The 144,179-nt window shown below is 43.3% G+C and overlaps 1 protein-coding gene across 1 annotated transcript; it reads right to left on the minus strand.

Annotated features, from left to right (window-relative positions):
• Positions 1-35,857: 35,857 nt before the first annotated feature.
• LOC137344341 (insulin-like growth factor I) lies at positions 35,858-95,412 on the minus strand. Its single transcript, XM_068007212.1, has 4 exons — positions 95,325-95,412; positions 87,108-87,255; positions 39,961-40,127; positions 35,858-39,246 (listed from the first exon to the last, which is right to left on the minus strand). Exons 1-4 carry the CDS (start codon positions 95,367-95,369, stop codon positions 39,028-39,030), a joined length of 579 nt encoding a protein of 192 aa, XP_067863313.1. The 5' UTR covers positions 95,370-95,412; the 3' UTR covers positions 35,858-39,027.
• Between the last annotated feature and the right edge of the window lie 48,767 nt (positions 95,413-144,179).

The following is a 144,179-nucleotide window of genomic DNA, read 5'->3' on the forward strand; positions in this document are numbered from 1 at the left end:
AGTGGGTATATATAGAGGGAGTGGGTATATATAGATGGAGCGGGTATGTATAGATGGAGCGGGTATATATAGATGGAGCGGGTATGTATAGATGGAGTGGGTATATATAGAGGGAGTGGGTATATATAGAGGGAGTGGGTATATATAGAGGGAGTGGGTATATATAGAGGGAGTGGGTATATATAGAGGGAGTGGGTATATATAGAGGGAGTGGGTATATATAGATGGAGCGGGTATGTATAGATGGAGCGGGTATATATAGATGGAGCGGGTATGTATAGATGGAGTGGGTATATATAGAGGGAGTGGGTATATATAGAGGGAGCGGGTATATATAGAGGGAGTGGGTATATATAGAGGGAGTGGGTATATATAGAGGGAGTGGGTATATATAGAGGGAGTGGGTATATATAGAGGGAGTGGGTATATATAGAGGGAGTGGGTATATATAGAGGGAGTGGGTATATATAGAGGGAGTGGGTATATATAGATGGAGCGGGTATGTATAGATGGAGCGGGTATATATAGATGGAGCGGGTATATATAGAGGGAGTGGGTATATATAGAGGGAGTGGGTATATATAGATGGAGCGGGTATATATAGATGGAGCGGGTATATATAGAGGGAGTGGGTATATATAGAGGGAGCGGGTATATATAGAGGGAGTGCGTATATATAGAGGGAGTGGGTATATATAGAGGGAGTGGGTATATATAGAGGGAGTGGGTATATATAGATGGAGCGGGTATGTATAGATGGAGCGGGTATATATAGATGGAGCGGGTATATATAGAGGGAGTGGGTATATATAGAGGGAGTGGGTATATATAGATGGAGTGGGTATATATAGAGGGAGTGGGTATATATAGATGGAGCGGGTATGTATAGATGGAGTGGGTATATATAGAGGGAGCGGGTATATATAGATGGAGTGGGTATATATAGAGTGAGTGGGTATGTATAGATGGAGTGGGTATATATAGAGGGAGTGGGTATATATAGAGTGAGTGGGTATATATAGATGGAGCGGGTATGTATGGATGGAGTGGGTATCAATAGAGGGAGTGGGTATATATCGAGGGAGTTGGTATATATAGAGGGAGTGGGTATATATAGATGGAGCGGGTATGTATAGATGGAGTGGGTATCAATAGAGGGAGTGGGTATATATCGAGGGAGTTGGTATATATAGAGGGAGTGGGTATATATAGAGGGAGCGGGTATATATAGATGGAGTGGGTGTATATAGAGGGAGCGGGTATATATAGAGGGAGCGGGTATATATAGATGGAGCGGGTATATATAGATGGAGCGGGTATATATAGAGGGAGTGGGTATATATAGAGGGAGTGGGTATATATAGATGGAGCGGGTATGTATAGATGGAGTGGGTATATATAGAGGGAGCGGGTATATATAGATGGAGTGGGTATATATAGAGTGAGTGGGTATGTATAGATGGAGTGGGTATATATAGAGGGAGTGGGTATATATAGAGGGAGCGGGTATATATAGATGGAGCGGGTATGTATAGATGGAGTGGGTATCAATAGAGGGAGTGGGTATATATCGAGGGAGTTGGTATATATAGAGGGAGTGGGTATATATAGAGGGAGCGGGTATATATAGAGGGAGCGGGTATATATAGATGGAGTGGGTATATATAGAGGGAGCGGGTATATATAGAGGGAGCGGGTATATATAGATGGAGCGGGTATATATAGAGGGAGCGGGTATATATAGATGGAGTGGGTATATATAGATGGAGCGGGTATATATAGATGGAGTGGGTATATATAGAGGGAGCGGGTATATATAGAGGGAGCGGGTATATATAGATGGAGTGGGTATATATAGATGGAGCGGGTATATATAAATGGAGTGGGTATATATAGAGGGAGCGGGTATATATAGAGGGAGCGGGTATATATAGATGGAGTGGGTATATATAGATGGAGCGGGTATATATAGATGGAGTGGGTATATATAGAGGGAGCGGGTATGTATAGATGCAGTGGGTATGTATAGAGGGAGCGGGTATATATAGAGGGAGCGGGTATATATAGATGGAGTGGGTATATATAGAGGGAGTGGGTATATATAGATGGAGCGGGTATATATAGAGGGAGCGGGTATATATAGAGGGAGCGGGTATATATAGATGGAGCGGGTATATATAGAGGGAGCGGGTATATATAGAGGGAGCGGGTATATATAGAGGGAGCGGGTATATATAGAGGGAGCGGGTATATATAGATGGAGTGGGTATGTATAGATGGAGTGGGTATATATAGATGGAGTGGGTATATATAGATGGAGCGGGTATATATAGAGGGAGCGGGTATATATAGAGGGAGCGGGTATATATAGATGGAGTGGGTATATATAGATGGAGCGGGTATATATAGAGGGAGCGGGTATATATAGATGGAGTGGGTATATATAGATGGAGCGGGTATATATAGAGGGAGCGGGTATATATAGAGGGAGCGGGTATATATAGATGCAGTAAGGATGTTCCCTAGGATGGGTGAAACTAGAACTCGGGGGCAAAATCTTAGAATAAGGGGCTGCTCTTTCAAAACTGAGATGAGGAGAAACTTCTTCACTCAGAGGGTGGTAGGTCTGTGGAATTTGCTGCCCCAGGAAGCTGTGGAAGCTACATCATTCGATAAATTTAAAACAGAAATAGACAGTTTTCTAGAAGTAAAGGGAATTAGGGGTTATGGGGAGCGGGCAGGAAATTGGACATGAAGCTGAGTTCGGATCGGTCAATGCCCTGTGGGTGGCGGAGAGGGCCCAGGGGCTGTGTGGCCGGGTCCTGCTCCTACTTCTTGTGTTCTTTAGATTTGAGGTTAGGATCAGATCAGCCATGATCTTATTGAATGGCGGAGCAGGCTTGAGGGGCCGATTGGCCTACTCCTGCTCCAATTTCTTATGTTCTTATGTTCTTATATAGAGGGAGTGGGTATATATAGAGGGAGTGGGTATATATAGAGAGTGTGGGTATATATAGAGGGAGTGGGTATATATAGAGAGTGTGGGTATATATATAGAGTGTGGGTATATATATAGAGTGTGGGTATATATATAGAGTGTGGGTATATATAGAGGGAGTGTGTATGTATAGATGGAGTGGGTGTATATAGAGGAAGCCGCTATATATAGAGGGAGTGGGTATATATAGAGAGTGTGGGTATGTATAGAGAGTGTGGGTATATATAGAGAGTGTGGGTATATATAGAGAGTGTGGGTATATATATAGAGTGTGGGTATATATAGAGAGTGTGGGTATATATAGAGAGTGTGGGTATATATAGAGAGTGCGGGTATATATAGAGTGAGTGGGTATATATAGAGAGTGTGGGTATATATATAGAGTGTGGGTATATATAGAGAGTGTGGGTATATATAGAGAGTGCGGGTATATATAGAGAGTGTGGGTATATATAGAGAGTGCGGGTATATATAGAGAGTGTGGGTATATATAGAGAGTGCGGGTATATATAGAGTGAGTGGGTATATATAGAGAGTGTGGGTATATATATAGAGTGTGGGTATATATAGAGAGTGTGGGTATATATAGAGAGTGCGGGTGTATATAGAGAGTGTGGGTATATATAGAGAGTGCGGGTATATATGGAGAGTGTGGGTTTGTATTGAATGAGCGGGTATGTATAGAGGGAGCAGGTTTTTTAGAGGGAGTGGGTATATATAGAGGAAGCCGCTATATTTAGAGGGAGCGGGTATGTTTAGAGGGAGTGGGTATATATAGAGGGAGCGGGGCCCTCTGGGGGGCCCTCTATCCAATGGCCCACTCTCCCGGGGCCCTCTCCAACAGCCCCCTCTCCCGGGGCCCTCTCCAACAGCCCCCTCTCCCGGGGCCCTCTCCAACAGCCCCTCTCCCGGGGCCCTCTCCAACAGCCCCCTCTCCCGGGGCCCTCGATCCAACGGCTCCCTCTCCCGGGGCCCTCTCCAATAGCCCCCTCTCCCGGGGCCCTCGATCCAATAGCTCCCTCTCCCGGGGCCCTCTCCAACAGCCCCCTCTCACGGGGTCCTCGATCCAATGGCCCCCTCTCCCGGGGTCCTCTATCCAATGGCCCCCTCTCCCGGGGCCCTCGATCCAATGGCCCCCTCTCCCGGGGTCCTCTATCCAATGGCCCCCTCTCTCGGGGCCCTCGATCCAATGGCCCCCTCTCCCGGGGCCCTCGATCCAATGGCCCCCTCTCCCGGGGTCCTCTATCCAACGGCCCCCTCTCCCGGGGCCCTCGATCCAATGGCTCCCTCTCCCGGGGCCCTCGATCCAATGGCCCCCTCTCCCGGGGCCCTCGATCCAATGGCCCCCTCTCCTGGGGCCCTCTATCCAATGGCCCCCTCTCCCGGGGCCCTCGATCCAATGGCCCCCTCTCCCGGGGCCCTCGATCCAATGGCCCCCTCTCCCGGGGCCCTCTATCCAATGGCCCCCTCTCCCGGGGCCCTCGATCCAATGGCCCCCTCTCCTGGGGCCCTCGATCCAATGGCCCCCTCTCCCGGGGCCCTCGATCCAATGGCCCCCTCTCCCGGGGCCCTCGATCCAATGGCCCCCTCTCCCGGGGCCCTCTATCCAATGGCCCCCTCTCCCGGGGCCCTCGATCCAATGGCCCCCTCTCCCGGGGCCCTCGATCCAATGGCCCCCTCTCCCGGGGCCCTCGATCCAATGGCCCCCTCTCCCGGGGCCCTCGATCCAATGGCCCCCTCTCCCGGGGCCCTCGATCCAATGGCCCCCTCTCCCGAGCATCTGGGGCTGGGGTGAACAGGGCAAGAAACTGTTTGTCCCTTTTACCAATCAGATTGAAGAATCATTAATAAGCCACGCAGTGTCAGAACCAGGAAGTGTAAATTCGAATCGCGAATTCAATGTCAAATCAGGTAGAGGAAGCAAAATAAAGAGTGGGTAAGAAATATTGAATTAAAGGACTGATAAAAGAGACAGAAAGAAAATGTAAAAAATTACAAATTAAAATTTTTTGATTAAATGTTCAACAACAATTAAAATCTGAAGGAAGGAGACTCCACACTTATAGCAGTTAATTTTCAGTGCCAGAGAGGCTGTTTGGCCGTATTTAAGACTTACCACATCGTTAACAGGGTGATTAGACTTGATGTGCCTTTTTTTGGCGCAATTTCTTCACATCCATCAGTGCAGTTGGGAACTTCCCGCTGTTCCATTCATCTGAAGGGTGAGTCAGTCGGTGAGATCTCCTGCCGTGGAGCAGGGCGTCTGGTACAGCAACTTCCAGATTTCCACATTTAGCCGTGTGTGTGCGCTGCCAGCAGGTGCTCCACCATTTACACTGAAATAATGCTGAGCGCTGTTAGGCTCACTGTTACTTTCAGAGAAAATCTGTCCCGTTATGTTTATTTTAAAGGAACGCGGGCTCGTTTGTGTCTCGAAGCTCCCTGTTGAATAGCAATCACAGAGCGGCGGATTCTACACCTGATTGGCCGGACAGACCAGTTGGGCTGAATGGCCTGTTTCTGTGCTGTAATTTCTAAGTTATTCTACATATTTCTGGAGGTTTCATCATTACATAGAATTACATAGAATCTACAGTACAGAAACAGGCCCAACAGGTCCATGCCGGTGTTGATGCTCCACACGAGCCTCCTTCCTCCCGATTTCATCCCACCCTATCAGCATATCCTTCTATTCCTTTCTCCCTCATGTATTTATCTAGCTTCCCCTTAAATGCATCCATGCTCGCCGGCTCAGCTACTCCTTGTGATAGCAAGTTCCACATTCTAACCACCCTCTGGGTGAAGAAGTTTCTCCTGAATTCCCTATTGGATTTATTAGTGACTATCTTATATTTATGGCCCCTAGTTCTGATCTCCCCCACAAGTGGAAACATCTTCTCTACATCTACCCTATCAAACCCTTTCATAATCTTAAAGACCTCTATCAGGTCACCCCTCAGTCTTCTCTTTTCTAGAGAAAAGAGCCCCAGCCTGTTCAATCTTTCCTGATAGGTATAACCTCACATGTCTGGTATCATCCTAGTAATTCTTTTTTGTACCTTCTCCAGTGCCTCTATAGCCTTTTTATAATATGGAGTCCAGAACTGTCCACAATACTCCAAGTGTGGTCTAACCAAGGTTCTATACAAGTTTAACATAACTTCTCTGCTTTTCAATTCTATCCCTCCAGAAATGAGCCCCAGTAGTTGATTTGCTTTAGGGAATTAGGGAATTCAGGGGGGCTGGCAGTCTCTAAAGGTCTTCCTGTGGAGGGTCTCCTGTGGAGGGTCTCCTGTGGAGGGTTGCCTGTGGAGGGTCTCCTGTGGAGGGTCTCCTGTGGAGGGTCTCCTGTGGAGGGTCTCCTGTGGAAGGTTTCCTGTGGAGGGTCTCCTGTGGAGGGTCTCCTGTGGAGGGTCTCCTGTGGAGGGTTGCCTGTGGAGGGTCTCCTGTGGAGGGTTGCCTGTGGAGGGTCTCCTGTGGAGGGTCTCCTGTGGAGGGTTGCCTGTGGTTCTACTTAACTGGCAGTACAGATTCGTCCACCTCCTCATTGCTCACACAAGCATTTTATAGCTCAGTACACAATTACACGTTCACGATACCTGGCCTTATTAATCTGCGTCACTACTTTTGTTGATTTATGTATCTGTACCCCCAGATCCCTCTGCTCCTCTACCCCATTTAGACTCTTTTTTTCCAAGGAGTATGTGGCCTCCTTATTCTTTCTACCAAAATGTACCACCTCACACTTGTCTATTTTGAAATTCATTTGCCAATTACATGCCCATTCTGCAAGCTTATTAATGCCTTCCTGTATTCTGTTGCAGTCCTCCTCAGTACTAACTATAACCCCCTAACTTGGTGGCATCCGCAAATTTTGAAATTGTACTTCCAATTCCCAAGTCCAAATCGTTCATGTAAACGGTGAACAACAGTGGTCCCAGCACCGATCCTTGTGGAACACCACTTCCCACCGAATGGGAGCTGAAGGCAAACAGCACAGGAATCTCAGAAGACCTTACCCAGTGGGTTGGGGTAGGGATACAGGGCTAGAATGTCATACCCGGGCCTAATGGAGGAAAAGTGGCTAAGAAGATTGAGTGCATTAACTGAACGTTCAACACATGGCCCGTTTAATCAATTCAGCGTTTGCTTCACTTTGTACATATTTCTGTTGTATGTCCTTTATGAAGTTCAGTCACAACCTGGTGTAACTATGAAGGACAACAACCTGCATTAACACAGCGCCTTAACGGAGTAAAATATCCCATGCCGCTTCACAGGAGAGTTTTTCAGATAAAATTTACACTAAGCCAAAGAAGGAGACATTAGAACAGATGGCAACATGCTTCATCAAAGAGGTAGGTTTTAAGGAGCGTCTTAAAGGAGGAGAGAGGTGGAGAGTTTAGGGAGGGAATTCCAGAGCATAGGGCCTAGGCAACTGAAGGCACGGCCGCCAATGATAGAGTGATTAAAATCAGGGATGGGCAAGAGGCAAGAATTGGAAGAATGCAGAGATCTCGGAGGGTTGGAGGGCTGGAGGAGGTTACAGAGATAGGGAGGGGTGAGGCCGTGGAGGGAATTCAACACAAGGATGAGAATTTTAAAATTGACCGGGATCCAATGAGCACAAGGGTGATGGGTGAACAGGACTTGGTGTGAGTTAGGATATGGGCAGCAGGGTTTTGGATGAGCTCAAGTTTATGGAAGGTGGAAGATGGGAGGCTGGCCAGGGGAGCACTGGAATAGTCGAGTCTGGAGGTAACAAAAGCATGGATGAGGGTTTGAGCAGCAGATTGGCTGGACTCCCTGTGCTGGGAATAGGCTGGACTCCCTGTGCTGGGAATAGGCTGGACTCCCTGTGCTGGGAATGGGCTGGACTCCCTGTTCTGGGAATGGGCTGGACTCCCTGTTCTGGGAATGGGCTGGACTCCCTGTTCTGGGAATGGGCTGGACTCCCTGTGCTGAGAATAGGCTGGACTCCCTGTGCTGGGAATGGACTGGACTCCCTGTGCTGAGAATAGGCTGGACTCCCTGTGCTGGGAATGGAATAGTCTCCCTGTGCTGGGAATGGGCTGGACTCCCTGTGCTGGGAATGGACTGGGCTCCCTGTGCTGGGAATGGGCTGTACTCCCTGTGCTGGGAATGGGCTGGACTTCCTGTGCTGGGAATGGGCTGGACTTCCTGTGCTGGGAATGGGCTGGACTTCCTGTGCTGGTAAAGGGCTGGACTCCCTGTGCTGGGAATGGGTTGGACTTCCTGTGCTGGGAATGGGCTGGACTCCCTGTGCTGGGAATGGGCTGGACTCCCTGTGCTGGGAATGGGCTGGACTTCCTGTGCTGAGAATGGGTTGGACTTCCTGTTCTGGGAATGGGCTGGACTTCCTGAGCTGGGAATGGACTGGACTTCCTGTGTTGGGAATGGGTTGGACTCCCTGTTCTGGGAATGGGCTGGACTTCCTGTGCTGGGAAAGGGCTGGACTCCCTGTGTTGGGAATGACCATAAGACCATAAGAGATAGGAGCAGGAGTAGGCCATTCGGCCCCTCGAGCCTGCTCCACCATTCGATGAGATCATGGCTGATCTGATTTTTACCTCAACTCCACTTTCCCACCTTTCCCCATATCCTTTGATGGGTTCCCCACATCCTTTGAATGGGCTGGTCTACTGTGTTGGGAATGGGCTGGACTCCAGGTGATGTGAGTGTAGTGCTGTTTGGTTGGATCGATATTAGGAGGTCGGCTGGTTTTATTTCACTGTATCGGAGCAGGAGGTTTTCTAATGTGTGATCCCGGTCAGAATCGATAGGAAGAAGTGGCAACTTTCCCTCATACGAGTATCAGTCTAGTCTTTGTTTCATCAGGAGGTGAAACCTGGGGGAAGTCCTTGATTTGGAGACTCCTTCAGCCAATAAGATCAAAGAAAGATGTCAGAGACTCCCACACGATGTGAAAGATTAATTCAATCTGCCGGTGAATGTGTGACTGTACTGAGCTATAAAATGTTTGTGTGAGCAATGAGGAGATGGACGAGTCTGTACTGCCAGCTATGTAGAACCACAGGAGACCCTCCATAGGAGACCCTTCACAGGAGGCCCTCCACAGGAGACTCTTCCCAGAAAAGCCTCCACAGGAAGACCTTTAGTGACTGCCAGCCCCCCTGAATTCCCTAATGAGCCCGGGACTGGGAACAGATCACTTCACACTATCAAAACACCAATTCCGTATTAAACAATTTTGCTTCTTGGAAACGTGTTGTGGAGAAGGTCCAAACCTCAGCAATTAAAATAACTTTTGGGCAAGAGCACAGCCTCTCAAACACCTGTGAATGATTGTTCGCAGCTTCAAAGCAAACAGATGTTTTCTCTCAAATGTTCCCTTTTTGACAAAGTGCCATTTTTCCATCACTTTTATCTTTTAAGCTTGCTTACTATCTCATTCCCTGCAGCTGCTCAGGGATTGACGCGATTATCTTGCACACAAACAAGAGTCTATTTGATTTCAACTGAACTCAAAGGTTGGCAGAATGGCGGAGCGGAGATTGCCAATTTGTCAGAAGCCTCCGATGTCATGTCAGCAGCCAAAGAGGAAAAGCCCTCAGCTAGTTGGGGAGAAATTGATGTCTTTATGACTGGCGAGTATGTGCGTGTAAGACAATGGTTATATAGAACTGGTGAATACTCAACACTCATTTATCCTATTCCCCTCACGCTTGATGGCTCCACTTTTGGTTCTTCATCCATTGACATTTGTTGGCCTCCCATTTAGTAACATATTAGGAACAGGAGGAGGCCATTCAGCCCAAGTGTGCAGACTAGCACCAAATGAAAGGCCAATGACCTGACCAGGGCAAGCACACCCTGTGGAAGGGGTTTTCTGGGGAGTTTGCAAAAGCAACGTGGGAGCCATGGTTTGTGCCCTGACCGTGGGAATGCCAACAACCCCTGGATGGCCCAATCTTGTTGCTGCCTTATGATCCCAATGGCGAGAATTTGCCAGCTCTCCTGTATGATGCATTAGTCCCCTGATGAATGTGTGCCCATACTGCAGCCTAGCTGGTATCGCACACATCACTGTGGCTGCCTGAAATGATTCTGCACCATAAACGTTAGTGCATAAGTCACCCATGGCTACAAACCCTCGTGCAGTAGGTGGCAGAGTTGTCCTGTTGCCTCTTCAATGACACAAACTGTTCTTACATACATCTCCTCACTAAGAAAGAAAGACTTGCATTTATACAGCATCTTTCATGACCTCAGGGTGTCCCAAAACACTTCACAGTCATTGAAATACTTTTGAAGTGTCATCAATATTGTGATGTAGGAGACGCGGCATCTAATTTGCACACAGCAAGGTCCCACAAACAGCAATCTGATGATGACCAGATAGTCTGTTTTAGTGATGTTGGTTGAGGGATAAATATTGGCCAGGACACCGGGGAGAACTCCCCTGCTCTTCTTCGAAATAATGTCACGGGATCTTTTACATCCACCTGAGAGGGCAGATGTGGCCTCAGTTTAACTTCTCTCTCTCTCTCTCTCTGTCACTCTGTCTCTCTCTGTCTCTCTCTCTCTCTACCTCTCTCTGTCTCTGTATCGCTCTGTCGATTTCTCTCTCACCCTCTTTCCCTCTCTCCCTCATTCTCTCCCTCACTCACTCACTTTCTGTTTGCTCCCGGTTCAGTCACTATCCTTTACTCTGATTTAGTGGTGGTTTTATTATCCTTCCTTAGCCCTGAACTTCGATTCTCTACCAGTCTCTCCCCCACTCCCCTCCCCACCCTGCACAACAGCAGCCCTGCCAAATGGAAATCTATTGAAAAACAACCCAATTTTGATACATTCTTCTCTTTAATATGATTCCATCAGGAGCTGGAAATGCTAGGCATCTGGGGGGTAATTGAGTAACTTTGAAAGCTGCTAATAATCACAGGTAAAGTGAGTCATTGACTCCCCGTCTGGTCTCAATAGACATGAGCCAACACTAAAAGAATGCCCCAGATTTAAACAGACATGGGTTGATGATGTCGTCAGATAGTCGTTTCTTGATTTTCTCTGGTCAGTCTATTCCTCTCTTGCAGGTTTGACTGCAATGCCTTGTTAACGATTTAAAAGAGTAGAAAGTAAAGGGTTGTGTCTCAGCAAATAGTTACGTCATTTTTAGAACAGTAGTCCAAGGCAAAGGGAGCAGAACCGGACATTACAATAGTTGTGAAAGTGTCTGGGGCTCCAGATCCTTCTTTATGGTTCCTGCATCCCAGGACAATTCCAGTTCTTAGCACATCACTGAATTGATATACACAGTCTATTGTACAATATTACTATAGAAGTCCAATATACACAGTCTATTGTACAATATTACTATAGAAGTCCAATATACACAGTCTATTGTACAATATTACTATAGAAGTCCAATATACACAGTCTATTGTACAATATTACTATAGAAGTCCAATATACACAGTCTATTGTACAATATTACTATAGAAGTCCAATATACACAGTCTGTTCTACAATATTACTATAGAAGTCCAATATACACAGTCTATTGTACAATATTACTATAGAAGTCCAATATACACAGTCTATTGTACAATATTACTATAGAAGTCCAATATACACAGTCTGTGTAACAATATTACTATAGAAGTCCAATATACACAGTCTATTGTACAATATTACTGTAGAAGTCCAATATACACAGTCTATTGTACAATATTACTATAGAAGTCCAATATACACAGTCTATTGTACAATATTACTATAGAAGTCCAATATACACAGTCTATTGTACAATATTACTATAGAAGTCCAATATACACAGTCTGTTGTACAATATTACTATAGAAGTCCAATATACACAGTCTATTGTACAATATTACTATAGAAGTCCAATATACACAGTCTATTGTATAATATTACTGTAGAAGTCCAATATACACAGTCTATTGTACAATATTACTATAGAATTCCAACATACACAGTCTATTGTACAATATTACTATAGAAGTCCAATATACACAGTCTATTGTACAATATTACTATAGAAGTCAAATGTACACAGTCTGTTGCACAATATTACTATAGAAGTCCAATATACACAGTCTATTGTACAATATTACTATCGAAGTCCAATATACACAGTCTGTTGTACAATATTACTATAGAAGTCCAATATACACAGTCTGTTGTACAATATTACTATAGAAGTCCAATATACACAGTCTATTGTACAATATTACTATAGAAGTCCAATATACACAGTCAATTGTACAACATTACTATAGAAGTCCAATATACACAGTCTATTGTACAACATGACTATAGAATTCCAATATACACAGTCTATTGTACAATATTACTGTAGAAGTCCAATATACACAGTCTATTGTACAATATTACTATAGAATTCCAACATACACAGTCTATTGTACAATATTACTATAGAAGTCCAATATACACAGTCTATTGTACAATATTACTATAGAAGTCCAATATACACAGTCTATTGTACAATATTACTATAGAAGTCCAATATACACAGTCTATTGTACAATATTACAAAAGAAGTACAATATATACAGTCTATTGTACAATATTACTGTAGAAGTCCAATATACACAGTCTATTGTACAATATTACTATAGAAGTCCAATATACAGTCTATTGTACAATATTACTATTGAAGTCCAATATACACAGTCTACTGTACAATATTACTATAGAAGTCCAATATACACAGTCTAGTGTACAATATTACTATAGAAGTCCAATATACACAGTCTGTTGTACAATATTACTATAGAAGTCCAATATACACAGTCTGTTGTACAATATTACTATAGAAGTCCAATATACACAGTCTGTTGTACAATATTACGATAGAAGTCCAATATACACAGTCTGTTGTACAATATTACTATAGAAGTCCAATATACACAGTCTGTTGTACAATATTACTATAGAAGTCCAATATACACAGTCTATTGTACAATATTACTATAGAAGTCCAATATACACAGTCAATTGTACAACATTACTATAGAAGTCCAATATACACAGTCTATTGTACAACATTACTATAGAATTCCAATATACACAGTCTATTGTACAATATTACTATAGAAGTCCAATATACACAGTCTATTGTATAATATTACTGTAGAAGTCCAATATACACAGTCTATTGTACAATATTACTATAGAATTCCAACATACACAGTCTATTGTACAATATTACTATAGAAGTCCAATATACACAGTCTATTGTACAATATTACTATAGAAGTCCAATATACACAGTCTATTGTACAATATTACTATAGAAGTCCAATATACACAGTCTATTGTACAATATTACAAAAGAAGTACAATATATTCAGTCTATTGTACAATATTACTATAGAAGTCCAATATACACAGTCTATTGTACAATTTTACAATAGAAGTCCAATACACACAGTCTATTGTACAATATTACTATAGAAGTACAATATACACAATCTATTGTACAATATTACGATAGAAGTACATTATACACAGTCTATTGTACAATATTACAATTGAAGTAGGATATACACAGTGTATTGTACAATATTACAATAGAAGTAGGATGTACACAATGTATTGTACAATATTACAATAGATGTACGATATGCACACTATTGTACAATATTACAATTGAAGTAGGATATACACAGTGTATTGTACACTATTACAATTGAAGTAGGAAATACACAGTCTATTGTACAATATTACAATTGAAGTAGGATATGCACAGTCTATTGTACAATATTACAATTGAAGTAGGATATACACAGTCTATTGTACAATATTACTATAGAAGTCCAATATACACAGTCTATTGTACAATATTACTATAGAAGTCCAATATACACAGTCTATTGTACAATATTACTATAGAAGTCCAATATACACAGTCTATTGTACAATATTACTATCGAAGTCCAATATACACAGTCTGTTGTACAATATTACTATAGAAGTCCAATATACACAGTCTATTGTACAATATTACTATAGAAGTCCAATATACACAGTCTATTGTACAATATTACTATAGAAGTCCAATATACACAGTCTGTTGTACAATATTACTATAGAAGTCCAATATACACAGTCTATTGTACAATATTACTATAGAAGTCCAATATACACAGTCTATTGTACAACATTACTATAGAAGTCCAATATACACAGTCTATTGTACAACATTACTATAGAATTCCAATATACACAGTCTATTGTACAATATTACTATAGAAGTCCAATATACACAGTCTATTGTACAATATTACCATAGAAGTCCAATATACACAGTCTATTGTACAATATTACTATAGAAGTCCAATATACACAGTCTGTTGTACAATATTACTATAGAAGTCCAATATACACAGTCTGTTGTACAATATTACTATAGAAGTCCAATATACACAGTCTATTGTACAATATTACTGTAGAAGTCCAATATACACAGTCTATTGTACAATATTACTGTAGAAGTCCAATATACACAGTCTATTGTACAATATTACTATAGAATTCCAACATACACAGTCTATTGTACAATATTACTATAGAAGTCCAATATACACAGTCTATTGTACAATATTACTATATAAGTCCAATATACACAGTCTATTGTACAATATTACTATAGAAGTCCAATATACACAGTCTATTGTACAATTTTACAATAGAAGTCCAATACACACAGTCTATTGTACAATATTACTATAGAAGTACAATATACACAGTCTATTGTACAATATTACTATAGAAGTACATTATACACAGTCTATTGTACAATATTACAATTGAAGTAGGATATACACAGTCTATTGTACAATATTACAATAGATGTACGATATGCACACTGTATTGTACAATATTACAATTGAAGTAGGATATTCACAGTGTATTGTACAATATTACAATTGAAGTAGGATATACACAGTCTATTGTACAATATTACAATTGTAGTAGGATATATACAGTGTATTGTACAATATTACAATTGAAGTAGGATATACACAGTCTATTGTACAATATTACAATTGTAGTAGGATATATACAGTGTATTGTACAATATTACAATTGAAGTAGGATATTCACAGTGTATTGTACACTATTACAATTGTAGTAGGATATTCACAGTGTATTGTACACTATTACAATTGTAGTAGGATATACACAGTGTATTGTACAATTTTACAATTGTAGTAGGATATACACAGTGTATTGTTGAATCGGCTGCAATCCGTCTATTAGCAGGGCTGCCTCCTGGCAAGTTAGTCAGGCTGGCAGTGTCATCATACCTTCTTGTCTCCCTCTAGCTGGGGACTGACTTATCCTTTAAAAGCAGATAAAACATACAGCTGTTAGCACTTGTAGGAGCAAAGCGTACCACCCCAGTGCCCAGCCTTCATGACGAGGCAGTTTGCAAATAGTTTTAGATGCCAGCTGGGTTTTGTACAATCTGTACAAGCCAGGTGTAACTATAGGAGTGTTTCTAAGTGTTAGCTTCAGCCTGGATCATCATGGAGCGGTGTGAAAGATCGAAACGATTGTGTGAAGGGTTTCCAAGCTCTCTTAATGGTGTTGCATTATGGTAGGATCACAGAGTTTGTGCATACATTCTATGGCCAAATCTATATTTAGAGTTACTGTGCAATAATACAATAACTGTGGCCAGCCTCTCTTTGGCCCTCTTCCTCAGACCAGAGAACATAGGATTTCCTGGACGAAAAAAGACCAAGGTCCATTTAGTTCACTTTTTACCATCCTGGTAAACACACGATACAATGATAATGGAATTGTTGACTAATCATAGCAATCAATGTCTATCAATGGGATAGATTTTGACTTTGTGCGATAGTGTAAAACGGTTGATAGCGAGTCAGCAGCCAGCTTTACATCTCTCCCCATTTTTATTTCCATTGACTTCAAATCAGGAGAGATGTAAAACAGGTGCCGATCCACTATCACCCGTTTTACACGACTGTACAAAGTCCAGATCGACCCCAACTAGTCTACAACAGACCCAGACACGAGGCAAGGAAACCCTCAGTGGTGGAGAGCTTTGGGAACCATAGGTCTAAAGTCACCGGTTCCTCCTAAATATGCTACACTTACCACATTTGGGCACTAAATTTGGCCATGTAGCGCCCGTTATTTTGGAGCTACACGGCCTCTCGAGGTGCCAAGATGGCGTCTTGGCTATGCACGCACATCTCCAGCGTGACATGCATCGGACGCCATCTTGGTATAGGTATTAGTGCATGGGCAAATACCGAACACCGGCAGCATGTAAGGTAAGGAGGAAATGGATACAATCAGTGTGCAACGCTGATTTAAAGTGATAGACACCATTTTGGGACTTAACGCTCAACTCAACGCACAGTCTTAATCCCGCCCATCTGAACGTGCTTACAGTGCCTGGAGCCTCCCACCAGCGCTATTTAAAGGGACCATGCAGGATTTACAGGTTAGTTGCTGGATTATTGCTTCTGGCTGCCGAGATATTTGTAACTATTTTTGGAGGTCTCCTATACTTGAATACTAGGACACGGGGACATAGTCTAACATTTAGAGCCAGGACGTGCAAGAGTGAAGTGAGGAAACACTGCTACATACAAAGGATGGGAGATGTTTGGAACGCTCTTCTTCAAATGGCAGTTGATTCTAGCTCAATTGTGAATGTTTAATCTGAGATTGATGGATTTCTGTGAACCAAGGGTATTAAGGGATATGGGGCTAAGATGGGTATATGGAGTTAGGTCACAGGTCCACCATAATCTCACTGGATGGCGGAACAGGCTCGAGGGGCTAAATGCCACTGCCACTTGCTGCCTCCTGATATGCACCACCTTCTCCTGCAAGAAAACCGGACATGTGTCTGGTGATGTGCCTGTCATGGTTGAATATCTACCAGTGTGTGTGTCCTGTGAGTTGTGGGTGCGCGGCTTGAAACAGTGGTAATGTGTAAGGGTGAGAGGAAGCATCTGATTTGAAGAGTTGAGTACTGATGGAAAGAGTTTGTTGGTATGTGGGGGATGGGGGGTGTAGAGAGTGATGTAGTTGGTAGGAGTTGCCACTTGACAGTTGACCTCACTCACCTTGACCACTCGTGTCAAAGCATTGAACTTCTTCCTGCACTGCATCCATGTACGTAGTGCAGTGTGCCTGGCATTGACTTCATCCCCTACTGCCTCCCACTGCCTTTTGGGCATTTGTCTGGAGGGCCTCTTGCCCCCACCACGGATATAGGATGTCCCTCCTTCTGTCCACCTCTTGCACGACGGCCTCTAGTGCATCATCAGAGAACCTTGTTGTACGCTCTCTCACAGGCCTGGTGCAAACTCAGGTCGGCAGATTGGTGGGGTCTGGTCTGCAGATTGGAGGATGTGGGATTTAGTAGTGCGCAACCTTTATTCAATGTTTCAACATAACTCAACAGTTTGTAAACATAAGGATGGTACCTGCATCTGTGTTTTACGTGTGTGATGTCTGATCTCCATTCAGACTCTGTGCAGACAGCAGACTGCTTTTTTTAGCAAATAACAATAATGTCTACCTTTAAGAGATTTTAAGAGCCATCCTCCCTTTAAGAGATTGGGACTCCCTCTGCTGGTGGAAAGTGTGAATTGCATTGAATCGCCGTGCAAGGCCTGGATTTGAATGCAGCTTGTCGTTGAGTACTGAGGCAGGACGAAGTTCCCATCCTGCCTGCACAGGGGCCATTGAGCACCTACGCCCAATAATAGGCCCTATCGAATTCTTCCCCCATCATGTCTCAGGTTACTCATATCTATTTCCACTTGTGGGGAATCCAAAACTAGGGGTCATAAATACAAGATAGTCAGTAATAAATCCAATAGGGAATTCAGGAGAAGCTTCTTCACCCAGAGAGTGGTTAGAATGTGGAACTCACTATCACAAGGAGTAGTTGAGGCAAATAGTATAGATACATTTAAGGGGAAGGGGGATGAACACATGAGGGAGAAAGGAAGAGCAATGATATCCTGATAGGGTGAGATGAAGTAGGGAGGGAGGAGGTTCGTGTGGAGCATAAACACCGGCACAGACTAGTTGGGCCGAATGGCCTGTTTCTGTGCTGTAAAATTCTATGTATTCCAAAATGTTATTTTCTGAAATAAATCTATTTTGCATTTGAATAAATGAACACTAACTGCTTCCCTTGTCTCCCAAGGGAGCCCGTCCCATAGATTCACCTCACTTGTGCTTTAATACTGAAGTTCAGATATAGTGGTACACCTTTCCTCCTGATGTGGTCTTCTAATCAACTTATATCCTTCCAGATATACATCCCATTGATTGGCAGCGTCCCACCATGTCTCCCTGATACTAATGATATCCAGTATATTTACCTCTGTGAGATATATCAATCACATGTCTTATTTAGAGTCATAGAGTCATAGAGTCATAGAGTTATACAGCACGGATAGAGGCCCTTCGGCCCATCGTGTCCGCGCCGGCCATCAGCCCTGTCTACTCTAATCCCATATTCCAGCATTTGGTCCGTAGCCTTGTATGCTGTGGCATTTCAAGTGCTCATCCAAAAGCTTCTTGAATGTTGTGAGGGTTCCTGCCTCCACAACCCTTTCAGGCAGTGAGTTCCAGACTCCAACCACCCTCTGGGTGAAAAAGTTCTTTCTCAAATCCCCTCTAAACCTCCCGCCTTTTACCTTGAATCTATGTCCCCTTGTTATAGAACCCTCAACGAAGGGAAAAAGCTCCTTAGTATCCATCCTATCTGTGCCCCTCATAATTTTATGCACCTCAATCATGTCCCCCCTCAGCCTCCTCTGCTCCAAGGAAAACAAACCCAATCTTCCCAGTCTCTCTTCATAGCTGAAGCGCTCCAGCCATGGTAACATCCTGGTGAATCTCCTCTGCACCCTCTCCAAAGCGATCACATCCTTCCTGTAGTGTGGCGACCAGAACTGCACACAGTACTCCAGCTGTGGCCTAACCAGTGTTTTATACAGCTCCATCATAACCTCCTTGCTCTTATATTCTATGCCTCGGCTAATAAAGGCAAGTATCCCATATGCCTTCTTTACCACCTTATCTACCTGTTCCGCCGCCTTCAGGGATCTGTGAACTTGCACACCAAGATCCCTCTGACCCTCTGTCTTGCCTAGGGTCCTCCCATTCATTGTGTATTCCCTTGCCTTGTTAGTCCCTCCAAAGTGCATCACCTCGCACTTTTCCGGGTTAAACTTCCTGGATTAATTCAAGCACAGCTCCATTACTTTTTCCCAATTACTTTATTAACATTTTTACTCTGTTTTTCTCCAACGTTCGAATTAGACTTATTAAATTTTTGAATTGTGTTTTCACTGGTACACCTTAAGGTTTGCTCCAATTAGTACGGGTGTTCTCTTACACCCACCACAACCTTCCCGCATCTAGTTTAAACACCCCCCGCCTTAACTATCCTATCTATCCCTGCCTGCCAAAACCTTTTTTTTCATTCGTTCATGGGATATGGGCATTTATTGCCCATCCCTAATTGCCCTTGAGAAGGTGGTGGTGAGCCGCCTCTTGAACCGTTGCAGTCCGTGTGGTGACGGTTCTCCCACAGTGCTGTTAGGAAGGGAGTTCCAGGATTTTGACCCAGCGATGAAGAAGGAACGGCGATATATTTCCAAGTCGGGATGGTGTGTGACTTGGAGGGGAACGTGCAGGTGGTGTTGTTCCCATGTGCCTGCTGCTCATGTCCTTCTAGGTGGTAGAGGTCGCGGGTTTGGGAGGTGCTGTCGAAGAAGCCTTGGCGAGTTGCTGCAGTGCATCCTGTGGATGGTACACACTGCAGTCACGGTGCGCTGGTGGTGAAGGGAGTGAATGTTTAAGGTGTGGATGGGGTGCCAATCAAGCGGGCTGCTTTGTCCTGGATGGTGTTGAGTTTCTTGCGTGTTGTTGGAGCTGCACTCATCCAGGGAAGTGGAGAGTATTCCATCACACTCCTGACTTGCACCTTGTAGATGGTGGAAAGGCTTTGGGGAGTCAGGAGGTGAGTCACTCGCCGCAGAATACCCAGCCTCTGACCTGCTCTTGTAGCCACAGTATTTATATGGCTGGTCCAGTTAAGTTTCTGGTCAATGGTGACCCCCAGGATGTTGATGGTGGGGGATTCGGTGATGGTAATGCCGTTGAATATCAAGGGGAGGTGGTTGGACTCTCTCTTGTTGGATATGGTCATTGCCTGGCACTTGTCTGGCGCGAATGTAATTTGCCACTTATCAGCCCAAGCCTGGATGTTGTCCAGGTCTTGTTGCATGCGGGCATGGACGGCTTCATTATCTGAGGGGTTGCGAATGGAACTGAACACTGTGCAATCATCAGCGAACATCCCCATTTCTGACCTTATGATGGAGGGAAGGTCATTGATGAAGCTGCTGAAGATGGTTGGGCCCAGGACACTGCCCTGAGGAACTCCTGCAGCAATGTCCTGGGGCTGAGATGATTGGCCTCCAACAACCATTACCATCTTCCTTTGTGCTAGGTATGACTCCAGCCATTGGAGAGTTTTCCCCCTGATTCCCATTGACTTCAAATTTACTAGGGCTCCTTGGTGCCACACTTGGTCAAATGCTGCCTTGATGTCAAGGGCAGTCACTCTCACCTCTACCCCCACTTTTGATTAGGTGGAGCCCATCCACTCTATCTCGGCTCCCCCTATTCCAAAATGTGTCCCACTGTTTGAGGAACCAAAACGCAGATTCTCCACACCAAAGCTTTAGTCACACGTGGATCTGCCTCTGTCTCTCCTCACTAGCACATGGCATGGGTGGTATTTCAGAAAATACTTCACTTGAGGTCCTTTCCTTAAGCTTCCTTTCTAATGCCCTCAATTTAGCATGAAGGGCCTCTCGTCTACTTCCAATTTAGAAGGCCAACTTCCTGTGCCAGAATAGCGCGGAAATACACCTGGCACCATATGGGTTAGGGCACAGTAGAGACGGCTGCAGGCATAGGACCCATGAATATGCTAATAGGAGGCCTAACGCCTATTTTAGGACCCAAACCGGAAATTAGTTTGCCCAGATGTTGGGCCTGCTGCATTCAGGATTACCAGGTCTACATGTGGCCTAACCTAAAGAGGCCTCTGGGGGCTGCCAGCATAAACGCATATTTTTTAAAAAGTACCGAACTGCCCCATCCGGCCTCACCTTAAAACCGCAAGCCACCATAGGCCACCACTCACCCCTCTCCTGATTGCCCCTGCCACCCTACTGGGCTCACCTTAGGTCCTCAGTTAGCATCCCAGCTGGCCGATCTTACTGCCTTCTCCCAGCGAGCTGGCTCTGGGACCTCGACTGGGCACCCGCTGCTCCCCGGTACTATCCTGGTGAGGCCGGCAGACCACTTTGCCGAGGTCCTGCCACCGGCCTCCTTGGGAGTGAGCTGCACCCGGTTCGGGTGCCATCCATTTTCTCGGCCTCAGAATCACAATTCCTGCTCTGACAGCAAAGTGGGTCTTTCCAGCCGCCTGGTCAACCTGCTTCGGGACCCCTGCAAACTTCCTAGGGCAAGACCCTGGCACCTGCCACAGCTGAATGGTACTCTCTGTCACCCGGGCGGTCAGAAGCGTGGGCTGTCTTTACTACCCGGCAAAGTCGGTGGGGAAGAGCATAGCAATCTCCCCCTCAATTAATTGCACTCACTGGAATGAGGTACTCAAATCTTAAAGGGGTAAGTGGGTAACAACACTGGGCAGCAGGAAACCACTGACATCATTTACACCCAGCCTGATAATGATGGAAAATGTGATTTATGATATCAATTAGTCAACACATCTTTGAATAATCCTGCTCATATTCAGACAGGCACATCCCAGGGCAAGCAGAAGTGATGCCAGTGGATGGGTAAGGACACAGAAAGGGATGAAGACTGCTCCATATATGCTTTTCAGTTGAAAGAAATGCATGCCCCCATTCATTGCAGATTCTAAAGTACAGAAAATGCATGACATTAAACGTCAAAAATCAAAGCGAGTCCATTTCCTTGGTGGAAACCCCCAAATGTGCTCATAACCGGGCTACCTGCTGGAGTTATGGCGGGGATTGGGCAAAACTCTGAGGAAATTCAGTCTCAAAATGTCCTGGGGTGGCACGCCTGCCAAAACTCCTTAGAAAATAAACGTTGTACCGCCACCATTTGTATTTCTCCTTCGGGCTTTACGAGGAATGCTCTGTATACCTGCAGCTTAACCTCAAACCTTGCATCCCGCTGCGCTTTCGGTGCAATTATTTGTTTTTTATGTTATAGGCTCATAATCAGGGTCGTTTGAGCCTTTGAGTGTAGAGTCAACTCTGTTGAAGCTGTTGATCAGGTTTTGTCAGGTTGACTTACAGGCGGAAATCCCACAGACAGGCAAGGGATTTTCCTATCAATCAACGGCAATAATGGAATGCTAACCTAGCAATGACAGCAACTACAACCTGCATTTATATAGCGCCTTTAATGTAGTAAAATGACTCAAGGTGCTTCACAAGAGTGTTATCAAACAAAATTTGACACCGAGCTACATATAGAGATATTAGGACAAGTGACCAAAAGATTGGTCAAAGAGATAGGTTTTAAGGAGCGTCTTAAAGGAGGAGAGAGAGGTGGAGAGGTTTAGGGAGGGAATTCCAGAGCTTAGGGTCTAGGCAGCTGAAGGCACGGCCGCCAATGGTGGAGTGATTAAAACTGGGGATGCGCAATAGGCAAGAATTGGAGGAGTGCAGAGATCTCGGAGGGTTGTAGGGCTGGAGGAGGTTACAGGGATAGGGAGGGGCGAGGCCATGGAGGGATTTGAAAACAAGGATGAGAATTTTAAAATCGAGGCATTCCCAGACCCCGGCCAATGTAGGTCAGCGAGCACGGGGCGATGGGTGAATGGGATTGGTGGGGTTAGGATACGGATGGATAAAAGCATAATGTAAACAGTACGAATGTCAGTCAAGGACACCAAGACAAAGGGGTATTTCCCGATTTTGTGCAGGAGCCTCATCAGCTGGGAGCTTTTATAGAATCCAGCACCGTGAGGCCTGCAATTTTCCAACAAAATGGCCAGAAAATCGCGCGAGGCCGAATTTCCAATTCATTTCTATGCCGAAGTCAGAAAATGACTCTGAAAGTTCCCTGTCCAGAATTATTTACTAAATTTGGGAGAGTTGGGTGTGTATGGAGGTGCGAGACATGAAAGGATCCCTCCAAAGATCTAAGCAGAGACGCTGTAGAGAAGCCGCTGAAGCACTCAGAATCCTCTATTGAAATGCGCCATCACCTTCCCCAGCTCATTCTGTCCCAGGGCCTCTGATCCATGGATCTCCTCACCGTCCTCAGCCATCTCCAGACTTTTATAAACCCCCGATTTCACCTCCTTTTGTTTCATGTGCTTCTCAAAGCTGGTGGTGTCCTGCAACTCTGGGCCTTGACCCCTTCACCTTGGTTTCTCAATAAGAAAACAACAATGATTAATCTAGCTGGAATTTCATTACTGTGTTTTTGTCTGTGGTATTTCCCATCGTTACATTGCTGTGTGTTTGCATCATTTCAGTTCTGTAATGAATTCCATCAAATTCGATCGAAAGCCAATTTCTCTCTTTTCTTTTTCACAGATGTGTTACTTTCATTCCAAACTTTCATAAGAGTCAGCAAATAACAAATTATCACTGGCACTGACTGATACCACATTTAAACTCAATCTCAGGTTACAGCCATAACCTTGTAGCGATGGATTTCAAGTTCTGCATTATTTCCCTTCAGAAGCTTTGATCAGCACGTTTGATGCTTCATTTAGATCCAGTCAGACGGATCCAATCCAAGAATTCTTTTGTTATTTTTCAGTTTCCCCGTCTCCTGATGGTGCTCAGTTTTGCTAAGTGCCAGCAACCCTCTGTATCTCACCCAAACTTGCATTGTTATTCATTCTCTGGATGTGGGCGTCGCTGGCGAGGCCAGTATTTATTGCCCATCCCTAATTGCCCTAGAGAAGGTGGTGGTGAGCCACCTTCTTGAACCGCTGCAGTCCGTGTGGTGAAGATGCTCCCACAGTGCTGTTAGGTCGGGAGTTCCAGGATTTTGACCCAGCGATGGTGAAGGAACGGCGATATTTGTCCAAGGCGGGATGGTGTGCGATTTGGAGGGGAACTGGCCATACATATGTGTGAGACTACACAGTGAGTATCAAATGTGAAGGCATCAGAACACGTCTGTCACTGTTCGATGTGTGCATGCGTGCGTGCACACACATGCACGCACAGGCAAACACACGTGCGCTCATGCATGCACATGCACACATACATGCATATGCATGCACACACACGCATGCAAACGCTGCACATTCATGCACGTATGCACATGCACACACATGCATGGATACACGCACACAAATTCGCATGCATGCACACACACGCATGCACACGCACACACACGCATGCACACGCACACACACGCATGCACACACACACACACTTTGCAGCAGGGGTCAATAGATCACAATCGGGAGCAGTAACTTTAGCTGATCCACACCAAGTCCTGGGACATCTTTCCTCACAGACCAGGAGGACTCTTTGAATGTACACTGCGCTCTTGCAGAAGCTGCTGTTAACCAGCTCCCTATTAGTCAACCCTTTCCCTTCTAATTCATGCCGCATTGTCCTATTGTCCTGACTGCACTGATCTTAGTCTAATTGATTTGAGCCCTGGTAATTTCTTTCTATTTGTGCTTGGGATTGTATAAGACCAAATCAGACAAAGGCGTTAGTCTCACTTCGTCTGCTATTGATTGTCCAACTCATTCTATAATTTCTGAGCTGCTTTCTCGGATTTCATTGTCCCTCCTGATTCTATTTTGGTGTCAGTCCACAAATTACCAGATTTATTAAGTTCAACTCCATCACTGTGCCATTTTGGGACTTGAACTCAAGACCTCTGGGTTGTTAGTCCAGCTCAATAACCAGGATGCTTGTGAATCTAAGTGACTTATTTACAAGTCTGAATGTGAGCCTGACTGTTGTGTGTTTTATGTACTTATATCATTGCCAGATCTTATCCACTGGCCAGATACCATCACACTTCATTACTTGAAAGAGTGGGCGTCTTTTGAAAGAGGAGAAACAAAGTCAGATTAAATCATACCCGATTGATTTTATAAAGGAACCGATATCTGTAATGTTCACACAACATGCACAAACATCTGCACAACTAACATATCACTGAGAACCACAGTTCTTTGGGCAGTCTCACATCTACCCAATATCCCACATTGATGTCCATACATCAAGTATCAATATACATCAATATAGATAATTAGTAACTGAGAGAGCCCCCATGACCAAGTTCTAGAGTGGGTCTTGATCCCAAGTGACTGAGAGATCCTCCAGGAGCAAGTTCTAAAATAAGCCCTGCATCGCGAGTAACTGGCAAAGCCACCTGGAGCGAGTTCTAGAAAGGTCGCTAAATCACAAGTAACGGAAAGCTTCTGGGATCAAGTTGTAGAATGGGCCCTGCATTGCAGTATCTGAGAGATCCTCCAGGATCAAGTTGTAGAATGGGCCTTGCATTGCAGTATCTGAGAGATCCTCCAGGATCCAGTTGTAGAATGGGCCTTGCCATTCAAGTAATGGTCGTGCCATGACATTGATGTAGTTTGTGGAGGTTTGCCTGTCGATTTCATTTCTTGTGGAAGGCATTCAAAAATAATATGTTTAAAACTTCACTACAAAACAAGAGGGAGTTCCCATGGACGTATTTACGACACAGGCACAGTGAACTGAGTGGGACTTATCGTGTAGAGTCCATGCAGAGGCCCTTCAGTATAGTGGATTGAACCTGGTCAACTGCCCTCTTATTAATGATATATTTGTCCATTTTGAGTCAGATTCGTCTATTCAGAATTGGGGCTGTGGTCATCGGACACTTCATTAAATTTCTTAATGTATTGTAATGTTTTGAAAATTCTGATAGACTGCAAGTCGAAAATATTTCAGCTCTGAGGTCAATCTGTTTGGTTAAAGGATGTCGAGCAGCAAATATTCAGAATTACCCAGGGTGATGTCTATCTTGACTGAGAAGAATATGGTACCATTTCCGTTGTCGCTTTTCGATGCAGTGATGTATCAGTGTTTCTATTCAGATTCCTTCACTAGCCCATCTATGGCCTTGACAACAAGTCTAAGGCAGAGTGAGCACAGGGACATCAGTAGGTAACTCACTGAAGCAGGTTCTAAACATCTATCAAACAATAATGACTGAACAGAAATCATTCTAACACTCTGAGAAAAGGACAGCATGTATTTCATATGTACATATCGTGGTCAGTCCGCAGGGTCTATACTGGAATAGGGAAGAAATAATAGTCGGGAATAGGGAGATAAAGCGGGTTCTATTCTGGTATAAGGACAGAGATTATGGTCGAGTATAGAGTGATAGAGCAGGGTCTATACTGGAATAGGGACAGAGATAATAGTCAGGTATAGGGAGATAGAGCAGGGTCTATACTGGAATAGGGACAGAGATAATAGTCAGGTATAGGGAGATAGAGCAGGGTCTATACTGGAATAGGGACAGAGATAATAGTCAGGTATAGGGAGATAGAGCAGGGACTATACTGGAATAGGGACAGAGATAATAGTCAGGTATAGGGAGATAGAGCAGGGACTATACTGGAATAGGGACAGAGATAATAGTCAGGTATAGGGAGATAGAGCAGGGTCTATACTGGAATAGGGACAGAGATAATAGTCAGGTATAGGGAGATAGAGCAGGGACTATACTGGAATAGGGACAGAGATAATAGTCAGGTATAGAGAGATAGAGCAGGGACTATAAGAACATAAAAACATAAGAAATAGGAGCAGGAGTCGGCCATACGGCCCCTTGAGCCTGCTCCACCATTCAATAAGATCATGGCTGATCTTCGACCTCAACTCTACTTTCCCGCCCGATCCCCATATCCCTTGATTCCCTTACAGTCCAAAAATCTATTGATCTCATTCTTGAATGTACCCAATGACTGAGCATCCATAGCCCTCTGGGGTAGAGAATTCCAAAGATTCATAGCCATCTGAGTGAAGTAATTTTTCCTCATCTTGGTCCTAAATGGCTGACCCCTTATCCTGAGACGATGCCCCCTCGTTCTGGATTCTTCAGCCAGGGGAAACAGCCTCTCAGCATCTACCCTATCAAGCCGTCTCAGAATCTTACATGTTTCAGTGAGATCACCTCTCATTCTTCTAAACTTCAGAGAGTATAGGCCCATTCTACTCAATCTCTCCTCATAGGACAACCCTCTCATCCCAGAAATTAATCTAGTGAACCTTTGTTGCACCGCCTCTAAGGCAAGTATATCCTTCCTTAGATAAAGAGACCAAAACTGTACACAGTACTCCAGGTGCGGTCTCACCAGAGCCCTGTATAATTGCAACAAGACTTCCTTACTCGTATTCTCCAACCCCCTTGCAATAAAGGCCAACATAACATTTGCCTTCCTAATTGCTTGCTGCACCTGCATTTTAACTTTCTGTGATTTGTGTACAAGGACACCCAAATCCTTCTGAATACCAACATTTCTTAGTCTCTCAGCTTTTAAAAAATATTCTGCTTTTCTATTCTTCCCACCAAAGTGGATAATTTCACATTTCCCCACATTATATTCCATCTGCCACCTTCTTGCCCACTCACTTAACCTGTCTATATCCCTTTGCAGACTCTTTGTGTCCTCCTCACAGCTTACTTTCCCACCTAGCTTTGTATTGTCAGCAAACTTGGGTACATTACACTCGGTCCCCTCATCTAAGTCATTAATATAGATTGTAAATAGCTGAGGCCCAAGCACTGATTCTTGCAACACCCCACTAGTTACAGCCTGACAACCTGAGAATGACCCGTTTATTCGTACTCTGTGTTTTCTGTCCGTTAACTAATCTTCAACCCATGCTAATATATTACCTGTTGTAAGGAGTCGTACAACACCAGGTTATAGTCCAACAGCTTTATTTGAAATCACAAGCTTTCGGAGCTTTGCTCCTTTGTCAGGTGACTCCTTACATCTGTCCACCCCAGTCCATCACCGGCATCTCCACATCATAATATATTACCTCCAATCTCACGAGCCCTAATTTTGTGTAACAACCTCTTGTGTGGCGCCTTATCGAATGCCTTTTGAAAATCCAAATATACAACATCCACTCGTTCCCCATTATCTACCCTGCTAGTTACATCCTCAAAAAACTCTAATAGATTCATCAAACACGATTTCCCTTTCATAAAACCATGTTGACTCTGCCTAATCATATTATGATTTTCTAAGTGCCCTGTTACTATGTACTTTATAATAGATTCTAGCATTTTCCCTATTACTGGTGTCAGGCTAACTGGTCTGTAGTTCCCTGTTTTCTCTCTCCCTCCTTTCTTGAATAGCGGGGTTACATTTGCTACCTTCCAATCCATGGGAACCGTTCCAGAATCGAGGGAATTCTGGACGATCAAACCCAATGCATCCACTATCTCTGCAGCCACCATTTTTAAACGCTAGGATGTAGGTCATCAGGTCCAGGGGATTTGTCGGCTTTTAGTCCCATTAATTTCTCCATGAGAGAGTTGTCCTATGAAGAGAGTTTGAGTAGAATGAGCCTATAGTCTTTGGAGTTTAGAAGAATGAGAAGTGATCTAATTGAAACATATAAGATTATGACGGGGCTTGACAGGGTAAATGCTGAAAGATTGTTTCTCCTGGCTAGACTGTCTAGAACTGGGGGTCATAGTCTCAGGATAAGGGGTCGGCCATTCAAGACTGAGATGAGGAGGAATTTCTTCACTCAGAAGATTGTGAATCTTTGGAATTCTCTACCCCAGAGGGCTGTGGATGCTGAGTCATTGAATATATTCAAGGCTGAGATCGATAGATTTTTGGACTGTAAGGGAATCAAGGGATATGGGGATCAGGCAGGAAAGTGGAGATGAGGTCAAAAATCAGCCATGATCTTATTGAATGGCGGAGCAGGTTCGAGGGGCCGTATGGCCTACTATTTCTTGTGTTCTTATGTAGAGTTAGACGAGGTTCCATACTGGAATCGGGACCGAGACAATAGTTGGCTATATAGAAATAGAGCAGGGTCTATATTGGAATAGTGACAAAGATAATAGTTGGGTCTGGGGTGATAGAGGAGGCACTATATAGGAATAGGAACAGAGATAATAGTCAGCTATATAGAAATAGAGCAGGGTCTATACTGGAATAGGGACTGAGATAATAGTCGGGTATATAGAGATAGAGCAGGGTCTATACTGGAATAGGGACAGAGATGATGGACGGGTATAGAGAGATGGAGCTGGGACTATAGTCAAATAGAGGCAGAGATAATTGTCGAGTATACACAGACAGAGCAGGGTCTATACTGGAATAGGGACAGCGATAATAGTCAGGAATGGAGAGATAGAGCAGGGTCTTTAGTGGAATAGGGACATTGATAATAGTTGGGAATGGAGAGATAGAGCAGGGTCTATAGTGGGGTATGTACAGAGATAATAGTCGGGTGTGGGGAGATGGCACAGGGTCTATACTGGAATAGGGACAGAGCTAATAATCGGGTATAGAGAGATAGAGTAGTGTCTATACTGGATTAGGGACTGAGATAGTAGTCTGGAATGGAGAGAGAGAGCAAGGTCTATACTGGGATATGGACAGAGATAAGAGTCCATATGGTTTTTATTGATGTCTTGTATTGTCCTTTTACTTCTCTGTGTTAATTTGTGAAATCAAATGAGAATTACTCACTGTGAGTATCATCTTCCTTTGGACGTAGGAAGCCCATGGAGGTAAGGATGTCATTTATGGAATTGTTCACAGTTCTTTCAATTCCCATATACAATCCATGCCTATCATCGAGTTTTCTCCCTTCCCCTCCCTCCATCAAGATGTTAACTGTGTGTGGGAGCATTCTTGCCTCTGAATCAGAAGGTTGTGGGTTCAAGCCCCATTCCAGAGTCTTGAGCACAAACTCTAGGCTGGCACTGTCAGAGGTGTTGTCTTTTGGATGAGACTTTAAACTGAGGCCCCATCTGCCCTCTCAGGTAAAAGATCCCATGACACTATTCGAAGGAGAGCAGGGGAGTTCTCTTGGGGTCCTGGCCAATATTTATCCTGCAACAGTCACCACCAGAAATAGATTATTTCATTTCTGTTGGTGGGACCTTGCTGCGTGCAAATTGGTTGTCACATTTGCCTACTTCACAACAGTAACTACACTTCAAAAAGTACTTCTTTCGCTGTGAAGCACTTTAGGATCTTAAAGTGCTATATAAATGAAAGTCCTTTCTTTACCCTACCACGGACTCTCCCCACCCATTTAATCTCCTTCCACAGCCCATGTACACTCTCCCCGATCACGGACTCTCCCCACCCATTTAATCTCCTCCCACAGCCCATGTACACTCTCCCCTATCATGGACTCTCCCCACCCATTTAATCTCCTCCCACAGCCCATGTACACTCTCCCCTATCAAGGACTCTCCCCACCCATTTAATCTCCTCCCACAGCCCATGTACACTCTCCCCTATCAAGGACTCTCCCCACCCATTTAATCTCCTCCCACAGCCCATGTACACTCTCCCCTATCACGGACTCTACTCACCCATTTAATCTCCTCCCACAGCCCGTGTACACTCTCCACTATCATGGACTCTACCCACCCATTTAATCTCCTCCCACAGCCCGTGTACACTCTCCACTATCATGGACTCTACCCACCCATTTAATCTCCTCCCACAGCCCGTGTACACTCTCCCCTATCATGGACTCTACCCACCCATTTAATCTCCTCCCACAGACAATGTACACCCTACCGTATCATAGAATCAGAGACGCATAGAATGATACAGCACAGAAGGGGACCATTCGGCCCATCATGCCTGTGTCGGCTCTTTCAAAGTGCTATCCATTTATTCCCACTCCCCTGCTCTTTCCTCATGGCCCTGCAATTTTTTCCACTTCAAGTATTTATCAAATCCCCTTTTGAAAGTTACTATTGAATCTGCTTCACACTCTTTCAGGCAGTGAATTCCAGATCATCACAACTCACTGTGTAAATTTTTTTCCTCATGTCACCTCTGGTTCTTTTGCCGATCACCTTCAATCTGTGTCCTCAGGTTACCGACCCTTCCGCCACTGGAAACAGTGTCTCCTTATTTACTCTATCAAAACCGTTCATGATTTTGAATACCACTATCAAATTTCCCATTATCCTTCTCTGTTCTAATAAGAACAACTCCAGCTTCTCCAATCTCTCCACATAACTGATGTCCCTTATCCCTCTGCACTCTCTCTAAGGCCTTGACATCCTTCCTAAAGTGTGGTGCCCAGAATTGGACACAATACCCAGCTGGGGCCTAACCAATGTTTTATAAAGGTTTAGCATAACTTCCTTGCTTTTGCACTCCATGCCTCTACTAATTAAGCCCAGGATCCCATATGCCTTTTTAACAGCCTTCCCAACTTGTCCTGCTACCTTCAAAGCCATGTGTACATACACCCCCAGGTCTCTCTGTTCCTGCATCCCCTTTAAAATTGTACCATTTTGTTTATTTTGCCTCTCCTCATTCTTCCCAACAAAATGAATCACTTCACACTTCTCTGCATTAAATTTCATCTGCCATGTGTCTGCCCATTTTACCAGTCTGTCTATATCCTCCTGAAGTCTGTTACTATCCTCCTCACTGTTTACTACATTTCCGAGTTTCGTGTCATTTGCAAACTTTGAAATTATTCCCTGTATATCCAAGTCCAGGTCGTTAATATAGATCAGAAAAGAGCAGTGGTCCTAACGCCGACCCCTGGGGGACACCACTGTATACTTCCCTCTGGTCTGAAAAAATAACCCTTCACCACGACTCTCTGTTTCCTGTCCCTTAGCCTAATTTGTATCTACGCAGCCACTGCCCATTTTAATCCCATGGGCTTTAATTTTGCTAACAAGTCTATTATGTGGTACTTTATCAAATGCCTTTTGAAAGTCCACATACACAACATCAACCGAACAACCCTCATCAACCCTTTCCGTTACTTCATCAAAAAACTCAATCAAGTTACTGAAACACGATTTGCCTTTAACAAATCTGTGCTGGCTTTCATTTATTAATTCATATTTTTCCAAGTGCCATTTCATTTTCACAGTATCATAGTAGGTACAGCACAGGATGAGGCCATTTGGCCCATCTTCCCTGTGCCAGCCCCTTTGAAAGAGCTATCCAATTAGTCCCATTCCCCTGCTCTTTTCCCTTCAAGTATTTATCTAGTTTCCTTTTGAAAGTTACTCTGAATCTGCTTCCACCGCCCTTTCAGGCAGTGAATTCCAGATCACAACTCGCTGTGTAAAAAATGTTTCCTCATGACGCCTCTGGCTCGTTTGCCGATCACCTTAAATCTGTGTCCTCTGGTTAACGATCCTTCTGCCACTGGAAACAGTTTCTTCTTATTTACTCTATCTAAACCGTTCATGATTTTGAACACCTCATTCAAATCTCCCCTTAACCTTCTCTGTTCTAAGGAGAACAGTCCCAGCTTCTCCAGTCTCTCCACATAACTGAAGTCCCTCATCCCTGGTACCGTTCTAGCAAACCTCTTCTGTACCCTCTCTAAGACATTTGTAAGGAATCTTACAACACCAGGTTATAGTCCAACAGTTTTATTTGAAAATCACAAGCTTTCGGAGATTATCTCCTTCGTCAGGTGAGTGAGTGAATGAAAGGTTCTCAAATCGCATATCTTATATTAGGCTGGGACACAATCACACCAATCAAAGGTGTCATTGGTGTTCAGACAGGTTAGCCATGGAAAACAGTACGTCCTAGTATACTGAATACACAATGGGTCAGATTACACAGACAAAGAGTGAAAGAGACCCGAAAGGCAGAGAGAGAGAGAGAGAGAGAATGTCCAGTTGTATTAAAAACAGATAACTTTTTTTTCCTGTTGGTGGGGTTACGTGTAGCGTGACTCACCTGACGAAGGAGATAATCTCCGAAAGCTTGTGATTTTCAAATAAAACTGTTGGACTATAACCTGGTGTTGTAAGATTCCTTACATTTGTCCACCCCAGTCCATCATCGGCATCTCCACATCATCTCTAAGACATTGACATCCTTCCTGAAGTGTGGTGCCCAGAATTGGACACAATACTCCAGTATTAATGTCTCTAAAAGTTTCCCCACAAACGACAATGGGCTGATTCGCCTGTAGTTGCCAGGTTTATTCGTCTCCACTTTTTTGAACAGGGGTGTAACATTTGCAATCCTCCAGTGTTCTGGCACCACTCCTATATCTAAGGAGGATTGGAAGATCGTGGCCAGACCCTCCACAATTTCCACCCTTACTTCCCTCAGCAACCTCGGATGCATCCCATCCAGACCAGGTGACTTTTCGACTTTGTGCGCTGCCAACCTTTTATGTACCTCCTCTTTATCTATTTTTATCCTATCCAATTTCTCTATTACCTCCTCCTTCACTGTGATATTAGCAGCATCTTCTTCTTCAGTGAAGACGGATGCAAAATATTCATTTATTACCTCCGTCATACCCTCTGCCTCCACAAGACGATCTCCCTTTTTTGTCCCTAATCGACCCCACTCTTCCGTTGACTATCCTTTCACTATTTATATGTTTATAAATGACTTTCGGGTTCCCTTTTATGTTACCCACTAATCTATTCTCATACTCTCTCTTATTTCCTTTTTCAGTTCTCCCCAGGACTTTTTGTATTCAGCCGGGTTCTCTACTCAATTATGAATCCCTCCATTGCTCATTTACTGTTTTACCTGACAAACTTTGATTCCAATCCACCTGGGCTAGATCCCTTTTCAACTCACTGAAATTAGCCCTCCTCCAGGTGGGTATTTTCCCATTTAATTTTTCCTATCCTTTTTCATAACTATTCTAAACCTAATGATATTATGATCACTGTTCCCTAAATGCTTCCCCACTGAAACATGCTCCACTTGCCCCACTTCAATCCCCAGAATTAGATCCAGCATTGCTTCCCTCCTCGTTGGGCTTGAAACACACTGATCAAGAAATTTCTCTTGTACACATTTCAGGAATTCCCCCCTCCCTCTTTTCCCTTTACATTATTATTTTCCCAGGCTATATTAGGATAGTTGAAGTCCCCCATTGTCACTTCTCTAAAGTTCTTGCATCTTTCCGTAATTTGCCTGCAAATTTGCTCCTCTATCTCCTTCCCACTATTTGGTGCCCTACAATAGTGTAGTATAACAGCTCCTTTATTGTTCCTTAATTCTAACCAAATAGATTCTGTCTTTGATCCTCAACTACATCATCCCTTTCCAGTGCTGTAATAGTTTCTTTGATCAATACTGTCACCCTCCCCCCTCTTTCTTTCCTTCCCGATCTTTCCTGAATACCTTGTAACCAGGAATATTAAGTACCCAATCCTCCCCTTGTTTGAGCCAGGTCTCCATTATCGTTGCCACTATATCATATAATCCCACGTGACGACTTGAGCCTGCAGCTCACCAACCTTACGCACGCTCCGTGCATTTACACACAGGCATTCTGAACCCTTCTTAGTCTGCCTCACATTTCTCCCAACTCTGATCCCTCCTATTTCTGAACTATTCTTTATTCTAATGCTGTTTGTCTCTCCCAGTCCTTTGTACGCCTTGTTTCTCCTCTCTAATGCTTCATCCAGGTACCCTTCCCTCAGCCAAATTAGTTTAAACCCTCCCCCATTGCACTAGTTAACCTCCCTGTGAGGGCATTGTCCCAGCCCTGTTCATGTGCAACTCTTGAACAGTTCCCTCCTGCTCCAGAACTGGTCCCAATGCCCCAGGGATCTGAAGCCCTCCCTCCTGCACCATTTCACCAGCCATGTGTTAACTTGTCTTATCCTACTATTCCTATACTCACTAACGCGTGGCACTGGGAGTAATCCAGAGATTACTACCTTTGAGGTCCTGCTTTAACTTCCTCCATAGCTCCTGAAACTCTGACTGCAAGACCTCGACCCTTTTCCTTCCTATGTCATTGGTTCCCACATGGACTACGACTTCTGGCTGTTCCTCTTCCCCCCTCAAAATGTTCTGCACCCTCTCCTTGATGTCCTTTACCCTGGCACCAGGGAGGCAGCACACCGTGCGGGACTCATGTCTGTGGTTGCATTATGAGGCCAGGTTGCACAGACTGGGCTTGTATTCCCTTGAATAAAGAAGATTAAGGGGTGATCCAATTGAGGTTTTTAAGTTGATTAAAGGAATTGATGGGGTAGATAGAGAGACTATTTCCTTTGATGGGAGAGTCCAGAACAAGGGAGCATAACCTTAAAATTAGAGCTAGGACGTACAGGGGTGATGTCAGGAAGCACAAAGGGGAGTGGAAATCTGGAACTCTCTCCCCCAAAAAGCTGTTGAGGCTGAGGGTCAATTGAAAATATCAAAATTGAGATCGATAGATTTTTGTTGGGTAAGGGTAGTAAGGGATATAGAAGCAAAGTGGATAAATTGAGTTGATACAGATACAGATCAGCCATGATCTAATTGAATGGTGGAACAGGCATGAGGGGCTGAATGGCCTCCTCCTGTTCCTATGTCCAAAAATAAAGAGTCTAACAGATTCTGTACTCAGGTTTGGGATCTCAGACTTACCCTGGGGGACGTCTCTCTCTCCTGTTCCAGCTAAGAACCTCCTAAATTGTTTATGCCAGCCTCACTAACAGGCCTTGACTCTTGCTTGCTATGTTGCTTCCTTATACACAACGTAATCAAACCAATACCCAAACTGAAGTGCAGAGTAAATCAGTGAGACACACAGAGTGTAAGTGAAACCCATTATTTATTGTGTAATAACACCTGTGTATCAGTCAGTAAGTGCAGTATCACACCACATAACAATCACACTTCATGCAATCACGCAGTTCGAAGATGCAGTTGACAGACTGAACCCAGTACCTCCAAAATTGATTGAGTGCAGTCAGGGTTCTGCTGAAGATCCCTTCTGAGGTGTTCTACCACCCTCCCCAGCAGTACATCAGCAACAGTGAAGAGCTTTCTGCTTTGTGTTTCAGACCCACAGCCATGATCGTGCTCCCTGCCTCCACCCCCAGGTTTCTGCACTCTGCTGACTGCACTGGATGTTGCTAGGATTCAGTCTCATGGACACTAAAGTTCCTGAAAGGCCTCTCTGAAGTGATCGCTCTCACGTCTGAGCCGGTCAACAGGCAATTTGACCATGGCAGGCATCACAACCGAGCTCCCTCAGCAGGAGCCCTTTCTAGCCCAGTGGCACTGGAGCTAACTGTAATACATCCTGCTTCTGCCTTCACAGGACGGGGATTGAACTAGGGCTCTTCCTGGTCTGTATGGCTGAGCTCTACACTCATCAGACTGACCGGAGGTCTCTAACTGCTGTCTTCACCTTCAGTCGCTGACACATTACAGACAGAAAAACAAGATGGTCCCCACAGAGATCACATGATACACAATTCCCGTCTGCAATTAAAACGGTGTTTGAAAAATCCAACCAGGTTGGCAGCACATTGCCTTGTTCTGTGTGTGAAATGCTGTAGAGTTTTATTGTCTGTCCAATAAAAAATTAAAACCGATTCCTGGCTTGCTGCTGATGTACAATACACTGATTTCACAAAGCTTACAGAATTTTATAAATAAATACAAGTAGAAAATGACAGTACAAATTCATTCATCGCAACTCTAAAACCGCGAGGGAGCAGAAGATTTCCACTGGTCGCTGCATGTTCGTGACATTTTAAGAAAGGCAGGATGATTCCTAAGCCTGCTTATTCCAGTGAAATTGCAGGAATGCTTTGAAAAGAATGGTGTTCTGATTTTGCAGAGAGAAATTGTTCCTGCTTTGTTTATAATGTCATGAAGGGGATGGATAGGCGGAAGAAGGAAAAGGGGATGGAGGGATATGGGTACAGGGTGGGTAAACATGATGTGGACTATTTGCTCACATGGAGGGTAAGTGCCGACACGGACTGGATGGGCCCAATGGCCTGTTTCCGTATGGTAATCTCTATGTGATCTGCACTCACAGAAAGCTACAACACTGTAGCCTGGGTCTCCGGCCTCCCATCCCTGCGGGCACAGGCTCCAACTGGGAATGTAGCAGCACGGAATTAGCCCTTAAAAAATGAACTTTAGCGATGTTATCAGATGAATGTCTAACTCACTCGGTGTCAAGTTTCTCTCTCCGCCATTTTAACGTTGTTGTTAACCTTTTCACAACAACTTGCATTTATATTGCGCCCTTAACTTAGCAAAATGTCCCAAGACACTTCACAAGAGCGTTCTCAGACAAAATTTGACACTAAACCAAAGAAGGAGACATTAATACAGGTGGTCAAAGAGGTAGGTTTTAAGGAGCGTCTTAAAGGAGGAGAGAGAGGTGGAGAGGCAGAGAGGTTTAGGGAGGGAATTCCAGAGCTTAGGGCCTAGGCAGCTGAAGGCAACAAAAGCTTGAATTTGGTTGAGGGCGGGGCAGAGACGGGCAATGTTATGGAGGTGGAAGTAGGCGGTCTTGGTAATGGAGAGGAAGGGGTCGGGAGCTCAGCTCAGGGCCAAATAGGATGCCAAGGTTGCAAACAGTCGGTTTCAGCCTGGGACAGTGGCCAGGCAGGGAGATGGAGTTGGAGCCTAGGAAAAATAGGGTTTCAAGAGTGCGTTGAACTAGCAGTGAGTGGCCGTAGATATGAGTGCCCTAAGCCTCCATCCCATAACATCACTGACAGTCATTCCCAAGCGATAGTGGACCAATGGAAATCTTCCTTTTATCTTTTGCGCACTGAAAATGGAAAGATGAGAAAATGTTGCAGGTTATAAAGCATATCATCCATCAGGCTTACTGGAGATGGGCGGGACAGTGATGTAATGCTGTGCTACATAATATTAATGGATTATGGTAATGCAACGCTGTAACGTAATGTAGTAATGTAATACTGAAGTGTAACGCTGGCAAATGGTACTCAAGGAATTACAATGGAATACATACAAATAACTCAACAGGCATTAAATACATGTTCAGGAAGTTCGTCACCAGACACAATCAACGTCCGCACCACTCGCTGGGACCGATCAGTGGCAGTGAAGTTTACAGAACTCTCAACGTTAAATAAGGTGCACCTTTAGTCTCTTTGGAACTGTCCAATGTGGCACTTCCTTCGATTCCATTTTGCTTAGGACTTTACAGAGTGATACATCTGGAGAAAGTTGCCCATTGCAAGCGAATTCGCACCGGACTCTCACATAATCATCCTAAGTCGCCTGAACTGTTGCATTATCCAGAGTTCGCTAAAAGGATTTTATATTCCCCCCACTCCCACCCTCCCATTCTATGTTTCCAGTCTCTTGATTAACCGATTGGACCTACTGTTTCTACTCAATCCTGTGGTCAAAAAGCACTTGAATTCATGAGATCTAGCTGCTGAGCCCATTGCTCCTTCGCTGCTGATATTGTTCTCTAGTTGTTTGGTTCTCGTCAGTGTCTCCAGAGACACAGTCCTCTTGTGTTCTGCTGGAAGAAGCTCAGTGTGTGTAAGTTTCCATATTAATTTCTGTCCGAATTTGTTCATACTTCTTTAAATAAGGAGCCCATTTAAGAACAGATATTAGTTCCAGTACCGAAGGCAATTTGAGACTGAACCTTTTGAAGTTCTCTCTTGCATTGTTGAAGTTGTGGGTTTCTTTCTTCTGGTTATAAAGTCAGACATCCAGGTCAGACTAGGCCATGGGAATGTGAGCGGGGGGGGTGGGTGGGTGGAGGGAGGAGGAGTGGGGGGACAGATCAGACCAGCACGAGATAAAGTGATGAGCAAAATGTTTCATTGAAAGAAGAGGCATTGGGTCACTCCAACTCCATCCTCTCATCCGAGTTTCAACACTAGCGTTGAATTCACAGTAACATTGAACAGGAAAGGGCAGCAGAGACTAGTGCATCCTGCCCAACATGCAGTTCTCTCCTTCTTTAATACTATCGTGAGTTTGTTCTCTGAAGTTCTGGAACCTTCTTTGGCGACTTGCTCAACAGTGCCATCAAAGGCGTTTGACTCTGGGAGGGGCTCAGGTCCCGCAACACGTGCTTGCTTCCTGGCGAGTCTCCGCTTTCTGCCATCTTTTTATATCCCAGTAATTTTGAGATCCACTTGGCAGACTTGGAGGTCTCTTTATGCGATTTCTCTAAATGTTCTTCCTGAAATAAAATTAAATAAGCATCACGCCCATTGCCTGAAAGTCATGGGACCAAGAATGAGGGGCTTTAGTTATGTGGAGAGACTGGAGAAGCTGGGATTGTTCACCTTAGAACAGAGAAGGTTAAGAGGAGATTTGATGGAGGTTTTCAAAATCATGAAGGGTTTTAATAGAGTAAATAAAGAGAAACTGTCTCCAGTGGCAGAAGGGTTGATAACCAGAGGACACAGATTTAAAGTGATTGGCAAAAGAATCAGAGGGGAGATGAGAATTTTTTTTATACAACTGTTATGATCTGGAACGCGCTGCCTGAAAGGGCAGTGGAAGCAGATTCAATAATAACTTTCGAAAGGGAATTAGATAAATATTGAAGAGAAAAATTTACAGGACTATGTGGAAAGAGCAGGGGAATGGGATTAATTGGATAGCTCTTTCAAAAAGCCGGCACAGGCACGATGGGCCAAATGGCCTCCTCCTGTGCTGTAAGATTGTATGAGTGGGATTCTCTCCCTGCCTTGTTTAACTGTAGAGGTGACAAGTTTCCCTGGAGCCTGTCCCCCTCGGTCCCCATCACCTCCCAGGAGCCACTCCGAGGAAATCCCAGGCCAAATGTTTTATTCACGCCTGCCTCAGTCGCTTTCATGTTGAAGTATAAGTCGCAGGACTACGTTTAATCGAGGGAGCTGTAACTCCTTGCGGAAGCTGAGGTCCTCACCTGGAGCCTGATGGTGACTAACGGTGGCACGGACCGCGATGTTCGGGGAGTCGCACAGTACGATTCCAACAACTGCAGGTCACAGCTTCGAAAGCAGCATTCCTCCACAATTCCCTTACTGGGCCTCTTTATGTTGTACTTGTACTTTATGTACGAGGGACTTTTACCTGGAGAGTGCAGGTCACAGTTATTGTTGGCACAGTATAACAGCAGAGGCTTTTCTCATAAACCACTACCCACCCTTCTTGAGTCCTCCTGAGCCAACCCAGTGTCCTAACCAGTCAGCCTCTAACGTACTCAGTGCCAGTATTGCCTGGCCCAACCCTATCGGTGTCAGATAATTCTCAGTCAGTCAGCCCCCACGGTTCTCAGTGCTAAGCTCTCCTGAGCCAGTCCATATAGTGCCAGGACATCCTGAGCCAATCTACTCAGTGATAAGCTCTCCTGAGCCAGCCCGCTTAGTGCCAGCCACTACCTGAGCCAACCCATTCAGTGCTAAGCCGTCCTGATCCAATCCACTTAGTACAAGCCATCCTGAGCCAGCCCATTCAATGCTAGGGCCTCCAGAGCCAGCTTGCTTCGTGCCAGGTACTCTTGAACCAGTTGGCAGTCAGTCTGCTGAGTATGAAGTCGTCCTAAACAAGCTGACTCAGTGCCAAGACATCCTGAGCAGGCCATTCAATGCCAGAACATCCTGAGCAGGCCTGCCATGTCCAATTCTTCCCAAGCCAGTGAGCAGGAAGCTAAATCCGAAGCATGTTTCTTCTGAGCTATCTAACGAATGCATAGATCCCTCACCCTGTTGAGAAGTCTTTGTTTGGGCGGCCAGTGCTTTGTCATGTGAATCCCATGACAGAAATGGTCTCAGCCAGCTCTACTCACTGGTGTGGATCTTGCTTGAATGTGCAAGAAACGTGGGCACGGCATACAATCCAGTTTGTTTTTCCCTGGATAGAGCAGAGTGAGGCAGGCTACATTGAATGGTAAAAGCACCAGTGCTAAATTAATCTGTGGATAATTCCTGGGACAATAGGTGCAGACGGATTAGAGTGTGGAAAGAAGAAAATGCCTCGTTTCTAGCTGGGGGGATTGCAGAGACAGGTAGCATTGGGATGGAGGAAACTCAGCATTAATGACACTGGAGGATTTGAGTGAGGAATCTCAGCACTAATGCAACTGATGGATTGGAGATAGGAAATTCAGCATTAATGAAACTGATGGATTGGAGATAGGAAATTCAGCATTAATGAAACTGATGGATTGGAGTGAGGAAACTCAGCGCTAATCACTCCTATCCTCCAGTTACATTAGTGCTTGGTTCCCTCACTCAAATCTATGAGTTACATTAATGCTGAATTTACTTACTGCAATGCACCATGTACATTAGTGATGGTAATTTCCTCATTACTATCCTGCAGTTATATGAGAATAGAAAGAAAATAAGAAATAGGAGCAGGAGTACGCCATACGGCCATTCGGGCCTGCTGAATTTCCTCTGTCCAATCTGTCAGTTACATCAGTGTTTAATTTCCTCACTCCAATGCTCCCTTTACATTACAGCTGAGTTTCCTCACTCTAATCCGTCAGTTACACTAGTGCTGAGTTCCTTCACTCAGTCTGTCAGTTACACTAGTGCTGAGTTTCCTCACTCAGTCCGTCAGTTACACTAGTGCTGAGTTTCTTCACTCAGTCCGTCAGTTACACTAGTGCTGAGTTTCTTCACTCAGTCCGTCAGTTACACTAGTGCTGAGTTTCCTCACTCTAATCCGTCAGTTACACTAGTGCTGAGTTCCTTCACTCAGTCCGTCAGTTACACTAGTGCTGAGTTTCCTCACTCAGTCCGTCAGTTACACTAGTGCTGAGTTTCCTCACTCTAATCCGTCAGTTACACTAGTGCTGAGTTCCTTCACTCAGTCCATCAGTTACACTAGTGCTGAGTTCCTTCACTCTAATCCATCAGTTACACTAGTGCTGAGTTCCTTCACTCAGTCCATCAGTTACACTAGTGCTGAGTTCCTTCACTCAGTCCATCAGTTACACTAGTGCTGAGTTCCTTCACTCAGTCCATCAGTTACACTAGTGCTGAGTTCCTTCACTCAGTCCATCAGTTACACTAGTGCTGAGTTCCTTCACTCAGTCCATCAGTTACACTAGTGCTGAGTTCCTTCACTCAGTCCATCAGTTACACTAGTGCTGAGTTCCTTCACTCAGTCCATCAGTTACACTAGTGCTGACTATTCAAATGCTCTCCTGGCTGGCCTCCCACCTTGCACACTTCATAAACTGAAGCCTATCCAAAACTTATGCACTAGTGTGACTGAAGGATTGGAGTAATGAAACTCTGCATTAATGTGATTGACAGGTGGGAGTGAGGAAACTCAGCACTAATGTAAACGGAGGACAGGAGTGATGAAATTCAGCACTAATGCTATTGATGGATTGGAGTGAGGAAACTCAGCACTACTGTAACTGGAGATTTGGAGAGAGGAAATTCATCACCTATGTAATTGGAGGATAGGAGTGAGAAAATTCCGCCATAATGTAACAGATGGATTGGAATGAGGAAACTCAGTACTAATGTAACTGGAGGATTGGAGGGAGGAAATTAAGCATTAATTTAACTGCAAATAGGAGTGAGGAACGTCAGCATTAATGTAACTGATGGATTGGAGTGAGGAATCTCAGCACTAATGTAACTGATGGATTCAAGAGGAGTAACTCAGCATTAATGTAAATGGAGCATTGGAGTGAGGAATTTAAGCACTAATATAACTGATGGATTGCAGTGAGGAAACTCGACACTAACTTAACAGATGGATTGGAGTGAGGAAATTCAGTACCAATGTGACTGATGGATTGGAGTGATGAAATTCAGCACTAATGTAACCGATGGATTAGAGTGAGGAAATTCAGCACTAATGTGACTGATGGATAAGAGTGAGGAAATTCAGCATTAATGTAACTGATGGATTAGAGTGAGGAAATTCAGTATGAATGTAACCGAAGGATTGGAGTGAGGAAATTCAGTACTAATGTGACTGATGGATTGGAGTGAGGAAATTCAGTACTAATGTGACTGATGGATTAGAGTGAGGAAATTCAGTACGAATGTAACCGGTGGATTGGAGTGAGGAAATTCAGTACGAATGTGACTGATGGATTGGAGTGAGGAAATTCAGTACTAATGTGACTGATGGATTAGAGTGAGGAAATTCAGCATTAATGTAACTGATGGATTAGAGTGAGGAAATACAGCATTAATGTAACTGATGGATTAGAGTGAGGAAATTCCGTACTAATGTAACTGATGGATTAGAGTGAGGAAATTCAGTACTAATGTAACCGATGGATTAGAGTGAGGAAATTCCGTACTAATGTAACTGATGGATTAGAGTGAGGAAATACAGCATTAATGTAACTGATGGATTAGAGTGAGGAAATTCCGTACTAATGTAACTGATGGATTAGAGTGAGGAAATTCAGTACTAATGTAACTGATGGATTAGAGTGAGGAAATTCAGCATTAATGTAACTGATGGTTTGGAGTGAGGAAATTCAGTACTAATGTGACTGATGGATTGGAGTGAGGAAATTCAGTACTAATGTAACTGATGGATTGGAGTGAGGAAATTCAGTACTAACGTAACCGATGGATTGGAGTGAGGAAATTCAGTACTGATGTAACTGATGGATTGGAGTGAGGAAATTCAGTACTAATGTAACTGATGGATTGGAGTGAGGAAATTCAGTACTAATGTAACTGATGGATTAGAGTGAGGAAATTCAGTACTAATGTAACTGATGGATTGGAGTTAATGAAATTCAGTACTAATGTAACTGATGCATTAGAGTGAGGAAAATCAGTACTAATGTAACAGATGGATTGGAGTGAGGAAATTCAGCATTAATGTAACTGATGGATTAGAGTGAGGAAATACAGCATTAATGTAACTGATGGATTAGAGTGAGGAAATTCCGTACTAATGTAACTGATGGATTAGAGTGAGGAAATTCAGTACTAATGTAACTGATGGATTGGAGTGAGGAAATTCAGCATTAATGTAACTGATGGATCAGAGTGAGTAAATTCAGCATTATTGTAACTGATGGATTGGAGTGAGGAAATTCAGCATTAATGTAACTGATGGATTAGAGTGAGGAAATTCAGCATTAATGTAACTGATGGATTAGAGTGAGGAAATACAGCATTAATGTAACTGATGGATTAGAGTGAGGAAATTCCGTACTAATGTAACTGATGGATTAGAGTGAGGAAATTCAGTACGAATGTAACCGATGGATTAGAGTGAGGAAATTCAGTACTAATGTAACTGATGGATTGGAGTGAGGAAATTCAGCATTAATGTAACTGATGGATTGGAGTGAGGAAATTCAGTACTAATGTGACTGATGGATTGGAGTGAGGAAATTCAGTACTAATGTGACTGATGGATTAGAGTGAGGAAATTCAGCATTAATGTAACTGATGGATTAGAGTGAGGAAATACAGCATTAATGTAACTGATGGATTAGAGTGAGGAAATTCCGTACTAATGTAACTGATGGATTAGAGTGAGGAAATTCAGTACGAATGTAACCGATGGATTAGAGTGAGGAAATTCCGTACTAATGCAACTGATGGATTAGAGTGAGGAAATACAGCATTAATGTAACTGATGGATTAGAGTGAGGAAATTCCGTACTAATGTAACTGATGGATTATAGTGAGGAAATTCAGTACTAATGTAACTGATGGATTAGAGTGAGGAAATTCAGCATTAATGTAACCGATGGATTAGAGTGAGGAAATTCAGTACTAATGTAACTGATGGATTAGAGTGAGGAAATTCAGTACGAATGTGACTGATGGATTGGAGTGAGGAAATTCAGTACTAATGTCACTAATGGATTGGAGTGAGGAAATTCAGTACTAATGTAACTGATGGATTGGAGTGAGGAAATTCAGTACTAACGTAACCGATGGATTGGAGTGAGGAAATTCAGTACTAATGTGACCGATGGATTGGAGTGAGGAAATTCAGTACTGATGTAACTGATGGATTGGAGTGAGGAAATTCAGTACTAATGTAACTGATGGATTGGAGTGAGGAAATTCAGTACTAATGTAACTGATGGATTAGAGTGAGGAAATTCAGTACTAATGTAACTGATGGATTGGAGTGAGGAAATTCAGTACCAATGTAACTGATGGATTAGAGTGAGGAAATTCAGTACGAATGTAACTGATGGATTGGAGTGAGGAAATTCAGTACTAATGTAACTGATGGATTGGAGTGAGGAAATTCAGTACTAATGTAACTGATGGATTGGAGTGAGGAAATTCAGGACCAATGTAACTGGTGTATTAGAGTGAGGAAATTCAGTACTAATGTAACTGATGGATTGGAGTGAGGAAATTCAGCATTAATGTAACTGATGGATCAGAGTGAGTAAATTCAGCATTATTGTAACTGATGGATTGGAGTGAGGAAATTCAGCATTAATGTAACTGATGGATTAGAGTGAGGAAATTCAGTACTAATGTGACTGATGGATTGGAGTGAGGAAATTCATTGTTAATGTAACCAATGGATTGCAGTGAGGAAATTCAGCATTAATGTAACTGATGGATTAGAGTGAGGAAATTCCGTACTAATGTAACTGATGGATTAGAGTGAGGAAATTCAGTACTAATGTAACTGATGGATTAGAGTGAGGAAATTCAGCATTAATGTAACCGATGGATTAGAGTGAGGAAATTCAGTACTAATGTAACTGATGGATTAGAGTGAGGAAATTCAGTACTAATGTGACTGATGGATTGGAGTGAGGAAATTCAGTACTAATGTAACTGATGGATTGGAGTGAGGAAATTCAGTACTAATGTAACTGATGGATTGGAGTGAGGAAATTCAGTACAAACGTAACCGATGGATTGGAGTGAGGAAATTCAGTACTAATGTGACCGATGGATTGGAGTGAGGAAATTCAGTACTGATGTAACTGATGGATTGGAGTGAGGAAATTAAGTACTAATGTAACTGATGGATTAGAGTGAGGAAATTCAGTACTAATGTAACTAATGGATTGGAGTGAGGAAATTCAGTACTAATGTGACTGATGGATTAGAGTGAGGAAATTCAGTACTAATGTAACTGATGGATTGGAGTGAGGAAATTCAGTACTAATGTAACTGATGGATTGGAGTGAGGAAATTCAGTACTAATGTAACTGATGGATTGGAGTGAGGAAATTCAGTACTAATGTGACTGATGGATTGGAGTGAGGAAATTCAGTACTAATGTAACTGATGGATTGGAGTGAGGAAATTCAGTACTTATGTAACTGATGGATTAGAGTGAGGAAATTCAGCATTAATGTAACCGATGGATTAGAGTGAGGAAATTCAGTACTAATGTAACTGATGAATTAGAGTGAGGAAATTCAGTACGAATGTGACTGATGGATTGGAGTGAGGAAATTCAGTACTAATGTAACTAATGGATTGGAGTGAGGAAATTCAGTACTAATGTAACTGATGGATTGGAGTGAGGAAATTCAGTACTAACATAACCGATGGATTGGAGTGAGGAAATTCAGTACTAATGTGACCGATGGATTGGAGTGAGGAAATTCAGCACTGATGTAACTGATGGATTGGAGTGAGGAAATTCAGTACTAATGTAACTGATGGATTGGAGTGAGGAAATTCAGTACTAATGTAACTGATGGATTGGAGTGAGGAAATTCAGTACTAATGTAACTGATGGATTGGAGTGAGGAAATTCAGTACTAATGTAACTGATGGATTGGAGTGAGGAAATTCAGTACTAATGTAACTGATGGATTGGAGTGAGGAAATTCAGGACCAATGTAACTCATGGATTAGAGTGAGGAAATTCAGTACTAATGTAACTGATGGATTGGAGTGAGGAAATTCAGCATTAATGTAACTGATGGATCAGAGTGAGTAAATTCAGCATTATTGTAACTGATGGATTGGAGTGAGGAAATTCAGCATTAATGTAACTGATGGATTAGAGTGAGGAAATTCAGTACTAATGTGACTGATGGATTGGAGTGAGGAAATTCATTGTTAATGTAACCAATGGATTGCAGTGAGGAAATTCAGCATTAATGTAACTGATGGATTAGAGTGAGGAAATTCCGTACTAATGTAACTGATGGATTAGAGTGAGGAAATACAGCATTAATGTAACTGATGGATTAGAGTGAGGAAATTCCGTACTAATGTAACTGATGGATTAGAGTGAGGAAATTCAGTACGAATGTAACCGATGGATTAGAGTGAGGAAATTCAGTACTAATGTAACTGATGGATTGGAGTGAGGAAATTCAGCATTAATGTAACTGATGGATTGGAGTGAGGAAATTCAGTACTAATGTGACTGATGGATTGGAGTGAGGAAATTCAGTACTAATGTGACTGATGGATTAGAGTGAGGAAATTCAGCATTAATGTAACTGATGGATTAGAGTGAGGAAATACAGCATTAATGTAACTGATGGATTAGAGTGAGGAAATTCCGTACTAATGTAACTGATGGATTAGAGTGAGGAAATTCAGTACGAATGTAACCGATGGATTAGAGTGAGGAAATTCCGTACTAATGCAACTGATGGATTAGAGTGAGGAAATACAGCATTAATGTAACTGATGGATTAGAGTGAGGAAATTCCGTACTAATGTAACTGATGGATTATAGTGAGGAAATTCAGTACTAATGTAACTGATGGATTAGAGTGAGGAAATTCAGCATTAATGTAACCGATGGATTAGAGTGAGGAAATTCAGTACTAATGTAACTGATGGATTAGAGTGAGGAAATTCAGTACGAATGTGACTGATGGATTGGAGTGAGGAAATTCAGTACTAATGTAACTGATGGATTGGAGTGAGGAAATTCAGTACTAATGTAACTGATGGATTGGAGTGAGGAAATTCAGTACTAACGTAACCGATGGATTGGAGTGAGGAAATTCAGTACTCATGTGACCGATGGATTGGAGTGAGGAAATTCAGTACTGATGTAACTGATGGATTGGAGTGAGGAAATTCAGTACTAATGTAACTGATGGATTGGAGTGAGGAAATTCAGTACTAATGTAACTGATGGATTAGAGTGAGGAAATTCAGTACTAATGTAACTGATGGATTGGAGTGAGGAAATTCAGTACCAATGTAACTGATGGATTAGAGTGAGGAAATTCAGTACGAATGTAACTGATGGATTGGAGTGAGGAAATTCAGTACTAATGTAACTGATGGATTGGAGTGAGGAAATTCAGTACTAATGTAACTGATGGATTGGAGTGAGGAAATTCAGGACCAATGTAACTGATGGATTAGAGTGAGGAAATTCAGTACTAATGTAACTGATGGATTGGAGTGAGGAAATTCAGCATTAATGTAACTGATGGATCAGAGTGAGTAAATTCAGCATTATTGTAACTGATGGATTGGAGTGAGGAAATTCAGCATTAATGTAACTGATGGATTAGAGTGAGGAAATTCAGTACTAATGTGACTGATGGATTGGAGTGAGGAAATTCATTGTTAATGTAACCAATGGATTGCAGTGAGGAAATTCAGCATTAATGTAACTGATGGATTAGAGTGAGGAAATTCCGTACTAATGTAACTGATGGATTAGAGTGAGGAAATTCAGTACTAATGTAACTGATGGATTAGAGTGAGGAAATTCAGCATTAATGTAACCGATGGATTAGAGTGAGGAAATTCAGTACTAATGTAACTGATGGATTAGAGTGAGGAAATTCAGTACTAATGTGACTGATGGATTGGAGTGAGGAAATTCAGTACTAATGTCACTGATGGATTGGAGTGAGGAAATTCAGTACTAATGTAACTGATGGATTGGAGTGAGGAAATTCAGTACAAACGTAACCGATGGATTGGAGTGAGGAAATTCAGTACTAATGTGACCGATGGATTGGAGTGAGGAAATTCAGTACTGATGTAACTGATGGATTGGAGTGAGGAAATTAAGTACTAATGTAACTGATGGATTAGAGTGAGGAAATTCAGTACTAATGTAACTAATGGATTGGAGTGAGGAAATTCAGTACTAATGTGACTGATGGATTAGAGTGAGGAAATTCAGTACTAATGTAACTGATGGATTGGAGTGAGGAAATTCAGTACTAATGTAACTGATGGATTGGAGTGAGGAAATTCAGTACTAATGTAACTGATGGATTGGAGTGAGGAAATTCAGTACTAATGTGACTGATGGATTGGAGTGAGGAAATTCAGTACTAATGTAACTGATGGATTGGAGTGAGGAAATTCAGTACTTATGTAACTGATGGATTAGAGTGAGGAAATTCAGCATTAATGTAACCGATGGATTAGAGTGAGGAAATTCAGTACTAATGTAACTGATGAATTAGAGTGAGGAAATTCAGTACGAATGTGACTGATGGATTGGAGTGAGGAAATTCAGTACTAATGTAACTAATGGATTGGAGTGAGGAAATTCAGTACTAATGTAACTGATGGATTGGAGTGAGGAAATTCAGTACTAACGTAACCGATGGATTGGAGTGAGGAAATTCAGTACTAACGTGACCGATGGATTGGAGTGAGGAAATTCAGTACTGATGTAACTGATGGATTGGAGTGAGGAAATTCAGTACTAATGTAACTGATGGATTGGAGTGAGGAAATTCAGTACTAATGTAACTGATGGATTAGAGTGAGGAAATTCAGTACTAATGTAACTGATGGATTGGAGTGAGGAAATTCAGGACCAATGTAACTGATGGATTAGAGTGAGGAAATTCAGTACTAATGTAACTGATGGATTGGAGTGAGGAAATTCAGCATTAATGTAACTGATGGATCAGAGTGAGTAAATTCAGCATTATTGTAACTGATGGATTGGAGTGAGGAAATTCAGCATTAATGTAACTGATGGATTAGAGTGAGGAAATTCAGTACTAATGTGACTGATGGATTGGAGTGAGGAAATACATTGTTAATGTAACCAATGGATTGCAGTGAGGAAATTCAGCATTAATGTAACTGATGGATTAGAGTGAGGAAATTCCGTACTAATGTAACTGATGGATTAGAGTGAGGAAATTCAGTACTAATGTAACTGATGGATTAGAGTGAGGAAATTCAGCATTAATGTAACCGATGGATTAGAGTGAGGAAATTCAGTACTAATGTAACTGATGGATTAGAGTGAGGAAATTCAGTACTAATGTGACTGATGGATTGGAGTGAGGAAATTCAGTACTAATGTAACTGATGGATTGGAGTGAGGAAATTCAGTACTAATGTAACTGATGGATTGGAGTGAGGAAATTCAGTACAAACGTAACCGATGGATTGGAGTGAGGAAATTCAGTACTAATGTGACCGATGGATTGGAGTGAGGAAATTCAGTACTGATGTAACTGATGGATTGGAGTGAGGAAATTAAGTACTAATGTAACTGATGGATTAGAGTGAGGAAATTCAGTACTAATGTAACTAATGGATTGGAGTGAGGAAATTCAGTACTAATGTGACTGATGGATTAGAGTGAGGAAATTCAGTACTAATGTAACTGATGGATTGGAGTGAGGAAATTCAGTACTAATGTAACTGATGGATTGGAGTGAGGAAATTCAGTACTAATGTAACTGATGGATTGGAGTGAGGAAATTCAGTACTAATGTGACTGATGGATTGGAGTGAGGAAATTCAGTACTAATGTAACTGATGGATTGGAGTGAGGAAATTCAGTACTTATGTAACTGATGGATTAGAGTGAGGAAATTCAGCATTAATGTAACGGATGGATTGGAGTGAGGAAATTCAGCATTAACGTAACCGATGGATTGGAGTGAGGAAATTCAGTACTAATGTAACTGATGGATTGGAGTGAGGAAATTCAGTACGAATGTAACTGATGGATTGGAGTGAGGAAATTCAGTACTAATGTAACTGATGGATTAGAGTGAGGAAATTCAGCATTAATGTAACTGATGGATTGGAGTGAGGAAATTCAGCATTAATGTAACCGATGGATTGGAGTGAGGAAGTTCAGTACAAATGTAACTGATGGATTGGAGTGAGGAAATTCGGTACGAATGTAACTGATGGATTGGAGTGAGGAAATTCAGTACTAATGTAACTGATGGATAAGAGTGAGGTAATTCAGCATTAATGTAACTGATGGATTGGAGTGAGGAAATTCAGCACTCATGTAACCGATGGATTGGAGTGAGGAAATTCAGCATTAATGTAACCGATGGATTGGAGTGAGGAAATTCAGTACTAATGTAACTGATGGATTGGAGTGAGGAAATTCAGTACTAATGTGACTGATGGATTGGAGTGAGGAAATTCAGCACTAATGTAACCGATGGATTGGAGTGAGGAAATTCAGTACTAATGTGACTGATGGATTAGAGTGAGGAAATTCAGTACTCATGTAACTGATGGATTAGAGTGAGGAAATTCAGTGCTCATGTGACTGATGGATTGGAGTGAGGAAATTCAGCACTAATGTAACAGATGGATTGGAGTGAGGAAATTCAGCACTAATGTAACCGATGGATTGGAGTGAGGAAATTCAGCACTAATGTAACAGATGGATTGGAGTGAGGAAATTCAGTACGAATGTGACTGATGGATTGGAGTGAGGAAATTCAGCACTAATGTAACCGATGGATTGGAGTGCGGAAATTCAGTACTAATGTCACTGATGGATTGGAGTGAGGAAATTCAGTACTAATGTAACTGATGGATTAGAGTGAGGAAATTCAGTACTCATGTAACTGATGGATTAGAGTGAGGAAATTCAGTACTAATGTGACTGATGGATTGGAGTGAGGAAATTCAGCACTAATGTAACCGATGGATTGGAGTGAGGAAATTCAGCACTAATGTAACCGATGGATTGGAGTGAGGAAATTCAGCACTAATGTAACAGATGGATTGGAGTGAGGAAATTCAGTACTAATGTAACCGATGGATTGGAATGAGGAAATTCAGCATTAATGTAACCAATGGATTGGAGTGAGGAAATTCAGCATTAATGTAACCGATGGATTGGAGTGAGGAAAATTCAGCACTAATGTAACTGATGGATTCGAGTGAGGAAATTCAGTACCAATGTAAATGATGGATTGGAGTGAGGTAATTCAGCACTAATGTAACCGATGGATTGGATTGAGGAAATTCAGCATTAATGTAACCGATGGATTGGAGTGAGGAAATTCAGCATTAATGTAACCGATGGATTTGAGTGAGGAAATTCAGCACTGATGTAACCGATGGTTTGGAGTGAGGAAATTCAGCATTAATGTAACCGTTGGATTGGAGTGAGGAAATTCAGCATTAATGTAACCGATGGATTGGAGTGAGGAAATTCAGTACTAATGTAACCGATGGATGGGAGTGAGGAAATTCAGCATTAATGTAACCGATGGATTGGAGTGAGGAAATTCAGCACTAATGTAACCGATGGATTGGAGTGAGGAAATTCAGTACTAATATAACCGATGGATTGGAGTGAGGAAATTCAGTACTAACGTAACCGATGGATTGGAGTGAGGAAATTCAGTACTAATGTGACCGATGGATTGGAGTGAGGAAATTCAGTACTAATGTAACTGATGGATTGGAGTGAGGAAATTCAGTACTAATGTAACTGATGGATTGGAGTGAGGAAATTCAGTACTAATGTAACTGATGGATTGGAATGAGGAAATTCAGCATTAACGGAACCGATGGATTGGAGTGAGGAAATTCAGTACTAATATAACTGATCGATTGGAGTGAGGAAATTCAGTACTAATGTAACTGATGGATTGGAGTGAGGAAATTCAGTACTAATGTAACTGATGGATAAGAGTGAGGAAATTCAGCATCAATGTAACTGATGGATTGGAGTGAGGAAATTCAGCATTAATGTAACCGATGGATTGGAGTGAGGAAATTCAGTACTAATGTAACTGATGGATTGGAGTGAGGAAATTCGGTACGAATGTAACTGATGGATTGGAGTGAGGAAATTCAGTACTAATGTAACTGATGGATTAGAGTGAGGAAATTCAGCATTAATGTAACTGATGGATTGGAGTGAGGAAATTCAGCACTAATGTAACCGATGGATTGGAGTGAGGAAATTCAGCATTAATGTAACCGATGGATTGGAGTGAGGAAATTCAGTACTAATGTGACTGATGGATTGGAGTGAGGAAATTCAGTACTAATGTAACTGATGGATTGGAGTGAGGAAATTCAGTACTAATGTGAATGATGGATTGGAGTGAGGAAATTCAGCACTAATGTAACCGATGGATTGGAGTGAGGAAATTCAGTACTAATGTGACTGATGGATTAGAGTGAGGAAATTCAGTACTCATGTAACTGATGGATTAGAGTGAGGAAATTCATTACTAATGTGACTGATGGATTGGAGTGAGGAAATTCAGCACAAATGTAACAGATGGATTGGACTGAGGAAATTCAGTACTAATGTAACCGATGGATTGGAGTGAGGAAATTCAGCACTCATGTAACAGATGGATTGGAGTGAGGAAATTCAGTACTAATCTGACTGATGGATTGGAGTGAGGAAATTCAGCACTAATGTAACAGATGGATTGGAGTGAGGAAATTCAGCACTAATGTAACAGATGGATTGGAGTGTGGAAATTCAGTACTAATGTAACTGATGGATTGGAGTGAGGAAATTCAGCACTAATGTAACCGATGGATTGGAGTGAGGAAATTCAGCATTAATGTAACCGATGGATTGGAGTGAGGAAATTCAGCATTAATGTAACCGATGGATTGGAGTGAGGAAATTCAGCACTAATGTAACTGATGGATTGGAGTGAGGAAATTCAGTACTAATGTAACTGATGGATTAGAGTGAGGAAATTCAGTACTCATTTAACTGATGGATTAGAGTGAGGAAATTCAGTACTAATGTGACTGATGGATTGGAGTGAGGAAATTCAGCACTAATGTAACCGATGGATTGGAGTGAGGAAATTCAGCACTAATGTAACCGATGGATTGGAGTGAGGAAATTCAGCACTAATGTAACAGATGGATTGGAGTGAGGAAATTGAGTACTAATATGACTGATGGATTGGAGTTAGGAAATTCAGCACTAATGTAACAGATGGATTGGAGTGAGGAAATTCAGTACTAATGTAACTGATAGATTAGAGTGAGGAAATTCAGTCCTAATGTAACTGATGGATTGGAGTGAGGAAATTCAGCACTAATGTAACTGATGGATTAGAGTGAGGAAATTCAGCACTAATGTAACAGATGGATTGGAGTGAGGAAATTCAGCACTAATGTAACCGATGGATTGGAGTGAGGAAATTCAGTACTAATGTAACTGATGGATTGGAGTGAGGAAATTCAGCACTAATGTAACCGATGGATTGGAGTGAGGAAATTCAGTACTAATGTAACTGATGGATTGGAGTGAGGAAATTCAGCACTAATGTAACCGATGGATTGGAGTGAGGAAATTCAGTGCTAATGTAACTGATGGATTGGAGTGAGGAAATTCAGCACTAATGTAACCGATGGATTGGAGTGAGGAAATTCAGCATTAATGTAACCGATGGATTGGAGTGAGGAAATTCAGTACTAATGTAACTGATTGATTGGAGTGAGGAAATTCAGTACTAATGTGACTGATGGATTGGAGTGAGGAAATTCAGTACTAATGTAACTGATGGATTGGAGTGAGGAAATTCAGTACTAATGTGAATGATGGATTGGAGTGAGGAAATTCAGCACTAATGTAACCGATGGATTGGAGTGAGGAAATTCAGTACTAATGTGACTGATGGATTAGAGTGAGGAAATTCAGTACTCATGTGACCGATGGATTGGAGTGAGGAAATTCAGTACTAATGTAACTGATGGATTAGAGTGAGGAAATTCAGTACTCATGTAACTGATGGATTAGAGTGAGGAAATTCAGTACTAATATGACTGATGGATTGGAGTGAGGAAATTCAGCACTAATGTAACCGATGGATTGGAGTGAGGAAATTCAGCACTAATGTAACCGATGGATTGGAGTGAGGAAATTCAGCACTAATGTAACTGATGGATTAGAGTGAGGAAATTCAGCACTAATGTAACAGATGGATTGGAGTGAGGAAATTCAGTACTAATGTAACTGATAGATTAGAGTGAGGAAATTCAGTCCTAATGTAACTGATGGATTGGAGTGAGGAAATTCAGCACTAATGTAACTGATGGATTAGAGTGAGGAAATTCAGCACTAATGTAACAGATGGATTGGAGTGAGGAAATTCAGCACTAATGTAACCGATGGATTGGAGTGAGGAAATTCAGTACTAATGTAACTGATGGATTGGAGTGAGGAAATTCAGCACTAATGTAACCGATGGATTGGAGTGAGGAAATTCAGTACTAATGTAACTGATGGATTGGAGTGAGGAAATTCAGCACTAATGTAACCGATGGATTGGAGTGAGGAAATTCAGTGCTAATGTAACTGATGGATTGGAGTGAGGAAATTCAGCACTAATGTAACCGATGGATTGGAGTGAGGAAATTCAGCATTAATGTAACCGTTGGATTGGAGTGAGGAAATTCAGCATTAATGTAACCGATGGATTGGAGTGAGGAAATTCAGTACTAATGTAACCGATGGATTGGAGTGAGGAAATTCAGCATTAATGTAACCGATGGATTGGAGTGAGGAAATTCAGCACTAATGTAACCGATGGATTGGAGTGAGGAAATTCAGTACTAATGTAACCGATGGATTGGAGTGAGGAAATTCAGTACTAACGTAACCGATGGATTGGAGTGAGGAAATTCAGTACTAATGTGACCGATGGATTGGAGTGAGGAAATTCAGTACTAATGTAACTGATGGATTGGAGTGAGGAAATTCAGTACTAATGTAACTGATGGATTGGAGTGAGGAAATTCAGTACGAATGTAACTGATGGATTGGAGTGAGGAAATTCAGCATTAACGTAACCGATGGATTGGAGTGAGGAAATTCAGTACTAATGTAACTGATGGATTGGAGTGAGGAAATTCAGTACTAATGTAACTGATGGATTGGAGTGAGGAAATTCAGTACTAATGTAACTGATGGATTAGAGTGAGGAAATTCAGCATTAATGTAACTGATGGATTGGAGTGAGGAAATTCAGCATTAATGTAACCGATGGATTGGAGTGAGGAAATTCAGTACTAATGTAACTGATGGATTGGAGTGAGGAAATTCGGTACTAATGTAACTGATGGATTGGAGTGAGGAAATTCAGTACTAATGTAACTGATGGATTAGAGTGAGGAAATTCAGCATTAATGTAACTGATGGATTGGAGTGAGGAAATTCCGCACTAATGTAACCTATGGATTGGAGTGAGGAAATTCAGTACTAATGTAACTGATGGATTGGAGTGAGGAAATTCAGTACTAATGTGACTGATGGATTGGAGTGAGGAAATTCAGCACTAATGTAACCGATGGATTGGAGTGAGGAAATTCAGTACTAATGTTACTGATGGATTAGAGTGAGGAAATTCAGTACTCATGTAACTGATGGATTAGAGTGAGGAAATTCATTACTAATGTGACTGATAGATTGGAGTGAGGAAATTCAGGACTAATGTAACAGATGGATTGGACTGAGGAAATTCAGTACTAATGTAACTGATGGATTAGAGTGAGGAAATTCAGTACTCATGTAACTGATGGATCAGAGTGAGGAAATTCAGTACCAATGTGACTGATGGATTGGAGTGAGGAAATTCAGCACTAATGTAACCGATGGATTGGAGTGAGGAAATTCAGCACAAATGTAACCGATGGATTGGAGTGAGGAAATTCAGCACTAATGTAACAGATGGATTGGAGTGAGGAAATTGAGTACTAATATGACTGATGGATTGGAGTTAGGAAATTCAGCACTAATGTAACAGATGGATTGGAGTGAGGAAATTCAGTACTAATGTAACTGATAGATTAGAGTGAGGAAATTCAGTCCTAATGTAACTGATGGATTGGAGTGAGGAAATTCAGCACTAATGTAACTGATGGATTAGAGTGAGGAAATTCAGCACTAATGTAACAGATGGATTGGAGTGAGGAAATTCAGCACTAATGTAACCGATGGATTGGAGTGAGGAAATTCAGTACTAATGTAACTGATGGATTGGAGTGAGGAAATTCAGCACTAATGTAACCGATGGATTGGAGTGAGGAAATTCAGTACTAATGTAACTGATGGATTGGAGTGAGGAAATTCAGCACTAATGTAACCGATGGATTGGAGTGAGGAAATTCAGTGCTAATGTAACCGATGGATTGGAGTGAGGAAATTCAGCATTAATGTAACCGTTGGATTGGAGTGAGGAAATTCAGCATTAATGTAACCGATGGATTGGAGTGAGGAAATTCAGTACTAATGTAACCGATGGATTGGAGTGAGGAAATTCAGCATTAATGTAACCGATGGATTGGAGTGAGGAAATTCAGCACTAATGTAACCGATGGATTGGAGTGAGGAAATTCAGTACTAATGTAACCGATGGATTGGAGTGAGGAAATTCAGTACTAATGTAACCGATGGATTGGAGTGAGGAAATTCAGTACTAACGTAACCGATGGATTGGAGTGAGGAAATTCAGTACTAATGTGACCGATGGATTGGAGTGAGGAAATTCAGTACTAATGTAACTGATGGATTGGAGTGAGGAAATTCAGTACTAATGTAACTGATGGATTGGAGTGAGGAAATTCAGTACGAATGTAACTGATGGATTGGAGTGAGGAAATTCAGCATTAACGTAACCGATGGATTGGAGTGAGGAAATTCAGTACTAATGTAACTGATCGATTGGAGTGAGGAAATTCAGTACTAATGTAACTGATGGATTGGAGTGAGGAAATTCAGTACTAATGTAACTGATGGATTAGAGTGAGGAAATTCAGCATTAATGTAACTGATGGATTGGAGTGAGGAAATTCAGCATTAATGTAACCGATGGATTGGAGTGAGGAAATTCAGTACTAATGTAACTGATGGATTGGAGTGAGGAAATTCGGTACTAATGTAACTGATGGATTGGAGTGAGGAAATTCAGTACTAATGTAACTGATGGATTAGAGTGAGGAAATTCAGCATTAATGTAACTGATGGATTGGAGTGAGGAAATTCCGCACTAATGTAACCTATGGATTGGAGTGAGGAAATTCAGTACTAATGTAACTGATGGATTGGAGTGAGGAAATTCAGTACTAATGTGACTGATGGATTGGAGTGAGGAAATTCAGCACTAATGTAACCGATGGATTGGAGTGAGGAAATTCAGTACTAATGTTACTGATGGATTAGAGTGAGGAAATTCAGTACTCATGTAACTGATGGATTAGAGTGAGGAAATTCATTACTAATGTGACTGATAGATTGGAGTGAGGAAATTCAGGACTAATGTAACAGATGGATTGGACTGAGGAAATTCAGTACTAATGTAACTGATGGATTAGAGTGAGGAAATTCAGTACTCATGTAACTGATGGATCAGAGTGAGGAAATTCAGTACCAATGTGACTGATGGATTGGAGTGAGGAAATTCAGCACTAATGTAACCGATGGATTGGAGTGAGGAAATTCAGCACTAATGTAACCGATGGATTGGAGTGAGGAAATTCAGCACTAATGTAACAGATGGATTGGAGTGAGGAAATTGAGTACTAATATGACTGATGGATTGGAGTTAGGAAATTCAGCACTAATGTAACAGATGGATTGGAGTGAGGAAATTCAGTACTAATGTAACTGATAGATTAGAGTGAGGAAATTCAGTCCTAATGTAACTGATGGATTGGAGTGAGGAAATTCAGCACTAATGTAACTGATGGATTAGAGTGAGGAAATTCAGCACTAATGTAACAGATGGATTGGAGTGAGGAAATTCAGCACTAATGTAACCGATGGATTGGAGTGAGGAAATTCAGTACTAATGTAACTGATGGATTGGAGTGAGGAAATTCAGCACTAATGTAACCGATGGATTGGAGTGAGGAAATTCAGTACTAATGTAACTGATGGATTGGAGTGAGGAAATTCAGCACTAATGTAACCGATGGATTGGAGTGAGGAAATTCAGTGCTAATGTAACTGATGGATTGGAGTGAGGAAATTCAGCACTAATGTAACCGATGGATTGGAGTGAGGAAATTCAGCATTAATGTAACCGTTGGATTGGAGTGAGGAAATTCAGCATTAATGTAACCGATGGATTGGAGTGAGGAAATTCAGTACTAATGTAACCGATGGATTGGAGTGAGGAAATTCAGCATTAATGTAACCGATGGATTGGAGTGAGGAAATTCAGCACTAATGTAACCGATGGATTGGAGTGAGGAAATTCAGTACTAATGTAACCGATGGATTGGAGTGAGGAAATTCAGTACTAACGTAACCGATGGATTGGAGTGAGGAAATTCAGTACTAATGTGACCGATGGATTGGAGTGAGGAAATTCAGTACTAATGTAACTGATGGATTGGAGTGAGGAAATTCAGTACTAATGTAACTGATGGATTGGAGTGAGGAAATTCAGTACGAATGTAACTGATGGATTGGAGTGAGGAAATTCAGCATTAACGTAACCGATGGATTGGAGTGAGGAAATTCAGTACTAATGTAACTGATCGATTGGAGTGAGGAAATTCAGTACTAATGTAACTGATGGATTGGAGTGAGGAAATTCAGTACTAATGTAACTGATGGATTAGAGTGAGGAAATTCAGCATTAATGTAACTGATGGATTGGAGTGAGGAAATTCAGCATTAATGTAACCGATGGATTGGAGTGAGGAAATTCAGTACTAATGTAACTGATGGATTGGAGTGAGGAAATTCGGTACTAATGTAACTGATGGATTGGAGTGAGGAAATTCTGTACTAATGTAACTGATGGATTAGAGTGAGGAAATTCAGCATTAATGTAACTGATGGATTGGAGTGAGGAAATTCCGCACTAATGTAACCTATGGATTGGAGTGAGGAAATTCAGTACTAATGTAACTGATGGATTGGAGTGAGGAAATTCAGTACTAATGTGACTGATGGATTGGAGTGAGGAAATTCAGCACTAATGTAACCGATGGATTGGAGTGAGGAAATTCAGTACTAATGTTACTGATGGATTAGAGTGAGGAAATTCAGTACTCATGTAACTGATGGATTAGAGTGAGGAAATTCATTACTAATGTGACTGATAGATTGGAGTGAGGAAATTCAGGACTAATGTAACAGATGGATTGGACTGAGGAAATTCAGCACGAATGTAACCGATGGATTGGAGTGAGGAAATTCAGCACTAATGTAACAGATGGATTGGAGTGAGGAAATTCAGTACTAATGTGACTGATGGATTGGAGTGAAGAAATTCAGCACTAATGTAACAGATGGATTGGAGTGAGGAAATTCAGTACTAATGTAACTGATGGATTGGAGTGAGGAAATTCAGTACTAATGTAACTGATGGATTCGAGTGAGGAAATTCAGTACTCATGGAACTGATGGATTAGAGTGAGGAAATTCAGTACTAATGTAACTGATAGATTAGAGTGAGGAAATTCAGCACTAATGTAACTGATGGATTAGAGTGAGGAAATTCAGCACTAATGTAACAGATGGATTGGAGTGAGGAAATTCAGCACTAATGTAACAGATGGATTGGAGTGTGGAAATTCAGTACTAATGTAACTGATGGATTGGAGTGAGGAAATTCAGCACTAATGTAACCGATGGATTGGAGTGAGGAAATTCAGCATTAATGTAACCGATGGATTGGAGTGAGGAAATTCAGCATTAATGTAACCGATGGATTGGAGTGAGGAAATTCAGCATTAATGTAACCGATGGATTGGAGTGAGGAAATTCAGCATTAATGTAACCGATGGATTGGAGTGAGGAAATTCAGCACTAATGTTACCGATGGATTGGAGTGAGGAAATTCAGTACTAATGTAACCGATGGATTGGAGTGAGGAAATTCAGTACTAACGTAACCGATGGATTGGAGTGAGGAAATTCAGTACTAATGTGACCGATGGATTGGAGTGAGGAAATTCAGTACTAATGTAAATGATGGATTGGAGTGAGGAAATTCAGTACTAATGTAACGGATGGATTGGAGTGAGGAAATTCAGTACTAATGTAACTGATGGATTAGAGTGAGGAAATTCAGTACTAATGTAACTGATGGATTGGAGTGAGGAAATTCAGTACTAATGTAACTGATGGATTAGAGTGAGGAAATTCAGTACTAATGTAACTGATGGATTGGAGTGAGGAAATTTAGTACTAATGTAACTGATGGATTGGAGTGAGGAAATTTAGTACTAATGTAACAGATTGATTGGAGTGAGGAAATTCAGTACTAATGTAACTGATGGATTAGAGTGAGGAAATTCAGTACTAATGTAACTGATGGATTGGAGTGAGGAAATTCAGAACTTATGTAACTGATGGATTAGAGTGAGGAAATTCAGCATTAATGTAACTGATGGATTGGAGTGAGGAAATTCAGCATTAACTTAACCGATGGATTGGAGTGAGGAAATTCAGTACTAATGTAACTGATGGATTGGAGTGAGGAAATTCAGTACTAATGTAACTGATGGATTGGAGTGAGGAAATTCAGCACTAATGTGACTGATGGATTAGAGTGAGGAAATTCAGTACTCATGTAACTGATGGATGAGAGTGAGGAAATTCAGTACTAATGTGACTGATGGATTGGAGTCAGGAAATTCAGCACTAATGTAACAGATGGATTGGAGTGAGGAAATTCAGCACTAATGTAACCGATGGATTGGAGTGAGGAAATTCAGCACTAATGTAACAGATGGATTGGAGTGAGGAAATTAAGTACTAATGTGACTGATGGATTGGAGTGAGGAAATTCAGCACTAATGTAACAGATGGATTGGAGTGCGGAAATTCAGCATTAATGTAACTGATGGATTGGAGTGAGGAAATTCAGTACTAATGTAACTGATGGATTAGAGTGAGGAAATTCAGTGCTCATGTAACTGATGGATTAGAGTGAGGAAATTCAGTACTAATGTAACTGATAGATTAGAGTGAGGAAATTCAGTACTAATGTAACTGATGGATTGGAGTGAGGAAATTCAGCACTAATGTAACTGATGGATTAGAGTGAGGAAATTCAGCACTAATGTAACAGATGGATTGGAGTGAGGAAATTCAGCACTAATGTAACTGATGGATTAGAGTGAGGAAATTCAGCACTAATGTAACCGATGGATTGGAGTGAGGAAATTCAGCATTAATGTAACCGATGGATTGGAGTGAGGAAATTCAGCACTAATGTCACTGATGGATTGGAGTGAGGAAATTCAGTACTAATGTAACTGATGGATTGGAGTGAGGAAATTCAGCATTAATGTAACCGATGGATTGGAGTGAGGAAATTCAGCATGAATGTAACCCATGGATTTGAGTTTGGAAATTCAGCACTAATGTAACCGATGGATTGGAGTGAGGAAATTCAGAATTAATGTAACCGTTGGATTGGAGTAAGGAAATTCAGCATTTATGTAACCGATGGATTGGAGTGAGGAAATTCAGTACTAATGTAACCGATGGATTGGAGTGAGGAAATTCAGCATTAATGTAACCGATGGATTGGAGTGAGGAAATTCAGCACTAATGTAACCGATGGATTGGAGTGAGGAAATTCAGTACTAATGTAACCGATGGATTGGAGTGAGGAAATTCAGTACTAACGTAACCGATGGATTGGAGTGAGGAAATTCAGTACTAATGTAACTGATGGATTGGAGTGAGGAAATTCAGTACTAATGTAACTGATGGATTGGAGTGAGGAAATTCAGTACGAATGTAACTGATGGATTAGAGTGAGGAAATTCAGTACTAATGTAACTGATGGATTGGAGTGAGGAAATTCAGCATTAATGTAACCGATGGATTGGAGTGAGGAAATTCAGTACTAATGTGACTGATTTATTGGAGTGAGGAAATTCAGCACTAATGTAACAGATGGATTGGAGTGAGGAAATTCAGCACTAATGTAACCGATGGATTGGAGTGAGGAAATTCAGCACGAATGTAACAGATGGATTGGAGTGAGGAAATTCAGTGCTAATCTGACTGATGGATTGGAGTGAGGAAATTCAGCACTAATGTAACAGATGGATTGGAGTGCGGAAATTCAGTACTCATGTAACTGATGGATTGGAGTGAGGAAATTCAGTACTAATGTAACTGATGGATTAGAGTGAGGAAATTCAGTACTCATGTAACTGATGGATTAGAGTGAGGAAATTCAGTACTAATGTGACTGATGGATTGGAGTGAGGAAATTCAGCACTAATGTAACCGATGGATTGGAGTGAGGAAATTCAGCACTAATGTAACCGATGGATTGGAGTAAGGAAATTCAGCACTAATGTCACAGATGGATTGGAGTGAGGAAATTCAGTACTAATGTGACTGATGGATTGGAGTGAGGAAATTCAGCACGAATGTAACAGATGGATTGGAGTGAGGAAATTCAGTACTAATGTAACTGATAGATTAGAGTGAGGAAATTCAGTACTAATGTAACTGATGGATTGGAGTGAGGAAATTCAGCACTAATGTAACTGATGGATTAGAGTGAGGAAATTCAGCACTAATGTAACAGATGGATTGGAGTGAGGAAATTCAGTACTAATGTAACTGATGGATTGGAGTGAGGAAATTCAGCACTAATGTAACCGATGGATTGGAGTGAGGAAATTCAGTACTAACGTAACCGATGGATTGGAGTGAGGAAATTCAGTACTAATGTAACTGATGGATTGGAGTGAGGAAATTCAGTACTAATGTAACTGATGGATTAGAGTGAGGAAATTCAGTACTAATGTAACTGATGGATTGGAGTGAGGAAATTCAGCATTAATGTAACTGATGGATGAGAGTGAGGAAATTCAGCATTAATGTAACTGATGGATTGGAGTGAGGAAATTCAGCATTAATGTAACTGATGGATTAGAGTGAGGAAATTCAGTACTAATGTGACTGATGGATTGGAGTGAGGAAATTCAGTACCAATGTGACTGATGGATTGGAGTGAGGAAATTCATTATTAATGTAACCGATGGATTGCAGTGAGGAAATTCAGCATTAATGTAACTGATGGATTGGAGTGAGGAAATTCATCATTAATGTAACCGATGGATTGGAGTGAGGAAATTCAGCACTAATGTGACTGATGGATTGGAGTGAGGAAATTCAGTACTAATGTGACTGATGGATTGGAGTGTGGAAATTCAGCATTAATGTAACCGATGGATTGGAGTGAGGAAATTCAGTACCAATGTAACTGATGGATGAGAGTGAGGTAATTCAGCATTAATGTGACTGATGGATTGGAGTGAGGAAATTCAGCATTAACGTAACCGATGGATTGGAGTGAGGAAATTCAGTACTAATGTAACTGATGGATTGGAGTGAGGAAATTCAGTACTAATGTAACTGATGGATTGGAGTGAGGAAATTCAGTACTAATGTAACTGATGGATTAGAGTGAGGAAATTCAGCATTAATGCAACTGATGGATTGGAGTGAGGAAATTCAGCATTAATGTAACCGATGGATTGGAATGAGGAAATTCAGTACTCATGTAACTGATGGATTGGAGTGAGGAAATTCGGTACTAATGTAACTGATGGATTGGAGTGAGGAAATTCAGTACTCATCTGACTGATGGATTGGAGTGAGGAAATTCAGCACTAATGTAACAGATGGATTGGAGTGCGGAAATTCAGTACTAATGTAACTGATGGATTGGAGTGAGGAAATTCAGTACTAATGTATCTGATGGATTGGAGTGAGGAAATTCAGCATTAATGTAACTGATGGATTGGAGTGAAGAAATTCAGCACTATTGTAACCGATGGATTGGAGTGCGGAAATTCAGTACTAATGTAACTGATGGATTGGAGTGAGGAAATTCAGCACTAATGTAACAGATGGATTGGAGTGAGGGAATTCAGTACTAATGTAACTGATGGATTAGAGTGAGGAAATTCAGTACTCATGTAACTGATGGATTAGAGTGAGGAAATTCAGTACTAATGTAACTGATAGATTAGAGTGAGGAAATTCAGTACTGATGTAACTGATGGATTGGAGTGAGGAAATTCAGCACTAATGTAACTGATGGATTAGAGTGAGGAAATTCAGCACTAATGTAACAGATGGATTGGAGTGAGGAAATTCAGCACTAATGTAACTGATGGATTGGAGTGAGGAAATTCAGTACTAATGTAACTGATGGATTAGAGTGAGGAAATTCAGCACTAATGTAACCGATGGATTGGAGTGAGGAAATTCAGCATTAATGTAACCGATGGATTGGAGTGAGGAAATTCAGCACTAATGTAACTGATGGATTGGAGTGAGGAAATTCAGTACTAATGTAACTGATGGATTGGAGTGAGGAAATTCAGCATTAATGTAACCGATGGATTGGAGTGAGGAAATTCAGCATGAATGTAACCCATGGATTTGAGTGAGGAAATTCAGCACTAATGTAACCAATGGATTGGAGTGAGGAAATTCAGCATTAATGTAACCGTTGGATTGGAGTGAGGAAATTCAGCATTTATGTAACCGATGGATTGGAGTGAGGAAATTCAGTACTAATGTAACCGATGGATTGGAGTGAGGAAATTCAGCATTAATGTAACCGATGGATTGGAGTGAGGAAATTCAGCACTAATGTAACCGATGGATTGGAGTGAGGAAATTCAGTACTGATGTAACCGATGGATTGGAGTGAGGAAATTCAGTACTAACGTAACCGATGGATTGGAGTGAGGAAATTCAGTACTAATGTAACTGATGGATTGGAGTGAGGAAATTCAGTACTAATGTAACTGATGGATTGGAGTGAGGAAATTCAGTACTAATGTAACTGATGGATTAGAGTGAGGAAATTCAGTACTAATGTAACTGATGGATTAGAGTGAGGAAATTCAGTACTAATGTGACTGATGGATTGGAGTGAGGAAATTCAGCACTAATGTAACAGATGGATTGGAGTGAGGAAATTCAGTACTAATGTAACTGATGGATTAGAGTGAGGAAATTCAGCATTAATGCAACTGATGGATTGGAGTGAGGAAATTCAGTACTAATGTAACTGATGGATTAGAGTGAGGAAATTCAGCATTAATGCAACTGATGGATTGGAGTGAGGAAATTCAGCATTAATGTAACCGATGGATTGGAATGAGGAAATTCAGTACTAATGTAACTGATGGATTGGAGTGAGGAAATTCGGTACTAATGTAACTGATGGATTGGAGTGAGGAAATTCAGTACTCATCTGACTGATGGATTGGAGTGAGGAAATTCAGCACTAATGTAACAGATGGATTGGAGTGCGGAAATTCAGTACTAATGTAACTGATGGATTGGAGTGAGGAAATTCATTACTAATGTATCTGATGGATTAGAGTGAGGAAATTCAGCATTAATGTAACTGATGGATTGGAGTGAAGAAATTCAGCACTATTGTAACCGATGGATTGGAGTGAGGAAATTCAGCACTAATGTAACAGATGGATTGGAGTGCGGAAATTCAGTACTAATGTAACTGATGGATTGGAGTGAGGAAATTCAGTACTAATGTAACTGATGGATTAGAGTGAGGAAATTCAGTACTCATGTAACTAATGGATTAGAGTGAGGAAATTCAGTACTAATGTAACTGATAGATTAGAGTGAGGAAATTCAGTACTGATGTAACTGATGGATTGGAGTGAGGAAATTCAGCACTAATGTAACTGATGGATTAGAGTGAGGAAATTCAGCACTAATGTAACAGATGGATTGGAGTGAGGAAATTCAGCACTAATGTAACTGATGGATTGGAGTGAGGAAATTCAGTACTAATGTAACTGATGGATTAGAGTGAGGAAATTCAGCACTAATGTAACCGATGGATTGGAGTGAGGAAATTCAGCATTAATGTAACCGATGGATTGGAGTGAGGAAATTCAGCATTAATGTAACCGATGGATTGGAGTGAGGAAATTCAGCACTAATGTAACTGATGGATTGGAGTGAGGAAATTCAGTACTAATGTAACTGATGGATTGGAGTGAGGAAATTCAGCATTAATGTAACCGATGGATTGGATTGAGGAAATTCAGCATGAATGTAACCCATGGATTTGAGTGAGGAAATTCAGCACTAATGTAACCAATGGATTGGAGTGAGGAAATTCAGCATTCATGTAACCGTTGGATTGGAGTGAGGAAATTCAGCATTTATGTAACCGATGGATTGGAGTGAGGAAATTCAGTACTAATGTAACCGATGGATTGGAGTGAGGAAATTCAGCATTAATGTAACCGATGGATTGGAGTGAGGAAATTCAGCACTAATGTAACCGATGGATTGGAGTGAGGAAATTCAGTACTGATGTAACCGATGGATTGGAGTGAGGAAATTCAGTACTAACGTAACCGATGGATTGGAGTGAGGAAATTCAGTACTAATGTAACTGATGGATTGGAGTGAGGAAATTCAGTACTAATGTAACTGATGGATTGGAGTGAGGAAATTCAGTACTAATGTAACTGATGGATTAGAGTGAGGAAATTCAGTACTAATGTAACTGATGGATTGGAGTGAGGAAATTCAGCATTAATGTAACTGATGGATTAGAGTGAGGAAATTCAGCATTAATGTAACTGATGGATTGGAGTGAGGAAATTCAGCATTAATGTAACTGATGGAGTAGATTGAGGAAATTCAGTACCAATGTGACTGATGGATTGGAGTGAGGAAATTCATTATTAATGTAACCGATGGATTGGAGTGAGGAAATTCAGCATTAATGTAACCGATGGATTGGAGTGAGGAAATTCAGTACTAATGTGACTGATGGATTAGAGTGAGGAAATTCAGTACTCATGTAACTGATGGATTAGAGTGAGGAAATTCAGTACTAATGTGACTGATGGATTGGAGTGAGGAAATTCAGCACTAATGTAACAGATGGATTGGAGTGAGGAAATTCAGCACTAATGTAACCGATGGATTGGAGTGAGGAAATTCAGCACGAATGTAACAGATGGATTGGAGTGAGGAAATTCAGTACTAATCTGACTGATGGATTGGAGTGAGGAAATTCAGCACTAATGTAACAGATGGATTGGAGTGCGGAAATTCAGTACTCATGTAACTGATGGATTGGAGTGAGGAAATTCAGTACTAATGTAACTGATGGATTAGAGTGAGGAAATTCAGTACTCATGTAACTGATGGATTAGAGTGAGGAATTAAGTACTAATGTGACTGATGGATTCGAGTGAGGAAATTCAGCACTAATGTAACCGATGGATTGGAGTGAGGAAATTCAGCACTAATGTAACCGATGGATTGGAGTAAGGAAATTCAGCACGAATGTCACAGATGGATTGGAGTGAGGAAATTCAGTACGAATGTGACTGATGGATTGGAGTGAGGAAATTCAGCACTAATGCAACAGATGGATTGGAGTGAGGAAATTCAGTACTAATGTAACTGATAGATTAGAGTGAGGAAATTCAGTCCTAATGTAACTGATGGATTGGAGTGAGGAAATTCAGCACAAATGTAACTGATGGATTAGAGTGAGGAAATTCAGCACTAATGTAACAGATGGATTGGAGTGAGGAAATTCAGTACTAATGTAACTGATGGATTGGAGTGAGGAAATTCAGCACTAATGTAACCGATGGATTGGAGTGAGGAAATTCAGTACTAACGTAACCGATGGATTGGAGTGAGGAAATTCAGTACTAATGTAACTGATGGATTGGAGTGAGGAAATTCAGTACTAATGTAACTGATGGATTAGAGTGAGGAAATTCAGTACTAATGTAACTGATGGATTGGAGTGAGGAAATTCAGCATTAATGTAACTGATGGATTAGAGTGAGGAAATTCAGCATTAATGTAACTGATGGATTGGAGTGAGGAAATTCAGCATTAATGTAACTGATGGATTAGAGTGAGGAAATTCAGTACTAATGTGACTGATGGATTGGAGTGAGGAAATTCAGTACCAATGTGACTGATGGATTGGAGTGAGGAAATTCATTATTAATGTAACCGATGGATTGCAGTGTGGAAATTCAGCATTAATGTAACTGATGGATTGGAGTGAGGAAATTCATCAATAATGTATCCGATGTATTGGAGTGTGGAAATTCATCAATAATGTATCCGATGTATTGGAGTGTGGAAATTCAGCATTAATGTAACCGAGGGATTGGAGTGAGGAAATTCAGTACTAATGTAACTGATGGATTAGAGTGAGGAAATTCAGCATTAATGTGATTGATGGATTGGAGTGAGGAAATTCAGCATTAACGTAACCGATGGATTGGAGTGAGGAAATTCAGTACTAATGTAACTGATGGATTGGAGTGAGGAAATTCAGTACTAATGTAACTGATGGATTGGAGTGAGGAAATTCAGTACTAATGTAACTGATGGATTAGAGTGAGGAAATTCAGCATTAATGCAACTGATGGATTGGAGTGAGGAAATTCAGCATTAATGTAACTGATGGATTGGAGTGAGGAAATTCGGTACTAATGTAACTGATGGATTGGAGTGAGGAAATTCAGTACTCATCTGACTGATGGATTGGAGTGAGGAAATTCAGCACTAATGTAACAGATGGATTGGAGTGCGGAAATTCAGTACTAATGTAACTGATGGATTGGAGTGAGGAAATTCAGTACTAATGTAACTGATGGATTAGAGTGAGGAAATTCAGCATTAATGTAACTGATGGATTGGAGTGAAGAAATTCAGCACTAATGTAACCGATGGATTGGAGTGAGGAAATTCAGCATTAATGTAACCGATGGATTGGAGTGAGGAAATTCAGTACGAATGTAACTGATGGATTGGAGTGAGGAAATTCAGCACTAATGTAACCGATGGATTGGAGTGAGGAAATTCAGCACTAATGTAACCGATGGATTGGAGTGAGGAAATTCAGTACTAATGTGACTGATGGATTAGAGTGAGGAAATTCAGTACTCATGTAACTGATGGATTAGAGTGAGGAAATTCAGTACTAATGTGACTGATGGATTGGAGTGAGGAAATTCAGCACTAATGTAACAGATGGATTGGAGTGAGGAAATTCAGCACGAATGTAACCGATGGATTGGAGTGAGGAAATTCAGCACGAATGTAACAGATGGATTGGAGTGAGGAAATTCAGTACGAATCTGACTGATGGATTGTAGTGAGGAAATTCAGCACTAATTTAACAGATGGATTGGAGTGCGGAAATTCAGTACTCATGTAACTGATGGATTGGAGTGAGGAAATTCAGTACTAATGTAACTGATGGATTAGAGTGAGGAAATTCAGTACTCATGTAACTGATCGATTAGAGTGAGGAAATTCAGTATAAATGTGACTGATGGATTCGAGTGAGGAAATTCAGCACTAATGTAACCGATGGATTGGAGTGAGGAAATTCAGCACTAATGTAACCGATGGATTGGAGTAAGGAAATTCAGCACTAATGTCACAGATGGATTGGAGTGAGGAAATTCAGTAATAATGTGACTGATGGATTGGAGTGAGGAAATTCAGCACTAATGTAACAGATGAATTGGAGTGAGGTAATTCAGTACTAATGTAACTGATAGATTAGAGTGAGGAAATTCAGTACTAATGCAACTGATGGATTGGAGTGAGGAAATTCAGTACTAATGTAACTGATGGATTGGAGTGAGGAAATTCAGTACTAATGTAACTGATGGATTAGAGTGAGGAAATTCAGTACTAATGTAACTGATGGATTGGAGTGAGGAAATTCAGCATTAATGTAACTGATGGATTAGAGTGAGGAAATTCAGCATTAATGTAACTGATGGATTGGAGTGAGGAAATTCAGCATTAATGTAACTGATGGATTAGAGTGAGGAAATTCAGTACTAATGTGACTGATGGATTGGAGTGAGGAAATTCAGTACCAATGTGACTGATGGATTGGAGTGAGGAAATTCATTATTAATGTAACCGATGGATTGCAGTGTGGAAATTCAGCATTAATGTAACTGATGGATTGGAGTGAGGAAATTCATCAATAATGTATCCGATGTATTGGAGTGTGGAAATTCATCAATAATGTATCCGATGTATTGGAGTGTGGAAATTCAGCATTAATGTAACCGAGGGATTGGAGTGAGGAAATTCAGTACTAATGTAACTGATGGATTAGAGTGAGGAAATTCAGCATTAATGTGATTGATGGATTGGAGTGAGGAAATTCAGCATTAACGTAACCGATGGATTGGAGTGAGGAAATTCAGTACTAATGTAACTGATGGATTGGAGTGAGGAAATTCAGTACTAATGTAACTGATGGATTGGAGTGAGGAAATTCAGTACTAATGTAACTGATGGATTAGAGTGAGGAAATTCAGCATTAATGCAACTGATGGATTGGAGTGAGGAAATTCAGCATTAATGTAACTGATGGATTGGAGTGAGGAAATTCGGTACTAATGTAACTGATGGATTGGAGTGAGGAAATTCAGTACTCATCTGACTGATGGATTGGAGTGAGGAAATTCAGCACTAATGTAACAGATGGATTGGAGTGCGGAAATTCAGTACTAATGTAACTGATGGATTGGAGTGAGGAAATTCAGTACTAATGTAACTGATGGATTAGAGTGAGGAAATTCAGCATTAATGTAACTGATGGATTGGAGTGAAGAAATTCAGCACTAATGTAACCGATGGATTGGAGTGAGGAAATTCAGCATTAATGTAACCGATGGATTGGAGTGAGGAAATTCAGTACGAATGTAACTGATGGATTGGAGTGAGGAAATTCAGCACTAATGTAACCGATGGATTGGAGTGAGGAAATTCAGCACTAATGTAACCGATGGATTGGAGTGAGGAAATTCAGTACTAATGTGACTGATGGATTAGAGTGAGGAAATTCAGTACTCATGTAACTGATGGATTAGAGTGAGGAAATTCAGTACTAATGTGACTGATGGATTGGAGTGAGGAAATTCAGCACTAATGTAACAGATGGATTGGAGTGAGGAAATTCAGCACGAATGTAACCGATGGATTGGAGTGAGGAAATTCAGCACGAATGTAACAGATGGATTGGAGTGAGGAAATTCAGTACGAATCTGACTGATGGATTGTAGTGAGGAAATTCAGCACTAATTTAACAGATGGATTGGAGTGCGGAAATTCAGTACTCATGTAACTGATGGATTGGAGTGAGGAAATTCAGTACTAATGTAACTGATGGATTAGAGTGAGGAAATTCAGTACTCATGTAACTGATCGATTAGAGTGAGGAAATTCAGTATAAATGTGACTGATGGATTCGAGTGAGGAAATTCAGCACTAATGTAACCGATGGATTGGAGTGAGGAAATTCAGCACTAATGTAACCGATGGATTGGAGTAAGGAAATTCAGCACTAATGTCACAGATGGATTGGAGTGAGGAAATTCAGTAATAATGTGACTGATGGATTGGAGTGAGGAAATTCAGCACTAATGTAACAGATGAATTGGAGTGAGGTAATTCAGTACTAATGTAACTGATAGATTAGAGTGAGGAAATTCAGTACTAATGCAACTGATGGATTGGAGTGAGGAAATTCAGCACTAATGTAACTGATGGATTAGAGTGAGGAAATTCAGCACTATTGTAACAGATGGATTGGAGTGAGGAAATTCAGTACTAATGTAACTGATGGATTGGAGTGAGGAAATTCAGCACTAATGTAACCGATGGATTGGAGTGAGGAAATTCAGCATTAATGTAACCGATGGATTGGAGTGAGGAAATTCAGCATTAATGTAACCGATGGATTGGAGTGAGGAAATTCAGCACTAATGTAACTGATGGATTGGAGTGAGGAAATTCAGTCCTAATGTAACTGATGGATTGGAGTGAGGAAATTCAGCACTAATGTAACCGATGGATTGGAGTGAGGAAATTCAGCATTAATGTAACCGATGGATTGGAGTGAGGAAATTCAGCGTTAATGTAACCGATGGATTTGAGTGAGGAAATTCAGCACTAATGTAACCGATGGATTGGAGTGAGGAAATTCAGCATTAATGTAACCGTTGGATTGGAGTGAGGAAATTCAGCATTAATGTAACCGATGGATTGGAGTGAGGAAATTCAGTACTAATGTAACCGATGGATTGGAGTGAGGAAATTCAGCATGAATGTAACCGATGGATTGGAGTGAGGAAATTCAGCACTAATGTAACCGATGGATTGGAGTGAGGAAATTCAGTACAAATGTAACCGATGGATTGGAGTGAGGAAATGCAGTACTAACGTAACCGATGGATTGGAGTGAGGAAATTCAGTACTAATGTGACCGATGGATTGGAGTGAGGAAATTCAGTACTAATGTAACTGATGGATTGGAGTGAGAAAATTCAGTACTAATGTAACTGATGGATTGGAGTGAGGAAATTCAGTACTAATGTAACTGATGGATTAGAGTGAGGAAATTCAGTACTAATGTAACTGATGGATTGGAGTGAGGAAATTCAGTACTAATGTAACTGATGGATTAGAGTGAGGAAATTCAGTACTAATGTAACTGATGGATTGGAGTGAGGAAATTCAGTACTAATGTAACTGATGGATTGGAGTGAGGAAATTCAGTACTAATGTAACTGATGGATTGGAGTGAGGAAATTCAGTACGAATGTAACTGATGGATTAGAGTGAGGAAATTCAGTACTAATGTAACTGATGGATTGGAGTGAGGAAATTCAGTACTTATGTAACTGATGGATTAGAGTGAGGAAATTCAGCATTAATGTAACTGATGGATTGGAGTGAGGAAATTCAGCATCAACGCAACCGATGGATTGGAGTGAGGAAATTCAGCATTAATATAACCGATGGATTGGAGTGAGGAAATTCAGCACTAATGTAACTGATGGATTGGAGTGAGGAAATTCAGTCCTAATGTAACTGATGGATTGGAGTGAGGAAATTCAGCACTAATGTAACCGATGGATTGGAGTGAGGAAATTCAGCATTAATGTAACCGATGGATTGGAGTGAGGAAATTCAGCATTAATGTAACCGATGGATTTGAGTTAGGAAATTCAGCACTAATGTCACCGATGGATTGGAGTGAGGAAATTCAGCATTAATGTAACCGTTGGATTGGAGTGAGGAAATTCAGCATTAATGTCACCGATGGATTGGAGTGAGGAAATTCAGTACTATTGTAACCGATGGATTGGAGTGAGGAAATTCAGCATTAATGTAACCGATGGATTGGAGTGAGGAAATTCAGCACTAATGTAACCGATGGATTGGAGTGAGGAAATTCAGTACTAATGTGACCGATGGATTGGAGTGAGGAAATTCAGTGCTAATGTAACTGATGGATTGGAGTGAGGAAATTCAGTACTAATGTAACTGATGGATTGGAGTGAGGAAATTCAGTACTTATGTAACTGATGGATTAGAGTGAGGAAATTCAGCATTAATGTAACTGATGGATTGGAGTGAGGAAATTCAGCATGAACGTAACCGATGGATTGGAGTGAGGAAATTCAGTGCTAATGTAACTGATGGATTGGAGTGAGGAAATTCGGTACTAATGTAACTGATGGATTGGAGTGAGGAAATTCAGTGCTCATGTAACTGATGGATTAGAGTGAGGAAATTCAGCATTAATGTAACTGATGGATTGGAGTGAGGAAATTCAGCACTAATGTAACCGATGGATTGGAGTGAGGAAATTCAGCATTAATGTAACCGATGCATTGGAGTGAGGAAATTCAGTACTAATGTAACCGATGGATTGGAGTGAGGAAATTCAGTACTAATGTGACTGATGGATTGGAGTGAGGAAATTCAGCACTAATGTAACCGATGGATTGAAGTGAGGAAATTCAGTACGAATGTGACTGATGGATTAGAGTGAGGAAATTCAGTACTCATGTAACTGATGGATTAGAGTGATGAAATTCAGTACTAATGTGACTGATGGATTGGAGTGAGGAAATTCAGCACTCATGTAACAGATGGATTGGAGTGAGGAAATTCAGCACAAATGTAACCGATGGATTGGAGTGAGGAAATTCAGCACTAATGTAACAGATGGATTGGAGTGAGGAAATTCAGTACTAATGTGACTGATGGATTGGAGTGAGGAAATTCAGCACTAATGTAACTGATGGATTAGAGTGAGGAAATTCAGCACTGATGTAACAGATGGATTGGAGTGAGGAAATTCAGCACTAATGTAACAGATGGATTGGAGTGAGGAAATTCAGTACTAAAGTAACTGATGGATTGGTGTGAGGAAATTCAGCACTAATGTAACCGATGGATTGGAGTGAGGAAATTCAGCACTAATGTAACTGATGGATTGGAGTGAGGAAATTCAGCACTAATGTAACTGATGGATTGGAGTGAGGAAATTCAGCACTAATGTAACCGATGGATTGGAGTGAGGAAATTCAGCATTAATGTAACCGATGGATTGGAGTGAGGAAATTCAGCATTAATGTAACCGATGGATTTGAGTGAGGAAATTCAGCACTAATGTTACCGATGGATTGGAGTGAGGAAATTCAGCATTAATGTAACCGTTGGATTGGAGTGAGGAAATTCAGTACTAATGTAACCGATGGATTGGAGTGAGGAAATTCAGCATTAATGTAACCGATGGATTGGAGTGAGGAAATTCAGCACTTATGTAACCGATGGATTGGAGTGAGGAAATTCAGTACTAATGTAACCGATGGATTGGAGTGAGGAAATTCAGTACTAACGTAACCGATGGATTGGAGTGATTAAATTCAGTACTAATGTGACCGATGGATTGAAGTGAGGAAATTCAGTACTAATGTAACTGATGGATTGGAGTGAGGAAATTCAGTGCTAATGTAACTGATGGATTGGAGTGAGGAAATTCAGTACTAATGTAACTGATGGATTAGAGTGAGGAAATTCAGTACGAATGTAACTGATGGATTGGAGTGAGCAAATTCAGTACTCATGTAACTGATGGATTAGAGTGAGGAAATTCAGTACTAATGTAACTGATGGATTGGAGTGAGGAAATTCAGCATTAATGTAACTGATGGATTAGAGTGAGGAAATTCAGCATTAATGGAACTGATGGATTGGAGTGAGGAAATTCAGCATTAATGTAACTGATGGATTAGAGTGAGGAAATTCAGTACTAATGTGACTGATGGTTTGGAGTGAGGAAATTCAGTACTAATGTGACTGATGGATTGGAGTGAGGAAATTCAGCATTAATGTAACAGATGGATTGGAGTGAGGAAATTCAGTACGAATGTGACTGATGGATTGGAGTGAGGAAATTCAGTACTAATGTGACTGATGGATTGGAGTGAGGAAATTCAGCATTAATGTAACCGATGGATTGGAGTGAGGAAATTCAGTACTAATGTAACTGATGGATTGGAGTGAGGAAATTCAGTACTAATGTAACTGATGGATTGGAGTGAGGAAATTCAGCATTAACGTAACCGATGGATTGGAGTGAGGAAATTCAGTACTAATGTAACTGATGGATTGGAGTGAGGAAATTCAGTACTAATGTAACTGATGGATTGGAGTGAGGAAATTCAGTACGAATGTAACTGATGGATTAGAGTGAGGAAATTCAGCATTAATGTAACTGATGGATTGGAGTGAGGAAATTCAGCATTAATGTAACCGATGGATTGGAGTGAGGAAATTCAGTACTAATGTAACTGATGGATTGGAGTGAGGAAATTCGGTACTAATGTAACTGATGGATTGGAGTGAGGAAATTCAGTACTAATGTAACTGATGGATTAGAGTGAGGAAATTCAGCATTAATGTAACTGATGGATAGGAGTGAGGAAATTCCGCACTAATGTAACCGATGGATTGGAGTGAGGATATTCAGCATTTATGTAACTGATGGATTGGAGTGAGGAAATTCAGTACTAATGTAACTGATGGATTGGAGTGAGGAAATTCAGTACTAATGTGATTGATGGATTGGAGTGAGGAAATTCAGCACTAATGTAACCGATGAATTGGAGTGAGGAAATTCAGTACTAATGTGACTGATGGATGAGAGTGAGGAAATTCAGTACTCATGTAACTGATGGATTAGAGTGAGGAAATTCAGTACTAATCTGACTGATGGATTGGAGTGAGGAAATTCAGCACTAATGTAACAGATGGATTGGAGTGAGGAAATTCCGCACTAATGTAACCGATGGATTGGAGTGAGGAAATTCAGCATTAATGTAACTGATGGATTGGAGTGAGGAAATTCAGTACTAATGTAACTGATGGATTGGAGTGAGGAAATTCAGTGCTAATGTAACCGATGGATTGGAGTGAGGAAATTCAGCACTAATGTAACAGATGGATTGGAGTGAGGAAATTCAGTACTAATCTGACTGATGGATTGGAGTGAGGAAATTCAGCACTAATGTAACAGATGGATTGGAGTGCGGAAATTCAGTACTAATGTAACTGATGGATTGGAGTGAGGAAATTCAGTGCTAATGTGACTGATGGATTGGAGTGAGGAAATTCATTATTAATGTAACCGATGGATTGCAGTGAGGAAATTCAGTACTAATGTAACTGATGGATTAGAGTGAGGAAATTCAGCATTAATGTAACTGATGGATTGGAGTGAGGAAATTCAGCATTAACGTAACCGATGGATTGGAGTGAGGAAATTCAGTACCAATGTAACTGATGGATTGGAGTGAGGAAATTCAGTACTAATGTAACTGATGGATTGGAGTGAGGAAATTCAGTACTAATGTAACTGATGAATTAGATTGAGGAAATTCAGCATTAATGTAACTGATGGATTGGAGTGAGGAAATTCAGCATTAATGTAACCGATGGATTGGAGTGAGGAAAATCAGTACTAATGTAACTGATGGATTGGAGTGAGGAAATTCGGTACTAATGTAACTGATGGATTGGAGTGAGGAAATTCAGTACTAATGTAACTGATGGATTAGAGTGAGGAAATTCAGCATTAATGTAACTGATGGATTGGAGTGAGGAAATTCAGCACTAATGTAACCGATGGATTGGAGTGAGGAAATTCAGCATTTATGTAACTGATGGATTGGAGTGAGGAAATTCAGTACTAATGTGACTGATGGATTGGAGTGAGGAAATTCAGCACTAATGTAACCGATGAATTGGAGTGAGGAAATTCAGTACTAATGTGACTGATGGATTAGAGTGAGGAAATTCAGTACTCATGTAACTGATGGATTAGAGTGAGGAAATTCAGTACTAATCTGACTGATGGATTGGAGTGAGGAAATTCAGCACTAATGTAACAGATGGATTGGAGTGAGGAAATTCAGCACTAATGTAACCGATGGATTGGAGTGAGGAAATTCAGCACTAATGTAACAGATGGATTGGAGTGAGGAAATTCAGTACTAATGTAACTGATGAATTAGATTGAGGAAATTCAGCATTAATGTAACTGATGGATTGGAGTGAGGAAATTCAGCATTAATGTAACCGATGAATTGGAGTGAGGAAATTCAGTACTAATGTGACTGATGGATTAGAGTGAGGAAATTCAGTACTCATGTAACTGATGGATTAGAGTGAGGAAATTCAGTACTAATCTGACTGATGGATTGGAGTGAGGAAATTCAGCACTAATGTAACCGATGGATTGGAGTGAGGAAATTCAGTACCAATGTAACTGATGGATTGGAGTGAGGAAATTCAGTACTAATGTAACTGATGGATTGGAGTGAGGAAATTCAGTACTAATGTAACTGATGAATTAGATTGAGGAAATTCAGCATTAATGTAACTGATGGATTGGAGTGAGGAAATTCAGCATTAATGTAACCGATGGATTGGAGTGAGGAAAATCAGTACTAATGTAACTGATGGATTGGAGTGAGGAAATTCGGTACTAATGTAACTGATGGATTGGAGTGAGGAAATTCAGTACTAATGTAACTGATGGATTAGAGTGAGGAAATTCAGCATTAATGTAACTGATGGATTGGAGTGAGGAAATTCAGCACTAATGTAACCGATGGATTGGAGTGAGGAAATTCAGCATTTATGTAACTGATGGATTGGAGTGAGGAAATTCAGTACTAATGTGACTGATGGATTGGAGTGAGGAAATTCAGCACTAATGTAACCGATGAATTGGAGTGAGGAAATTCAGTACTAATGTGACTGATGGATTAGAGTGAGGAAATTCAGTACTCATGTAACTGATGGATTAGAGTGAGGAAATTCAGTACTAATCTGACTGATGGATTGGAGTGAGGAAATTCAGCACTAATGTAACAGATGGATTGGAGTGAGGAAATTCAGCACTAATGTAACCGATGGATTGGAGTGAGGAAATTCAGCACTAATGTAACAGATGGATTGGAGTGAGGAAATTCAGTACTAATCTGACTGATGGATTGGAGTGAGGAAATTCAGCACTAATGTAACAGATGGATTGGAGTGCGGAAATTCAGTACTAATGTAACTGATGGATTGGAGTGAGGAAATTCAGTACTAATGTAACTGATGGATTAGAGTGAGGAAATTCAGTACTCATGTAACTGATGGATTGGAGTGAGGAAATTCAGTACTAATGTGACTGATGGATTGAAGTGAGGAAATTCAGCACTAATGTAACCGATGGATTGGAGTGAGGAAATTCAGCACTAATGTAACCGATGGATTGGAGTGAGGAAATTCAGCACTAATGTCACAGATGGATTGGAGTGAGGAAATTCAGTACTAATGTGACTGATGGATTGGAGTGAGGAAATTCAGCACTAATGTAACAGATGGATTGGAGTGAGGAAATTCAGTACTAATGTAACTGATAGATTAGAGTGAGGAAATTCAGTACTAATGTAACTGATGGATTGGAGTGAGGAAATTCAGCACTAATGTAACTGATGGATTAGAGTGAGGAAATTCAGCACTAATGTAACCGATCGATTGGAGTGAGGAAATTCAGCATTAATGTAACCGATGGATTGGAGTGAGGAAATTCAGCATTAATGTAACCGATGGATTGGAGTGAGGAAATTCAGCACTAATGTAACTGATGGATTGGAGTGAGGAAATTCAGTACTAATGTAACTGATGGATTGGAGTGAGGAAATTCAGTACTAATGTAACCGATGGATTGGAGTGAGGAAATTCAGCACTAATGTAACTGATGGATTAGAGTGAGGAAATTCAGCACTAATGTAACCGATGGATTGGAGTGAGGAAATTCAGCATTAATGTAACCGATGGATTGGAGTGAGGAAATTCAGCATTAATGTAACCGATGGATTGGAGTGAGGAAATTCAGCACTAATGTAACTGATGGATTGGAGTGAGGAAATTCAGTACTAATGTGACTGATGGATTGGAGTGAGGAAATTCAGCACTAATGTAACCGATGGATTGGAGTGAGGAAATTCAGCATTAATGTAACCGATGGATTGGAGTGAGGAAATTCAGCATTAATGTAACCGATGGATTTGAGTGAGGAAATTCAGCACTAATGTAACCGATGGATTGGAGTGAGGAAATTCAGTATTAATGTAACCGTTGGATTGGAGTGAGGAAATTCAGCATTAATGTAACCGATGGATTGGAGTGAGGAAATTCAGTACTAATGTAACCGATGGATTGGAGTGAGGAAATTCAGCATTAATGTAACCGATGGATTGGAGTGAGGAAATTCAGCACTAATGTAACCGATGGATTGGAGTGAGGAAATTCAGCATTAATGTAACCGATGGATTGGAGTGAGGAAATTCAGCACTAATGTAACCGATGGATTGGAGTGAGGAAATTCAGCATTAATGTAACCGATGGATTGGAGTGAGGAAATTCAGCACTAATGTAACCGATGGATTGGAGTGAGGAAATTCAGTACTAATGTGACTGATGGATTGGAGTGAGGAAATTCAGCACTAATGTAACTGATGGATTGGAGTGAGGAAATTCAGTACTAATGTGACTGATGGATTGGAGTGAGGAAATTCAGTACTAATGTAACCGATGGATTGGAGTGAGGAAATTCAGCATTAATGTAACCGATGGATTGGAGTGAGGAAATTCAGCATTAATGTAACCGTTGGATTGGAGTGAGGAAATTCAGCACTAATGTCACTGATGGATTGGAGTGAGGAAATTCAGTACTAATGTAACCGATGGATTGGAGTGAGGAAATTCAGCATTAATGTAACCGATGGATTGGAGTGAGGAAATTCAGCACTAATGTAACCGATGGATTGGAGTGAGGAAATTCAGCACTAATGTAACCGATGGATTGGAGTGAGGAAATTCAGCATTAATGTAACCGATGGATTGGAGTGAGGAAATTCAGCACTAATGTAACCGTTGGATTGGAGTGAGGAAATTCAGCATTAATGTAACCGATGGATTGGAGTGAGGAAATTCAGCACTAATGTGACTGATGGATTGGAGTGAGGAAATTCAGCACTAATGTAACCGATGGATTGGAGTGAGGAAATTCAGTACTAATGTGACTGATGGATTGGAGTGAGGAAATTCAGTACTAATGTAACCGATGGATTGGAGTGAGGAAATTCAGCATTAATGTAACCGATGGATTGGAGTGAGGAAATTCAGCATTAATGTAACCGATGGATTGGAGTGAGGAAATTCAGCATTAATGTAACCGATGGATTGGAGTGAGGAAATTCAGCACTAATGTAACCGATGGATTGGAGTGAGGAAATTCAGCACTAATGTAACCGATGGATTGGAGTGAGGAAATTCAGCACTAATGTAACCGATGGATTGGAGTGAGGAAATTCAGCATTAATGTAACCGATGGATTGGAGTGAGGAAATTCAGCACTAATGTAACCGTTGGATTGGAGTGAGGAAATTCAGCATTAATGTAACCGATGGATTGGAGTGAGGAAATTCAGTACTAATGTAACTGATGGATTGGAGTGAGGAAATTCAGCATTAATGTAACCGATGGATTGGAGTGAGGAAATTCAGTACTAATGTAACTGATGGATTGGAGTGAGGAAATTCAGCATTAATGTAACCGATGGATTGGAGTGAGGAAATTCAGCACTAATGTAACCGTTGGATTGGAGTGAGGAAATTCAGCATTAATGTAACCGATGGATTGGTGTGAGGAAATTCAGCACTAATGTGACTGATGGATTGGAGTGAGGACGCTCAGCAGCAAGGTAAATGACGCATTAGAGCAAGAAGACTCAACATTAATGCAACTGATAGATTCGGGTGAGGAAACTAATCACTAATGTAAATGGTGGGTCGGAGTGAGGACACTCAGCACTAACATGATTGGTAGATTGGAGTGACCGGTAGTGTCGGAACTGATTAAACTAGCACTAATGCAACTTGGGGTTTGGAGTGTCAGGGGACAGAAATTCCTTTAGCAGAATGTTCCCTCCATGATGGTTTCTGTCCTGGTTGTTTATTTCTGTGTGTGGCATCTAAATCCAATTTACTGTTATATTCTTTCAATGAGACAGTGGTAACGGAATGCAAGTCATCATGAAGATAGAATAAAGGACAACGGAGAATTAATCAGTACGAAAAGAAAAGATGGAGCTGGAAATTTAGGAAGGGCGGAGCAAGGAAGGAGTGGCGATGCCCCTGAGCTGTGGAGGAGTGGCGATGTCCCTGAGCTGTGAAGGAGTGGCGAAGTCCCTGAGCTGTGAAGGAGTGGCGATGCCCCTGAGCTGTGAAGGAGTGGCGATGCCCCTGAGCTGTGAAGGAGTGGCGATGTCCCTGAGCTGTGAAGGAGTGGCGATGTCCCTGAACGGTGAAGGAGTGGCGATGCCCCTGAACGGTGAAGGAGTGGCGATGCCCCTGAGCTGTGAAGGAGTGGCGATGCCCCTGAGCTGTGGAGGAGTGGCGATGTCCCTGAGCTGTGAAGGAGTGGCGATGTCCCTGAGCTGTGAAGGAGTGGCGATGCCCCTGAGCTGTGAAGGAGTGGCGATGTCCCTGAGCTGTGAAGGAGTGGCGATGCCCCTGAGCTGTGAAGGAGTGGCGATGCCCCTGAGCTGTGAAGGAGTGGCGATGTCCCTGAGCTGTGAAGGAGTGGCGATGCCCCTGAGCTGTGAAGGAGTGGCGATGTCCCTGAACGGTGAAGGAGTGGCGATGTCCCTGAGCTGTGAAGGAGTGGCGATGCCCCTGAGCTGTGAAGGAGTGGCGATGTCCCTGAGCTGTGAAGGAGTGGCGATGCCCCTGAGCTGTGAAGGAGTGGCGATGTCCCTGAGCTGTGAAGGAGTGGCGATGCCCCTGAGCTGTGAAGGAGTGGCGATGCCCCTGAGCTGTGAAGGAGTGGCGATGCCCCTGAGCTGTGAAGGAGTGGCGATGTCCCTGAGCTGTGAAGCAGTGGCGAAGTCCCTGAGCTGTGAAGGAGTGGCGATGCCCCTGAGCTGTGGAGGAGTGGCGATGTCACTGAGCTGTGAAGGAGTGGCGATGTCCCTGAGCTGTGAAGGAGTGGTGATGCCCCTGAGCTGTGAAGGAGTGGCGATGCCCCTGAGCTGTGAAGGAGTGGCGATGCCCCTGAGCTGTGAAGGAGTGGCGATGCCCCTGAGCTGTGATGGAGTGGTGATGTCCCTGAGCTGTGAAGGAGTGGCGATGCCCCTGAGCTGTGAAGGAGTGGCGATGCCCCTGAGCTGTGAAGGAGTGGCGATGTCCCTGAGCTGTGAAGGAGTGGCGATGCCCCTGAGCTGTGAAGGAGTGGCGATGCCCCTGAGCTGTGAAGGAGTGGCGATGCCCCTGAGCTGTGAAGGAGTGGCGATGTCCCTGAGCTGTGAAGGAGTGGCGATGCCCCTGAGCTGTGAAGGAGTGGCGATGCCCCTGAGCTGTGAAGGAGTGGCGATGTCCCTGAGCTGTGAAGGAGTAGCGATGTCCCTGAGCTGTGAAGGAGTGGCGATGCCGCTGAGCTGTGGAGGAGTGGCGATGTCCCTGAGCTGTGAAGGAGTGGCGATGTCCCTGAGCTGTGAAGGAGTGGCAATGTCCCTGAGCTGTGGAGGAGTGGCGATGCTCCTGAGCTGTGGAGGAGTGGCGATGTCCCTGAGCTGTGAAGGAGTGGCAATGTCCCTGAGCTGTGAAGGAGTGGCGATGTCCCTGAGCTGTGAAGGAGTGGCGATGTCCCTGAGCTGTGAAGCAGTGGCGATGTCCCTGAGCTGTGAAGGAGTGGCGATGTCTCTGAACGGTGAAGGAGTGGCGATGTCCCTGAGCTGTGAAGGAGTGGCGATGTCCCTGAGCTGTGAAGGAGTGGCGATGTCCCTGAGCTGTGATGGAGTGGCGATGTCCCTGAACGGTGAAGGAGTGGCGATGCCGCTGAGCTGTGGAGGAGTGGCGATGTCCCTGAGCTGTGAAGGAGTGGCGATGTCCCTGAGCTTTGAAGGAGTGGCAATGTCCCTGAGCTGTGGAGGAGTGGCGATGCTCCTGAGCTGTGGAGGAGTGGCGATGTCCCTGAGCTGTGAAGGAGTGGCAATGTCCCTGAGCTGTGAAGGAGTGGCAATGTCCCTGAGCTGTGAAGGAGTGGCGATGCCCCTGAGCTGTGGAGGAATGGCGATGCCCCTGAGCTGTGGAGGAATGGCGATGCCCCTGAGCTGTGGAGGAATGGCGATGCCCCTGAGCTGTGGAGGAGTGGCGATGCCCCTGAGCTGTGGAGGAGTGGCGATGCCCCTGAGCTATGAAGGAGTGGCGATGCCCCTGAGCTGTGAAGGAGTGGCGATGCCCCTGAGCTGTGAAGGAGTGGCGATGCCCCTGAGCTGTGAAGGAGTGGCGATGCCCCTGAGCTGTGCTGACACAGAGGAAAACAGAATGTTCCAATGATGAACTAGCCTCAGGGTTGCTCTGTAATTTCACTCCCTGTATCTTAACGCCTCCCATTCCTTTTCTTGCCCAGTACTGATTCATCAGCTTGTTGGAATTTGGATTGAGGGATACCCCACCTTTCGAATTCAAGGAGTGGTTCACATGATTTGTGCACACACTGTGTTAAATTAGACATAAGAAAAGGTCCTACTTAGTTTAATTCTGGCTCACATTCTGAGCCCAACATCTGGTATAAATATTCTATCCTCTTCCATGCTGAAGACGAGCTCCATGTATGAGCCCATTGGTGTCCAGGCCCTAAGGTTTGAATCTAAAACCACACTGTAACTGTAGTGTGCCTGTGATTCCAGTGAGGTAAATACCATGGTTCTTAACATATGGCTCTTTGACAGAACCTGGCCAAATTCCAGCTTGTGGGTTAAACACTCCAACACTGATGACAGTAACCAACCCTTCCTATATCCCAATCATATTCATTGAGACCCACAACACAAATCTTATACTTAGGAGCACCTGGGAGTTAGGTCAGATCCAACTCTCAGAACCCGAGCAGACTATAGGAGCTGGAAATCCTGCAGGTGCACAGTAAGTCAGCACATAGCTTGATCCTCCATCAGAACATCAGAGCCTCTGTGGAAGGACCCTGTCTGATACAGTCCGTTCCGTTCCTTTTCCTTCTGGGTGAGAATTTATTACCCATGCCAAGCTACCAAGTGATTGATTGTATAACTGAACAGCTTGCTAGGCCAATTCAGAGAGCATTTAGGAATCAGCCGCATAGTGTGGGACTGGAGTCACATGTAGACCAGAGCAGGTAAGGACGGCAGGTTCACTTCCCTGGAGGACATCAGTGAACCAGATGGGTTCTTAATCACAGTTCCTCAGCTTTTATGAACATTGGTGCGGTGCCATATAGGAACAGGAGAAGGCCATTCAGCCCCTCGAGCCTGTTCTGCCATTGAATTAGATCCTGGCTGATCAACTTGTCTTGGTTGGATTTGAACTCACTTGGTTTGCGGGGTGGGGGGGTTAATTCTCAACTTTGGCAGCGGAGGGAAACTAGCAGCAGGGGATTGGGGCCCGTTATACACCCCCGCCTGTTCCCACCCCCACCAAAGTTGAGACTGACCCTCCGTGATCTCGAGGACCCCAGTTCAAAACAATAACCACTATCCTTTGACCTGAATATTTTCTGTTTCGATTTCAGATTTCCAACAGTGATTATTTGATTCCGAGCTGATTATAATTGAACTGAAGTGGGTATAGTCTTGGCACGGGGAGAGTATAACAGCACGGGCTGACCTGGGTATAGTCTTGGCACGGGGAGAGTATAACAGCACGAGCTGACCTGGGTATAGTTTAGACCAGCCCAAACTTGCTATGACTATAGGTTAGGTAGAGGTGAATCCTTCCTGGGTATGAAGTGTCAGCCTTGTTGGTGGCACTCTCACCTCTGAGTCAGAAGGTCACGGGTTCAAGTCCCACTTCAAGAGACTTGAGCGCATAACCCAGGATGACACTGAGGGAGTGCTGCACTGTCGGAGGTGCTGTCTTTCAGATGAGATGTTAAACTGAGGCCCTGCCTGGCCTCTCAGGTGGATGCAAAAGATCCAATGGCACTATTTGAAGAAGAAGAGGGGAGTTCTCCCCAGTGTCCTGGCCAATGTTTATCCCTCAAACAACATCACTAAAAACAGTCTGCTCATTTATCACATTGCTGTTTGTGGGACCTTGCTGTGTACAGATTGGTTCCCTACATTACAACAGTGACTACACTTCAAAAGTACTTCATTGGCTGTAAATTGCTTTGGGACGTCCTGAGGTTGTGACAGGCACTTTATAAATTTGATCATAAGTTCTGTGAGGATAGACCCTGGGTTGGGATCAATTCGATCCACATTAGGCTGGCTGCTGATTCAGACTTTTCTAGTGGTCTGCTTTAAACACCAGGCCCTCAGAGACACAGATGTCAGGGTGCAAGTCGCAATTTTAGCAGCAAAATGAGTAACCAGCGAAATTAAAAGATATTTTCGAGAAAGTTCTCCAGTGGCCTGTAGAACCGTACACACCAATTTAAATTAATGCAAGGCAGAGTTTAAATGGAAGTTACATGTCTAAATTAAGAGGTGTTAACCAGAACTTACTGAAATAAAAACCTCGATCGCCGCATACAAACTGTAGCGTATCCACCAGTTCAGAGCCACAGAGAGTCTCAGCGACCACTGCCCACTGGGGCAGGGCAACAAGGCAGAGCAGAGGGTACAGCATCCAAAGGTGTTTCAGTGCATGGACCTGTACGGATCAAAAGTATAGAGCAGCATTAGACTCCGCGAAGGTACACTCAGTGTCTCAGACCTACGCCTCACGATTGGCGTGGGGTTACGCACCTGATTAAAATGGCTCTCCCCACGGCTAGGGTTGGCAAACGGGCCCAGGTGTCTAAACCAGGGAGGTTCCCTGTTACAACACCAGCCCGTTCTCAGTCAGCTGATCCCAAGCCAGGGCAGTGGTTGGGATGTTATGATTGGCCTCAGTGCCCTCTCCCTCCCAGCCACCCCTTCCATTTAAGGATTCAAGCATCAGCCAAGGTTCCCGTCCCTGATCATTATCCAATGGGGTCTCCTTCTGGAAGGCACAGCTAATGGTCGAGCTCAGATGTGATGCATTCCATGGTTAAATGGCCTGCTAACTCAGGTGTAAAAGTTGGTTATGGCCCATTTTGGAGCACGTAACCAGTGGCATATGTGAGGGGCCTAATACCTGTTTAAGGCAACCTTCAGGGATGCCTGAAAAATGGCCCGGCCCAATATTGGGTCGGAGGTATTTCAGGTGATCTTGGGGTGCAGGACTTTGGTCTCTAAAATTAGTCCTCGTTCCACCCGTTTTACACCCGAGGCACAACAAGGTCCAATTTCTACCCCGCAATGTCTAGGCTCACACAAAGATTGGCCCCATGAGCAATGTAGCAGGATGACACTTGTTCCCATAAAACTATATTCCAGAACCTTCTGTAGAATTGGGGGGAAGACAAGATTGTGGTTTGTTAAGACGATCGAGATAATGTACACACAGGGCTGCGATGGAGGGATGGGCTCCTGTGCACAGACACGCATACATACATGCACACAGAGGCACACATGTACAAGTGCACAGGCAAATACACACAAGCACATACACACTCTCACACATGCTCTCATACACATTCTTACACACACTGTCATGTACACACACTCACACACTCTCTCATACACATACACTCATATACACACACTCTCACATGCACATATACACACACACACTCGCACATGTATATACACAAACTCTCACACACTCACACTCACCCTGTCTCATACATGCACATATACACACACTCTCAATATGTATACACACATTTTCACATACGCTCACACTCACACACACTCTCATATACTCACACTCACACACATTCTCTCAATCATGCACACTCTCACACACATGCTCTCTCACACACATACACACTCACACTCATGCACACACTCTCTCACACACACATACACACTCACACTCATGCACACACTCTCTCACACACACATACACACTCACACTCATGCACACACTCTCTCACACACACATACACACTCACACTCATGCACACACTCTCTCACACACACATACACACTCACACTCATGCACACACACTCTCACACACAAACACGCTCTCACACACATACACACACATTATTACGCACACACTCACTCTCTCAGCAAACATATACACACTTGCGCACACACACATTCACTCTCTCCCTCACACACACACACACACTCACATACACACACGCACAATTAGAGTGTTTTGAGGATGTAACTAGCAGGGTGGATAAAGGGGAACCAGTGGATGTCATTTATTTGGATTTTCAAAAGACATTCGATAAGGTGCCACATAAAAGGTTGTTACACAAGATAAGAGCTCATGGGGTTGGCGGTAATATATTAGCATGGATAGAGGGTTGGTTAAAGGACAGAAAACAGAGAGTAGGGATAAAAGGGTCATTCTCAGGTTGGCAGGCTGTAACTAGTGGGGTACCACAAGAATCAGTGCTTGGGCCTCAACTATTTACAATCTATATTAATGACTTAGATGAAGGGACCGAGTGTAATGTATCCAAGTTTGCTGACGATACAAAGCTAGGTGGGAAAGTAAGCTGTGAGGAGGACACAAAGAGTCTGCAAAGGGATATAGACAGGTTAAGTGAGTGGGCAAGAAGGTGGCAGATGGAGTATAATGTGGGGAATGTGAGGTTATTCACTTTGGTCGGAAGAATAGAAAAACAGAATATTTTTTAAATGGTGAGAAACTATTAAATGTTGGTGTTCAGAGGGATTTGGGTGTCCTTGTACACAAAACAAAGTTGACATGCAGGTACAGCAAGCAATTAGGAAGGCAAATGGTATGTTGGCCTTTATTGCAAGGGGTTTGGAGTACAAGAGTAAGGAAGTCTTACTACAATTGTACAGGGCTTTGGTGAGACCTCTCCTGGAGTACTGTGTACAGTTTTGGTTTCCTAAGGAAGGATATACTTGCCTTAGAGGTGGTGCAGTGAAGGTTCACTAGATTGATTCCTGGGATGAGAGAGTTGTCCTATGAGGAGAGATTGAGTAGAATGGGCCGATACTCTCTGGAGTTTAGAAGAATGAGAGTTGATCTCATTGAAACATATAAGATTCTGAGGGGGATTGACAGGGTAGATGCTGAGAGGCTGCCTCCCCTGGATGGAGAGTCTAGAACTAGGGGTCATAGTCTCAGGGTAAGGGGTCGGCCATTTCGGACTGAGATGAGGAGAAATTTCTTCACTCAGAGGTTTGTGAATCTTTGGAATTCTCTGCCCCAGAGGGCTGTGGATGCTCACTCGTTGAGTATATTCAAGACTGAGATTGATAGATTTTTGGACTCTAGGGGAATCAAGGGATATGGGAATCAGGCGGGAAAGTGGAGTTGAGGTCGAAGATCAGCCATGATCTGATTGAATGGCGGAGCAGGTTCGAGGGGCCGTATGGCCTACTCCTGCTCCTATTTCTTATGTTCCTATGTGCTTACACACTCACACATGCTCTCACATACACTTTCTCTCACACTCACACACACACACGCTTTCACACACACTTTCTGTCACGCACCCTCTCACACACTCTCTCACTCACACTTTCTCTCACACACACTCTCATACACACTCATACTCTCTTACACACACCCTCTCACACTCTCTCTCACATATGCACTCACACACACACAAACTTTTAGACACACTCTCCCACACACCCTCTTGCACACTCATTCACATTCACACAAACTCTCACACACACTTTCTCTCACACACGCGCCCTCGCACTCTCTCACTCACACACATATATACACACACTCTCACACACACTCTCTCATACACACACATATATACACACTCTCTCATACACACTCCCTCATACACACACACTCTCACACACACTCTCTCATGCACACACACTCACACACACTCTCACACACACAAAGATATGGACACACACTCTCTCATACATATGCACTCTCTCACACTCTCTCTCACACACAAATGTATAGACACTCTCACACACACTCACACTCTCTCACACACTCTCTCACACACTTTCTCTCTGACTCATACATGCACACACTCATACATACAATCACACTCATACACACAGACTCACACACACACATTCACACTCTCTCACACTCTCACACACCCTCTCTCACTCACACACACATTCTCAAACACACATAACAATATAGACGCACTCGTACACACACTCTCTCACACATGTATGGACACACACTCACACACATTCTCACTCACACATACACTCACACTCTCTCACATTCACATACACACTCTCACACACATATACACACACTCTCTTACGTGCACACACACTCTTTTGCACTCTCACACTCTCTTACACAGATTTTCTCATGCAGCCATTCACTCTCTCACTTACACATGATCTCTCACACACGCTCTCACACACAAACATATATGTACACTCTCACGTACACTCTCACACACCCTCTCTCACTCACACTCTCAAACACACACAATAATATAGAAACAATCGTACACACACTCTCTTACACATTCTCACACACATTCTCTCACACATACACTCACACTCACACTCTCACACATACACTCACACTCACACTCCCACACATACACTCTCACACACACTCTCACTCTCTCACACTCACACATACACTCTCACTCATACACACACTCACACACTCACATACACACACCCTCACACAAGCTCTCACACACACTCACACTCTCTCACACACCCTCTCAAACTCACATAATATAGACACACTCACACACACACTCTCACACACATTCACAATCTCTCACACATACTCTCTCACACATACACACTCTCACTCACACATACACTCACACATACACACACCATACACTCACATACACACACTCACACACACATACACACACTCTCACACATACTCACACTCTCTCACACACTCTCTCTTACGCACACTCTCTCATGTTCACACACTCTCTCAGATGAACTTCCTCACACACACTCTCTCATACACTCACATTCTCTTACACAGACGGTCTCACACAACCATCCACTCTCTCAATTACCACACTCTCTTGTGCACTTTCACACACACCCTCTCTCACTCACACATATACTCACTCACACTCTCTCACTCACATGCACTCTCACACACACACACACTCTCACTCATACACGCAGACACATAGACACACTCGTATGCACACATTCTCACACATACTCGCTCATGCACACTTACACACACATTCTCTCATACACACTCTCATGCACACACAGTCACACTCTCATACAAACCCTCTCACATTTACATACACACACACTTCCTTTCACACACATATTCCCTCTCACTCACACACACTCTCAAACACACATTCACCCATACACACAAACATATAGACACACTTATATACACACACTGTCACACTCACATGCACTCTCTCACAAATACACACTCCCTCACACACACTTACACTCTCTCACACACCCTCTCACACTCTCTCTCACTCACACATACACTCACACATTCTCACACTCACATACATACACTCCTACACACTCTCACAACTTTCAATCACACACATACTCTCACACACACTCTCACATACATGCGCTCTCACACACTCTCACTCACACACATACTCTCACACACACACATATACACACTCTCACACACTTTCTCACTCACACACATACTCTCACACACACACATATACACACTCTCACACACTCTCACATACACATTCACATAAACTCTCTTACACTCACAAATACACACTATCTCTCACACACTGTCACACACACTCATACTCTCTTACACAGACTCTCTCACGCATTCACTCTTTCACTCACCACTCACAATCTCTCACTCACATACACTCTTACTCACATACACTCTTTCACACACTCTCAATCACACACACTCCCACAGTCTCGCACACTGACATGCACTCTCCCTCACACACACACTCTCAAACATACTGTCTCACACACAAACATGTAGACACACCCGTACACACACACACTCTCAGACACACTCTCGTACACTCACACATACACTCACACACTCAATCTACACTCTCTCTCACACACTCTCTCCCACTCACACAAAAACTCACACTCAATCTACACTCTCTCTCACACACTCTCTCCCACTCACACAAAAACTCACACTCTCTCACACTCTCTCTCCCACTCACACATACACTCACACTCAATCTACACACTCTTTCACACACTCTCTCACACACACACATACACTCACACTCAATCTACACACTCTCTCACACTCTCTCTCCCACTCACACATACACTCACACTCAATCTACACTCTCTCTCACACACTCTCTCCCACTCACACATACACTCACACTCAATCTACACTCTCTCTCACACACTCTCTCCCACTCACACAAAAACTCACACTCAATCTACACTCTCTCTCACACTCTCTCTCCCACTCACACATACACTCACACTCAATCTACACACTCTTTCACACACTCTCTCACACACACGCATACACTCACACTCAATCTACACTCTCTCACACTCTCTCTCCCACTCACACATACACTCACACTCAATCTACACTCTCTCTCACACACTCTCTCCCACTCACACATACACTCACACTCAATCTACACTCTCTCTCCCACTCACACATACACTCACACTCAATCTATACACTCTCTCACACACACTCTCTCACACTCACACATATACTCACACACTCAATCTACACAGTCTCTCAGACACACTCTCTCCCGCTCACACATACACTCTCACACATATGCACTCTCACACACTTTGTCACTCACACACATACATATACACACACTTACATATACACACACTCACACACACTCTCACATACACACTCATGCTCTCCCACACAAACGCTGTCACGTTCACATATACACACACTCTCACACACTGTACAGACACACACGGAACGAGTTTCTGTACATATACACGCAGAATGAAGTCTATACACACACAAACAGAATGGGGTGCTGTACACAGAATGAAGTCTATACACACACAAACAGAATGGGGTGCTGTACACAGAATGAAGTCTATACACACATACAGAATGGGGTGCTGTACACAGAATGAGGTACCGTACACACACAAACAGAATGGGGTGCTGTACACAGAATGAGGTACCGTACACACACATACAGAATGGGGTGCTGTACACAGAATGAGGTACCGTACACCCACATACAGAATGGCATGCTGTATGCACACACAAAGAATAAGGTACTCTACATACTCACACAGAGAATAGAGTACTGTACACAGTTAGACAATAAATGGTCTATTGTAAACATAGAGACAGAATGGGATACTGTACACATTGGCACACATTAGAATAAGGAATACATGCACAAGCAGAATGGGATGCTGTACACGACTATACACATATACAAAACAGGATACTCTACACAGACTGTACACTGAATGTACACAGACTACACACAGCCTACAGACTATACACATATTAGAAATGAGATGCTGTACACAGACTATACACTGACTGTACATGGACTGTACACAGATTGTTCACAGATAGAGTTACAGTACAGCTCCTTTGGCCTGAAGTGCTTCCTCCAGATAAACATTCTGATCTTGGGGTGTACTCTGAACCTAATTCACTCTATCACAGTCAATGTTCTTTTATGTAATCTGTATTTTTAGGATTTGCTTCGGTCACTAGCCTTTGATACATCTTGCAATCCCGCACAGTTTCAGAAAGCTCCCTATCCCACTGGTTTATGGACTGCCTGCCAAACCAGCTGTAAATATCTCTCTTGCCATTAGGAGGAGAGTTAGCAGTCAAATATTTAAGCAACTAAACACAACTGTCATTGGAGAGCAGTTTAAGTAGAGATTGTTAAGTGGATGTAAAGAGCTCTCCCTTCTCCTCCCTCATTGCTCTAAGTGACTTTGCCAACATTAATTACACTTCGACAGCTATGCTTTTCACTTCTTATGAAGTGATTATAATCAATTAGGAAAACCAAATTTAACCTAATCAAAAAAGTTTGAAAGTCAATTCTTAATATCTTCAATATTTCTCTCTTTCTGTTTCTGTCTGTATTTTTCTCTGCCTCCCATTGTCTAGCTCTTTGTCTCTCCTCTCTCTCTATCTTTTTCTCCCTCTGTCTCACTCTCTCTTTCCAACTCTGTCTTTCTATTTCTGCCTCTCTCTTTCCAACTCTCTCTCTCTCTTTTTCCAACTGTCTTTCTTTGTCTCCCTCTCTCTGCTTTTCTGTCCCTGTTTGAATCCCTGCCTTTTCTCTTTTTCTGTTGCCTTTTTCTCTCCATCTTCCACTGTTTATCTGCCTTTCTGTCTCCTTTTTCCTGTCACCTTGCATTCTCTCTCTCTCTCTCTCTCTCTCTGCCTTGGTCCTCCTCTCTCTCCTTCCCTTCAGTCCCCCTCCTTCTGCATGACCCTTTTTAAGTTGTTTTCTACAGTTTTTAAACATTTTCTTGCTACTACAAGTAGCTTTCTACGTCCAGCGAGAGCTGAACTTCGGAACTGAATCCCTGGCAGAAAGAACTAAAGTTCTTAGTCGGAAGTCCCATTGCTTCAAGTCAAAGTCTCATTTCAACAAAAACAATCAAACAAAAAGAAACATAAAACCTCCCAAAAGTAAATCATGGCTTTCAACCAAAACCACAAGATTTATCAAAATTGCACTCGTTGCTATGAGTTGACTTTAAATATCATGCACAAAGTTGAGAGACCGCTACACAAAGAGAGTCACCTTCAGTGCACAATTGCAGCAGATGGAGCTGGGTGTAGGGTTCATGTTGGAGTTTGCAGTCTGACTCTCCTCCCGCAGCGAGCCCTCGGATTCTGCTAATGATGTGGTGGGAGTCGGAACTCCCTCATTCTTATAGCACAAGGGGAAGGACCTTCCCTCAGCTGCACCCGCCCACCCCAGGCCTCGAAGTTTAATTTAGGCAAAGAAAAACACAGTGGTTGTGCCTGCATTCCTCCCTTAGATTAACACAATCTGCATTTCAACTTGTCCCCAGCAGTTCTTAAATCTTGTTATCAACGCAGCATATTGAAAAATGTGAGGCAGTTCTGCTTCTTGGCAGATGTTTTAGTTCCATGCGACATTTTGTGAATTCAATCTTGTGCACTTTCTGATGATCTTTCCCTGCCTAAGTCACTATTCGATACTCTGGGCACGCAATATAGCCTTGTCTTTAGCGCCTCTTCTCTCCAGTGATTCATGTTGAGGATGTGGTATCTCAGCAGCTTACTGGGTAATGTTCCGACACTGCCAAGGAAGGCTCTTTGCTTCTATCCCTACTTTGCATTGAGTGGGCACTCGGGGTCTGTGGTTGGCCTCAGTACCCCTGCATCGGTAAGTGGGGGAACAAGCCCGAATTCCCGCTCCCCTCACCATCCAGTGACTCCCGCTGAGAAGTAGTGAGATGCACACTGCATGACTGAACAGACTGTGAAACCTCGCTCTCTGGGCTTACATTTGAATAATGGGGACTTAGGCAAGCCACTAGGATGAAAGATGTGGATCATCTCTGCACATGCCTCAGAAGTGTCCGAACGTACTCCACGCACAATTGCTGCTGAAGCGCAGTCGCCATTGTTAAGTGGGTGAATGCGGCAGCCATGTTGCGCACAGCAAGACCCCACGAAGAGTGAGGAGCCACCAGCTAATCGGTTTTCGGTGGCGTGGGTTGAGGGAGGAATGTCGTTAAGGACAACGGGAGGTATTCCCCGCTTTCCTTTGAAAAAAGTCGCAGGATCTTCCCCGGAACATTGCCAGTGTCCAAGGAACCACGTCCCCAACACAACCCAGAACCTTCAGAGGGGGTGGAGGGACAGCACTGGGTTAGGAAGAAAATGTGATTTATGGCGGTCTTGATGGGCAGAACCAGGGCCCTGAGTTAGAGGCACTCAGCAGGGTATAAGAGGGCGAAAAAAACTAGACACAACTTTCCTGGACTATTCGCATGAGATGACACTTACCCAGTAAAATCCTGCTGGCAAACTGTCAACAGTTCTTGAAACATCTAATCAGTGCTCGTCCCAAAGTATTAGAGTACATGACTAATACTTTCGCTGAAAGTTCGTACATCTGCTCTTGCAATGCTGGATTACTGGTTGCACTGTCTAAGAACTATCAGTCACCCCACTCCACACTCTAACCCAGTAATCATTCCCCACTACAAGGAGCTGCAACAAATCGGCTTATCTTTCCTTTTTTTGACAGCGTTTTCCCCTCCTTTTCTAAACATGTCTCGCCCAAGTGGTTGTTCTTCACATGTGAGCCTAGGCGGCTAGGGAGCAACAGGCTAGTTTACCATGGAAGGCATCACACTCGAGCTACTCCTTGTTCTCATCCAACAAGGCCTTGGAGAGGGTGCAGAGGAGAGTTACTAGAATGGTGCCAGGGATGAGGGACTTCAGTTATGTGGAGCGACTGGAGAAGCTGGGATTGTTCTCCCTAGAACAGAGAAGGTTATGGGGAGATTTAATAGAGGTGTTCAAAATTATGAAGGGTTTTGATAGAGTAAATAAGGAGAAACTGTTTTCAGTGGCAGGAGGGTCGGTTACCAAAGGGCACAGATTTAAGATAATTAGCAAAAGAACCAGAGGAGAGATGAGGATAAATTTTTTTTACACAGCGAGTTGTTATGATCTGGAATGCGCTGCCTGAAAGGGTGGTGGAAGCAGATTCAATAGTAACTTTCAAAAGGGAATTGGATAAAAACTTGAAAAGGAAAAGTTTGCAGGGCAGGATGGGGATAAAGCAGGGGGAGTGCGACTAATTGGATAGCTCTTTCAAAGAGCTGGCAAAGGCACAACGGGCCGAATGGCCAACTTGTTTGCTGTACGATTCCATGATTGTATGAACATCCAGACATGGACATTTTCCAGTAAGATTCACTGGGCAGTGGTCTGGAGCAGGAACCCCCAATAGCCTTTCACCCTGAGCTAATTGTAGCATCTCCAGTGCTATCTGGGCTGAGATCAGCTATTTCATATGAGCTTAGGGACAGGAGTAGGCCATTCAGCCCCTCGAACCTGTTCCACCATTCAATTCCTGGCCGGCCTCCCACCATGCACCCTCTGTAAACTTGAGCTCATCCAAAACTCTGCTGCCCGTATCCTAACTCGCACCAAGTCCGGTTCACCCATCACCCCTGCCCTCACTGATCTACATTGGCTCCCAGTATGGCACCGCCTCAATTTAAAAATTCTCATCGATGTGTTGAAATCCCTCCATGGCCTCGCCCCTTCCTATCTCTGTAACCTCCTCCAGCCCTGCAACCCTCTGAGATCTCTGCGCTCCTCCAACCCTGGCCTCTTGCACATCTCCGATTTCCAACGCCCCACCATTGGCGGCCATGCCTTCAACTGCCTAGGCCCTAAGCTCTGGAATTCCCTCCCTAAACCTCTCCGCCTCTCCACCTCTCCGCCTTTAAGACGCTCCTTAAAATCTACCTCTTTGACCAAGCTTTTGGTCACCTGTCCTAATATCTCCTTATGTGGCTCGGTGTCAAATTTTGTTTGATAATCACTCCTGTGATGCGTCGTGGGACGTTTTACTATGTTAAAGGTGCTATATAAATATAAGTTGTTGTTGTTGTACCTCAACTCCATTTACCTGCCTTTACATAAGAACATAAGAAATAGGAGCAGGAGTAGGCCAATCGGCCCCTCGAGCCTGCTCCGCCATTCAATAAGATCATGGCTGATCTGATCCTAACCTCAAATTTAAATTCATGTCAAATTTCCTGCCCGCTCCCCGTAACCCCTAATTCCCTTTATTTCTAGGAAACTGTCGATTTCTGTTTTAAATTTATTTAATGATGTAGATTCCACAGCTTCCTGAGGCAGCAAATTCCACAGACCTACTACCCTCTGAGTGAAGAAGTTTCTCCTCATCTCAGTTTTGAAAGAGCAGCCCCTTATTCTAAGAATATACCCCCTAGTTCTAGTTTCACCCATCCTTGGGAACATCCTTACCGCATCCACCCGATCAAGCCCCTTCACAATCTTATATGTTTCAATAAGATCGCCTCTCATTCTTCTGAACTCCAATGAGTAGAGACTCAATCGACTCAACCTCTCCTCATATGTCCGCCCCCTCATCCCCGGGATTAACCGAGTGAACCTTCTTTGTACTGCCTCGAGAGCAAGTATGTCTTTTCTTAAGTATGGAGACCATACTTTGCTCCAAATCCCTTGATACCCTTACCCATCTATTGATCGCACTCTTGAAAATGTCAATTGACCCCCAGCATCCACAGCCTTTTGAGGAGAGAGTTCCAGATTTCCACTCCCCTCTGTGTGAAAAGGTGCTTTCCCTCCTAAATGGCCTAGCTCTAATTTTAAGGAATGTGGTTTTGAACCTTGTGCTCCAGTGGAAGGGCCTTTAACCTCTAGGCTGTGAATGTTCTCATTAAGCAAAGGTTACCATGAAATGGCCCAAATACTGACATGAATCATATAAGATCATCTATTTCTTAATATGAAAGTGACTGAAAGGACAGTTTTATGAAAGGACAGTTTTAAAATAGGCCATGTCTAAACAGGACTTCTTTTACTTGTGTACAAGCTGTCAGTAACTGGGTAATGGTCATCGGAGTCTGTGGACAATAAGGCCAATGGAGTCAACTCAATCTGAGTCTGAGGTGAACACCAGTCACAAGAACAAAATCAGTTAATGTTGTCAACTTCTTCATACTTAGACTGCATATATATGGACCGCAACTCTTGTAATGTCGGAAGAGTCCCAGAACTTTTCATTATTTACTTATCAATCGCACGTGACATCGGGAAACCAGATTGGTCTTCAGGTGAAGCAAGGTTAGAGAACGAGGGATAATTGGACCAGGGTGTGCCGACGTAATTCAGTCCATATTTTAAAGTCATGTCATTGTTTTTATATCTCCGTTAAGAATCCCTTTGTCCACATTTGTCCACATTAATTTAATCGGGTAAGCGTACTCCAAGGCGGCCTTCGAGACACACGACAACGCAAAATCGTCGAGCAGAAATTGATAGCCAAGTTCCGCACCCATGAGGACGGCCTCAACCGGGATCTTGGGTTCATGTCACGCTACACGTTACCCCACCAGCAAAAAGGGGGAAAAAAATTATATGTTTTTTAAAATTCTCTCTCTCTCTCTCTCTCTCTGCCATTTTGAGTTTCTTTCTGCCTGCCTGTGTCATCGACACAATGTATATCTAGTGTACTGGGACGTGCTGTTCTCCGTGACTGGCCTGTTTGAATAACAACGACACCTTTTGATTGGTGTGATGCTGTCCCAACATAGTATAAGATATGCAATTTGAGAACCTTTTCATTCATTCATCTGACGAAGGAGATAATCTCCGAAAGCTTGTGATTTTAAAATAAATTTGTTGGACTATAACCTGGTGTTGTAAGATTCCTTACACATTAATTTAACACTGGGGTGAAATTGGTTATGGACGATAGTGTGAAATGGGCAATAACGAATCAGCAGCCCCCTTCACACCAAGTCCGAATTTCTTTTCCTTTGAAGTGACTGGTGAAGAGAATCAGGCAGGTGTAAAACAGGCGGCCGATTCGCTGGCACCCATCGTGCACTACTGCTGAAGACTGATTTCACCCTGATTGAATCTCCATCCCAGCAGAAACAAAACACAGTGTCAGTCATCATCAGCAAAGTTAATCAGGACAGAACAGAAAAACTTTTAGAAACAGGAAAAGAACTTTAAACCCAACTGGCATGAGCCTTTTTGATAGATGAACCCCACGTATCTACCTTCTCATCCTGGTCCTGCAATCACTTTGTACTGTATTAGGAGCCATCTCGAAAGTCTTGGACTATGGGTTATTTTAATTCTGCACAACTCATTGGTGAGATCACACATTAGGTATTGTGTGGTATATCGGGCATTTTCAAAATGACGTTGATGAGGGTCTGGATGGTGCATTGAGATAAACTCTCGCCTTTCAACTCTTGAATCTAGGTAGAAATATTGCTCCGACTGATAGGATCAAAGTCTGCTTTCCCTCCTGGCTGTAAGGTTGCTATGTGAAATGAGTTTGGCCAGCCTCAATCCAGTTCCTTGTGAGTGTAGCCTCGGAGAAACAGAGTCTAATTGGCACCAGATTGGCAACCTCACTCAAGGTGGTCAAGGGATGGCTGTCATGGGAAATTAAAACAATAATAATATCATACTGGTGCTCTAGGGGTTGTTCTTCTATGCTTGTTGTTGAGGCACATTGCCGGAGCAGTGCAATGGGAGTATTACTGTGTTTAATGCTGAGGCACATTGCCGGAGCAGTGCAATGGGAGTATTACTGTGTTTAATGCTGAGGCACATTGCCGGAGCAGTGCAATGGGAGTATTACTGTGTTTAATGCTGACACTGAGTACCAGAAATGGAAACTGTTCCATTCCCCTGCATCATCAACTTGATGAGCACAAGGTTCTCCAAATAAAGTCATAAGATTTCAGACTGTTATGACAGAGAGAACAAAGAAGGGGGCGCAATCTTAAAATTAGAGCTGGACCATTTAGGAGTGAAATCAGGAAGCACTTTTTCACACAAAGGGTAGTGGAAATCTGGAAATCATTCCCTGAAAGGCTGTGGATTCTTGGGGTCAATTGAAATGTTCAAAACTGAGAGTGATAGATTTTTGTTGGGTAAGGGGATCAAGGGATATGGAATAACGGCGGGTAAATAAAGTTGAGGTATAGATCAGCCGTGTTCTAATAGAACAGCTGAATAGGCTCGAGAGGCTACTTCTGTTCCTATGTTCTTATGAATGGTGGAACAGGTTCGAGGGGCTGAATGGTGCACTCCTGTTCCTACATTCCTAGAAGAATGATTCTGCAACTTAATAGTCTAAAACTGTGAGCAGAGGCTCCGAATTCTACTGGTTTTCACTGGAGGAAAGATTGAGATAAGACATGATGCAGGTTTTGAAAATGCTGAGATGTTTGGGTAATGAAGATCACAGAATGATAGGATGATTAGAAAACTAATAAGTCTGAAGCATAGATCAAAGTGGCACATGGATTGTTATGACTGCAGTCTTTTTTGAGCCCAAGGAAATTTCATTTGTGGAATGTAATGGGTCAGTTGAGTAACATAGACTGTGATATTAGATTAATAGTCTTAAGCTTCTACTTGACTGTCATATGGTCAGGCAGAAATGTTAGAGTTGTTGTAAGTTTGCCAAGGGGAGATTAGATAAGTTAAGGGGAGTTCAAGTTAGTAGAAACTGCACATGGGCCGTGAAGGGAGCAAACTTAATAGGTCAGGTCTTCAGGAATTTAAGATCATTCTGAAATCCAGTTAGAACTTGAATGCAGAGAATACTTCCACAGCTTGGAAAGGGCTAGATTACAAAGGATTGTTCTGAAGCTTGACAGAAGATGGACAATACGTAAGATATTTAGACCTATTGTGGGTTATTAAACAAGGGCTAGACAATGGATGAGATAGCCAGAGTGACCAAGGGTTATGGAACAAGGGTTAGACAATGGATGAGATAGCCAGAGTGACCAAGGGTTATAGAATAAGGGTTGGACAATGGATGAGATAGCTAGAGTGACCAAGGGTTATAGAACATGGGTTAGACAATGGATGAGATAGCTAGAGTGACCAAGGGTTATAGAACAAGGTTTAGACAATGGATGAGATAGCTAGAGTGACCAAGGGTTATAGAACATGGGTTAGACAATGGATGAGATAGCTAGAGTGACCAAGGGTTATAGAACATGGGTTAGACAATGGATGAGATAGCTAGAGTGACCAAGGGTTATAGAACATGGGTTAGACAATGGATGAGATAGCTAGAGTGACCAAGGGTTATAGAACATGGGTTAGACAATGGATGAGATAGCTAGAGTGACCAAGGGTTATAGAACATGGGTTAGACAATGGATGAGATAGCTAGAGTGACCAAGGGTTATAGAACATGGGTTAGACAATGGATGAGATAGCTAGAGTGACCAAGGGTTATAGAACATGGGTTAGACAATGGATGAGATAGCTAGAGTGACCAAGGGTTATAGAACATGGGTTAGACAATGGATGAGATAGCTAGAGTGACCAAGGGTTATAGAACATGGGTTAGACAATGGATGAGATAGCTAGACCTATTGTGGGTTATAAAACAAGGGTTAGACAATGGATGAAATATCTGGAGCTACTGTGGATTATACAACAAGGGTTAGACAGTAGATGAGGTATCTGGAGCAGCCATATCTTATAGTCCAAGCAGTAGAGAATAAATGTTATCTGGGGCCATCAGACCAAGGTCTTTTGGAGCATGTTAGGGAGTCTCATAAAGCCTATTGTAAAGAGATAATTGTAAGGCCTGGTAAGTAAGTCAGTGAGAATTGGAGTAGCTGGTCCCTCTGGGGTCAAACAAGGAGACCAGCAAGGGTTAGAACCATGCTATCTTATATCAAAGGATACTTCCAGAAGACTGAGGTACAGAAGAAAGTCCTCATCAAAATTAACAATAAGGATGGAGTTCTTCTATCCCTTGGAATAAATGGTTGATGGGGAAGGTTATTGTCTTTTACCTAGACTTCTCCCCTCCAAACTCCCTGGGGGAGGAAACAGTCTCACAGGTGTTGGTATCTTTTGGAGTGATTATTATTCACATGCAACTCTTGACAGTGGGATTTAGCAGGCCTGAAGATCCATGGGGAGGCTACACAGGAAGTTGCACTTACCTTCTGAGGCTTGCCTTGCATTACCACATGACACCCTGAGACCCTCCGATCTGAGGGATCCCAAGGGCAAGGTCTAATGTCAGCTTCTCAAGGCATCACTCACAATGGGCTTCTTTCCGTTGCGCAAAGTGGAAGGACAGGGAATGGCCCCCCTCCCTCTTTATCTCAATGACTGCCCTTGCTCTGTGCCTATCGTAGACTCAAGCCCAGGTCTGTCTCTCTGGGGAATCCTGGGTCAACATAAAGGGGGACTCCGTCTCCCTCTCCTCTCTCTAATACCTAGGAATGGGGAGGAATATAGGGGGCAGGTATTTTTGTCGTGCTGGCGGTGGCTTCATAAAGCCCAACACTCCCTGGCCATCCTGTCACTAATGCCTTGGAATTAGACTCCTCAAATATCAGTAGATGGCGAATAAAATTCCTGTGTCCACTATTTAAACTGAGATGTGAATCCATTTGATTTAGGTGTTGAATAATCTCACCTGAACACTGAATAGAAAGAAAGGGAAGAGCTTGCATTTATATAGCATCTTTCATGACCTCATGATATCCCAAAGCATTTTACAGCTAATGAAGTACTTTTTGAAGCATAGTCACTGTTGTAATGTAGGAAACACGGCAGCCAATTTGCACAAAGCAAACAGCAATGAGATAATGTTGGTTGAGGGATAAATATTGGCCAGGACATCGGGGAGAACTCCCCTGCTCTTCTTCGAACAGTAACCATGGGATTTCTTTTTGGTCCACCTGAGAGGGCAGACGGGGCCTCAGTTTAACATCTCATCTGAAAGACGGCTCCTTCGACAGTGCAGCTCTCCCTCAGTACTACACTGGCGTGTCAGTCAGGATTATGGACTCAAGTCTCTGAAGTAGGACTTGAACCCATGACCTTAAAACTCAGAAGGGAGAGTGCTTCACTGAGCCAACCATGCAGACACTGCGACAACGGATGAACGGACACCGCGCAACAATCGCCAGACAGGAGGGTTCCCTCCCAGTCGGGGAACACTTTAGCAGTCAAGGACATTCAGCCATCGATCTTCGGGTCAGCGTTCTCCAAGGCGGCCTTCGAGACACACGACAATGCAAAATTGTCGAGCAGAAATTGATAGCCAAGTTCCGCACCCATGAGGACGGCCTCAACTGGGATCTTGGGTTAATGTCACGCTACACGTAACCCCACCAGCAGGAATAAAAAGTTATCTGTTTTTAATACAACTGGACATTCTCTCTCTCTCTCTCTGCCTTTCGGGTCTCTTTCTCTCTCTGGCTTTATAATCTGACCCATTGTGTATTCAGTATACTGGGATGTAATGTTTTCCGTGGCTAACCTGTCTGAACACCAACGACACCTTTGATTGGTGTGATCGTGTCCCAGCCTAATATAAGATATGCGATTTGAGAACCTTTCACTCACTCACCTGACGAAGGAGGTAAGCTCCGAAAGCTTGTGATTTTCAAATAAAACTGTTGGACTATAACCTGGTGTTGTAAGATTCCTTACTTAAAATAGGTTGATATCCACAGAGCTTCATTTAAAGGTGATAATATGTCTCATTCTCTCTGGGCTCACTGAGGCTCTCCATTGTATCTTATTGTGTGGGGATCATTCTAGGCAGCCAGTAGCAGCGCCCTGATTAATATTATTGCTGCGCGGTTTACGGCAAAACTTATTCCGTTAACATGTTATTAAAGTGTCGCCTTAAAGCCATGGTATTTCAGTCAAATTGAAGGGAAGAGTATTACTCCAGGAAAGGCTGTACTCAGAGCAGCTGAGTGACTGCCAAACCTGCTAAGCATTGCATTGTCCGAGAATCAAATGTACAGTAGCTGAATCGTTGGCTTTGGAAGACTGTGTTTAAGACAGCATTGTGTGGAATAATCTTTTCTTTTTAACGCATGGGCACTCCAGACACTAGGTGTTTACGTCCAGGGGAGTAAGTGTGCTCACTTGGTACAAACAGGAATTCAATGCTGAGACTGCATTTATCTAGAAAGATTGAGTTTTGGTTTATAACCTCCTGCACAGATTGATATTCTGAGGTAAACAGCATGACTGCACACTTTTTGGCTTGTTTTATATCTCGTTCAGTGGATTTTATACATACTGCCGTTCCCAATCTTTAAAAGAATGCACGGATACCTTGCATTGTTACGGGACTGTGATAATGGATTGCTTTGTGGTTCAGTGGAATTTGACATTCGCAGAATGGGATAAGGATTTACCTTCCTCCTCTGGGATTGTCTTCAATGTAAGCCCGCACTGATGGGATGATAGTCTCCTCCGCTTACCGGCTGTAAAGGTCCAATGTGAGATGTGTTTCAACAGTCTCCATCCAGCTCCTAGTGGGTAAGAAAGAACAAACTTGTATTTATATAGCCAAAGTGCTTCACAGCCAATGAAGTACTTTTTGAAGTGTAGCCACTGTTGTGATGTAGGAAACACGGCAGCCAATTTGTACACAGCAAGATCCCACAAACAGCAATGAGAAAAATGTTCAGATATTCTGTTTTAGTGATGTTGGTTGAGGGATGATTATTGTTCAGGACATTGGGGAGAACCCTGCTCGTCTTCAAAATAGTGCAATGGGATCTTTTACATGAGGGAGCAGACGGGACCTCGGTTTAACGTCTCATCCGAAAGACGACACCTCCGACAGTGCAGCACGCCCTCAGTCCTGCACTGAAGTGCCAGCCTGGATTATGTGCTCAAGTCTCTGGAGTGGGACTTGAACCCAGGACCGTCTGACTCCGAGGGGAGAGTCTCCAGACTTTTGAAAACTGAATTCAAATTCTCAAATTGTGGTGGTGGGATTTGAACTCAGGATCTCTGGATTATACAGCACCAGTAAACTCCCAAAATCAGCCATGAGAGGAAATGATCAGTTAATCTGCCCTTTTTTTGGTGTTAGAATGTTGACCAGATCACCAGCAGAAAAATCTGGAAATATAAAGCTGACCGTGAAGCTGTCGGATTGTCGTAAAAACCCAACTGGTTCACTAATGTCCTTTAGGGAAGGAAACCTGCCGTCCTTACCCGGTCTGGGCCTATATGTGACTCCTGTCCCACACCAATATGTGTGACTCTTAACTGCCCCCTGAAGTGGCCGAGCAATCCGTTCAGTTGTATCAAAACTGCTACCAGCGGTTCAAGAAGAAGGCCCACCTCCATCTCCTCAGGGCGACCAGGGATGGGCAATAAATGCCAGCCTTGCTAGTGACACCCACATCCCAAGAATATCCCAATACAGCTCACTGGTTGGGGCTTGGCATATTATTAGCAAAAATGAGAGCACACAGAATTGAAGGTGACCTTGTGACATGGGTTGGTAATTGGTTGGGAGGTAAGAGACAAAGAGTAGGGATAAAGGGTTCATTCCCTGATTGGTGGGGTGTGACAAGTGATCCCAGGGATCTGTTCTGGGGCCTCAACTTTTCACCATATTAATAACTTGGATGAAGGAATAGAGAATTGTATATCCAAGTTTGCAGATGACACTAAGTTAGGAGGGACAGTAAGTTGTGTGGATGGGAGCAGGAAGTTACAAAAGGGACATTGACAAACTAAGTGAGTGGACAAAACTGTGGCAGATAGAGTTCAATCTGGACAAGCGTGAGGTCATTGACTTTGGATCCAAGAATGGCAAATCAGAATATTTTCTTAATGGTGAGAGACTAGGAACTGTGGAGGAATAAAAGGATTTGAGTGTCCATGTACACAAATCACTAAAAGCTAGTGCACAGGTACAAAAAATAATCAAAAAGGCTATTGGAATGTTGGCCTTTTTCTCAATGGAGCTGGAATACAAAGGGGAGGAAGTGATGCTTCAGTTCTATTGGTCGGACCCCATCTGGAGACTGCATTCAGTTCTGGGCACCGAACCTCAGGAAGGATATATTGGCCTTGGAGGGGGCGCAGTGCAGATTCACCAGAATGATACCAGGGCTTAAAGGATTAAATTATGAGGAAAAATTGCATAAACTTGGCTTGTATTCCCTTGGGTTTAGAAGGTTGAGGGGTGATCTAATTGAAGTGTTTAAAATGATAAAAGGATTTGATAGGATAGATACAGAGAAACTATTTCCTCTCGTGAAGGAATTCCGAACAAGGGGACGTAATCTTAAAATTAGAGCTAGGCCGTTCAGGGGTAAAATCAGGAAGCACTTAGAAAGATAGAAACATAGAAAATTTACAGAACAGAAGGAGGCCTTTTGACCCATCATGTCCGTGCCGTTCGAAAAAGAGCTATCCAGCCTAATCCCACTTTCTAGCACTTGGTCCGTAGCCCTGTAGGCTACAGCACTTCAGGTGCACATCCAAGTACTTTTTAAATGAGTTGAGGGTTTCTGCCTCTCCCACCCTTTCAGGCAGTGAGTTCCAGACCCCCACCACCCTCAGGGTGAAAAAATTTCTCCTCAACTCCCCTCTAATCCTTCTACCAATTACTTTAAATCTATGCATCCTCGTCACTGACCCCTCTGCTAAGGGAAATTGGTCCTCCCTATCCACTCTATCTAGGCCCCTCATAATTTTAAATCAACCCTCAGTCTCCTCTGTTCCAAAGAAAACAACCCCAGCCTATCCAATCTTTCCTCATAGCTAAAATTCTCCAGTCCTGGCAACATCCTCGTAAATCTCTTCTGCACCCTCTCTAGTGCAATCACATCTTTCCTGTAATGTGGTGAATAGAACTGTACACAGTACTCAAGCTGTGGCTTAACTAGTGTTTTATACAGTTCTAGCATAACCTCCCTGTTCTTTTACCCTATGCCTCAGCTAATAAAAGAAAGTATTCCATATGTCTTCTTAACCACCTTATCAACCTGTCCTGCTACCTTCAGGGATCTGTCGATATGCACTCCAAGGTCCCTCACTTCCTCTACACCTCTCAGTATCCTCCCATTTATTGTGTATTCCCTTGCCTTGTTTGCCCTCCCCAAATTCATTACCTCACACTTCTCTAGATTGAACTCCATTTGCCACTTTTCTGCCCACCTGACCAGTCCATTGATATCTTCCTCCAGTCCACAGCTTTCCTCCTCACTATCATCCACATGGCCAATTTTTGTGTCATCTGCAAACTTCTTAATCATGCCCCCTACATTTAAGTCCAAATTATTAATATATACCACAAAAAGCAAGGGACCTGGTACTGAGCCCTGTGGAACCTGATTGGAAACAGCCTTCCAGTCACAAAAACACCCGTCATCCATTACCCTTTGCTTCCTGCCACTGAGCCAATTTTGGATCCACTTTGCACTTTCCCTTGGATCCTATGGGCTTTTACTTTTCTGACTAGTCTGCCATGTGGGACCTTGTCAAAAGCCTTGCTAAAATCCATGTCAAACGCACTGCCCTCATCGACCCTCCTTGTTAGCTCCTCAAAAAATTCAATCAAGTTAGTCAGACACGACCTTCCCTTAACAAATCCATGCTGACTGTCCTTGATTAACCCGTGCCTTTCTAAATGATGGTTTATACTGTCCCTCAGAGTTGATTCCAATAATTTGCCCACCGCCGAGGTTAGACTGACTGGCTTGTAATTACTCGGTCTAACCACTTGTTTACACAAAGGGTAGTGAAAATCTGGAACTCTCTCCATCAAACGGCTGTGGATGCTGGGGGTCAATTGGACCTTTCAAGACTGAGATCGACAGATTTTTGTTGGGTGAGGGGATCGAGGGATATCGATCAAAGGCAGGTAAATGGAGTTGAGGTACAGATCAGCCATCATCTGATTGAATGGCGGAGCAGGCTCACGGGGCTGAATGGCCTCCTCCCATTCTTATGAATTTCGGCCAGCCATGTAAGGTGCTCAGGTAAGTCCTGGGGTGGGAGGTGATGGTGAGAGGGGTAAGCATGGGCCCGCACTGGCCCGCAGTAATAACGTGGAGGCAGGAGCAGCACTCCTGCTCCTCCAGGATCCACACTGAGGAAAGTATGAAAAGCTTACCTGATGGGTTCTTCAGGGGGGTCCAGCTGTCCCTTTAAGGACCACAGGTTAGCCCGCTGTAGATCTGGACAAACTATTTGGAATGACTACACTAATTTAACAAACAGCTCCTGAAAGGGCCATAGGACCCCCATTTCAATATTGCTCGTTTCAGGCAGCTGCCAGAGTTGCCTAAAAATAAAGGCCGTAATGAATTTAACAGTGGCCTGAACACATGTGCAGACCAGGCGTGGACCATCGCGATGCTATATTCGACATCATTGTGCCAGCTTTATGACTGTAAAACAGGCACAAAAAGGTTGGATTTCTCCCCCGTTCTCCCCAGACCACGTCTTGGAAACCTCGGCTCGTGTCTCTGAAATCTCTCATCCCTCATTATGAAGCCTTGCCCCCATCGGCCGATTGTAACCGGCAATGGGGAAAATAAGTCTCATCGCGCGTGGGTGAGAGGGAGAGAGCGAGGCTGTCAGGACACAGTTGGCAAGGGCAGGGCAGCAAATACTTAAAAGCAGATGTTAGACCGGAGGCAGAGGAAAGGGAGGTTTGCAGGAGCAGGTTTGGGCTGACCCGTCTCCTAAATGAGCTGCTCCTTTAAAGAGAGGGCAACTTGGAAACCGGGTGATCACTGGCAATGGAGGTTCCTTGGGAACAAGCCTTCACTTTGTGTTTCCCCATGGCAACTCGGCCCAGCTCACCACATCATGGGAGGGAGCTGTAGAGGCAGCAGAGCCCCCAAACGAACAGCATTTCAAAACAATAATAATTATATAACCGTGACATTGATATCTGCCTTATGCTGTCTCGTCAGTGCCTGAATTAAACAATTGACTACTTTATTTTAAAAAGGAATAAACAATAGAACATGAAAAGTTAAACAGCAAAGTTCAGAAATACCTCTCGGCCGGTCACTGGGAGATTTGCCAGCATTAAACAACTCCATGTTGCCAATCATACCCTGTCCTTCCCACTAGGTGACCCCATTTACTGAATAAGAATTCACGAGATTTAGACCTAGGGACTTGCTGTGTCAGTTGTATTTAAACTGCCCGTAATGAGGTTTTCAATAATCAGAGTCATTCCAAGCTTCCTGGCCCTTCTCACTATCCCGGACTTTCACTGGCATTCGCAGTGAGCCACAAGAATGTGGTGTGTTGGCCATCTCCTTGCCTGGATTCTGTTGCTACTGCAGTGCTGCTGTTAAAGTGACCACCTCCCCGCTGTGCTGGCCACATGGAACGTGAGAGGTCTTCTGTTTTCTTCAGCAATCTCTGCTGCCCGTATCCTAACTCGCACCAAGTCCCGTTCACCCATCACCCCTGTGCTCGCTGACCTACTTTGGCTCCCGATCCGGGAACGCCTCAATTTTAAAATTCTCAACCTCATGTTCAAATCCCTCCATGGCCCTCGCCCCTCCCTATCTCTGTAACCTCCTCCAGCCCTTCAACCCTCCAAGATCTCTGCGCTCCTCCAATTCTGGCCTCTTGTGCATCGTCCCCTTCCTTCATCCATCACGAGGGGCCGTGTCTTCAGCTGTCTGTGTCCAAAGTTCTGGAATTCCGTCCCCAAACCTCTCCGCCTCTCTACCTCTCTCCTCCTTTAAGACGCATCTTAAAACCTATCTCTTTGACCAAGCTTTTGGTCACCTGTATTAATATCTCCTTCTTTGGTTCAGTGTCAATTTACGCTCCTGTGAAGCGACTTAAAACGCATTACAGCCAATGACGTGTTTTTGAAGTGTCTTTGTTGTAATGTAGAAAACACGGCAGCCAATTTGCGCACAGCAGGATCCCACAAACAGTAATGAGATAATGACCAGTTATTCTGTTTTATTGATGTTGGTTGAGGGATAAATAATGTTCAGGACACCAGGACAATGGGAGAACTCCCCTGCCCTTCTTCGAAATAGTGCTTTGGGATCTTTTACATCTGAGAAGCAAACGGGGCCTCGGTTTAATAAGGAGGGCATCTCTGACAGTGCAGCACCCCCTCAGTACTGCAATGAAGTGTCAGCCTGGATTATGTGCCCAAATCCCTGGAGTGGGACTTTAACCCAGGACCTTCTGACTCAGAGGTGAGAGTACGAGCACTGAGCCATGTCTGACTCCGTGCCTTTGTAGTAAGACACTTGTTTAATGTCCCCCAAATTGTCTAGCCTTCTTTCCTACTGTCTCTTCCCCTTACACTGCCTCTGGCTTGGAAATTAGGTTTTTGCTTTTCCTTAATCTGTTTCCTTGAGTTTTCTTGTTTAATTTCAGCTTTAAACATCTCCAGACTTTAAGCAACCGCTTTCTTTATGATTTCTCTACTCTTCATTTTCTTTTGACCATATTAACATCTTGTTTAATTTAAGGGAATTAAAAAAAAAACCTTGCCAACCAACTTGGCTTCTCCACTGCCCCAAAGGCACTGACTGGTGTTGTGTAGGGTTACACGGTCACGGGGCACAGTTTGTAACCTCATGCAAGTGACCATTCTTTCTGTGTGTGCCAAGTGAGTGGATTGCTGGCGGGTTATTCAGTCAATGCCCAAGATGCTGCACCCACCAGCAGCAGCCACTAGGTGGAGATGAGGAGCAGTTTCCCTCTCCCCAGCCCAGCAGTTTCAAAGCCAGTTGGAGCCCATTGTACCATTTCACCGAGATCAGATAGCTCAGCACAGACCTTAAATCAAACCTTCTGGCCTGTGTGGGTCAGATATAGGCTGCCTTCGTACTGAATCATGGGGGAGTCCTGGATATAGCTCATTCGAAACCTAGCTTGTGAATGTTTGATGGGACAGCGTAGAGGGAGCTTTACTCTGTATCTAACCCGTGCTGTACCTGCCCTGGGAGTGTTTGATGGGACAGTGTAGAGGGAGCTTTACTCTGTATCTAACCCGTGCTGTACCTGCCCTGGGAGTATTTGATGGGACAGCGTAGAGGGAGCTTTACTCTGTATCTAACCCGTGCTGTACCTGCCCTGGGAGTGTTTGATGGGACAGTGTGGAGGGAGCTTTACTCTGTATCTAACCCGTGCTGTACCTGCCCTGGGAGTGTTTGATGGGACAGTGTAGAGGGAGCTTTACTCTGTATCTAACCCGTGCTGTACCTGCCCTGGGAGTGTTTGATGGGACAGTGTAGAGGGAGCTTTACTCTGTATCTAACCCGTGCTGTACCTGCCCTGGGAGTGTTTGATGGGACAGTGTAGAGGGAGCTTTACTCTGTATCTAACCCGTGCTGTACCTGCCCCGGGAGTGTTTGATGGGACAGTGTAGAGGGAGCTTTACTCTGTATCTAACCCGTGCTGTACCTGCCCTGGGAGTATTTGATGGGACAGACAAACATAAGGAATTGATGGGCAGGTAAAGACCAGCTGGTTTATCAAGCCTGCCCAACACTATGATGGCCAGACCATCATGGCTAAACACTTCTTCCCTCCCCCGACCTCCCCTCCCACCACCCCTCCCGCAGCCATGTAATCTCCTGGGAGAGGCAGAAAACAGAAAAAGCCCTGGGCCAATAAGGGAAGAAAATACTCTTTAAAATTCCTCTCCGGCTCCCTCAAGCAACAGAAACCAGTCCAGGAGATCACATGGACCAAGAGTTATCTCTAAAGACACTTACCTTCTGTATGATGCCTCAGTCAGCTCCCTCTTGAAAGCAGAGAGAGAGTCAGGACCCACCACACCAGCCAGCAACACATTCCAGAGGATCACAAATCTCTGGGAAAAGCAGAACCGCCCAACACCCAGTCTATTCCCACTCTCCCATAGTTTAAACTCCTGTCCCCTGGTCCTCCCCAATCTGTTAAACTGGAATAATCTATCAATAGGGACACTAACCAGACCTTTCATTATTTTATAGACCTCTATCAGGTCCCCTACTCTAAAGTAAATAGACCAAGGCCCCTGAGCTTATCGGGTAGCTGAGGTTCTTTAAGTTAGGAATCATTCTCCTCTGGACCTTTTCCAGGGCCACCACATCACCCACCATGAGGGGGGACCAAAACTGGGCACAGTACTTAGATACAGTCTGACCAGCAACCTGTATAGTGTCAAAATGGTGTCCTTTGATTTATGGTTGTATTAATACATAATATTAATGAACCTTTAGTGATCTGTACACAATAACACCAAGATCTTTTCATTGTTCATCCTCTTTCAGTATTGTTTCCCTGCAAATGATACACGTATTCTGTGTTGAGCCGACCAACATGCATGTCACTACATTTATCTAAATTGAACACCATTTGCCAATGAGTGGCCCACTCCCCCAGCACATCAAAATCATTTTGGATTTGATTGCACTCCTCTACCGTCTTAATCCTTGCACAGATTTTGGTGTCATCTGCAAACTCACTGACCATACTCCCAATATCGCTGTCCAGGTCATTAATACAGACCATGAAGAGTAGAGGGCCTGGGACTGATCCCTGGGGGACACCACTGGTAACATGTCTCCAAGCTGAACAGCATCGGTTAACTACAACTTTTTGGCTGAGGGATTGGAGCCAATTCCTAATCCAGCTTGTCAAGTTTCTACTGATACCACAAGATTCGATCTTGTGAAGTAACCGAGTGTGAGACACCTTATCAAAGGCTTTCTGAACGTTCAGGTAGACAATGTCTGCCGTATTTCCCTCATCCACTACCCTAGTGACTTCCTCAAAAAACTCTATCAAATCTGTTAGTCGTGATCTATTTTTTCGGAAGCCGTGTTGTGAATTTCTAACGGCCCCTTCCCTTTCCCAGTGATCATAAAAGACATCTCTTAAGATCCCTTCTAGCATCTTCCCAATAATGGATGTCAGGCTGATAGGCCTGTAGTTCTCTGTCTCTGATTTGTCCCCGTTTTTGTAAATAGGAACCACATGAATGAGTTTCCAATCTAAGGGAACTATCCCTGTCTCCAGTGAACGATTGAAGATACAGGCAACGGGCTCACAGGGCACCTGTCCCATCTCTTTAATCATCCTTGGATGGATATTATCTGGACCTGGAGCCCAATTAATTTTGAGCTTTCCTAATCTATCCAAGATGATATTACAATCTATTTTAATATTAATAATGTTATTCAAACTAAACACCCCTCACCTGGAGCATAAGCATCATTTACAGGAGTATAGACTGATGTAAAATAGTAATTTAGCAGCTCTGTCATAACCTGAGAATCAGTTTGAATCTGCCCTACAGTATCCTTTACAGTCCTTTATGGTCTTCAGACTACTGACATAGCTAATAAAGCTTTTACTATTACTGCCACAATCATGCACCACCTTTTCCAGAGATCTCTTGGCCAGTCGTATGGCTGTTTTTGCCTTCCTTATTTACACATGATACTTTTCCCTGTTCTCCTGTGAGTTAATTGCCTTAAGAGTGTAGAATGCCTTCAGTTTGGTTTGAATTTGCCTCTATACATTCCTCGTCAACCATAGAGGGACAGTGTAGAGGGAGCTTTACTCTGTATCTACCCCGTGCTGTACCTGCCCTGGGAATTTTTTTTTATTCGTCATGGGATGTGGGCATCGCTGGTGAGGCCAGCATTTATTGCCCATCCCTAATTGCCCTTGAGAAGGTGGTGGTGAGCCGCCTTCTTGAACTGCTGCAGTCCGTGTAGTGAAGGTTCTCCCACAGTGCTGTTAGGAAGGGAGTTCCAGGATTTTGACCCAGCGACGATGAAAGAACACCAATATATTTCCAAGTCAGGATGGTGTGTGACTCGGAGGGGAACGTGCAGGTGGTGTTGTTCCCATGTGCCTGCTGCTCTTGTCCTTCTAGGTGGTAGAGGTTGCGGGTTTGGGAGGTGCTGTCGAAGAAGCCTTGGCGAGTTGCTGCAGTGCATCCTGTCGATGGTACACACTGCAGCCACAGTGCGCCGGTGGTGAAGGGAGTGAAGGTTTAGGGTGGTGGATGGGATGCCAATCAAGTGGGCTAATTTGTCCTGGATGGTGTTGAGCTTCTTGAGTGTTGTTGGAGCTGCACTCATCCAGGCAAGTGGAGAGTATTCCATCACACTCCTGACTTGTGCCTTGTAGATGGTGGAAAGGCTTTGGGGAGTCAGGAGGTGAGTCACTCGCCACAGAATACCCAGCCTCTGACCTGCTCTTGTAGCCACAGTATTTATGTGGCTGGTCCAGTTAAGTTTCTGGTCAATGGTGACCCCCAGGATGTTGATGGTGGGGGATTCGGCGATGGAAATGCCGTTGAATGTCAAGGGGAGGTGGTTAGACTTTCTCTTGTTGGAGATGGTCATTGCCTGGCAATTGTCTGGCACGAATGTTACTTGCCACTTATGAGCCCAAGCCTAGATGTTGTCCAGGTCTTGCTGCATGTGGGCTCGGACTGCTTCATTATCTGAGGGGTTGCGAATGGAACTGAACACTGTTTGGTGGGACAGTGTAGGGGACCTTTACTCTGTATTTACAGTCCCCACCGCTTATAGCTGCCGGTGCAAGGTGGTATTGTACAGTATTGCCGGATAAGAATGAAATTAGAAGAGCAGGCCTGTAATTTTAAGGATTCTCCAAATTTGGATCCTTCCAAAGACAGTAGTGAGATATGGAGCGGCGCTGAGCGGCACGGTGTGAACACAGTGTGAATACAGTGTGAATACAGTGTGAATACGGTGTGAATACGGTGTGAATACAGTGTGAATACGGTGTGAATACGGTGTGAATAGAGTGTGAACATGGTGTGAATACAGTGTGAATACAGTGTGAATAAAGTGTGAATGCAGTGTGAATACAGTGTGAATACGGTGTGAATACAGTGTGAATACCGTGTGAACACGGTGTGAATACAGTGTGAGTACAGTGTAAATACAGTGTGAATAGAGTGTGAATACAGTGTGAATACGGTGTGAATACAGTGTGAATACAGTGTGAATACAGTGTGAACATGGTGTGAATACAGTGTGAATACAGTGTGAATACGGTGTGAATACAGTGTGAATACGGTGTGAATACGGTGTGAATACGGTGTGAATACGGTGTGAATACCGTGTGAACACGGTGTGAATACAGTGTGAATACAGTGTGAATACAGTGTGAATGCAGTGTGAATACGGTGTGAATACGGTGTGAATACGGTGTGAACACGGTGTGAATACGGTGTGAACACGGTGCGAATACGGTGTGAATACGGTGTGAATACAGTGTGAATACGGTGTGAATACGGTGTGAATACAGTGTGAATACAGTGTGAACACCGTGTGAATACAGTGTGAATACGCTGTGAATACGGTGTGAATACAGTGTGAATACAGTGTGAATTCAGTGTGAGCACCATGTGAATACAGTGTGAATACAGTGTGGATACGGTGTGAATACAGTGTGAACACCGTGTGAATACAGTGTGAATACAGTGTGAATACGGTGTGAATACAGTGTGAATACAGTGTGAACACCGTGTGAATACAGTGTGAATACAGTGTGAATACGGTGTGAACACCGTGTGAATACCGTGTGAATACAGTGTGAATACAGTGTGAACACCGTGTGAATACAGTGTGAATACGGTGTGAATACTGTGTGAATACAGTGTGAATACAGTGTGAATACGGTGTGAATACAGTGTGAATACAGTGTGAATACGGTGTGAATACGGTGTGAATACAGTGTGAATACAGTGTGAACTCCGTGTGAATACAGTGTGAACACGGTGTGAATACGGTGTGAATACGGTGTGAACACAGTGTGAATACAGTGTGAATTCAGTGTGAACACCATGTGAATACAGTGTGAATACAGTGTGGATACGGTGTGAATACAATGTGAACACCGTGTGAATACAGGGTGAATACTGTGTGAATACAGTGTGAATACGATGTGAATACGGTGTGAATACAGGGTGAATACTGTGTGAATACGGTGTGAATACGGTGTGAATACAGTGTGAACACTGTGTGAATACAGTGTGAATACAGTGTGAATACGGTGTGAATACAGTGTGAATACAGTGTGAACACCGTGTGAATACAGTGTGAATACAGTGTGAATACGGTGTGAACACCGTGTGAATACCGTGTGAATACAGTGTGAATACAGTGTGAACACCGTGTGAATACAGTGTGAATACGGTGTGAATACAGTGTGAACACCGTGTGAATACAGTGTGAATACGGTGTGAATACAGTGTGAATACAGTGTGAATACGGTGTGAATACGGTGTGAATACAGTGTGAATACAGTGTGAACTCCGTGTGAATACAGTGTGAACACGGTGTGAATACGGTGTGAACACAGTGTGAATACCGTGTGAATACAGTGTGAATACAGTGTGAATACGGTGTGAATACAGTGTGAATACGGTGTGAATACGGTGTGACTACAGTGTGAAAACAGTGTGAATAAGGTGTGAACAAGGTGTAAATACAGTGTGAATACGGTGTGAATACGGTGTGAATACGGTGTGAATACAGTGTGAACACAGTGTGAATACAGTGGGAATACAATGTGAATACGGTGTGAATACAGTGTGAACACAGTGTGAATACAGTGTGAATACGGTGTGAATACAGTGTGAACACGTTGTGAACACGGTGTAAAAACAGTGTGAATACAGTGTGAACACGGTGTGAATACAATGTGAATACGGTGTGAACACGGTGTGAATACAGTGTGAATACAGTGTGAACACAGTGTGAATACAGTGTGAATACAGTGTGATCATGGTGTGAATACAGTGTGAATACATTGTGAATACAGTGTGAACACAGTGTGAATACGGTGTGAACACGGTGTGAATACGGTGTGAATACAGTGTGAACACAGTGTGAACACGTTGTGAACACGGTGTAAAAACAGTGTGAATACAGTGTGAACACGGTGTGAATACAATGTGAATACGGTGTGAACACGGTGTGAATACAGTGTGAATACAGTGTGAACACAGTGTGAATACAGTGTGAATACAGTGTGATCATGGTGTGAATACAGTGTGAATACATTGTGAATACAGTGTGAACACAGTGTGAATACGGTGTGAACACGGTGTGAATACGGTGTGAATACAGTGTGAACACAGTGTGAATACAGTGTGAATACAGTGTGAACACGGTGTGAATACAGTGTGAATACGGTGTGAATACGGTGTGAACACGGTGTGAATACGGTGTGAACACCGTGTGAATACAGTGTGAATACGGTGTGAATACAGTGTGTATACGGTGTGAAAACGGTGTGAATACAGTTTGAACAACGTGTGAATACAGTGTGAATACGGTGTGAATACGGTGTGAATACAGTGTGAACACCGTGTGAATACAGTGTGAATACAGTGTGAATACGGTGTGAATACGGTGTGAACACGGTGTGAATACAGTGTGAATACAGTGTGAATAGGGAGTGAATACAGTGTGAACACAGTGTGAACATGGTGTGAAAGCAGTGTGAATACAGTGTGAACACAGTGTGAATACGGTGTGAATACGGTGTGAATGCAGTGTAAATACAGTGTGAATACGGTGTGAATACAGTGTCAATTCAGTGTGAATACAGTGTCAATACAGTGTGAACACAGTGTGAATACGGTGTGAACACGGTGTGAATACAGTGCGAATACAGTGTGAACACGGTGTGAATACAGTATGAATACAGTGTGAATACGGTGTGAACACAGTGTGAATACAGTGTGAATACAGTGTGAACACGCTGTGAATACAGTGTGAACACAGTGTGAATACGGTGTGAATACAGTGTGAACACAGTGTGAATACGGTGTGAATACGGTGTGAACACGGTGTGAATACAGTGTGAATACGGTGTGAATACGGTGTGAATACGGTGTATACACGGTGTGAATACGGTGTGAATACAGTGTGAACACGGTGTGAATACGGTGTGCACACGGTGTGAACACGGTGTGAACATGGTGTGAATACGGTGTGAACACGGTGTGAACACAGTGTGAATACGGTGTGAACACGGTGTGAATACAGTGTGAATACTTTGTGAATACAGTGTGAACACAGTGTGAACACGGTGTGAATACAGTGTGCATACGGTGTGAATACGGTGTGAACACGGTGTGAATACGGTGTGAACACGGTGTGAATACGGTGTGAACACGGTGTGAATACAGTGTGAATACAGTGTGAATAGAGTGTGAACACAGTGTGAATACAGTGTGAATACAGTGTGAATACGGTGTGAATACAGTGTGAGTACGGTGTGAATAAGGTTTGAATACAGTGTGAATACGGTGTGAATACAGTGTGAATACGGTGTGAATACAGTGTGAGTACGGTGTCAATAAGGTTTGAATACATTGTGAATACAGTGTGAATACAGTGTGAATAAGGTTTGAATACAGTGTGAGTACGGTGTGAATAAGGTTTGAATACAGTGTGAATACGGTGTGAATAAGGTTTGAATACAGTGTGAATACAGTGTGAATAAGGTTTGAATAAGGTTTGAATACAGTGTGAGTACGGTGTGAATAAGGTTTGAATACAGTGTGAATACGGTGTGAATAAGGTTTGAATACAGTGTGAATACAGTGTGAATAAGGTTTGAATACAGTGTGAATACAGTGTGAATAAGGTTTGAATACAGTGTGAATACAGTGTGAGTACGGTGTAAATAAGGTTTGAATACAGTGTGAATACGGTGTGAATACGGTGTGAATACAGTGTGAATACGGTGTGAATACAGTGTGAGTACGGTGTGAATAAGGTTTGAATACAGTGTGAATACGGTGTGAATAAGGTTTGAATACAGTGTGAATACAGTGTGAATAAGGTTTGAATACAGTGAGAATACAGTGTGAATAAGGTTTGAATACAGTGTGAATACAGTGTGAATAAGGTTTGAATACGGTGTGAATACGGTGTGAATACAGTGTGAATATGGTGTGAATACAGTGTGAATACGGTGTGAATACAGTGTGAATAAGGTTTGAATACAGTGTGAATACAGTGTGAATAAGGTTTGAATACAGTGTGAATACGGTGTGAATAAGGTTTGAATACGGTGTGAATACGGTGTGAATACAGTGTGAATACGGTGTGAATACAGTGTGAATACGGTGTGAATACAGTGTGAACACCGTGTGAATACAGTGTGAATACGGTGTGAATACAGTGTGAATACAGTGTGAATACGGTGTGAATACAGTGTGAATACAGTGTGAATACGGTGTGAATACAGTGTGAATACAGTGTGAACTCCGTGTGAATACAGTGTGAACACGGTGTGAAAACGGTGTGAATACGGTGTGAACACAGTGTGAATAGCGTGTGAATACAGTGTGAATACAGTGTGAATACGGTGTGAATACAGTGTGAATACGGTGTGAATACGGTGTGACTACAATGTGAAAACAGTGTGAATAAGGTGTGAACACGGTGTAAATACAGTGTGAATACAGTGTGAATACGGTGTGAATACGGTGTGAATACGGTGTGAATACAGTGTGAACACAGTGTGAATACAGTGGGAATACAATGTGAATACGGTGTGAATAAAGTGTGAACACAGTGTGAATACAGTGTGAACACAGTGTGAATACGGTGTGAATACGGTGTGAACACGGTGTGAACACGGTGTGAAAACAGTGTGAATACAGTTTGAACACGGTGTGAATACAATGTGAATACGGTGTGAACACGGTGTGAATACAGTGTGAATACAGTGTGAACACAGTGTGAATACAGTGTGAATACAGTGTGATCACGGTGTGAATACAGTGTGAATACTTTGTGAATATAGTGTGAACGCAGTGTGAACACGGTGTGAATACAGTGTGAATACAGTGTGAATACGGTGTGAATACAGTGTGAATACAGTGTGAACACAGTGTGAATACAGTGTGAACACAGTGTGAACACGGTGTGAATACAGTGTGAATACGGTGTGAATACGATGTGAACACGGTGTGAATACGGTGTGAACACCGTGTGAATACAGTGTGAATACGGTGTGAATACAGTGTGTATACGGTGTGAGAACGGTGTGAATACAGTTTGAACAACGTGTGAATACAGTGTGAATACGGTGTGAATACGGTGTGAATACAGTGTGAACACCGTGTGAATACAGTGTGAATACAGTGTGAACACCGTGTGAATACAGTGTGAATACAGTGTGAATACGGTGTGAATACGGTGTGAACACGGTGTGAATACAGTGTGAATACAGTGTGAATAGGGAGTGAATACAGTGTGAACACAGTGTGAACATGGTGTGAATACAGTGTGAATACAGTGTGAACACAGTGTGAATACGGTGTGAATACGGTGTGAATGCAGTGTAAATACAGTGTGAATACGGTGTGAATACAGTGTCAATTCAGTGTGAATACAGTGTCAATACAGTGTGAACACAGTGTGAATACGGTGTGAACACGGTGTGAATACAGTGTGAATACAGTGTGAACACGGTGTGAATACAGTATGAATACAGTGTGAATACGGTGTGAACACAGTGTGAATACCGTGTGAATACAGTGTGAACACGCTGTGAATACAGTGTGAACACAGTGTGAATACGGTGTGAATACAGTGTGAACACAGTGTGAAGACGGTGTGAACACGGTGTGAATACAGTGTGAATACGGTGTGAATACGGTGTATACACGGTGTGAATACGGTGTGAATACAGTGTGAACACGGTGTGAATACGGTGTGCACACGGTGTGAACACGGTGTGAATACGGTGTGAACACGGTGTGAACACAGTGTGAATACGGTGTGAACACGGTGTGAATACAGTGTGAATACTTTGTGAATACAGTGTGAACACAGTGTGAACACAGTGTGAATACAGTGTGCATATGGTGTGAATACGGTGTGAACACGGTGTGAATACGGTGTCAACACGGTGTGAATACGGTGTGAACACGGTGTGAACATGGTGTGAATACGGTGTGAACACGGTGTGAATACGGTGTGAATACGGTGTGAACACAGTGTGAATACAGTGTGAATACAGTGTGAATACGGTGTGAATACAGTGTGAATACAGTGTGAGTACGGTGTGAATACAGTGTGAATACTTTGTGAATACAGTGTGAACACAGTGTGAACACAGTGTGAATACAGTGTGCATATGGTGTGAATACGGTGTGAACACAGTGTGAATACGGTGTCAACACGGTGTGAATACGGTGTGAATACGGTGTGAATACGGTGTGAACACGGTGTGAATACGGTGTGAACACGGTGTGAATACGGTGTGAATACAGTGTGAATACGGTGTGAATACAGTGTGAATACAGTGTGAGTACGGTGTGAATAAGGTTTGAATACAGTGTGAATACGGTGTGAATACGGTGTGAATACAGTGTGAATACGGTGTGAATACAGTGTGAGTACGGTGTGAATAAGGTTTGAATACATTGTGAATACAGTGTGAATACAGTGTGAATAAGGTTTGAATACAGTGTGAGTACGGTGTGAATAAGGTTTGAATACAGTCTGAATACGGTGTGAATAAGGTTTGAATACAGTGTGAATACAGTGTGAATAATGTTTGAATACAGTGTGAATACAGTGTGAATAAGGTTTGAATACAGTGTGAATACAGTGTGAATAAGGTTTGAATACGGTGTGAATACGGTGTGAATACAGTGTGAATACGGTGTGAATACAGTGTGAATACGGTGTGAATAAGGTTTGAATACAGTGTGAATACAGTGTGAATAAGGTTTGAATACAGTGTGAATACGGTGTGAATACGATGTGAACACGGTGTGAATACGGTGTGAACACCGTGTGAATACAGTGTGAATACGGTGTGAATACAGTGTGTATACGGTGTGAGAACGGTGTGAATACAGTTTGAACAACGTGTGAATACAGTGTGAATACAGTGTGAACACCGTGTGAATACAGTGTGAATACAGTGTGAATACGGTGTGAATACGGTGTGAACACGGTGTGAATACAGTGTGAATACAGTGTGAATAGGGAGTGAATACAGTGTGAACACAGTGTGAACATGGTGTGAATACAGTGTGAATACAGTGTGAACACAGTGTGAATACGGTGTGAATACGGTGTGAATGCAGTGTAAATACAGTGTGAATACGGTGTGAATACAGTGTCAATTCAGTGTGAATACAGTGTCAATACAGTGTGAACACAGTGTGAATACGGTGTGAACACGGTGTGAATACAGTGTGAATACAGTGTGAACACGGTGTGAATACAGTATGAATACAGTGTGAATACGGTGTGAACACAGTGTGAATACCGTGTGAATACAGTGTGAACACGCTGTGAATACAGTGTGAACACAGTGTGAATACGGTGTGAATACAGTGTGAACACAGTGTGAAGACGGTGTGAACACGGTGTGAATACAGTGTGAATACGGTGTGAATACGGTGTATACACGGTGTGAATACGGTGTGAATACAGTGTGAACACGGTGTGAATACGGTGTGCACACGGTGTGAACACGGTGTGAATACGGTGTGAACACGGTGTGAACACAGTGTGAATACGGTGTGAACACGGTGTGAATACACTGTGAATACTTTGTGAATACAGTGTGAACACAGTGTGAACACAGTGTGAATACAGTGTGCATATGGTGTGAATACGGTGTGAACACGGTGTGAATACGGTGTCAACACGGTGTGAATACGGTGTGAACACGGTGTGAACATGGTGTGAATACGGTGTGAACACGGTGTGAATACGGTGTGAATACGGTGTGAACACAGTGTGAATACAGTGTGAATACAGTGTGAATACGGTGTGAATACAGTGTGAATACAGTGTGAGTACGGTGTGAATACAGTGTGAATACTTTGTGAATACAGTGTGAACACAGTGTGAACACAGTGTGCATATGGTGTGAATACGGTGTGAACACAGTGTGAATACGGTGTCAACACGGTGTGAATACGGTGTGAATACGGTGTGAACACGGTGTGAACACGGTGTGAATACGGTGTGAACACGGTGTGAATACGGTGTGAATACAGTGTGAATACGGTGTGAATACAGTGTGAATACAGTGTGAGTACGGTGTGAATAAGGTTTGAATACAGTGTGAATACGGTGTGAATACGGTGTGAATACAGTGTGAATACGGTGTGAATACAGTGTGAGTACGGTGTGAATAAGGTTTGAATACATTGTGAATACAGTGTGAATACAGTGTGAATAAGGTTTGAATACAGTGTGAGTACGGTGTGAATAAGGTTTGAATACAGTCTGAATACGGTGTGAATAAGGTTTGAATACAGTGTGAATACAGTGTGAATAATGTTTGAATACAGTGTGAATACAGTGTGAATAAGGTTTGAATACAGTGTGAATACAGTGTGAATAAGGTTTGAATACAGTGTGAAAACAGTGTGAATAAGGTTTGAATACGGTGTGAATACGGTGTGAATACAGTGTGAATAAGGTTTGAATACGGTGTGAATACGGTGTGAATACAGTGTGAATACGGTGTGAATACAGTGTGAATACGGTGTGAATACAGTGTGAATAAGGTTTGAATACAGTGTGAATACAGTGTGAATAAGGTTTGAATACAGTGTGAATACGGTGTGAATAAGGTTTGAATACGGTGTGAATACGGTGTGAATACAGTGTGAATACGGTGTGAATACAGTGTGAATAAGGTTTGAATACAGTGTGAGTACGGTGTGAATAAGGTTTGAATACAGTGTGAATACGGTGTGAATAAGGTTTGAATACAGTGTGAGTACGGTGTGAATAAGGTTTGAATACGGTGTGAATACGGTGTGAATACAGTGTGAATACGGTGTGAATAAGGTTTGAATACAGTGTGAATACGGTGTGAATACAGTGTGAATACGGTGTGAATACAGTGTGAATAAGGTTTCAATACAGTGTGGATACGGTGTGAATAAGGTTTGAATACGGTGTGAATACGGTGTGAATAAGGTTTGAATACAGTGTGAATACAGTGTGAATAAGGTTTGAATACGGTGTGAATACAGTGTGAATACAGTGTGAATACGGTGTGAATACAGTGTGAATACGGTGTGAATACAGTGTGAATAAGGTTTGAATACAGTGTGAATACGGTGTGAATAAGGTTTGAATACGGTGTGAATACAGTGTGAATACGGTGTGAATACAGTGTGAATAAGGTTTGAATACAGTGTGAGTACGGTGTGAATAAGGTTTGAATACAGTGTGAATACGGTGTGAATAAGGTTTGAATACAGTGTGAATACAGTGTGAATACAGTGTGAATACGGTGTGAATACAGTGTGAATACGGTGTTAATACAGTGTGAATAAGGTTTGAATACAGTGTGAGTACAGTGTGAATAAGGTTTGAATACTGTGTGAATACAGTGTGAATAAGGTTTGAATACGGTGTGAATACAGTGTGAATACAGTGTGAATACGGTGTGAATACAGTGTGAATACGGTGTGAATACAGTGTGAATAAGGTTTGAATACAGTGTGAGTACGGTGTGAATAAGGTTTGAATACAGTGTGAATACGGTGTGAATAAGGTTTGAATACAGTGTGAGTACGGTGTGAATAAGGTTTGAATACAGTGTGAATACGGTGTGAATAAGGTTTGAATACAGTGTGAGTACGGTGTGAATAAGGTTTGAATACGGTGTGAATAAGATTTGAATACAGTGTGAATACGGTGTGAATAAGGTTTGAATACGGTGTGAATACGGTGTGAATACAGTGTGAATACGGTGTGAATAAGGTTTGAATACAGTGTGAATACGGTGTGAATACAGTGTGAATACGGTGTGAATACAGTGTGAATAAGGTTTGAATACAGTGTGAATACGATGTGAATAAGGTTTGAATACGGAGTGAATACAGTGTGAATACAGTGTGAATAAGGTTTGAATACATTATGAATACGGTGTGAATAAGGTTTGAATACAGTGTGAATACGGTGTGAATACGGTGTGAATAAGGTTTGAATACAGTGTGAGTACGGTGTGAATACAGTGTGAGTACGGTGTGAATAAGGTTTGAATACAGTGTGAATACGGTGTGAATACAGTGTGAATACGGTGTGAATAAGGTTTGAATACAGTGTGAATACGGTGTGAATAAGGTTTGAATACAGTGTGAATTGGCTTGTAATGAGTTCTGTCGAAAATGTGACATTTTAACTGGGAGTTTAATTGGTGCAATACGCACCTGGAAAGAATCTCAGGGTCCCTTTCCTTCGCCCTCCCGTTATCCCAGCTCTCTATGTAACCGTCTCGCTACCTGTATATTGAAATCTCCCTTCTTTAATAGAAATGTGGATTGAATTGTATTTCGAAGACCTGAATAATTATTTAAATCCTGGCTGTGCTCCTGGAGATCAGCAGCAGCCCAGTTCATTACTCTCTGTTTCCAATTAGTGATGTCTCGAGGATAGAGTTAATGCTCTCACTCCAGTGACCTGTAACATCCTGTGTGGGATCTTTATCATCAGATCATCTAAGTTCCAAATTCAAATTCCAAGCTTTTAGGCTCGGAGCGGAGTGAATGCCACACTCTGCACTTAGTCTGGGTCCTCAGATTGGAATTCAAGGGCTCTTAAACAACTCAACCTCTGCACTCAGAAGCGTTTTGATTTTCCACTACTTGTGAAATGTTCAGGGTAACTGTAAACAGGCTGATCTCGAGGTATGGGGAACTCCGTTTGGAGCTGGAAACGTGAGGTGTACACAGTGGGAAGCATCATTTAGGGGCACAAAGCTCGCAGATCATGATGGGACAGGTGCTTTCCCCATTCACTGCCACCTGTTCGATGCAATTTTCGGGTAGTTAATGAGTCGTTTCCTCTTGCAGTGATCCCACTGACCTCACACCCTCTATGAACCAGAAACTACTGCCTGGTGGCTCTCTGCTCCTGCAAAGGCCCCGTGCACTTTATGACTGGCACAAACCTAGATATCTACTGCCCCCTTGTATTTTATTCCTCTGCAAGCCACTGGTGTTCATATCAGCAATCTTCACATTTGAGTTGGGTTCAGATTCCCAATGAACTAAACTAGATTCGTTTAGGTCGGACACATACAGAACACAGAGAGGGTGCAGAGGAGATTTACCAGAATGGTACCAGGGATGAGGGACTTCAGTTATGTGGAGAGGCTGGAGAAGCTGGGATTGTTCTCCTTGAGGAGATTTGATCGAGGTGTCCAAAATCCTGAACGGTTTTGATGGAGTAAATAAGGAGAAACTATTTCCAGTGACGGGAGGATCGGTAACCAGAGGACACAGATTTAAAACGATCGGCAAAAGAGCCAGAGGAAAAAAGCGAGTTGTGATGATCTGGAATTCCCTGCTTGAAAGGGCGGTGGAAGCAGATTCAATAATAACTTTCAAAAAGGAATTGGATAAATACTTGAAGGGGAAAATTTTGCAGGGCCATGGGGAAAGGGTAGGTGGGTGGGATTAGTTGGATAGCTCTTTCAAAGAGCCAGCACAGGCACAATGGGCCGAATGGCCTCCTTCTGTGCTGTATCATTCTATGATTCTATGATTCTAACTCCAGTGAATGGCCTGACCCTTTCGACTTTCGAGGTGATTATAACCTACCTCGCTGGGCAGGAAACAGGAGGGTTGGGCCCGGGCACTCGTTTAACGCTGTGCCCTGATTTTACTCTCCGTTGACTTTGTCACAAACACCGGCTACTTCCATCTCTGTAATATTGCCCGCCTCTGCCCCTGCCTCAGCCCATCTACTGCTGAAATTGTCTTCGGTCCTTGCCACAAACTCCGTTCCCTAGCCATTGGCTTCGTCCCTCTTGTTGGGGAGGGTTTAAACTAAAGTGGGGAGGGTTTAAACTAAAGTGGCAGGGGGTTGGGAACCTGAGCAGGGAGAGAGAGGAAAGCGTAACAGGAAGGGACAGAAGGTATGGAGTAATAGGTAAAGTGTTAAAAAAGGAAAAAGCAGGAACTAAGCATCACAAAACAGATTTGAAAGTTCTTTATCTGAATGCACGTAGCATTCGTAATAAAATGGACGAGTTAACGGCACAAATAACTACGTATGGGTATGATCTTGTGGCCATTACAGAAACATGGCTGCAGGGTGACAACGACTGGGAATTAAATATGCCAGGGTATTTAACAATCAGGAAGGACAGGCAGGAAGGAAGGGGAGGTGGGGTGGCTATGTTAATAAAGGAAGGAATCACTGTAATACAGAGAAATGATATTGGGACAAAGCATCAAGATAATGAAACAGTTTGGGTGGAGATAAGGAATAATAAGGGAAAAAAAACATTAGTGGGCGTAGTATATAGGCCTCCTAATAGTTGCAACTCTGCTGGAAGAAGTATTAATCAGGAGATAGTCGGGGCATGTAATAAGGGAACAGCCATAATTATGGGGGATTTTAATTATCATATTAACTGGACAAATCAAATTGGGCAGAGCAGCCTTGAGGACGAGTTCATTGAGTGCATCAGGGATGGATTTCTTGAGCAGTATGTAACTGATCCTACAAGGGGGCAGGCAACCTTGGACCTGGTCCTGTGTAATGAGTCAGGATTAATTAATAATGTCCTAGTTAAGGATCCCCTTGGAACGAGCGACCACAACATGGTTGAATTCCATATCCAATTAGAGGGTGAGAAGGTTGATTCTCAAACAAGCGTACTGAGCTTGAATAAAGGAGACTATGATGGTATGAGAGCGGAATTGATTAAAGTGGACTGGGAAAATAGATTAAAGGGTAAGACGGTACATGAGCAGTGGTGTTCATTTAGGGAGTTATTTTACAACTTTCAAAATAAATATATTCCACTGAGGAAAAAAGGGTGTAAAAGAAATGACAGCCATCCGTGGCTAAGTAAAGAAATCAAGGATAGTATCCGACTAAAAACAAGGACATATAAGGTAGCCAAACTTAGTGGGAGGATAGAAGATTGGGAATTCTTCAAAAGACAGCAAAAAGTAACTAAAGGATTGATTAAGAAAGGGAAGTTAGATTATGAAAAGAAATTAGCAAAAAATATAAAAACAGATAGCAAGAGTTTCTATAGTTATATAAAAAGAAAAAGGGTGGCTAAGGCAAACATAGGTCCCTTAGAGGATGAGACCGGGAAATTAATGGTGGGAAACATGGAGATGGCAAAAATGCTGAACAAATATTTTGTTTCAGTCTTTACAGTAGAGGACACTAAGAATATCCCAACACTGGACAAACAGGGGACTCTCGGGGGGGAGGAGCTAAATACGATTAAAATCACTCAGGAGATGGTACTCAGTAAAATAATGGGACTCAAGGCGGATAAATCCCCTGGACCTGATGGCTTCCATCCTAGGGTCTTGAGGGAAGTGGCAGTAGGGATTGTGGATGCTTTGGTGATAGTTTTCCAAAATTCCCTGGACTCAGGAGAGGTCCCGGCAGATTGGAAAACTGCTAATGTAACACCGTTATTTTAAAAGGGTAGTAGGCAGAAGGCTGGAAATTATAGGCCAGTTAGCTTAACATCTGTGGTGGGTAAAATTTTGGAGTCTATTATTAAGGAGACAGTAACGGAACATTTAGATAAGCATAATTTAATAGGACAAAGTCAGCATGGCTTTATGAAGGGGAAGTCATGTCTGACAAATTTGCTTGAGTTCTTCGAGGATATAACGTATAGGGTGGATAAAGGGGAACCAGTGGACATAGTGTATTTAGACTTCCAGAAGGCATTCGACAAGGTGCCACATAAAAGATTATTACTTAAGATAAAAAATCACGGGATTGGGGGTAATATTCTGGCATGGGTGGAGGATTGGTTATCGAACAGGAAGCAGAGAGTTGGGATAAATGGTTCATTTTCGGACTGGCAACCAGTAACAAGTGGTGTTCCACAGGGGTCGGTGCTGGGTCCCCAACTCTTTACAATCTATATTAACGATTTGGAGGAGGGGACCGAGTGCAACATATCAAAATTTGCAGATGATACAAAGATGGGAGGGAAAGTAGAGAGTGAGGAGGACATAAAAAACCTGCAAGGGGATATAGACAGGCTGGGTGAGTGGGCGGAGATTTGGCAGATGCAATATAATATTGGAAAATGTGAGGTTATGCACTTTGGCAGGAAAAATCAGAGAGCAAGTTATTTTCTTAATGGCGAGAGACTGGAAAGTACTGCAGTACAAAGGGATCTGGGGGTCCTAGTGCAAGAAAATCAAAAAGTTGGTATGCAGGTGCAGCAGGTGATCAAGAAAGCCAACGGAATGTTGGCTTTTATTGCTAGGGGGATAGAATATAAAAACAAGGAGGTATTGCTGCAGTTATATAAGGTATTGGTGAGACCGCACCTGGAATACTGCATACAGTTTTGGTCTCCATACTTAAGAAAAGACATACTTGCTCTCGAGGCAGTACAAAGAAGGTTCACTCGGTTAATCCCGGGGATGAGGGGGCGGACATATGAGGAGAGGTTGAGTAGATTGGGACTCTACTCATTGGAGTTCAGAAGAATGAGAGGCGATCTTATTGAAACATATAAGATTGTGAAGGGTCTTGATCGGGTGGATGCAGTAAGGATGTTCCCAAAGATGGGTGAAACTAGAACTAGGGGGCATAATCTTAGAATAAGGGGCTGCTCTTTCAAAACTGAGATGAGGAGAAACTTCTTCACTCAGAGGGTGGTAGGTCTGTGGAATTTGCTGCCCCAGGAAGCTGTGGAAGCTACATCATTAGATAAATTTAAAACAGAAATAGACAGTTTCCTAGAAGTAAAGGGAATTAGGGGTTATGGGGAGCGGGCAGGAAATTGGACATGAAGCTGAGTTCGGATCGGTCAATGCCCTGTGGGTGGCGGAGAGGGCCCAGGGGCTATGTGGCCGGGTCCTGCTCCGACTTCTTGTGTTCTTTAGATTTGTGGTTGGGATCAGATCAGCCATGATCTTATTGAATGGCGGAGCAGGCTCGAGGGGCCGATTGGCCTACTCCTGCTCCAATTTCTTATGTTCTTACGTTCTTATGTTCTCTCCTTTGCTACTGTCTGAGGCTGAATCAAACTGTTTGTAACCTTGGAGTCCTATTTGACCCTGAGATGAGCTTCTGACCCCATATCCACTCCATCACCAAGACCGCCTACTTCCACCTCCATAACATCGCCCGTCTCCGCCCCTGCCTCAGCTCATCTGCTGCTGAAACTCTCCTTCATTCTTTTGTTACCTCCTGACTCAGCTATTCCAATGCTCTCCTGGCCGACCTCCCATCTTCCACCCCCCGTAAACTTCAGCTCATCCTAAACTCTGCTGCTCCTATCCTAACTTTCACCAAGTCCTGTTCACCCATCACCCCATGCTCTCTGACCTACATTGGCTCCTGATCTAGGAACGCCTCGATTTTAAAATTCTCATCCCTGTGTTCAAATCCCTCCATGGCCTCGCCCCCTCCCTATCTCTGCTCCCGAGGTAAATCCCTCTCTGAGAAGAATAAAACACCAGCACATCCAACTCACTTCCTGGTTCCTCGATGTAAATGGACGGCCTTTAGTTCTACCCAGCCCATCACCTCAAACAATCTATCCACTAGGGTGGTATCCATCTCCTTAATCATTTGGAACACCTGAATTAGAAGTCCTTTAGGCCTACGGGTCTTCAGGGAATCGCAACTGTCTCATTGCTCAACACACACTTAGGCCAGAGATGACCCTCACTGCGCTTCTCTGGAACCTTCTCTGGAGCCTAAGGTGGGGTGGGGGGGTGCTGAAAGTCAAACTGGGCAGTAACACAAAATGAGCGGTAACGAATCGGCAGGCCACTTTACATCCGGCCCGATTTTAACTTTCGTTGATGGAAAGGAAAATCGGGAGGAGTGTAAAAGAGGGGGTCGATATGCTATCACCCGCTTTGGCCTCCTGCCCCGAGACCAATTTGACCGCCAGAGAAGTCCTTCGTGAGGCGGAGCTGGAACCAGAATGATACACAATACTTCAAATAGGTCCCACGAAAGCCTTATACAAACCCATCACCATGGCCCTAATTTTATATTGGAGAGCCTGGACAATACAGCCCAGGCTCTGTTCACTTTGGTCCAAGCCCCTTGACACTGGGCTTGAACCTTTAAGGAGCATTCAAAGATCAGTCCCTCTCTATTACTGTCACCTTTAACAGATGCCCACTCGTGTTATAATCGATACCTGAACTCTACACCTTTCTCCAATCAACGTTCCCCAGTTCTCAATGATCTATTGAAAGTATTCATTAGGATGTCACCAACAACCTCAACAGGTACAATTCTCCACCATATCCTTGTTATTATTTATAATCCTCCCTGAATCTATTTTTTTCTTTAGCTGACCTGACTCCTATGTAAATGTTGCTTTCCCATTATTTAGGCTTTTTTCCACCATCCTTCACTGCAGATTCCCATTTTAGTTTGTCCAAATTTCCTCTTGCTAGCCCGACCTGTTTTCTATACCTTTGGCTGTCTGAATGACTATTGTTCATTTTGTACCTCTCTGAGCGCAGGTCTCTGAACTAATTCTCTATGAAGCTGCTGTAGCTTTTCTCTCACCGTAATCTCTTCTCCTCACAGCTGTCCCATTTCCTTGTGTGTTGCATCCATCCTCGCCCAGCTCCCCCTCCCACTTACCCAACACCCACTAGGCCTCTCTTCATTTCTGTAAAGCAAACCTATCTGGAGACTGCGTTAAGTTCTGGGCACTGCATCTCAGGAAGGATATATTGGCCTTGGAGTAGTGCAGATTCACCAGAGTAATACCAGGGGTTAAAGGGTTAAATTATGAGGACAGGTTACATAGACTAGGCTTGTATTCCCTCGAGTATAGAAGATTAAGAGGTGATCTAATTGAGAAGTTTAAGATGGTTAAAGGATTTGATAGGGTCGATAGAGAGAAACTATTTCCTCTGGTGGGGGGAGTCCAGAACAAGCGGGTAAACCTTAAAATTAGAGCTAGGCCGTTCAGGGGTGATGTCAGAAAGCATTTCTTCACACAATGGATAGTGGAAATCTGGAACTCTCTCCCCCAAAAAGTTGTTGAGGCTGGGGGTCGATTGAAAATTTCAAAACTGAGATTGATAGATTTTTGTTGGTAAGGGTATTAATGATAACGGAACTAAGGTGGGTAAATAGAGTTAAGATACAGATCAGCCATGATCTAATTGAATGTGGAACAGGCTCGAGGGGCTGAATGGCCTCCTCCTGTTCCTATGTTCTTATGTTCCTAAAATGAAAAAGTGATGAGATAGCGTCGATAGAGAGAAACTATTTCCTGAACAACGGACCACAATCTTAAAAATAGAGCTAGACCATTTAGGAGTGCAATCAGGAAGCACATTTTCACACAAAGGGCAGTGGAAATCTGGAAATCTCTCTCCCAAAAGGCAATGGATGCTGGGGATCAATTGGAACTTCCGAGACTGAAATCGATAGATTTTTGTTGGGTAAGGGAATCAAGGGATTGTGGAACTAAGGCGGTTAAATGAAGTTCTAACACTTAATTGGTTGTAAAGTGCTTTGGGATGTCTTGAGGTCGTAAAAGGCTCTGTAGAAATGCAAATCTTTCTTCTTTCTTTCTTTAGGGATGGAAACCTGCCGTCCTTACCCGGTCTGGCCTATATGTGACTCCAGTCCCACACCAATGTGGTCGGCAACGCAATCTTGTTCTTTCACATAATTTTCATAGTGAAACAGGGTTCCCCTATGAAAAGTCCACTTTCATGGGAGGGGAATTGGTCATGTGGCCTTAGGCTCCATAGTCTCCTGATTACACCTCAATGAAGCACTTTGAGATGTTGTTAAAGACCTTGTTAAAGGTGCTATAGGTAATATAGGCTGAGTCAGGTGATGCTCATGTGACAGCTATTTAAGGTATAAAGCTTTTCTTGCTTGATTTGGATTATTGATTGAGATGAGGCTGCAATGGCCCTGATGATATCAGATATTGTTTGCTTGATATAAGATTTAGCTTGCATTGTAAGGTACTTACAACTAGCACAGACTGAAGCATAGTTTGTAAGTTATGATTTGGTACAAATGGTGACACCAAACCCTTTGTTGTCCCTCTGCTTATCCCTCAGAAGATGTGGGTTCTGGGACATCGAAGTATTGGGGCAGCATTGAAAAGTGGGCCGGGTTGGGGATGGGTGCACCCACTGGCATCAGGGGGTGCAGGTGTTGTGAAGGTCTCACAGATGGGGAGGGTGGACCGTAGGGCAGCAGAGGTCTGAACTGTCCTTGTGGGGAGCGAGGTGCACTCCTTCTATCCCGGGCCCCAAGGAAAGTTTTTTAAACTTACCGTAGCGCCATCGATGGCTTCCCGACAACTTCACCCAGTGACAGGCGCCTCACCTTTACAAATCACTGGTTAGGCCTCAGCTGGTGTATTGTGTCCAATTCTGGGCCCCACATTTTAGGATGGATGTCACTGCCTTAGAGAGGGTGCAGAAGAGATTTACCAGAATGGCAGCAGGGATGAGGGACTTCAGTTATGTGAAGAGACTGGAGAAGCCAGGATTGTTCTCCTTAGAACAGAGAAGGTTAAGAGGTGATTTAATTGAGGTGTTCAAATGGATGAGGGCTTTTGATAGAGTAAATAAGGAGAAATTTTTCCACTGGCAGAAGGGTCGGTAACCAGAGGACACAGATAACATAAGAACATAAGAAATAGGAGCAGGAGTAGGCCATACGGCCCCTCGGACCTGCTCTGCCATTCAATTGGATCATGGCTGATCTTTGACCTCAACGCCATTTTCTCACCCGATCCCCATATCCCCTGATTCCCCGAGAGTCCAAAAATCTATCGATCTCAGTCTTGAATATACTCAATGACTGAGCATCCACAGCCCTCTGGGGTAGAGAATTCCAAAGATTCACAACCCTCTGAGTGAAGAAATTCCTCCTCATCTCAGTCTTAAATGGCCGACCCCTTATCCTGAGACTATGACCCCTAGTTCCAGACTTTCCAGCCAAGGGAAACAGCCTCTCAAGCCCCCTAAGAATTTTATACGTTTCAATGAGATCATCTCTCATTCTTCTAAACTCCAGAGAGTATTGGCCCATTCTAATCAATCTCTCCTCACAGGACAACCCTCTCATCCCAGGAATCAATCCAGTGAACCTTTGTTGCACTCCCTCTAAGGCAAATATATCCTTCCTTAGGAAAGGAGACCAAAACTGTGCACAGTACTCCAGGTGAGGTCTCACCAAAGCCCTGTACAATTGCAGCAAGACTTCCTTACTCTTGTACTCCAAACCCCTTGCAATAAAGGCCAACATACCATTTGCCTTCCTAATTGTTTGATGTACCTACATGTTAACCTTCTGTGATTCATGTACAAGGACACCCAAATCCCTCTGAACACCAACATTTCTTAGTCTCTCACCTTTTAAAAAATATTCTGTTTTTCTATTCTTCCTACCAAAGTGAATAGCCTCACATTCCCCACATTATACTCCATCTGCCACCTTCTTGCCCACTCACTTAACCTGTCTATATCCCTTTGCAGACTCTTTGTGTCCTCCTCACAGCTTACTTTCCCACCTAGCTTTGTATCGTCAGCAAACTTGGATACATTACACTCGGTCCCTTCATCTAAGTCATTAATGTAGATTGTAAATAGCTGAGGCCCAAGCACTGATCCCTGCGGCACCCCACTAGTTACTGCCTGCCAACCTGAGAATAACCTGTTTATTCCCACTGTCTGTTTTCTGAACGTTAACCAAACCTCTATCCATTTAAGATAATTGGCAAAAGAATCAGAGGAGAGATGAGAAGAAATTTATTTACGGAGGGAGTTGTTATGATCTAGAATGTGCTGCCTGAAAGGGCGGTGGAAGCAGATTCAATAATAATTACAAAAGAGAATTGGATAAATGCTGGAAAAGAAAAAATGTGCAGGGTTGTGGGGAAAGAGCAGGGGAGTGGGACGAACTCGATAGCTCTTTCGAGGAGTCAGCACAGATAGGATGGGCCCAATGGCCATCTTCTGAGCTGTATGGTTCTATGATAGGGAACAATAAACACCTGCAACATTTTCCAGTCCCAGCGAGCGACACATGAGTGAGCTGCTTACAGAGCTGAAGAAAGTCACGAGGGATCACTGTGACCCACCCCACCACAGTGCCCTGGACTCACGAGGGGTCACTGTGACCCAACCTATCACAGTGCCCTGGACTCACGAGGAGTCACTGTGACCCACCCTATCACAGTGCCCTGGACTCACGAGGGATCACTGTGACTCACCCCACCACAGTGCCCTGGACTCACGAGGGATCACTGTGACCCACCCCACCACAGTGCCCTGGACTCACGAGGAGTCACTGTGACCCACCCCACCACAGTGCCCTGGACTCACGAGGGATCACTGTGACCCACCTCACCACAGTGCCCTGGACTCACGAGGGATCACTGTGACCCACCGCACCACAGTGCCCCGGACTCACGAGGAGTCACTGTGACCCACCCCACCACAGTGCCCTGGACTCACGAGGGATCACTGTGACCCACCGCACTACAGTGCCCTGGACACACGAGGGATCACTGTGACCCACCCTATCACAGTGCCCTGGACTCACGAGGAGTCACTGTGACCCACCCTATCACAGTGCCCTGGACTCACGAGGGATCACTGTGACCCACCTCACCACAGTGCCCTGGACTCACGAGGGATCACTGTGACCCACCCCACCACAGTGCCCTGGACTCACGAGGGATCACTGTGACCCACCCCACCACAGTGCCCTGGACTCACGAGGAGTCACTGTGACCCACCCCAACACAGTGCCCTGGACTCACGAGGGATCACTGTGACCCACCCCACCACAGTGCCCTGGACTCACGAGGGGTCACTGTGACCCACCCCAACACAGTGCCCTGGACTCACGAGGAGTCACTGTGACCCACCCTATCACAGTGCCCTGGACTCACGAGGGATCACTGTGACCCACCCCACCACAGTGCCCTGGACTCACGAGGGATCACTGTGACCCACCCCAACACAGTGCCCTGGACTCACGAGGGATCACTGTGACCCACCCCACCACAGTGCCCTGGACTCACGAGGGATCACTGTGACCCACCCCACCACAGTGCCCTGGACTCACGAGGGATCACTGTGACCCACCCCAACACAGTGCCCTGGACTCACGAGGAGTCACTGTGACCCACCTCACCACAGTGCCCTGGACTCACGAGGGATCACTGTGACCCACCCCATCACAGTGCATGGACACATGAGGGATCACTGTGACCCACCCTATCACAGTGCCCTGGACTCACGAGGAGTCACTGTGACCCACCCCAACACAGTGCCCTAGACTCACGAGGAGTCACTGTGACCCACCCCGTCACAGTGCCCTGGACTCACGAGGAGTCACTGTGACCCACCTCACCACAGTGCCCTGGACTCACGAGGAGTCACTGTGACCCACCCCACCACAGTGCCCTGGACTCACGAGGGATCACTGTGACCCACCCCGTCACAGTGCCCTGGACTCACGAGGAGTCACTGTGACCCACCTCACCACAGTGCCCTGGACTCACGAGGAGTCACTGTGACCCACCCCACCACAGTGCCCTGGACTCACGAGGGATCACTGTGACCCACCCCACCACAGTGCCCTGGACTCACGAGGAGTCACTGTGACCCACCCCACCACAGTGCCCTGGACTCACGAGGAGTCACTGTGACCCACCCCACCACAGTGCCCTGGACTCACGAGGAGTCACTGTGACCCACCCCACCACAGTGCCCTGGACTCACGAGGAGTCACTGTGACCCACCCCACCACAGTGCCCTGGACTCACGAGGGATCACTGTGACCCACCCCACCACAGTGCCCTGGACTCACGAGGGATCACTGTGACCCACCTCACCACAGTGCCCTGGACTCACGAGGGATCACTGTGACCCACCCCACCACACTGCCCTGGACTCACGAGGGATCACTGTGACCCACCCCACCACAGTGCCCTGGACTCACGAGGAGTCACTGTGACCCACCCCACCACAGTGCCCTGGACTCACGAGGGATCACTGTGACCCACCCCACCACAGTGCCCTGGACTCACGAGGGATCACTGTGACCCACCTCACCACAGTGCCCTGGACTCACGAGGGATCACTGTGACCCACCCCAACACAGTGCCCTGGACTCACGAGGGATCACTGTGACCCACCCCACCACAGTGCCCTGGACTCTCGAGCTGAAAGAACCCCAGGACCACTGACTGAGCCCGACACTACCTGAATCAGCTCACTGAGAGACACTGCCCTCACTCAGTGCCCAGCGAGGCCTCCGTCCCTACCCCGAGTGCTAACAAACCGTACTCAGCTGTGCAGGAACCTCAGTTACTGAAAGCAGAACTGAACCCAATAGATACCTTAAACCAGGCCTGTCACCTCTATGTGACCCTTGAGGGCACATCCTTTGACACAAGCACCTTAAACACGAACAGAAATAAGAATCAGGCAGATAATGCAAAAGGATCTTATTAACATAAACCATTTGCACACTCACAATCAAAAGGTATTAATGGAAGTACATTATGAGAGGTTATACCTATCAGGAAAGATTGAACAGGCTGGGGCTCTTTTCTCTAGAAAAGAGAAGACTGAGGGGTGACCTGATAGAGGTCTTTAAGATTATGAAAGGGTTTGATAGGGTAGATATAGAGAAGATGTTTCCACTTGTGGGGGAGACCAGAACTAGGGGCCATTAATATAAGATAGTCAGTAATAAATCCAATAGGGAATTCAGGAGAAACTTCTTCACCCAGAGGGTGGTTAGAATGTGGAACTTGCTATCACAAGGAGTAGCTGAGCCGGCGAGCATGGATGCATTTAAGGGGAAGTTAGATAAATACATGAGGGAGAAAGGAATAGAAGGATATGCTGATAGGGTGGGATGAAGTAGGGAGGGAGGAGGCTCGTGTAAGAACATAAGAACATAAGAAATAGGAGCAGGAGTAGGCCAATCGGCCCCTCGAGCCTGCTCCGCCATTCAATAAGATCATGGCTGATCTGATCCTAACCTCAAATCTAAATTCATGTCCAATTTCCTGCCCGCTCCCCGTAACCCCTAATTCCCTTTACTTCTAGGAAACTGTCGATTTCTGTTTTAAATTTATTTAATGATGTAGCTTCCACAGCTTCCTGGGGCAGCAAATTCCACAGACCTACTACCCTCTGAGTGAAGAAGTTTCTCCTCATCTCAGTTTTGAAAGAGCAGCCCCTTATTCTAAGATTATGCCCCCTAGTTCTAGTTTCACCCATCCTTGGGAACATCCTTACCGCATCCACCCGATCAAGCCCCTTCACAATCTTATATGTTTCAATAAGATCGCCTCTCATTCTTCTGAACTCCAATGAATAGAGTCCCAATCTACTCAACCTCTCCTCATATGTCCGCCCCCTCATCCCCGGGATTAACCGAGTGAACCTTCTTTGTACTGCCTCGAGAGCAAGTATGTCTTTTCTTAAGTATGGAGACCAAAACTGTATGCAGTATTCCAGGTGCGGTCTCACCAATACCTTATATAACTGCAGCAATACCTCCCTGTTTTTATATTCTATCCCTCTAGCAATAAAAGCCAACATTCCGTTGGCCTTCTTGATCACCTGCTGCACCTGCATACTAACTTTTTGATTTTCTTGCACTCGGACCCCCAGATCCCTTTGTACTGCAGTACTTTCCAGTTTCTCGCCATTAAGATAATAACTTGCTCTCTGATTTTTCCTGCCAAAGTGCATAACCTCACATTTTCCAATATTGTATTGCATCTGCCAAATCTCCGCCCACTCACCCAGCCTGTCTATATCCCCTTGTAGGTTTTTTATGTCCTCCTCACTCTCCACTTTCCCTCCCATCTTTGTATCATCTGCAAACTTTGATATGTTACACTCGGTCCCCTCCTCCAAATCGTTAATATAGATTGTAAAGAGTTGGGGACCCAGCACCGACCCCTGCGGAACACCACTGGCTACTGGTTGCCAGTCCGAGAATGAACCATTTATCCCAACTCTCTGCTTCCTGTTAGACAACCAATCCTCCACCCATGCCAGAATATTACCCCCAATCCAGTGATTCTTTATCTTGAGCAATAATCTTTTATGTGGCACCTTGTCGAATGCCTTCTGGAAGTCTAAATACACTACGTCCACTGGTTCCCCTTTATCCACCCTGTACGTTATGTCCTCAAAGAACTCAAGCAAATTTGTCAGACATGACTTCCCCTTCGTAAAGCCATGCTGACTTTGTCCTATTAAATTCTGTTTATCCAAATGTTCCGCTACTGTCTCCTTAATAATAGACTCCAAAATTTTACCCACCACAGAGTGTGGAGCATAAACACCGGCACAGACCTGTTGGGCCGAATGGCCTGTTTCTGTGCGGTAAAATTCTATGTAATTCTATATAAAAAGTGCGATTTAGTCGGAGAAATGAATGCTGCGCACATAGCCACTGTCCACTAGGTGGCCAAATGTAAGGAATCTTACAACACCAGGTTATAGTCCAATAGTTTTATTTGAAAATCACAAGCTTTCGGAGCTTACCTCCTTCGTCAGGTGAGTGAGTGAAAGGTTCTCAAATCGCATATCTTATATTAGGCTGGGACACGATCACACCAATCAAAGGTGTCGTTGGTGTTCAGACAGGTTAGCCACGGAAAACAGTACGTCCCAGTATACTGAATACACAATGGGTCAAATTTCACAGACAGATAGAGACAGACATCTGAAAGGCAGAGAGAGAGAGAGAGAATGTCCAGTTGTATTAAAAACAGATAACCTTTTTTCCTGCTTGTGGGGTTACGTGTAGCGTGACATGAACCCAATATCCCGGTTGAGGCCGTCTTCATGGGTGCGGAACTTGGCTATCAATTTCTGCTCGACGATTTTGCGTTGTCGTGTGTCTCGAAGGCCGCCTTGGAGAACGCTTACCCGAAGATCGGTGGCTGAATGTCCTTGACTGCTAAAGTGTTCCCCGACTGGGAGGGAACCCTCCTGTCTGGCGATTGTTGCGCGGTGTCCGTTCATCCGTTGTTGCAGTGTCTGCATGGTCTCGCCAATGTACCATGCTCCGGGGCATCCTTTCCTGCAACGTATGAGGTGGACAACGTTGGCCGAGTCACAGGAGTATGAACCATGTACCTGGTGGGTGGTGTCCTCTCGTGTGATGGTGGTATCTGTGTCGATGATCTGGCATGTCTTGCAGAGGTTACCGTGGCAGGGTTGTGTGGTGTCGTGGATGCTGTTCTCCTGAAAGCTGGGTAATTTGCTGCCAACGATGGTCTGTTTGAGGTTGGGTGGCTGTTTGAAGGCGAGTAGTGGAGGTGTGGGGATGGCCTTAGCGAGGTGTTCGTCGTCATCGATGACATGTTGAAGGCTGCGGAGAACATGGTGTAGTTTCTCCGCTCCGGGGAAGTACTGGACGACGAAGGGTACTCTGTTGGTTGTGTCCCGTGTTTGTCTTCTGAGGAGGTCTATGCGATTCTTCGCTGTGGCCCGTCGGAACTGTCGATCGACAAGTCGAGCGTCATATCCCGTTCTTACGAGGGCGTCTTTGAGCGTCTGTAGGTGTCCATCGCGTTCCTCCTCGTCTGAGCAGATCCTAGGTGGCAGCAGAGAGGAGTCCGGAAGCACAAACTTGGCCAGATTTGGTACCTTTGACCCTTGGGGCCCCTAGTGTGCTGGGACAGGTTAACCTCTTCCTACCCTGTGCACATTGCAATAGCCCGGGACACCCCATTAAACATTCGGTGGGATTCACTGGGCCATGTGAGGCAGCGTGCAGAGAATCTGGTGGAGATTCTTCACTGTAATGGTGGGGAGGGATCTGGTGATCAAATGATGGTGAGATTCAGTGGGCCCCTGTAACAGCCACATGTTGCCTGTTCCAAACCTGAACTGGGGGAGGGAGGCCTGTTTAAACAAAGGCTGCGTGTGTGTGTGAACAAAATGGAGCCCAAGTACAGCGCACGCGGGAATATGTGAACCTGCTGAAAAACCAGCCTGTCGAGTGACCTCCTCCGTAAACACAACCGCTGAAAACCAAACATCTCCTCTCGGCCACTAGCCAATCTCATCCTTCACAACTACAGGAAACCCTTATTATCATCAGGGACAGAATGACTGAGCATTTGGACAACTATCAGCTGATTAAAGAGAGTCAGTGTGGATTTGTAAAGGCAGGTCAGACCTGACTAATCTCGTTGAATTTTTTAAGGAGAGCACTATCATGGTGGTTGGTGAAATGTCTCTGGATGTTGTTTATATAAACTTCCAGAAGGCTCTGCCCAAGAGACTGTTAGTAAAAATGAGAGCGAATGGAAATGGAGGTTACCTTATGACATGGTGAGTGATTGGGAGGGAGGAGAGAAAGGGGGGTGAAGGGTCCATTCTCTGATTGGAGGGATGTTCCCCAGGTTCTGGGGCCTCAGCTTTTCACCATAGATATTAATGACTTCGATGAAGGAATAGAGAGCTGTACAAATGAAAACTCCCATCACACTCTTGACACTGAATGGACATTTCAGAGCAGAGTTTCACCTCCAGCTCGTGCAGCTTTCTCTGCCCTGCCCACTCTTGTTTTATTTTTTCCCCTCTTGCGTACTACGAACACTTAGTTTAATGGCTTCCTTTTGTTTTCCGTGGATATGAACCCAATTCTGACACCATATGAGGTTTGGTGGTTTCAGTGATGCTCGCTGAGATTAATTGCACATTACAGAACCCTGCTGAGCTTTATCGAGTCAAGGAAAACAAATCAATCACAGAGAGCAGGTGAAACCAATGGATCCACAGAGGCACCGATTTGTTGCAGGATCCACACTGATCAATGTCTCTCACACTGACATTTCACCGGCATAAAATGCTTCGTTCTTAGAATCCCAAGCTCACTACGTTCATGTGAAACAACCTCATGACAATCTATCTACATAGAAAGGAAGACTTGCGTTTATATAGCGCCTTTCATGACCTCAGGACACCCCAAAGTGCTTCACAGTCAATGAAGTACTTTTAAAGTGTAGTCGCTGTTGTAATGTGGGATAGAAATACATATATGTAGAAGTTACACCACCTAAACAGGCCATTCAGCCCATCCAGACTGTGTTGGCATTTACCCTCCACATGAGCAAGTAGTCCCAATCACATTTACCCCCCCTGCTCCCATATCCCCTTTTCAATCCCCCTTTTCCTTCATCCCCCTCTCCAATCTAATCTGAATGTTGTTACAGTTTTTGTCTCAACCACTAACCCTGGGAGTGAATTCCACAGCCTCACAACTCTCTGTGTGAAGAGGTTTCTCGCTCTCTGTTCTAAATCTCTTGTATCATATCGTGTATCTCTGGCCCTTTGTTCTTGACCTCTCAACTACCGGAAACAGCCTGTTTCTATCAACCTGTCCCATCCTTTCACAATTTTAAACACTTCTATGAGATCTCCCCGTAATCCATGTTGTCTTTCTTTGTATTTGTATTTTCTCATACCAGGCAGCTACCCGAGTGAATCTGTGTTGTATCCTCTTTAAATGATCAATATCCTTCCTATAGTCTTTGATACATTTATTCTCCTGATCATCTTTCAGTTTTTCTCTCTTCCTCCCCTCTCCACCCGAACCCTATGCTTCTTGCTGGCTTTTAATTTAACTCTTGGAGTGCGGGCGTCGCTGGCAAGGCTGGAATTTATTGCCCATCCCTAGTTGCCTTTAAGAAAGTGGTGGTGAGCCCCCTTCTTGAATAATAGAAACATAGGGATCGATATTAACCCCCCACCCCCCACTAACGACTGGTGGGAGAGGGTCGGGGGGTGGGGGTTAAAAATTAAAAGTCGTGTAACTCTACCCCAACCTGCCGCTTACGCGCCGGCTGCCATTTTTACGGCGGTGAGTTCCGAGCCCGCGTATGTCCCACAATCCCTCGAGCAAACTGTCTGCCGATTGTAGCCTCTCCTCGCTACCGCAATTGGCCGACCCCTTCCAAACCCGCGATCACTCCCGCCCTCCCTCCCTCCCGTCAGTCTGACCCACCACCCCCCAGCCCCAATCCCGAGACTTCTGCCCCGCGATCCTCCCTCCCT

Source organism: Heptranchias perlo, chromosome 27, assembly GCF_035084215.1.
Source record: "Heptranchias perlo isolate sHepPer1 chromosome 27, sHepPer1.hap1, whole genome shotgun sequence".
Taxonomy (NCBI): domain Eukaryota; kingdom Metazoa; phylum Chordata; class Chondrichthyes; order Hexanchiformes; family Hexanchidae; genus Heptranchias; species Heptranchias perlo.

Bases quoted from the DNA above. Each gene is read 5' to 3' on its own strand.
- LOC137344341 (XM_068007212.1), bottom strand. From the start codon at position 95,369: ATGAACCCTACACCCAGCTCCATCTGCTGCAATTGTGCACTGAAG. The intron at 40,128-87,107 runs GTAAGTTCTGGT...TGCACTCTCCAG, and splicing joins CGATCGAGGTTTTTATTTCA to GTAAAAGTCCCTCGTACATA. The intron at 39,247-39,960 runs GTGAGGACCTCA...ATTTTATTTCAG, and splicing joins TAGTCACCATCAGGCTCCAG to GAAGAACATTTAGAGAAATC.